At 39.4% G+C, this 144,179-nt stretch overlaps 10 protein-coding genes across 28 annotated transcripts; 6 read left to right on the forward strand and 4 right to left on the reverse strand.

The window, feature by feature from the left end:
• The first annotated feature begins 6,162 nt into the window (after positions 1–6,162).
• LOC120904516 (signal transducer and transcription activator) lies at positions 6,163–10,061 on the forward strand. Of its 2 annotated transcripts, none has more exons than XM_040314547.1 (3): positions 6,163–6,324; positions 6,394–8,630; positions 8,703–10,061. In XM_040314547.1, the coding sequence occupies exon 2, from the start codon at positions 6,435–6,437 to the stop codon at positions 8,619–8,621; it is 2,187 nt and encodes a 728-aa protein (XP_040170481.1). In that variant the 5' UTR covers positions 6,163–6,324; positions 6,394–6,434; the 3' UTR covers positions 8,622–8,630; positions 8,703–10,061. The 2 variants fall into 2 exon arrangements, with proteins under 2 accessions (XP_040170481.1, XP_040170482.1); XM_040314548.1 differs by lacking the exon at positions 8,703–10,061 and having other exon boundaries at positions 6,394–7,880; positions 7,957–8,065.
• Positions 10,062–25,386: 15,325 nt separating this feature from the next.
• LOC120904444 lies at positions 25,387–29,645 on the forward strand. Of its 3 annotated transcripts, none has more exons than XR_005739755.1 (3): positions 25,387–25,974; positions 26,057–27,504; positions 29,029–29,185. XR_005739755.1 is itself a non-coding variant. In XM_040314412.1 (3 exons), exons 2-3 carry the CDS (start codon positions 29,062–29,064, stop codon positions 29,609–29,611), a joined length of 468 nt encoding a protein of 155 aa, XP_040170346.1. In that variant the 5' UTR covers positions 26,794–27,504; positions 29,029–29,061; the 3' UTR covers positions 29,612–29,645. The 3 variants fall into 3 exon arrangements, 2 of the variants coding, with proteins under 2 accessions (XP_040170346.1, XP_040170345.1); XM_040314412.1 differs by lacking the exon at positions 25,387–25,974 and adding an exon at positions 29,268–29,645 and having other exon boundaries at positions 26,794–27,504; XM_040314411.1 differs by lacking the exons at positions 25,387–25,974; positions 26,057–27,504 and adding an exon at positions 29,268–29,645 and having other exon boundaries at positions 28,981–29,185.
• Positions 29,646–30,882: 1,237 nt separating this feature from the next.
• LOC120903534 (carbohydrate sulfotransferase 8-like) lies at positions 30,883–32,111 on the reverse strand. Its single transcript, XM_040313015.1, has 2 exons — positions 31,868–32,111; positions 30,883–31,802 (listed from the first exon to the last, which is right to left on the reverse strand). Exons 1-2 carry the CDS (start codon positions 31,989–31,991, stop codon positions 31,066–31,068), a joined length of 861 nt encoding a protein of 286 aa, XP_040168949.1. The 5' UTR covers positions 31,992–32,111; the 3' UTR covers positions 30,883–31,065.
• A 7,084-nt stretch (positions 32,112–39,195) lies between these two features.
• On the forward strand, positions 39,196–43,388 carry LOC120904738. 2 transcript variants are annotated; one of them, XM_040314997.1, is made up of 2 exons: positions 39,196–39,295; positions 39,440–43,388. In XM_040314997.1, exon 2 carries the CDS (start codon positions 39,468–39,470, stop codon positions 42,594–42,596), a length of 3,129 nt encoding a protein of 1,042 aa, XP_040170931.1. In that variant the 5' UTR covers positions 39,196–39,295; positions 39,440–39,467; the 3' UTR covers positions 42,597–43,388. The 2 variants fall into 2 exon arrangements, with proteins under 2 accessions (XP_040170931.1, XP_040170932.1); XM_040314998.1 differs by having other exon boundaries at positions 39,248–39,364.
• Positions 43,389–44,494: 1,106 nt separating this feature from the next.
• LOC120904739 (putative uncharacterized protein DDB_G0289263) lies at positions 44,495–78,044 on the forward strand. Of its 15 annotated transcripts, none has more exons than XM_040315006.1 (9): positions 44,495–44,623; positions 47,906–48,373; positions 56,445–56,468; positions 70,518–70,837; positions 71,293–71,603; positions 71,676–71,807; positions 72,020–72,511; positions 73,309–75,957; positions 76,537–78,044. In XM_040315006.1, exons 2-9 carry the CDS (start codon positions 48,268–48,270, stop codon positions 76,877–76,879), a joined length of 4,377 nt encoding a protein of 1,458 aa, XP_040170940.1. In that variant the 5' UTR covers positions 44,495–44,623; positions 47,906–48,267; the 3' UTR covers positions 76,880–78,044. The 15 variants fall into 15 exon arrangements, with proteins under 15 accessions (XP_040170940.1, XP_040170946.1, XP_040170941.1 ...); XM_040315012.1 differs by having other exon boundaries at positions 44,498–44,623; positions 47,969–48,373; XM_040315007.1 differs by having other exon boundaries at positions 44,502–44,615.
• Positions 78,045–78,204: 160 nt separating this feature from the next.
• On the reverse strand, positions 78,205–81,045 carry LOC120904741 (general transcription factor 3C polypeptide 3). Its single transcript, XM_040315015.1, has 2 exons — positions 79,476–81,045; positions 78,205–79,420 (listed from the first exon to the last, which is right to left on the reverse strand). Exons 1-2 carry the CDS (start codon positions 80,931–80,933, stop codon positions 78,260–78,262), a joined length of 2,619 nt encoding a protein of 872 aa, XP_040170949.1. The 5' UTR covers positions 80,934–81,045; the 3' UTR covers positions 78,205–78,259.
• A 2,644-nt stretch (positions 81,046–83,689) lies between these two features.
• LOC120904571 (serine palmitoyltransferase 1) lies at positions 83,690–90,474 on the forward strand. Its single transcript, XM_040314662.1, has 7 exons — positions 83,690–83,874; positions 86,967–87,154; positions 87,232–87,719; positions 87,800–88,127; positions 88,222–88,457; positions 88,548–88,677; positions 88,753–90,474. Exons 2-7 carry the CDS (start codon positions 87,104–87,106, stop codon positions 88,927–88,929), a joined length of 1,410 nt encoding a protein of 469 aa, XP_040170596.1. The 5' UTR covers positions 83,690–83,874; positions 86,967–87,103; the 3' UTR covers positions 88,930–90,474.
• A 59-nt stretch (positions 90,475–90,533) lies between these two features.
• On the reverse strand, positions 90,534–94,318 carry LOC120904567 (1,4-alpha-glucan-branching enzyme). The gene is made up of 4 exons (XM_040314659.1): positions 93,802–94,318; positions 93,106–93,275; positions 91,921–92,611; positions 90,534–91,846 (listed from the first exon to the last, which is right to left on the reverse strand). The coding sequence occupies exons 1-4, from the start codon at positions 93,885–93,887 to the stop codon at positions 90,745–90,747; spliced, it is 2,049 nt and encodes a 682-aa protein (XP_040170593.1). The 5' UTR covers positions 93,888–94,318; the 3' UTR covers positions 90,534–90,744.
• A 348-nt stretch (positions 94,319–94,666) lies between these two features.
• Positions 94,667–98,744, forward strand: LOC120904569 (succinate dehydrogenase [ubiquinone] flavoprotein subunit, mitochondrial). The gene is made up of 4 exons (XM_040314660.1): positions 94,667–94,829; positions 95,338–97,083; positions 97,479–97,841; positions 98,057–98,744. The coding sequence occupies exons 1-3, from the start codon at positions 94,776–94,778 to the stop codon at positions 97,656–97,658; spliced, it is 1,980 nt and encodes a 659-aa protein (XP_040170594.1). The 5' UTR covers positions 94,667–94,775; the 3' UTR covers positions 97,659–97,841; positions 98,057–98,744.
• A 169-nt stretch (positions 98,745–98,913) lies between these two features.
• On the reverse strand, positions 98,914–101,694 carry LOC120904570 (sodium channel protein Nach-like). Its single transcript, XM_040314661.1, has 6 exons — positions 101,040–101,694; positions 100,518–100,953; positions 100,104–100,449; positions 99,911–100,025; positions 99,723–99,832; positions 98,914–99,483 (listed from the first exon to the last, which is right to left on the reverse strand). Exons 1-6 carry the CDS (start codon positions 101,534–101,536, stop codon positions 99,314–99,316), a joined length of 1,674 nt encoding a protein of 557 aa, XP_040170595.1. The 5' UTR covers positions 101,537–101,694; the 3' UTR covers positions 98,914–99,313.
• Between the last annotated feature and the right edge of the window lie 42,485 nt (positions 101,695–144,179).

The following is a 144,179-nucleotide window of genomic DNA, read 5'->3' on the forward strand; positions in this document are numbered from 1 at the left end:
CGTCTCCGGATTTCGCTGCTGATGTCGTTGTCCGAGGTAACGACCGTCCGAAGGTTGCAGAACTCCTTCACTACCTCGAGATTGTTGCCATCTACTTATACACTGTTTCCCAGATGGTGTAAGTCTCCGGTAAGCACTTTGTCTTCGTCTCATTGATTCTCAATCCATTTCTTGCTGCTTCGCGTTTGAGTCGTGTGTACGCCTCACACACCTTCGCCGTTGTCCTGCCGATGATGTCCAAGTAATTGGAGAGACCGGTATAGGATCGTGTTACAGATGTCGTTGTCTAGCCCTGCGCTTCGAATGACACCTTCCAGGGTGATGTTGAAGAGCATATAGGAGAGTCCGTCACCTTGCCTCCGACGTCAAGTTCCATACTCTTACCTTGCACTGCACCATTCATGAAGGCCTCTAACAGCCGGATCAGCTTCCCAGGGAAGTGATACCGCTGCATGATGTTCCATTGCTTATTCCGGTCGGTCGGAATGGTGTCGTAAGCCGCCTTGAAGTCGATGAACAGGAGGTATGTAGGGATCTTGCGCTCTCGGCACTTCTGGAGGATCTGCAGTAGAATGAAGATTTGGTCGGTGGGGGATTTGCCACCAACAAACTCAGCTTGATAGCTGTAGCAAGGGGTGTAAGTCTGCAGAATAGAATCTGGGACAGGATCTTGTAGGCGGCATTGCGGACTGTGCTCGATAATTCGAACAATTCAGCCTGTCATCCTTTTTGTAGACTGGCTGCCTCTGCTCCATTCAGGTGTCCTTCGAAGTAGTACTACCACCTTTCGAGTACATCCCGCTCTTCTATTTGGAGATTTCCTTCCGCATCCCGGTACATTGCGGAGCAAACGCGATCCGTGCCACCTTCAATCTCCTGTAGAATAAGCGGGTGTCCCCCGACTGGGCTATCTGCTCCAGCACCTGCTAATCTGACTCTTCGCGCTGTTTAGTCAGTCGTCTGTAGCTCTCTGCGTTCTGACGGGTTTCTTGCCTTAACCGTAGCTTGCGGGGGCGCGCTGCATTCTTGTGTTGTTGTGGCCGATCTTGTGTTCGGTTGGGTATATAGATTAAGGCATTAGTCTTATTTACTTGAATGAAGAAATTGGAATGTTAATGTTTCATTTCCCTTTTTTGAATTTTTTTTGTGATCTATGACAACAGTTTTTTTTTCATATGCATGTCTTCGATACTGTACCTCATTAGATGCATTAGTAAATCAATTAATTCACGATTGTGACTATTTTTACAGATTTTTAAATGAGATTTTTTTTATATTTTAAATCAAACGATTATAATATATTAAATGTTTATTTAATTTGATGAAATGTTCAAGATCCTTCTCATATTTCAATTAACATAAAAATCACGAACAGAGAAAAGAGTGGTCAAATTACTATGAAACAATAAAAAACGATAAAAAATTGTGAGCACTATTACTTGAAAAATGTATGGACAAAATTTATATTCATGTATTTAATACATAAGTAATGATAACTTATATCATAAAATAGCACTAAAGACTTCTATTGAAGAAGTGAGTTGTAGAACTTAAAAATAATAATTTAGATAGGTAGAAAGATTTTACAACTACCCAGTATTTTCATTAAAGTAAATATGACTCTTGTCCGTACCTTTGTATCAAATTTGAAATTTTATTTTTCAATACAACTAAAGTTATTGAAATTTTAATACGAAAAAGTATAACTTTTCCTACAAAATGTATGGAATACCCGTAGAGATAAACCCGCTGAACATTTTTAGGGTTTTGAACAGTTATTTTTGCTTGCAATTACTTGCATGGTTTGGGCAATTCCATCGTTCCCGCTTAAATCTTCTTTTTTTCTTTTGTACAGTCTTTCCCCGAGATACGCGAATAATGCGTTCCGGAGACATTTGCGTAACTAGGATAGGATGAGATTGATTCAACCGCACGCATCACATGACGACATCATTCAGGATCAGTTCTTTTCGATATCAGCATCGTCCTCATGCTTGGCTGTAACTTCCGTAAACTCCAGCAAGACTTCCGGAGGAGATGTTGGTCAGAAAAGCAGCTGTGATTGAAATTGACCCAACTTTACGCATCATATGACGACATCATTCAGGATCAACACCTTTCGATATCATCATCGTCCTTATGCTTGGCTGTAACTTCCGTAAACTTCAGCAAGACTTCCGGAGGAGATGTTGGTCAGAAAAGCAGTTGTGATTGAAAGCATGTGAGTTATTCTCATTCTCAGCTCTGTTCAATAAGTATTGAAGATTTCTACAGTAAAGCCGCTCAAATTGAGGTCAATTTGTTGGTCAGGATAGCCGAGCTGTAATATCCTGGAGATTTGACCCCTGATAAGACCATAGTGCCCAATATGCCGGATCGGAATATGACCATCACCGTGACAACTGTGCGATAATCTGAATGTCAAAATAAAGATCATTCGTTTACGGATCGTTGTACTGACAACACCTTCAGCCTTCTGTTTATTCTTCTACTTTGCGATTTTGTGCCTTTGTTATAACTTGAACGTTTAATTCAAATTGGTAAAATTCGAGGTTTTACAAAAGCAAAAATTTAACACAAATATTATTTAAGTTTTTCCAATATTCTTGTCAATATTGGTGGAAACGGTTCTCACTTTTTGGTTGTTTACGATAAAAAGTGTTATTTTTCGTTTTTGATGATGTTTTCGGTGAGCCTGACAGCGGCCTTACTGTATTAATACACGATGCGCAACCTCAGATTGCGCATATACTTGTTTTGTCAAAAAATACATCATCAAAAAATACATCAAATAGCCAATCCAGAGTTACAAACGTCATTTCTATACAATTTCAGATTGCGCCAAGATTGAGCATCTTTCAAGATTATGTGTTCCAGATATATAAATATTTTTTAACAGATAAATATATCAAACCGATCCGTTTGACAGATAAATATATGAGCAATCTGAGATTGCGCATCGTTTATTGATAAGGTTATGCCAAAAATACACGGACCTGAATTTCGCGGCCGCTGTCTGCTGTCAAACCCATGTACAAACTGACAACGGCAATTTTTCCGAGATATCATCACCGACAAACCGACGTCCCAAATAGCCAGCTCGTACTTTATAGCTGATTTAGGGCTATTTAACGAAAAATCGTTCCGATGTCGTAGTTTGTGGCTGATTAAGAGATAGACGGTACTTTGCGGAACTATGGAGCTTTTTAACAAGCACATGGTACTCTTTGGAACTTTGCGGCTGATTAGCACTATGTGTAGGGTTCACGATGGAACTTGAAGGCTTGTTAAGAAACGGTACTGAACTTGGTGGAACTTTATAGCTTTTTAATGCATGACATCGGTTCAAGGTGGCTCTTGTCAAAGTGTCAAACACTAGTGCCGTCAATCGTCTCAGGCTGGAAATAGACGAACCGAGATCATCGCGGTACCGCGAAAATCGCATATGACTTGAGCTGTCAATTATGTTATAAAATCTGACAGATAGGCGAGATAATCGCGGTTCGTGTATGGAACCATCTGAGGTCTGGTGACGATTGAATGTGCCAATAAGAAATATTTTTCAATCAATTTGCGAATCAAATTATTTATTTCACATAGTTTATGCAAAATAAAATACAAAACTCATTTCTCGACACGAGTTTTCACACAAATCCGCCAGAAAAAGTAAAAATAATCGGTTCGCGCTACCGCGAAAATCTCAGCAATACCGAAGTTGGGTATCTCTGCGAAACAGCAGGCGCGATTGGAGGCGCGGAAGATTTGACAGCTCAACTGTTATACAACTGTTATAAACAAGGCGCGAATTTCGCGGTACCGCGACGATCTCGGTTCGTCTATTTCCAGCCTCATTGCTGCTGCACAAGTTAGATTCGTTAATTGAAGAATGAATATTGAGTGAAGTGATTGTGAATTATCAGTAAATTGTGTAAAATTTTATGTAATTCATCAATACAAAAGATTTAAAAAAATACATATGTGTTTAAACGAAACAAATCTTGTTGTTTATTTCATCGATGACGCATGCTTGAAAATAAAACACAAAGAAAAATAATCCCTGGCATCGTGGCATAAGGAAGTTGCTTAGGCGCTGTTTGAAAGACACACATAGAACTTTGATGCTGTTTATCTACTGCAAAAGGCGAATTAGAGCAGTGATCTTTAGCGTACCAAAATGAGCTGCTTAGGCAATTCTGGCTATTTGAGGTGACACTTCGAACAAAATGAGCTTCAAAAGTTGTCTCCTAATTTCAAATGAAAATACGTTAAACACTAGCGCCATCTCTATAATGATTCGCTTACTACACTGGCACAGAGAAGAAACTGTTAAATCCCCTTTTTTGGTTTTCTTCGCAAATTCCAATGCGTATTGTTTTATGTACTTCTCACATCTTTTGCATTTTTTTGGTAGCTTTTAAAATGATTTTCCTGGCTGTTTTGTCCAATAATTCTCACAAAAACGTGTCTCACACTTCCTTCGCAATTTGTATTTAGAAAAGTAGTTTATATCGAAGCAGCAGTGAACAGAGCTTACTTTGACAGAAGTGATCGCCCCGTTGGTAAATGACAGTACTTTCGTGTGGGACACTTTTGTAACGCCAGTGTCACGTCGGTTTGTCGGTGATATCATATCCATACATTTTTCTACAGGCGAAATTCCGCGGCCGTGAAATTCCGGTCAATGTATTTTCGGTCCTAGAATTTCGCTCGCCGACGGTTGGATCAAAATCGAAAAAAAAAGAGAGCGTTACCATGCGTAATTTTAGATGTGTCTGGCAGCGGCCTTAACCGTAGCAATAGACGATGCGCAATCTCAGATTGCGCATATATTTATCTGTCAAACGGATCGGTTTGATATATTTATCTGTCAAAAAATACTTATATATCTCGGACATATAATCTTGAAAATTTATGCGCAATCTTGGCGCAATCTGAAATTGTATGGAAATGACGTTTATAGCTCAGGGTTGGCTACGCGAAACGACATATGTTTTGATAAAACGAATATATGCGCAATCTGAGAGCGTTTCTACATACACCGAGAATACAGCTGAGAAAATAACTGACAGCGTGCTTTGACAGCGACTGACAGCATTTTCGGTGAGAGAATTCTCCTCGGCATGCAAAGAACGATGGAGCTGAGAAAAAATTGAATTGGCAGTTTATAGCGAGCGACCAATTATAGTTTGCATTTTTGCCGTCTAATAATGGGGCCCTTTCCGTTTTAAGTTTGTAGGCTGAAATTTCAGCCTGTCAGCTGTTTGCATTGTATAGCAGTTTTCGAGCAGCTATCTATGTGAGTATAATATACAGGTGGGCTTATCCCAAGGTGTATGAATTTAGAAGGCTGATTTTTATCGCTTCTGCTTCTGAATGAAGATTTTACAAGTGTTTTGAGTATTCGTCAAGCCTCCGGAAAGCTCGTTTGAGCAAAAGTTTTCACTCGTTCTGTTAAAAAGTTATGCTCAAAATTGGATATAAAAAAATGCTATGAGACCACCTGAACTACATACACTTTGATTGTATATTGCATCACCTGATCTCTTTAATGCACCTTGGGATAAATGTAAACAAACCCGTGTTTTCGAGCAGGTACTCGAATCTAATTCTAGCTTTGTGACTAGAATAATCTAGACTGAAAATTGCAGGCTAGTTTTTTGTGTGGTTTTGTATGGAGTGTTTACATGATTTCAGCCTCCAATTGTCAAACTCCATACAAAAAACTAACTAGAATCGTGAAGGCCCGCAATCGTAGAAATATTATTAAAAAGTAAAAGAAACTTTTTTGACTTCATTTTAGCGATTAAAAAGGATTTTTTCAACATCATTTTAAAAGTCTCATCTCGGCGCTTTTCAGAGCTTCTACACACACCGGCGTGAGAAACCGGTTGTCAATTCTCTGACAGCCATCTCTCAGCTGCAGTCTCGGTGTATGTGGAAACGCTCTGAGATTGCGCATCGTGTATTAATGCGGTAACATGACTTCAAAATGTCATACGGTCTTGAGATGAATTGAAAACCCCTGTAAAAACGAAATAAACACAAGTCAAAAGTTGACAGTTCTAAGCCTGCCGAATAAATTGCTTTACAGCGGCACCGATAGTAAAAACACCAATGTGCGTGCGCGTCTAGCTGCGTGAGTCGTATTAGATACGGAAAAGATTAAATCTCGTATGGCTACTTACAGATACGATATAATTTAAAAGATTTCTAACAGTGCGAATAATAATTTCCTTCTACAAGTTGCTCTGTATGAGCGAAGAACGGATCGAAAGTGAACAGGAATTTGTGCGTGGAAAAAGTTTTAGAAATAAAGTGAGAGAGGTAGAGTAATACCATTCCACACAGCATGGGCGTGATTTTGCTAATCTTTCCTTTTTCGCCACAATACAGTGTATTTGAGACAACGTGCATGTCCTTGGCGGCACTACAGGATGGAGACTCGGTTGCATCAACTTCCGCCTTGTATTTTAGAGCATTTCCATTTCCTAAATGATCTGAAATATCCCGTGTTAATACGACAGCATCTGGGAAATTGGATCAAAGATAATTTGCACAACGCGCCAACTTATACCAACAACATGCAATCGATGTATGAACTTGATGCTGCCAAGTTTTTCACTGCTCTCGTCAATGAAGTAGACCAAGTATCAGCTAATCTTCCAAATAAGAGGAAATGTCTTCTCTGTAGGTCGGCCATTATGCTTCGAGACCAAAATTTTCAAAATTTGACTCAATTATATTTGAAACTTTTACACCAAATACAACCAAATTGCGAAAAAGGTTGTAAAACAGAATATACGATTGCGCAAACTTCGTCGGATGGGCAACAGACCGATGTGTTATATGGGTTACAACAGCTTCAGGTAATGGAGCGAAACAATTGGAAGGAAACACACCAGCTCACACAGGAATGCGAGCATTTGTTGCAAAGGCAAGATCACGTCCAGCGACTATCAAATCAGCGAAGCCATAACAAACGAATTCAGTGCTATAGCCTGAAACAAAGATCTCTTGTAGATGCATTCCAGAAAACAATACGAAAAGCCGAAGAGGTGCTGAACTTGGTGTATAATAAGTATATCTTCGAATGGCAGAAAACGCAAATGTTTCCGGAGGTCCGTTCGACAAATGCGTACAGTCTGGATGAAATACAAACATGGTATGAAAGTTTAGCAGCGATCATGTGGAACACGAAGGATCAGATACACTTGACAATGAAAAGCCAGTTACGAGAACATGTCTCACAAGAAATCAACTCAGACCTGTGGAAGGTTATGACAGACGTGAAGGATTTCATAAAGTTGTTGCTACATAAAGCATTCATAGTTGAAAATCAACCACCGCAAGTGATGAAAATGAACACACGCTTTTGTGCAACCGTTCGCCTGCTTATCGACAATGCGCTCATTATGAAGATAGGAAACCCGAAAGTAACGGTGTCCATCATTTCCGAGACTCAAGCACAAAAAATCCAAAGTACGAACGCTGCCGCAGATTGCTCAGCTGGTGAAATCGAAAATAACATTGGAAATCTGCAGTACCAATTGAGCAATAAATTCCTAGCGAACCTCAGTAACATGCGGCTGAAAAAGATAAACCGCGGCAACAGGAAACTAAATAAACGCGTGGTGGACGAGAAGTTTGCTCTTTTGTTCCAGTCAAGTTTTACCTTGGAACAGGAAGAGCTGACAGTTACCGTGTGGACATTATCACTTCCAGCAGTGGTAATAGTACACGTAAATCAGGAACAACTGGCATGGACAACCATTATCTGGGACAACCTATGTGCAAAAGCCGATCGCAAACTATTCGAGGTACCGAATCTAATACCCTGGAATAGACTGGTCGAAGCAATCAGCATGACATTTAGTGCACGGGTAGGTCGTGGTTTGACCGATGAAAATATGCAATACATGTATCGTAAAGCGTACAAGGATAAACTTTCGTTTTCAGTGTCAAACGACCAAATGATCAGCTTTGCCCAATTCTGCAAGGATACCACACCGGAATGCAACTATACATTCTGGGAATGGCTTTATGCCGCACTGAAAATAATACGCGATCACCTACAGGTTCTATGGGTTGACAATACCATTATCGGCTTCATACACAAGTCTACCGCGGAAAAATATCTGGCTAAGTGTGTACCGGGGACCTTCCTGTTGCGGTTCACGGATAGTGTACTGGGAGGGATCAGCATTGCCTGGGTGCACGAATCCAACGACGGACAAAGGCAGGTTCTACATATTCAGCCATTTACAGCGAAGGATCTTGTCGTTCGTTCCCTAGCAAATCGCATCTGTGATCTTGGTGAACTCACGTATCTGTACCCAAATATTCCGAAGCAAGAGGCATTCGGTCGATACACAGCACCTGCAATGCAAAAACCTCGTAGCAAACAATATATTTCAGCAGAAATGCGTACTGTGTTAATATTTGCTCCAAGTAGCAATCAAAGCAGCTCCAGTATGCTCCCAAATGCTGAACAATCGCCAAGTGCATCATCCAACGATACGTTTTCCAACGAGTATGTTCTTACAAACCTTGATGAGATCTACAAATTTGAAATTGAGAATGATGACATGCTTTCGATTCAGGATTATTGGGAGCAACAGTAAAAAGGAAACGTAAGTTTATGATGCACTGTATAAAGGATCGTATTTATTTTTTGTTTTCTTTCAATCGCTTTCTTTATTCAGATGATGAAAAATGGCAACGTGCGACCTAGATTAGTGCTCGGATTACTATTTAGTGTAAAGTTACCTAAAAGGCAAGGAAATATGAACTTCATTGCGTGTTTATTTGAGTGACATTACTTCACAGTTTAAACCTAACTTGTGAAGTTGCTTTTTTTTTTAGAAAAATCTAATCACGATACATTAAATCGCTTAGCGAGATATTTCTTTATTTAAGCTTAAAAAAGCTTAGTTTTTAATCATTACAATAACAAAAAAAGAGTTTTTGTTGTATGACACACACTTTATATTTCTGATAATCATTATGGCTTAAACCAAACATATAAGAAAACAAAGCTCTAAACGATATCTCAGTGAGGATGTTTTCTAAAACAACAGCAAACAAGTAAATGTAAAACAAAGATAGTTCAAATACTATTTACTAAGCTCAGTTTTCTTAATATTAAGTTGAAATCAAATCACATGTGTTTAGCTATTAGACTTAACAATCATAAGTTCATATTAGTGCCAATATTGACTTAACCTTGATTTATGTAGTGTTTTAAGACAACTCTGATCACGATAAATCGCTTAGCGAGATACTTCTTTATTTAAGCTGGGGTTTTACACATTACAGTAACGAAAAAGTTTGTTGTTTTTTTTTACATTTTTGATAATCAAATAAAATCAACGATATTGGTAGTTTTATGGTTAAAACCAAACATATTAAAACAAAGCACTAAATGTTTGCAGCAAACAACAACGCTATGTCAGTGTAGCAAATTTATGAAAAAGATAATTTAATTACGTTTCTTCTAAACATAAGTTGTCAGTTTGGCTTTTTTTTAAATCAAAACACATGAACACTGTTCAGCTTCTTAGTCATAATGTAGTGCTTTAAAAAAGTCTGAACATTAAAGAACATGGCGAGATACTTCTTTATTTAGTTTGTAGTCTTCACAATTACGAAAAAGTATTTTTGTTACATGACACATTTTGTTCACTTTTTACAGTCAAATTTAATCACGATAATGGTAGTTGTATGGCTTAAACCAAACAAATAAACGGGTTCAAAGTGAGGATGTCTTCTGCCAAAACTAGACAAATCAAGAACTTTTCGAACTTAAGTTACAAATTTTAAACTTTCTATCTTCATTTTTAAATCAAAACACCTACATGTTCTCAGGAATTGTGCTTAACTTTAAATTTATTACCTTTGCTAGTGTGTTCGAGGTGATAATTTAATGCTGACTCGATGATAATATCTACGATCTTTCATTAATATTTTCTGTTAATCTTTGGGGTATGCTTTTAATAATAATTTGTTTGCCTTGAAACTTGAGGAAACGTCAGAGAACTTGCTATTTTTTATAAGTATTTGGAAAAGGATTATGTCATTTACGTTTGGTAAAGCTTACAAAGAAAAATAAAATATGAATTGAATGAAAAAGAAAAACTGATGCATTTAGTTCGAAACAATTTAAAATTTTAGTGTTGCTGACCTAGTGTGGAAGTATTTCCCGTGTTAGTGGCAACGCTGGGTGATGACGATTGCTGCTGCTGCTGCTGCTGTTGCTGTTAAGCAGAAAGTCGCAACGCTGGCTTGGAGCAGTGCCGTATCAGCGCTTCGCGAACGGTGCGGTAAGTTCTATCGAACCTTAACTCTGTTGCATAACAATCGAAATGAAGCGATTGGCGATGCGATGCGTCGGGTATCGATCGAGCTTCCGATTAATCCAGGTTGTGAGAACTGGAAGGGTATACCACCTAGCATGCGTAAACTTCTGAATTTCCGGCTCTGCTGACCGGCCAGCTGATACACGGTGCGTTTGTTGGAGACAGTCTTAGCGTCGGTTTTTACATAATTATGCTTAAGATTTATTTGTTGTTCACGCCAAAGTCTCTTCCTTATTCATTCAACCTGCTTCGGAGGTCTTCTTTATTTATTTTATATATTGGTTGTGAGACCACCATGGTTAAACACGGAAACGCATGTGCAGTGTTTTACCCAGCCGTTAGCATGCATTTTTTTAACGGGTACGATAGCATGGATGCTACACTAGCATCACTTTATTCGTCGATCGATGTTCGATATATAGTCTATACCGAGCTTTTCGGTATACAATTTACGCAGGTAACGCAGAGCGGAGTAATCCGTTTCTTTATCAGTGGTAATGTATGTAAGCATGATGATAGGCTTAACTACTAAGAATAATGTAAAGATCGAATTTGTATTTTATTACATCTTCGTTTTGGCATAACGAGCTACCCGATCCTACCGGCACATACAGGTATCCAAGACTTCCTACTATGGAGGGAGGTGAGCCGGTACCAATATTCCTTGCTTTCTTTATTTATTTTTTTTACAAAATGTTAAAACGAATTTTCATTTTAAGGAAGTAATGTTAATGCATTTGTGAAAGATCAAGATAATGATATGATGATATGAGCATGTCAAGATAGATCAACAATCCGAGTTAGTTGTTGTGAAAAACGGTATATATATACAGCGCTACACATAACCGTTAACCGAAAATTGCTTAAATTAATTGCTGAAAATATGCTTCGCTACTTTTGATGCGCACATTAGTTCGTTTGCGGTTTGTTCTGTTCACAATAATTTTGTATGCTTAAAAGATCTTTTTACAGGAACTGTCGAGGTTTATGCAGAAAGGATACTAAAAAAACATAGTGACTTGGCTCGGCGTCCAATTGTTATTTTTTTAAATTGGTGGAATATTTGGCATCCATTGAATCGGTCATATCATATTCAATGACTTCGATGACAGTATAATATTGAATATGGCCTATATCGGGTTCCAAACTTTCCAATTTTTATGGGCAGTTTTTGCCATGATGTTTTTAATGGATTTTTTAGCTTTAGAAATAATTTAATTTAATCAGTTTCAACAATTAATTTTGTTAAGAAATTACTATCTGATTCTCGAAAATAATAGCCCTGTAAAGGTAGTCATCAACAATAACTAATACTAAAAATATAAACTGTGGCGATGAAATAAACTCTTACTCATTTCGATTTGAATATTATTTTTTTATTGCTTTTACAGTCAGATTTGCCCTATTTATACCATAATCATTGTATGTTGCAGTTAGAATGTAACTGCCAAAACTCGACAAAAACCCAAAAAGTTAATATCTATAAAGAAAGTACATCACTGCTGGCTACCTTCGCCTCTACGCTTTAAACAATTTAAAAATGGTGCAATTTGAATCATTGTTCATTCTCTGAATGTTGTAAAATATTCGTTTATTATTCCGTTTAACATGAATCTTAGCATGACTATAATCATCTTAAATCATCAACGAATCTGAAGTGATTAGGTACATTTCGGCTTATGTGTTCTAGCTTATGAAAATAAGGTTGACGAGCCAATAAAAAAATCATAGGCTAATGGAACAAATGTTTCAGTGCTACAACAGAAAAAGCACAAAAGTGCTGCTTTCCGAAACGACCGTTTCTTATGTTCGCGTGTTAATACATACCACGCTTCAGAATGCTTAATCCCTCTCACCGTTGAATACAATGCACCATGGCGCAAGAACGATGACACTACCAACGTCTAGGAGCGTGTTGCTTTATCAGACATCGTTCCGATTCCTTTTGCATTCACACTAATGTAGGTAGTGTTGTGTATACATACACAACTATTAGGATGGAAGGTAAAGTTTCGGATTAAAAAAGAAAAGTTGCAACATATGCTTTGACAGACACAGTGCTCGTAGTGGAAATTTCATCTCTGCAATCAATTCCGCATGGGTTGTTTATCCACTAACGTTAAATAGGGACTTGTAGTAGCATAACGAAGAAATGGATTATAGTGGAACTAGAATAATAATGATGTTAATGGACTGTGAAAAGACGCTCGGTAAGATACTATAGTTGTTTAAATTCAAATTAGATTGTGGCAGTTTGTGCTGCCTCCACTTGATAAATACTGATGGGATAGTTATTTTAAAAATTATATCACTAACCATGAACTAATAACGCTACCTGATACCCGCATAGTAATGTCCTTGCTATGCGAGATGGTCCAAATAGCAACCAAAGCTGCCTTGACTATACTGAAGCCGGCCAAACTACCAGTAAATCACAATGCCGCTTCTTAGTACACTTACTTACCCATCCAGCTTTGCGGTGGTTGTTTGCCGGGGAAACCTTTACTTATTTATCTTAATATAGACTTTGGTCCTAATCGCTTATTAGATATTAAGGATTGAAATTCAATTTTAATTCTAATATCTAATATTCTTCTTTGCATATCATTTTTAGTCACCTTATCGATATTATCCTTACCGGATATTATCGGAAAAATAAATATGCATGTAAAGTAGAGGTGTACCAAATGAACCATAACCGTACGGTTCATTAAGCGCGAGGCCACAGAAGTGACAAAATTGTGACGATTTTTGTCAAAACAAAATATCGATCGATATTAAGAGACTTTTCTGTCGTGAGGTATAGGCTTTTTGTCGTCCAAGGTTTGTCAGTGTGTAGATATTTGATGTGGCCACGAGAAAAGCTCTTTTTGCGATTAATAAGCAATTTTGATAAAGTTTTCCAAAATTTTCAGCGTTTTGTTACTCCCGTGGCCTCGCGCCAATTCAGTTCGCGCGAAAAAAATGCTTGAACCGGTGTTACAAGAAGAGAACGCTAATTCTTTTCATGCATAAAAACATAAAAAAAGAACAACAAAATTCGTGCAAACATTTGTGATCATTTTGAATAAGTCAACAGAAAAAAAAAACTTGCAATATTCGCTAATTTATATACTTTGTTATTTATTATTTATTTGTTACTTATTAATTAAAATTCAACGGAATTTTACGAGTGGCCGCGGGTGGCCCACTTGAAGCGAATTCGCTTACATTCATTACATTAAGGTCACGTTTCGGTCATCCATTTGTCATGCTTAGTCTTAAGTAAAATGATTAACACGTAAAAGGTCGCACGACATGAATACTATTCAGCAATGCGGTGCGCGACATGTCAGACATATTGATGTCGATCACAAATGACATTAAACTCACGGCACATACGAATAAACGGATCAGAGGAGCCAAAGCGAGTGCGGCGTTCCTCCACGTCAAGTAGCGATCTAGCTTGGAGCGATCTCGGCGGGACATACATGTTGAGCTTCGAAAGAAGTGCGGGCGAGTCGATTCGATTATCAAGAAGACTCGCGACAAATAGCCTCTGAGCGTTGCAGTTCCGTTGGTTCAATGTCTCGATGCCAAGCAACGCACAGTGTCCCTCATAGTCCAGTTGGACAATCCAGGAGCGCAAAGCGAATCGTGTGAATTTGCGCTGGATCGACTCTAAACGAGCTAGGGGGCGAGCAGCTGTAGGCCACCATACTACCGAAGCGTATTCTAGCACTGGCCGCACCAAAGCGCAGTATAGCGTCTTGATGCGGACCGGGTCAGTGATGTCTCGTGCTATTTGTTTTAGTAAGCCGATCAATTGGTTACCCTCAGTGACAACGTGATCTAGCTGGTCGTGGAAGCTCAACTTTTCGTCAAGGAGCACTCCTAGATCCGTAACACAGCTTTTGCGCCCAATGGTAGATCCATTTAACGCATAGCCATACACTAAGGGGCACCGCTTTCTCGCAAACGTAACGACAACACACTTCTCGACGCACAATTCAAGACCATTCAAAGAGCACCTTCAAATAGCGTCGTCCACATACAGTTGGTGGCTGTCTGGAAGGAGCAACCGTGTTACGTCATTCAGGAAAATGACAAACAGCAGCGGTCCAAGGTTACTCCACTGCGGCACCCCCGAAGAAGCATCGATACGGCGCGACGTATGGGGTCCCATCTTCACGCAGTATGGGCGACCAACAAGATAGGAACGCATCCAGGCAAAGTAACAAACAGTCGATTTTAAACTTGTTGTGTGAATCGCGTTCTAGGGTCAAATGATATATAGTCAATATTCGATTATTTTTCATGCGACCACCAAACCTACGGATTAATCTGTAGTTTTACCAATTTACGAATAGTTTACCTATTCATAGACTGTACAAATAACAATTGTAAAACAACGAAATAACCGAAATCACCTTCATGTTCACTGTAATGAACGATTCGGTTCATTCACGTTCACTTAAAAGCTCCGCAATGCCCACCTCTAATGTAAAGGTAGTTTCAGTTTATGATAGACGCTAGCAAAAATTTAGAAATTAAAAAAAAATGAGTGCGATTAATTCCAAGTGGTTAATTTTGCTAACGCGATTGAAGTCGTGAACGCATGTAAGGATGCTCTGGTGGCAAACTGGATTATTACGTCCTGTCTGTGGTGACTTGAATCCGTTATATTGCTAAGCTGTTGGAAGTTTACGTCACAGATGATTCCAGATTCAAGTGTCTTGAAGGACACTTGCGCTATCAATATAGATCACGTTGGGTTCATCTCTGCGTAGAACTTCGTCGGCTGCGATAACCAAGACCATTGCTTCTGCGGTGACGATAGAGGTGTGGCCGGGTTGCCTGATGGCACTATTATTAATGCTGGAGTAGATTCCACTGCTATTGGAATGCTTGTGTACTGATCTGTCGGTGTAGAAGGTTCTAGTATTTTTTTCTAATGACGATTGCTAAGTTAGTATAGTGATGGCGATGAGGGCTATTACAACGAGCCCAAAGCTGATTGCTGAAGGTCCAATTTATTTGTGATTGGAGGCAATACCAAGGACAGATTAGTCTGAGTTTCCGTTTCCGTTGAAGGTAAATCCGTCAGCCTATAAGTTGTTAGGTAATTTTTCATCAAGTCAAAATTCAACTTTTTTACCTTCGTAATCTCATAGAATCTCTTATCTATTCCTGAATGTTGCCGTATGAATGCCTCTTCTTTTTATTCATTAAAGTAGTCCAAGTCGTGAAAAGATTTTGTGTTTCGTGAATGAGGTATCATCAGCGTCGAACGAGTAGGTAATATAACGTCTTTTTCTCTTCTTGGCCTGCTCATGTATGAGCACGTCTCGTAGACATGGCCAGGTCGCCAATCCGTTTCCAGAAAACTCGGTCCTGGGCTGCAGTCCTCCAACCACGGCTGCATCCGATCCCCGACAGGTTCGACTCCACCTTATCCAGTCAACGATCTCGCTGTGCTCCTCTACACCTCGTGCTGAACGGGTCGCTGCGTGCCGAACGGGAACGAGCACCTTCTTGGTGGGGCATGAGTCCGGCATCCTCATCACGTGCCCTAGCCATCGTATCCTTCCGGCTTTGATAACCGTCAGGATATCTGCACCGTCAAATAGCTCAGCTAGCTTGTGGTTCATCCTCCTCCACACGCCCTGCTCGCACACACCGCCAAAGATAGTCCTTAGCTCACGTCGTTCGAAAATGGCGAGTGCATTAGCGTCCTCCGTGAGCATAGTCCAAGACTCGTACCCGTAGAGGACTACCGGACGAATCAATGTGCGATATATGGCGCATTTTGTGTGTTGCTGGAGTCTTCTGGATCGCAGGAGTTTGTGGAACCCGTAGTAGGCTCGATTTCAGAAAACAAGATAGATTTAGCTTTAATTACCATTATTTCACCAGGTTTTAGGGTAATAGTCACGACAGCTCATTAAATCAATATAAACAATGCAAGTTACAGAGATTAAAATCCCAGAAGATCCACAAGGGTGCGCACGATTGGAAATGTGTTTGGTTGATGAATTTAACCAATTTGGCAGATATCATGCCAACAATGTTCTCAAATGTGTTGTCATATAGTTTGAATGCTACATTGTTGAGCTAGCCAATAATGACTTTTATCGTGTATTTATGAGACGTGTATATCTTTCCCCCAGTATCCGTCTTTACCTATCTTCCTTAATAATATCATAAGTATTTAATTTAGCAATATTTAATTTTATAAATCATTTGATGTTACTATTCCCACGTCTAGAAAGAGAGATTCTAGAGAGTAGGAGAGACCCGGAGTAACACATGAGATGCCCTATCCATCGTATCCTGCCAGCCTTCGCTTCCATCAGGATGCTCGGTTCGTCATAAAGCTCAGCAAGCTCGATACACATTATCCTCCACGCTTCATGCTCGAACACACCGCCAAAGATGGTCCGGAGGATGCGTTGCCCAAACACGGCCCGAGCGTATGCAATCACCGCACGGATGGTCCAGGACTCGTGTCCGTAGAGGACCACCGGGCGAATCAATGTATATCTGACAATTCGTGCGGGCGTATTTATTAACAAACCGGGATTTCAACGTTCTCATTAGCTGAAAGTAACTTTAAAATAACCCTGAACTGCGTTATTTGTGAATCAATGCGGCCCTTGAACTGAAAAGCTTGGAGACCCCCTTCCCTAGTAGATGCAGGTTTGAAGATTCAACGAAAACTTTCACGGTACTGTCTGGAAGGATGCTATAAAGATACGCTGTAACGCGTTCTCCGTAGCCACGTACTAAGCTGTTTGAGCATTGCATGGCGTCAGATTGTATCAAAGACTTATGATAAATCGAATATTTCAGATTCAATGGGTTGGCCTTTGGTGTAATGGTGTTCAATTAACTCATTAAATCTAGCAATACATCTTTCATTACTGTCCCACAAAGACGAAATACTTGCTTGTCGGAAGATCATTAAAAGATGGGTTGGATCGAGAAGCCATCCGGCGGCATCCTCGAAATTGTGTAGACCAGTAATTTTCAACTCCTTTTGAGCGACATGGAGGACGAAAATGGTGTGTGTGCTACATTGACGGTGAGTGTAGGAGCGGGGGAAAAGGGAGAGTGCTTTAATTTGTAATCGCTTACTTTTGGGACCCTTAAATAAAGTTTGACACTACTATCCTTTAAGGTATAAAACATAACACGTTTTTTTTTCATTGCTTTACCTTAACAATTTAAATTCATTTCCAAACTAAATTCTTAATGAATGATGAATTTATAATTAATGACTAATTATTTGAAAAAAAAAAAGTTTATTTTGAATCCTAGAGGGAAGGTTCAGCTTCGATGTTTTCTACCGTTATTTTGATTTCCGAAACTGAAGTCAATTACAGGCTGTTCCCTCGAGAACATACTGTACACACACTATAGTTTTGTTGAATGTCCAATGTATTACCGTTATGATGAAAATCCACATTCCGATAGATAGGTGGAGAGGAATGGTAGCAAAGCTACGACTCGCTGATTGATCTGTAAGCATCTGTATATTCTTACTTTTCAGCATCAGCAATTTTCCATAAATTTTATTGTTTAATTAGAATAAAGAATTATTTTCCAACTTTTTCTTTCGAAAATAATGAAGGAAATGAATACATATTTTTTACCAGTTTGCCTAAAAACTGTTAGGAATGTAACATGGAAACTAACGATAAAGTATGATATCAATATGTAATGTAATTTTAGAGTTACTAAAACAAGAAATCCAAACAACCCTTCCGATTAATTAAATTGTGTTTTGATTGAAAAGGCTGAAAAATCCTTGGTACAGCTAAACTTCTATGCTTTGTGTTGTGCATCGTCGTTCTTTTAATCTGTGCCTCGATAGGCCATCTCCACAATGCCACAATTGTCTAATCATTGTGATGCTATTATTCAGCGGTACACTGTACACGTTCATAACCAGCCTACGTTTACGGCAGACTCTGCAGTTCATGTGCAGTAAAATCCAACCTGGTATAGAGAAATCGGTAACAGAGTTTTGAGATTGTTTCGAACCAGAAGATGAATTTGCATGCATCGTGCTCACACTGTAAGAAAAATACGATGCGTTGAAACACGTGCACACTTCTAACTTTGGTGTTATCCGATACAAAAGGGTTCATCATGGTGTCCAGTGGGTGGTCAGGACGGTGGCTTTGAGCCGAGAAGGAGAAGGGGAGAGCAGGTGCTGGTGCAGACATGCAACAGAAATCGGATACAGAAACGACAGATGACGTTCAGAAGTCGGATTGGATTCTAGCGATAAATGGGCATGCACTGAATAAGTAATGGCATGACACACATGCTTCTCAATTTTTCGTCCATCCAGCATCGCAAATTGGGTGTTGGGTATGCTCATTGTCAGTGCACCGGAGCATTGCCAGTGTCGGAGTGATGTTCAACTTTTATGAACCAAACTAGTTTGCGACTTTGAAACAATATTTGTACAAAAAATGGAAATTTCAAAACAATTAAATGGTAAAATAGGCAAGCCAGGAATACATGGAAGGTGTAAAACCCGGATGGTGGACAAATGGACGCTTGTGGTACTGCTCGGTCAATCCTTTGAATATACTCCAGGCAAGGTTGATATCAGATTACCATCTCGGAAAATGATTGAAAATGACAGAAGCAACTTCAATCGTATCTTATAACACCGTTTTTACGTTCATCTGTGGAATAATGACATATTTCTTTGTTATCTGTGGCTTGCGCATTTTGATTTTCTTACATTGGTCGTTTTTTGTATGTTAGTAATCTTGTGGTTGTGTTGGATAAGTAGATCGGTTGGAAAACATTTGAGCATCATGGAGCATAGATATTGTTGAGTAAATCCAAGTTTGAGTTGATATTATTATTTAACATGTTCAAGCTCAATATTCATCGATTTTGCTTTGCTTGCGTATTTGTGTATCGTGTATTTTTCTTACATTTTCGAAGATATGTAGATAAGGACGGGCACAGCGTGAAAGATGAACATTTCTCATGAACACAGCATAAAAGCACTTGTAGTCCCCGAGATACGCTGATTTGGAGATACGCGGTTTTCTAAATTTGAAAGTTCCTTGCGCAAATTATACTGATTCGACACATCAATTGTCAAAAGCAAATTATTTCCCTTTTGTTCGAATTGAAAAAAATCATTCAAAATGGTACAAAATTGTAATCTTCAATTAGAATCAAATCAAATAATTAATTTAGCGGCTAACACCAAGTCGATTTACGCGTATATTCACGAGATACGCGGTTTCTTCTCGATCCGCATTAATAGTGTATCTCGGGAACAACATTGCGATGCAAATCTTGTTTTTGCTATGTATTTTTTTTATTGAACTGTTACATCTTAATTAGGCCATACGGCCCGTTGAAGATTAAATAAATAATAATAATAAATAATAAATAACATGGAATTATTTAAAAAATCAACAATGTATTATCCAATTTGAAGGTGTGACAAAACATTAGAGAACCCTTGTTTGGGATATTACACGTAGATGCATTTTGACTACGGATTTTACGCACTTTACTTTGCATCTTGCCACCAAAGTGGGGAAGACGGACGGACTGTATAGTAGGGGGCTGAAGAAAGCATTGAAATCCGCGAGGGACTGAACTCCTGTGAAAAGAGTAGCCATACAATGTGCCAAATCATACGATTACTGTTTTACCTATCTTTTTCGATTTTTGAGTAAATTGTCTAAGATTCGACACATTTTCTGATAAAATATCAATGTTAATTATTAGTTAGCAGGTCAAAACCAGCATCGCGCATAGAAACGAATGAAAAGCTTAATACAGTTTAAGCTGATTGGCATAATTACATGTTCAATTCTATTTGCTTTATTTCATTTCATTTCATTTCAGCAATATGGATGAAAAAAATGCAATAATGGATGAGTAATGAAGGCATGAAGTGGACGCATTATAACAAACAAAAGGGTGCTTATCATACACAGGTGTAATAGAATTTAGAATAAATAACCACAAATTGGCTTTTTAGTATAGAGCTACTCCAAAGCTTTCATACTTGTTCCGTACTAACCTCACGCTCAATGCATGTTCCTGTTATGAACCTACCATAATGTGTGCACTAAAACTTCACAAACCATCATACGCAAAAAGCAGCATTGCACAGCTTTGTTGTATTTGAACTACCAAACAAAAGGAACTGGGTGAAAGTCACAGAAAACTACCTCCCCCGGACTTGACCAACTTGATGGGCAGCGGAGGGATGTGTGTTTGTTTTTTTTTTGCGATACGCTCCACCAAATACAATTTGCGAATGCAGGAACAAAAACTTGAATAAAGTTTGTGCCTTGTTGAGCATTTATGAGGTGAATGAGAGTGACGAAAAACGCACACAACGGAGCCGTGCTAGGTGCATAACCAAAAACTAAAGAAAAAAAAACACATAATAGATGAAAACTAAATCTACCACCCAGCGGGGCCGGGGAAGTGAAAGGGAAACACAGCTAAGCTTGCATCAGAAGTCCAGCCTCATGAATTTGTTTCCTGCTACTTGCCGTCCGTGTTTGACGAATTGCGAAGGAAAACTGAACGAATGTGGAGCGCGGAAATGAAAATTGGACAAAGTTTTCACGATGCCGTCATGTTTTACCCCCTTTGCTCTTCTCTTCTCTCCACCGCTTCGCTCCGTTTCGCTCTGTCTAGCCATTGCGTTGCACCTTTCTCAGGCACGATTTGTTTTTTCCTATGTTAATTCATTCTGTACGATCACAGCTTTTATAGAAGGTGCATGCTTCTTGCATCTGCAGGCTCAGTTTTCATGGGCTTTGAATATGGTTATGTAGTAAACTGGCAAACGAATCAAATAGTACAACAGTGAAGCGTAAGCAACGGAACAATAGAGATTACTTGAGGTAAGTAACGCCCTTTGCGCAAACAATCGCAAACAATGGTGGCACTATGAATAAGAAGAAATTTAGTGGAACGTTATAACGACTATTGTTGTATATTACGGCTTTTTTTACAAAAGAACGTATTTGTTAATCACGTTGCTACACAACATAGAACTATAATTTAGGAGAAGTAATAGAAAAATGTGTTGTAGATGCACTGGCTCCTGTGCAAGATTCGTCGAGGTTTGATGCCCTCGTGGTTGGGATCATTACCCCCAAAGCAAGGATTAACTTACGGCAAAAATAAAGCCAAGGCCTCATGCAAAATTGAAGTCTAGTAAACACAAGAAAGACTTAAACATGATTGTGTTTATTTATTCTGGCGTTGTTATACGTTTCTATTCATATGTTCTGCATTTTCACAACTAGTCTACCATATTTAAAAAAAACAGTTCTCTTTTTGAACCCATTGTTCTACATATCGGTATTGCAATCAGCACAGTGCATAATTAAATAACAAAGTTTGAAATAATGTACCATTTGGGGTCAATACGGCATATGTCAGGCGGTGGCAAAGAGAGACACAACGCGTACAGCCGAAACATTGTGAAATTTCAGCACGTATAATGTGAAACGTATTCTGAAGTCAGACAGCGGAAATACCGGATGATATCAAAAGCCATTAGTGTATTGAAATTGGATCTGGATGATGAAATAATTGAACGTGCAATTGAATGCACGGCCGGGAAGCGAGGTTTAGTGTGGTAGTTTCGCACGAACGACACAGCTGTGCAATAATGACTCGGGATTTGGATCGGAAAGCAGAATTGGGATCGATTGGTATCGGTGGTTTTCCGTTTCGATACAATTACGGTCGATCAAAGCTTTAAAGAATTAGAATCTCAATAGATCATCGGTGACAAAAAGAAGTAACCTTTTAGCAATAGTAATGAGTTTGAATGAGATTATTTATTTGTTTTTTTTTCTTCGAAATATTGGTTTCATTTTTTAAGCTTGTAAGGTAGAATGTATTGAAAAAGAACCCGAAGATCTGTCTGTTTAATAGCTTATAAGATCTAATATTTTAGATATAACATAAACAATACGTCTATGGACGTTTGACCCATATAAGTTATGCATTCTTTTGTTCGATGGTTGTTTAATAAACCAACTTACACTTTTTGTTTTATTCAAACAGCTCAAAACCACTTTCTACAAGCTCAAATTTTAAATTAAATTATTCTTGGCATCCACACCAATCCGTTTCCTACCTTCTTCCCAAAGCGTTGGAGAGCTTGTCGCTCGCTAAACTCTTTTTACACTTGTTGGGTGATTTTGTAGCACAAGAACTCATCTGCTTTGTCTCTGCATGGTTTTTGTTGAGGTTCTGAGTCGTTTTATTTTTTTCTCTCATTTTTTTAGATACCATTTCCATTAGATGGATACTATCAAAACAACAATGCAAATGAGATTATGTACAGTGTATCATCCATGTTTGTCTGCCCTTCCCGTATTGCCCTGGCCATCTTCCCTGCATATCCCACCGTAATGAGTTTGTTGTGCAGTGTCGTGCTGTCGGTTTCTTGTGTGTTTTTGTGTGTTGAAGAGCTTCCACCTTGCTGTTGATTACGATAATAGATTTGCAAGCAGTGAGTGTGTAGGAACGTAGGACATGAAAACGATTGCACTGGACAAGGCTCTGTTTCAATCTTCAGGATAGTCTTTGTTCGTCCAAAGCAAGCCAATGTGCCGGTCTATTCCATCGTTCATCATTTTCATCGTTTAAGTGATCATTGCTGCTTCACAAGATGAGTTGCGCTTTTGAGTGTTGCCTGCTTTGCTTGTGAATCTTGCCATTGGTTTCGGTTTGCTAGCTACTCAAACTATAGGCATCTGATTTGAATCAGTACGTTATTATGTTCAACTTATTCCACTTTGCAAACGGCACTCAACGGTGCAGAAATATGGAAAAGGGTATGTGTTTGCTGAATATTATGCCACTCAGGAAGTTTCTGAAAACTGAAAAGATGATTTAATACAGTCGTTGCCGCCTAGGTTTGGCTCTGAGTTTGGCATCAATTGTTTCCAGTTTGCATACATTTTTGACAACGCATCAGTTGTCAGTAAGTAAAATAAATCTTGACTCTTTTAAAATTCATGATCAGTTTACAAGGTATTTGAGCAGACTTATGACAACTGCATTTTTAAATCACAAAAACAATACAAAAACCGTATAATTTTGTTTTTGTTTAAAAATAATTATATGTAATAAATTCTAAAGCCATTGTTTTCACCGTAAAATACATTTCAATTTCACTTTCACCCATTAACGGTTTCGAAATTGGCATAACAATTTTAAAATTTAAAATTTGATTAATGAAATTATTAACTTTTTCTTCTTTGGCACAACTACTTTTGTCGGTCGAGGCTACCTACTTATGGGTTTGACTTTCAATGACTTGTTTATGACAACGATAGGCAGTCCTATGTACAACCCGGATTACAGTTCCAAAAGAAATGAATGTGAAATGGGGTGTTCTGCAACAATTTAGACTATAAAACATATTGAATTTCACGTTCACTTTCACGCAAGGCGATCTTATGGCGGCACGGTCCATTCGGGGCTTGAACCCATGATAGGCGGGCATGTTGTTAAGTCGTACGAGTTTACGATGTCTTCACGAGACTAGTCCAAATTATTTATTTATTACTTTACTGAAATCCAATGACTTTGGAATGACACACAGTTTCAGACATAATGTTAAATTTCAATAAAAAAGCGAAAAATAAAGCGATTGATTTAGTACAAAATTGATGTCTTCGAGACAAAAATTGATACGCACTGTCAAAAATTTATGCCTTAGAGGCAAAACTTATGACACGCTACCATAAATGGGTGCCTTGGAGTCAAAAACAGGTGAACTGGAGCCAAAATCTAGTGGCAGCGACAGTAAATTTGAACAATGTTAATCAAATCAAATAATTTGCATTTTACTTATTTACTGAAATTGAAAAATATGAGACAATTTTTAAGATGAAGAGGTAAATTAAACTTTTTTCTCGTCGTAGCTGTTGCCTACTGGCGATATGTCTGGGGTTCCCTTTCTGGATTGATCACTAAGTGTGATAATCTCCTGTTATTCAGATAATCACTAACAGAAAAATGTAGAACCTATAACTATCTACTATATTTCTCTCTTCTTGTTTCAATATAGAACCAAAAAACTGCCATGATATAACCCTTTTGGAAACACATAATCATGCGGAAAGCTTTACCCCCGATTGTAGAAACAATCATGTAAGTATTAACGCACCTGTAAGCCAAACATTAAGCTTCGAGCGTTACTGCGCAAATCAAACATTCGGCTTAAATATTTACAACCATAAAACATTATGCATTATCTTTATAGAAAATCATATCAGATAATCATTTGGACCTTAAGTTTCAAAACATCGAAATAGTAATTTTAGAAATAAAGATCGATTCGAAATAAAGATTAATTAATATTGAGTTAAGAGTATAAACAAAATGAGGTTTTAAGGTATCATGTTTATTATTTATTACCTTGATTATCTTAAAAACAAAAATAGGCAAACTGCTGCATTGGCGATGTGGTTGAATCTTCTGCAAAAATTGTTTTTGCTGTAAATAAAAATCCATTTATAGTTTATCCTATAACTTATAATAATCCTTATCCATTTATTCCTCGCAATTAGAGGTGGATTAACCTATACGCCAAATAAGCAGCTCAAAATCGTTTCGCAACGTATCAATATTGATACGAAATTACAACTTTTGAGTTATAAATTTTCCCAAATGATGGCGACGAGGGAGAATGTTAACCAATATTTAACATAATTCACACTCAAGCTAACGAATCGTTGTAGAATAAGCGAAGCATGTGTAATATCAGGTTCAATTGCCTTCCGTACATTTAGTACACATTTAAGCGTGTTTGCTTATCCAAATACTCATACCAGGTACCGCGTACATTTTTTTGCATAGGCATTTGGAACAAAACTGCACAAAAATTAGATTTTGTTACTTTTCTGAAACCGAAAAATCCGACAAACGTAGTTTCTTTACACGCTGTACCAGTGAACATAAAACAAACAATCGATCCATTCGATGATTGGTTTAGTTTATTAATAGAACAGTCTAGATCGGGATTGGCCGTTGTGTTATTTTTTAAACCCAACAATGTATAACGGTAGCTATTAAAAAGCTCTAGACGTCAAGTTAGAATTGGTCTTAACAGCACAATAACACATAATAAAAATGGTTGTTTCTATTGTTTACAAGTATCATTAAGAAACGTGAAATGTTTGTCTTTTGATTTACGCAAAACACAAGAAAAGTATTTCTAGCGGGCTATCTAAGGAAGATCAATTGATACAGAGTGGGTGTATGTGTGTGTGTGTATGAATAAGATGAGCCAAAAATGTTGATCCAATTTCTATCGTCAACTTTACAGTAACTGTGTAAACTGTACCATTTCTGCCATACGATGCTGTGGCTCGAGCGTTTCGGTTCAGTTCTATTACAGCTGTCGCAATGGGAACATTAAACTCGTCGTTTTTATTTCGTTCACAGCTTAGACGTGTGATAAGTATTGCTATCGTTGGCATGCTGATATGTTTCTGCATCGTGTTGTACGGTTTCAAACATGCAGATAGAACTGTGGAGAAAATAAATCGTGATCGATTGTTCCACCTACGTGAAGCATGTGAACGTACCAACAATGGAGGAAGTATGTGATGAAAGGAGTGGTAAACAGTGCACGATACCTAACCAAATGCTGACCAAACTTGTATTCTTTGTCTAACTTGTAGAAAACACAATCGAAACTTCATTCTACATCCACGTGAAAAACGAAAGCTTGCTGTACTGCTTGGTGTTTAAATCGGGCACTACTACCTGGTTTTATAACATCAACCGTTGGGCTGGGATTAGTGAGGAAACAATATTAGACGATAAAACGGACAATTTTAATATGGCCCGCCAAAAGTATCCATGGGAAAATCCGCGAGTGCTACTAACTAGCATGAAAAATACCTACTCCTTCATTGTGGTGCGTAACCCTTTCGAACGCCTGATCAGTGCCTACGAGGAACGCTTGCTCGGACAGCTGCATCCGTACTTTAAAAACCTTTCGCATCAAATCTACAGACGTTACCATGACGATGGTAATCATTTTGGTATTCCTTCCTTTGAAGACTTTGCGCGGTTCGTCGTGGAGCAGTCTCGAAACAAAAAACCAGCCGACCTGCATTGGCGACCGATAAACGACCTGTGCACACCTTGCCTGGCACGATACGACTCGATCTTAAAAATGGAAACGTTTGCACAAGACATCGAATACCTTACAAACCGTACCCAATTGCATGGAAAGATTAAGCCGGTGCAAATGAACCGTTCGCGTCGCGATCGAGTTGATCGGTTAATAGAAAAGTATTTTTCTCAACTGACCAAACAGCAGTTTGATGATTTGTATGATGTGTATCGAATAGATTTTGAATTATTTCAATATTCATCGGAAAGGTTCTCAAAGTATGTAAAGCAAACTGAATAGCGTCAGCTGTATATAAATCTGGCGAAAATGAGGCACTTTAGAAGGAATGAGGAACGTATAAGTTATAAGAAAAGTTAGCTGCTTATTGCAATTCCTGATTTGATATTTTCTTAATGGGGTTTCACAAATGTAGATACCTTATCATAGTTTGAAACAAAAAAGAAAAAACACTGAATGGTGTATTCAAGGTAGTAGTAGTAGTAGTAGTAGTTTCTTCAAATACGTAATGTTTCTATGGGTACAAATGACTGAATAAAGGTATACATTCATTCTAATCGAAATATAACCTACTGGATTGTGGAAAATCCATATTGATAAGGAATCATCGTAGTTGTTGTGTTATTGGTTACTTTTCGAATTCGGTTCGCCTCGATCGCATAAACAACCATGAACCAACAACAGTGTAGGATTGACGTAGCTTTCATCGTACAGTATTTGTGATTGATCAACAGTCTTGGCGTTGAAACGTGCTATTGATATTTTCAAAACCGTTGTCTCATAGGGCATATTTCGAAACACTTGTCTCATCAGAAAACATTTGAAAACTATCACCAAGGTTGGGAAGAAAAGAAAAAAATGTAATTCTTTGTACATTAGCTTTCAAATTAATTTGCGAAGAAACAGAAAATGATTGAGTTTTTATAGTTTGTTTTTTATTTAAATTTCATCGCGAATACACGTGTTTCAGTTTGTGTAAACATTGTTTAAGTAAGTTTTACTTGTATAGGAACAAAACTGATTTACTGGTATCATTTTTTAAGACATTCGAAAATCATTTTTGGCATTATTTATTGCAAATTTGTCTATTTAAGAAATACAACTTATATTCAATCGTTTGCACGCTTGTAGATCCAACACCGGATCTTAAGCTTTACAACTTCCATTGTTTATATTTTCGATTGTTATGTAAACAACTTGTGAAAGAATAGCTATTAAAGCAATTAAAACCCATGTTTTCTGGTGATTTAAGCATCATGACACCAAAGTGTCATGACATTCTGTCGTAAGGAAAGATGGCCACGAAAATTTTAAAATATTTTGCTTATGCTATGAATTGTTCAGTAACAGATGTTATCAAATAACCTTAAATAAGAGCAACCCGAATTCTTGAATAGAGTCACGGAAGATATATCCAACCAACTACTAGAGAAAGCATTAAAACCTGCAAAGAACGTAAAATCAATCAAAATAGCAACCAAACATTATTGTGTTACATTATTTCCCTGCCAGGTACACCAAACTCGCGGACTTGAATAATTTCCTAGAGGAAAATTATAAGAGTTTTTTTTATAATTTAGTGCAATATCCTGAGGTAGATTTTCCTATAAACGTACTGAGCGGCCGCGGAGTGCCCCGGTCTAAAGGGGCCCCAAGTTAAACCTCCACTGCATCTTAATATTGAAACTCTCGAAATGATCACGCTTTCTTATCGGGAACCAAAATGAAACAGCTCGTTATGCGAGATTTTAGTCGTTAAGAGGGTTATTTGTAGAACATTTAGATTTGCTCGTTGTGCGTAAAATTCTTTATAAGGGGTACTCGCTATGAGGTACTGTACTGAAATTTGGAATGTCTGGAATTTTAGTAACAACAGTTTCATTATTTGATTCATTTCCATATAAAAAACTACTAACTTAGAAAAACGACCAAATTGTTTTGAAAAACTTTTGTAGAAAAAGTAAACTTTCTTACACTGAATAATATTTGAAAATAGTTTTGAAAAATTTGCACTACCGAAAAATAACGACGATTAGAAAAATTAGCACATCCAAAAACATTGCAAAATATGTAATCCTGATTAAACGAAGACTATAGATACCATTTAAATAATGTCATAACTGCCATTTCAAAGGACAGAAGAACATTAATCCTTAACAAATTCAGGGTTATGTATTTGGTATTCGTAAAAAGATATTCATAAAAGTATGACTAGTGTAATGTTTGTTGATATTTATACATTTTGAGGACTTTTAAGGAAACTAGGGACCCCATTTAGATTCCCGAGATGGATAAATCCGCCTCTGGCAATTTCAGCTGTTTATCCCCGATATTTCAATAATGACTTAGATTCTGAATTTCCTTAATGTATATATCTTTTCCTAACTTGATCAAATTACAATGCTACAAATGAAAAATAACAAGTCTACTGGTTTAAGTCTGATTGGCGACAGACGTTCTATTACAGCTGTCGCAATGGGAACATTAAACTCGTCGTTTTTATTTCGTTCACAGCTTAGACGTGTGATAAGTATTGCTATCGTTGGCATGCTGATATGTTTCTGCATCGTGTTGTACGGTTTCAAACATGCAGATAGAACTGTGGAGAAAATAAATCGTGATCGATTGTTCCACCTACGTGAAGCATGTGAACGTACCAACAATGGAGGAAGTATGTGATGAAAGGAGTGGTAAACAGTGCACGATACCTAACCAAATGCTGACCAAACTTGTATTCTTTGTCTAACTTGTAGAAAACACAATCGAAACTTCATTCTACATCCACGTGAAAAACGAAAGCTTGCTGTACTGCTTGGTGTTTAAATCGGGCACTACTACCTGGTTTTATAACATCAACCGTTGGGCTGGGATTAGTGAGGAAACAATATTAGACGATAAAACGGACAATTTTAATATGGCCCGCCAAAAGTATCCATGGGAAAATCCGCGAGTGCTACTAACTAGCATGAAAAATACCTACTCCTTCATTGTGGTGCGTAACCCTTTCGAACGCCTGATCAGTGCCTACGAGGAACGCTTGCTCGGACAGCTGCATCCGTACTTTAAAAACCTTTCGCATCAAATCTACAGCATTTAAAGAAACAAAACAAAAAAAACAGTACAAAACCCAACATTCAATTATTTCCAGATCGTGTTTTATTCACTACACAAGAAATAAATTATAATAATAATAATGATAATAATAATAATAATAATAATAATAATAATAATAATAATAATAATAATAATAATAATAATAATAATAATAATAATAATAATAATAATAATAATAATAATAATAATAATAATAATAATAATAATAATAATAATAATAATAATAATAATAATAATAATAATAATAATAATTGATGTTGTTATTGTTTCTTTTTCTTCTCCTTCTTCTTTGGGTCAACAACTGTTGTAGGTCAAGGACTACTAGCACTAGTGGGCTTAACTTTTAGTGTCTTATTGATCCACATATGGCAGAATAGATAGGCCTATGTATGGGAGTCGCAAGGTTCATTCGGGGTTTGTACTCTTTAAGGGTATGCTGTTATGTCTTACGAGTAGACGACTGTACCACGAGACTGACCACTCGCTATTTGTTATTGTGTAGCTTTGTATTTAAAAATCTCATATTCTTTATTATTAAAAATGGGAACCCACGACGGGCATGTCGTGCGAGTTAACCACTGTACCATAGGATCACGCAAATTCAATATTTTGACAATTTTACATGTCTAGTGGTTCATGAAATACTGGAGATTTATGATTCTTCATGAATTCAATCTTTGAGATTCACGAATCTTTGAAGATTCGTGAACCTTTAGAGATTCGATTCGAGATTCGAATCACTCATCACATCATATGAATGAATCTCAACAAAGGATTCATGAAACCCAGGAACACTAGATTATACATGCGCGAGGGATTTTTTTGTTCTTTGCATACAATAGGCACGAGGCGACGGGAATGACAAAATGCTGACATTTTTTGTTAAGGTTATGTTTTTATCGATCTAAAATATGTTTTCCAGCTAAAGAAATCAATAATAATTGCTTGTCTTTTTGTCATGTAGTATAGCTTTTTGTCGTTCAAGTTGCGTCAATGTGTAGATTTTTATGAGGCCACGGAAAAGCTCTTTTTTGCAATTGACAAGCAATTTTGACAAAGTTCACAACATATTCAACATTTTGTGGATCACGTGGCCTCGCACCAACTCCTTTGGTCTAGGGTCAAATTACGGCAACAAAAACAATATAACAGATTCTCATCGAATTGTCCTTATTCGAAAAATGGTAATATGCATAGTCATCAACAACTGTAAATGATTTTTGTTTTATTTTAATATAAAATACATAACCTAATCCGAGCTTTAGCCTCACATTTTACCATGTTAATTAACAACTTATTTAAATTTAAGGTATTAATTTAATTTTCTTAATTTTTACATATTACACGATTGTTTCATGTTTTAGTTTAACGTTTACACACAAAGCTGTAATTGCTTCTTTTCTTCAAATTTTCCCGATTCTCTTGCAATATAACTATTCACGTCACGGCTTTTGGTATTTGAAAATATTTGTCAGCAGAATATCCGAACAATTCGAAATCGATCTCGTAAATACTGTACAACATTTCTAATTGTTTCTGCGTTATTTGTGAAAAATATTTCATCATCAGAACTTCGACAGGTTCCTTTCTGACGTGGTTTAATTGCATTAGTTTCACTTTGCCTTGCAATTTTGCCGCTTTTATCATCACTTCCACATCTTGCTCGTATGTTTCCAGTTTGATTATATAATCATATCTAGCTAAGCAAGGTGTGCAGATATTGTTAACCGGACACCAGTGAATATCTAACCCCATTGTGCTGTTGCGATATTCGACATCATCGATAATGTACTGCACAAAGTCACGGAATGTAATTTTGCCGCTCCCCGTCGGATGATAGCGGCGATAGATGGCTAGGGATACACGCGAATAGTACGCATTTTTCATACTCACCAGTCGATCTTCAAAAGCGCTTATCAAACGCTCGAAAGGATGCCGTACGATGATAAACGAGAATGAATGTGCCATTGATTGCATTAACGTAACGCGATTTTCTATCGGGTAGAACTTACGCGCAAGAAACAGATTGTCGTTATGCATGATCTCGTATTCCGTGAATCCTGCCCATGTATTAAAGTTGTAGAACCACGTGCTGGTGCCTGCCTTAAACACTGGGCAATAAACCAAACTGTAATTTTTGCTGTGCAGATAGAACGCCGGCTGAAGGTTTGTATCTGAAAGTGTAACATTGTGAGTTAGAGAAGTGTCCTGTGTGCTATACAAACACTGCGCCACGTACGTCCTCCATTGTTTAATCGTTGGCAAACATTGGTCAGGTGGGACAGCCTCCACTTATTGATATCAGTAGCAAATTTTTCTCCAAATTCTGTACGAATCAGTTCGTAGTTTACAACACATATCATTAGCAGTGTGATTATGAATATGCCTCCGATGCACGCCTGAATGTTCGATATGTTTAACGTAAAGAGTCTACATGTAACGCGTCTTTTTACTTTACGATATAAATGTATGACACATGATATACCCATCATAATCAACCCGATACTAATGGACCACTTCGGGCAAGTTTATTTCAGCATGACTTTCTACAATTACTTGCCCGAGCGATGAATAACATGAACGATGAATAACTTCCCTTAGACTAACTAAGCATTATAGAAGCATCCAACACACGTGGTCAAACAACAACGTTATAAATTGAGCTTTATTGTTTAAATTAGGATCGTTCGTGCATTTGCATTTTGTTTAGCGGCACGCGCTAGGCTTCACTTAACAATTGGGGAATTGATACAAAAATGTGAAACTCATGTTCACGTCATACGATAACTAAACAGCATCAATTCATAAATGTTGGTTTTGTTTTACTGTTGGCGTTATTATCGTTCAGTTAAAAAAAACACCGATTTGTTTTGAAATGGCTTTCAGAAACCAGTACAAACCAGTTTGTATCGCCATGTTAAGATCACATGTAACAGTTGAATTTATTTCAATTTAAACAAGGTAAGGAAACACATTCTTAAAACGAAAAAGAATGTGAATCTCTTTTATTACAATAAAATATTAGTAATCTCTATCTTTTTCTGGTATACAGTCAGAATTCAATAATTGAACACTTTTTAGTTTGCATGCTTTTTAGTTGAACGCTCAATAGTTGGCTGACATTTCAATAAAAAACCATGCGTTTGTATTGGAAACCCGGTTTTTGAAAATTTCACAAAAATCTCATGGCCTACCAAGAAAAATTTCAGAAATGTTTTGTATGAACAAACGAGCCAACTAAAAAGCACATATTTAATTTAATTTAATCAGCCGTACCGGCGAACTCGTTCGTTCCTGGGAACGTTCACCGCGACGCTTATTTTCACTCAATTCATAGCCCTCTAGATCAAAAATTAGAAAACTGTATAGATTTTGTTCTGATCAACCTGCCAGTACAACCCTGTCCACTCATGAGCGACGAATTTTTCTTGTCGAACGAGTTCGCCGGTACGGCTGAATAGTTGGCAAGGAATCGAAGTTCAACCAGTGAGTTCAGACTGTATAAACATTCTAACGCACCAAGGTGCGTTGCGCTTTAGCAGTAACACCGTGGAAAATTTTAGCAATTGCATAGAAACGTGCTTGACAACAAGGAAGTGGTTGCTATAGACTACACCTCTAAAGTTAACATCCCTCTCCTTTTCTCCGTTGCTGTGGTGAAACATGAAAAGTGCTTTTTTCGGGTTTCAGGTTTTGCCGGAAATTCGTGACAATTTTGTTTGAGCAAAAATATATTTCGACTAATCAATACATTTGATTTTATATCCTGAAATTAAAAGTGATTAAATTCAATTATATTAATCTAATTGGCTATGAAATATAGCAGTCAATTCAAGAATTTTGGTTGGTCTGTTGGATTTGAGCTGCTCCCGTAGTAAAACCTAACAACATTATAGTCATGAGTTCAGGCTCCGTATGGATTGGGTCTTACGTAAGATGAACTATCCTGCAATGAGCACACCAATGTGATACCAGATAATCAAGGCTAATATTGGCCTAAACGAACATCGTTGGTGGTAAACCAACATCAAAGGAGACAACTTTATTTTGAATGAAAATACGTTACACACCAGCGCCATCTTTTTAATTATTCGCTTACTACTTTGACACTAGCGAAAAACTGCTGGACCTCCTTTTTTCCTCCTAAAACTGCAACGCAAAATGTTTCATCCACTTCGGACATCTTTAGTTGTTATTTGAAAACTTATAAAATGATTTTCCTGCATGTTTTGTCCAATTATTCTCACAAAATATTGCCTCACACTTCCTTCGCTATTTGTTTTTGGAAAAGTTAATTAGCAGCCGTACCGGCGAACTCGTTCGTTGAGAAACATTCGTCGCTCATGAGTGGACAGGGCGATCACTTCTGCGATCACCACTAAGTCAGGCAATACAAAATCTATACGGTTTTCTAATTTTTTATCTAGAGTCTAGATTTTTATTCTAGAGTATTTTTTTATCTAGAGTGCATTTATCGTTTGTTCCCGGGAACGTTCGTCGCTCATTTTCACTCATTTCATAGCCCTCTATGATCAAAAATTAGAAAACCGTCTAGGTTTTGTTCTGCCCAATCTAGTGGTACAACCCTGGTCACTCATGAGCAACGAACGTTCTTCGACGAACGAGCTCCCCGATACGGCCGAATATGTTCGCGAAATTGACCCAAAAGATAAACTGAAAGTAATTTAAACAAAAACTGGTGAAAAAAAAACAATTAGTTATGAGATTTAACATGAGGTGATGTAGGATATCTATTGCGGTAAAATGAAAACAGAGACTAAAACCGAGGTTGAGATTTTGAAAATGAAAAAAAAAATTGTCGTAATTTGAATCTTAATACAGTAGAACAACCCGAACGTAGGCAAAGGGCCATGGATTCTTCTTCTTCTATTTGGCTAATGACCAACGTAGTCATATCGGCCTATACAGATGATTTAGAGATTTAATAAGTACCCCCAAGTCGAATACCCAGTCCTTATTGTGAGGCAACGGTTCATAGAGGCTTGAACCTATGACGGGCTTTTTTTAAAGCCGTTCGAGTTTACGACTGTACCACGAGACCACCCTATATATTTGGGATATATGTAAACATAGCGTTGTATTGTTTAAAACTTAGTCTCTTTATTTTAAACGCCACAGATGAAATTCACTTTAAGCGTAGCACGCACGCCTGACCCTTATCGCGGTCCGTAGGAGAGAGCCTCCGTTCGTGTATCGATCTCTTGCATCATGCAGAAGACCGATCACCGATTATCTCTCCCGATCGGCACTCATCCTGTCGGCTTCCAGGGGTAGGCAACCTCTTTTGTTGCACACAACACATAGGATCTTCTCAATCAATCGATCTTAAAGTGTTTATAAGCTCTCATTAAGTATTAAAATTATGTCCCTGTCCTTCGAACGAAGTACAATATGTTATAGATGTGTACATTCCTGACATTGCTTATGTCCCGAAGATCTCATACAAATTACAGTTCGAATTTAATAATTGAACGTTTTTCCGAGGTATTTCGAGATTTTTCTGTACATGGGCCTAATATTTGGATTATTGGATCGGATTTGGATATTTGGATCGTCTTCTACGACGTGCAAGTAAAGTTTTCCAATAAGTGGTCCAAAGAACTGGATCCGGATGTATGAAAACATAGCGAAAACATTCATACGAAAAAGTAACTGAAAAAAAAATCTTTTAGGAGTAACGGGTCATGCCAGCCTATATAGGCTTTCGATACTTAGTACCACTTAGCCGGATAGTCAATCCTTGATCAGGGCGACGTTCCATGGTGTTGTGAACTGCTCTTTGCACTTATTATTTTATTTACACATATTAAAACTTTAACATTATAAATAATATACACGAAATACAAACACGTTAAAACGTAGGCCGCGCGCCAGCCGCACCGAGCGCCCCTGCCGAGAGCTCCTGCTCGATCGGCTCGCAAACACACTCTGCCTCGGCGCTCGGCACACACTAAGCCTTGCACGCTTAGTGTGTGCGACAGTGTGCGTGTACACACTGTTGTCCCCCTGGACGTTGACCGGTGGCAGCGCAACTGCCACGGCAAGTCCAGGGGTCGGCACGCACGGCTGCCCACAACACTTGGGATGGGCATGTTGTAAAGATGTCCGAGTTAATGATAGTACCGCAGGACCCCTCGATGCAACAAGAAATAAAAATAGGAATACTAGACTAGATGTTTCCATTAGTGGTTCAGGTTCTGGTACTATTCAGGTCCCGAAATATAAAAGGAAGCAGTATCAGGGCTCGGAATCAGGATCTGTTCCATGATTTACATGGAATCTTAATCAGTTCAACGATCAGTATGGGGTTTAGTTCCTGTACCGAAAGGTATATGTTGCAGGATCTGCAGTTCAGTTCCAGGACCGTTATGGGTTCATTTTAATACGGACGTCACACTAAGCGTAAACTGTGGCGTAAATTGGATTTCAGCCACACAACCCTATAATCTTTTGACAGGAAGTTTACGTTCTTTCATAAAAATTAGGTGTAAACTTTTTGCTTTAACGCATCGTGTAAGGTCCCCAATAACCAAAGAAAGCGTCAATAAAGTGCCCCACGGCTATAAAAAATCCTGGAAAACCCTGTATCCTTTGCCAAAACCGCCAACGGAATATCTACCAATTCAAATCAAATACGAATGAAAGCTCTTGCCCTCGATAGCTTTTCAAAGCGTTCGTGAAGCATTTCAAGATACGCTTGAAATGAAATATTGAATTTCCGTTCGTTTGCATTTTTTGTCAAATGAAGCACAATACCTTGGCTCTATAAATCTTAGCACTCGCTTCGGTCACATCCCGCAGGCCAAAAACTGGTTTTCGTGAGCTCGCCAACGCTCCAAATCGGTGCGATTTTTCCTCGCTAGTGAGCCTTTTTGTAAGTCGTTATGAGAGTTTTTGAGAGTTCAAGATGGTCGCCAAAAAGCTCGCGCTGGTGTGCGATTTCTAACATTCCGAGCAAATATCTATGCGAATGGTCGTGTGGTCAGATACGTGAGTATCATAACCAACGACCATTACTCTAATAACGCTTGCTTCAGTGCTGGTGGTTTACATTGGGGTTTAGTATTTAAAAAGTCGTATCGCTGAAACCATACAACAGTACAGCGGGTAGGAATAAGCTCTCCGCCAAGCGAGGAAGCTCCACGGGTTGGGTACCCCACCAACAGATGGCGCCACCAGCATTTGACTATTTTCAGAATGCATGAGTGGTTTGCCGTCTGCTAAACGAAGTATTTTTATATTCCGTTTATGTTGAGAGCTTGAGTCGTTTAGAACCCGCTTAGTGGCCGTTTAGTGGATTTGTCCAAAGCGCCACAGATTAAGCTTAAACGACTGGAAACTCAAATATTGGGGCCCTTTCCGTTTGAAGTTCGTAGGCTGAAATTTCAGTCTGTCAGCTGTTTGCATTGTATAGCAGTTTTCGAGCAGCTATCTATGTGAGTATAATATACAGGTGGGCTTATCCCAAGGTGTATGAATTTAGAAGGCTGATTTTTATCGCTTCTGCTTCTGAATGAAGATTTTAAGAGTGTTTTGAGCATTCGTCAAGCCTCCAGAAAGCTCATTGGAGCAAAAGTTTTCACTCGTTCTGTCAAAAAGTGATATTCAAATTTGGTTATAAAAAAATGCTTTGAGACCACCTGGACTACATACACTTTGATTCCAGATTCCACCACCTGATCTCTTCAATGCACCTTGGGATAAATGTAAACAACACCGTGTTTTCGAGCAGGTATTCAAATCTAATCCTAGCTTTGTGGCTAGAATAATCTAGACTGAAAATTGCAGGCTAGTTTTTTTGTGTGGTTTTGTATGTAGTGTTTACATGATTTCAGCCTCCAACTGTCAAACTCCATACAAAAAACTAACTAGAATCGTGAAGGCCCCCATTCATAGAAAAAATGAAAGCTCCATAGCTTTACTGATTTGCTCAACAGATGGCGTATTATAACTCATCATTATATTGCTGTCCTTTTCTTGCAATGTGTTTCGCCTAGCTTCATCTAATCATGACCTATATAGCCTTCTAACTTAGTATTTAATTTTCCAGTCGTTTAAGCACAGCATCTCATGTTGTTATTCTGCAAGGTGAAGAAGAGCACGCCTTGCTTCAAATCAAGCATTTTTAACAAATATACCCAAGCGTCTTTTTAGGCCGTCCACAAGGACAGAGGAGGTGTGGTTGGCCCAAATTGAGGTGGCAAGATGGCGTGGAGGCGTCCGCCATTAAGGCCGGGATAACGGACTGGCAGACGAAGGCGCGAGACCGTGAGCGGTTTCGGACACTCCTGAGGCAGGCCAAGACCGCAAAGCGGTTGTAGCGCCGGATAAGTAAGTAAGTAAGTATACCCAAGCAAAATTTTTCGGGAATAATGAACACAAACTCATACCATCTCTTTCTATTCATCAGCCCTACTCTCTCACACGCATCGATGAACTTTTACACATCTCTTTGTTCATTGTACTATATTTGAAGGGTTTAAAACTGAAAGATCACGATTCATGTTCATGAAGTAGTTATGGTGAAATGGTAATGGTGTAATGTTTGTACCACGGTTGACATGAGTTCAATTCTATTTTTATTATTTTCATTGATGATTTAAAGTTTTCTTTTCTGTTTAAAACATCCAGCTCCAATAACTTCAGACCCCTTTAGTCATTGTTAGAAATGCGTGTTTAATAGTCAATCTGTTATTTTTATTATTTTATTTATTTCTTTTAATTCATTTAGTATCAGTACCCCTTCATACAACAAAACCAACAAATAACACGATAATGAATAATGATATGGTGGCGCAACTGGCAAAGTGATTCGAAGTAGAACTAGCGATGTGGTTGGTAGCATCAAGGATGTAGCATGAGCGTGAATTGGAACATGAGGGGAGGGAGTGAATCTGAATGGTTCATTTCTATTTTTAGCTTTTTTGCATGGGTTCATCCTTCACGTGTGTTCACTATCCCCGAAAATGATCTGTATTTCGCTGGTCTTTTCGGGGATAATTCGTTAATAAATTATCCCCGAAAAGACCAGCGAAAACCAGCGTGGTCGGGAGCTTGGGTACCTGTCGCCGCATGTTTTGCCTCATCACATCTCGCTCAGCTGCGGGCATGCGAGCATTTTGAACGGCGATCCCATGCGTTGCACAGTAATTTAAACCTTTCAGCTATTAGTAAAATAACACGCTTACCCATTTTCTCTTGATTTTTGTTCAAAATAATCAACTAAATTGAGCACTTCTATTTCGCTACTATTTCTACCCACAAAGTTGTTTCACGCGACCATGTGCGAGAAAGAGATGGTACGACAAATCTAACGAGAACATACACTCCTCGTTATATGATGCGCGTAGATTGTCACCAACACAACGAAAGGCTTATGGACAATTATTGAGGAAGTTTTTTGAAGTGAAGTGGGAGAGAGGAGCACAGAAACTCACCTCGAAACGAGCACTGTAAGCGAGTAAAGGACGGTTAGAGAAAATGAGCGAGATGCAGCGATTTTTGAACGTCAAAAACCTTCACCTTGCTCAACGGGAATTCGGGCCATGCGTTTGGCGGGTCAGAAGTTCAATTCTTTTGAATGTAAATAAAAAATGTCGATCTGAAAGGAACGAAACGAAATCCCCTCCCAGTGGTGTTTTTAATGGTAAGTTGTGTCGCGTAATGCAAACGTATTCGTGCGAAACAAGTTTGTGCATAGCTCGTATCCACCCAGGTGCGGGTTTGTTTGGCTGGGAAACTCCTCGCCCACACGGGGCAAATTAACTTACCTTCTGCTGTTTTCCTCCAGCGCTGGTGTTGTAGTGCACACAACCACGATGAGCGCTTCCGAGGGCCACTGGGAACCCTTAGCCGAGATTTACCTGTCGCATCCATTGGTGAAGGATAAGAAGAAAAGCATTTATTGCCTATGCAGCCGTGTATTCATCAAGAATTATTACGATGTGTACGTGTCCACCTTGGAACGAGGTGATTCCGTGCCCTTGATAACATCGATGGATCCCGTAACACAAGCAGAGCAGGGCAATGCTTCATCAGCAATAAAATCGGTGGAAGCGAAGTGTGCGGAAGGCGCTGTAGTCGCAGCTGCACAGCAGCCAGCTGGGGGTGGTGGTGACGAAATATTAGATGTGCTGGACCGTGCCGAAGTGGACGATGTGTTCATTGAGGAACCTTTGGTTAAGCAGCTAAGCTTTGGACGAGATGGTGCACGTAAACTGACGTCCAAATGGGGCGATCGCGATCCGGGGACGACCAGTGACGCCAGTTGCTACTTCAGTGCTAGTGCAAGCCACTCCGATACGAACTACTGTAGCACGGATGAGCATGAGCATGTGCTCTATGCTTCAGGGGGTGGATCGCAGAACATTGTAGCAGGGTTGACGACAGGCAACAGCAGCGTAAGAAACATTGTCACATGCGGGTTGCATTCCAGTGATAGTGGAGCAGACCTTTCGGAACGCATTCATGAACGGAAACTGTCTCTCAAAGATGAATTACTCGAACGCAGCAAAACGAACGCAGAAGACGGCGAGCATGGCCGTGGAAGCGGCGGGCCTATCCCTTCGCTTGCGTCAATGGAACGGAACAACAGTCTTCCAGAAGCGTTCGGGCGGGAAGATTTACACGAAGCATGGGAAACGTACTGGAACAAGCACGGCGAAGCAATAATCTGGGCGTCGTGGATTGAAAAGTACAGCGACTACATCAATCCGGAGTATTTAGAGCCGGGAGACCAGGGCCAGGGCACCGGTACCAATACGCCGCACGATAAAAGTGAAGCAACACCCGGCACGGCCACCGAGGTAGATAAAGATTTTTCTTTCGATAACGATGCAATCACGGCTGCCAGTGCCATGGAAATAGTGGTGTCCGCCTGTTCCCCTCATCCTTACACAAAATCAACGTACCAAATGGCACATTGGTCGCTACCTTTTGGTGAAGGTGCGGGTGGCAGCGGAAGCGGTATCGGAGATGACGCGCTTTGGAGCACCCACCGCTCGGGTAGCTGCGAAAATGAAGCTCTCTTAAGCCCACGTTGTGATTCGGTTACCTCAAGCATACCGCTTACGGTGGGCACCACGGACTCCATGACCAATGTCACGCGGATGACAATTTCCAGTTACGATTTTTGCAGCTCGAAGGTTAGCTCGGAAAGCTCGAACCTGTCCGAAAGTCTTAGCTCGGAAATTTCCAACGAAAGCTCGAACAGCTCCGACATGCTCGAAACGGAATACTTGGTCGGGGCGAATCGAGCGACCGGTGCCACGTTACCACCAGACGAAGAGGCTGCGATGGATGGGGAGCAGTACTGGCAAATCTTATGGCAACAGCACTTCCAAGAGCTGTATGCCAAGCAGTATCATCACTTTATGGCCGAACACGCACACGACGAAGCGAATACGGGTTGCGGCGAGCGAAACAGCAGCTCAAAGTACTATAAACGAAAACGCAACAGCAATAATGGTGCATGCAGAGGCGATGCACATTCCTACCAGCTACCACAGCCAGAGCTGCAGCTGCCGGAAATGGTGGCGGAAATGCGCTTATCCCAGGCCGAGACTGCGAGTGAACCCAAGGATGGGAACGACGAGACGAGCAATAAGGAAAAGAGCGATGGAAAGACTGCGGAATCAGCCGAGGATCTGTCGGCGGTGCTGCAGTCGTACGGTTTGCCGACGGCATTCGGAAAGCAAACGCAGCAACCGGCCGGAGATGGGGGTGAAGACAGACCTCCAAACGAAAAGCCCATCAATCTGAAACGTAGCCACGAGAGTGACAACGAAGAAACGCCGAAAGAACGCTTGAAAGCTGCATTCGAGCTGATGGGGTACTGCTTTTCGGACCCGGCGAATGAGACCGAATCGATCATAAATATCTCCGGAGAGGTTGTGTATCGCAAAAAGCACATTCGCCTGCACAATCGGGTGCTGAAAATGAAACACCACAAACCCAAGCACTCATACTTCGATGACGAAGGCAACGAGCTCCAGACTGCTAGCGGTGCCGATAAGACGGATGCTGCCACCTCGGCAGATGCACTGCTGCTACACTCTTCCTCCGACGACGATGAAGCTAATCCGGGAGCGGTGGGCAGAGCGAGTGTACGATCGAGTACAATCCTGGAGATGAATCAACTACCACCGGCTATCGTTGGGAAGGAAGTAGACTCGCTGGAAAGTGGCGACGGTACCGAGAATGTGTTGGAAACGCCAGGAATCGCGTCCAGCGAAAGTGGATGCAACGTTCCGACCAGCACGACGAAGAAGGAGAAGAAAAAGAAGCGCAAAACGAAATTTGTCGCCAGTCTGCCGGCAGACATTGCCAACGATAGATCGCTGCTAAAGTATTGGTACAAGCGGTTTTCGCTGTTCTCGCTGTTCGACGCTGGCATCAAGCTTGATCGGGAGTCGTGGTTCTCGGTTACCCCGGAGAAGGTGGCAGCACACACGGCCGAACGGTGCCGCTCGGACCTTATCATCGATGCGTTCTGTGGTTGCGGTGGAAACACGATACAGTTTGCTTTTAGCTGTCAAAAGGTAATCGCGATCGATATTGACCCGCGAAAGATAGAGATGGCCAAGCACAATGCGGCGGTGTACGGTGTGGCCGATCGAATAGAGTTCATCGTCGGAGACTTTATGCAGCTGGTGGATCGGTTACAGGCCGATGTTGTGTTCCTATCACCACCGTGGGGCGGTCCAGGCTATCTGAAGGATGAAGTGTACAATCTGGAGCAATCGCTGCTGCCCGTACCGGCTACGCAGCTGATGGAGGCGGCTCAACGTGTGAGTAAAAACATAGCCCTCTACTTGCCGCGCAATTCGAACACGCAGCAGCTGACGATGCTGGCCGGTCCAAACGGAGCAGTGGAAATCGAGCAGAATTTCCTCGACCGAAAGCTGATTGCGCTGACCGCATACTACGGAGATTTGATCAACCAATAGATTACGGCATTGGCTTCCATTATGCATTTGCTGTTGACGTGTGCGCTTCGTACTGATGATATGCAGCAGAAACACCAAGCAGAAACGCCGCCGACATGTGCTGTAAAGCGTAGCATTGTATCTGCATTCCGCCATTTTCAAACCCTTACCGTTGATGTTTACATTTCGTTCAAAAATAACTGTAGTGTAGCGTATCGCACAAATGCTAATTATTTGTTTCTTCAATTCTTATCGCAAAAACAAAGTCTAGATAAACCCGATGGCAGGTGATATAGTTTCAAAACCCGAATAGTTTTAAAATTCTTATTTTAGCAATTGATGCAGCCGAAGATCAGTTTTAACACCAGTGTGTTGTCTTGAACCGCGTGTTTTTTTGATTTATGTGGCTGGAAGATATGTATACATTTTGCGTTCCAAATGCTTAGTTTGTGATGTCGCAAAATGCTAGCCTATTTTCGTTAGGACAATCTTGAGCATAGGTGACTTGACAAACTACTAGGTACTTACACTATCGATAGAAAGGTTTAGAAGGATTGCGTTTGCTTTCATTAGGATGAAGTGTTAGGTAAGATGGTTGTGTTCATTTCTACACCTTCCTTCGTAAGTTAGGAAAGCATATTCTTAGATAAATTCAGTTTTGCGTGTGTTGTTCATGACTTTCTGTTTACGCTACTGCGAGGAGTGAATGATTAAAGTAAAGAAATAATAATATTAAATAAATGGGCAAACCTAGAGGAACTTACAGAAATTTAACACTATTAATAATAAAAACATACTTTATTTGAAATCGAACGCGTGTAATTGTAGTTTTACTGAAGTGTAGTTACTGCTGCATCACAACCAAGCATGAGTTCGGATTTTTATTTCAGCAGATATCATTGTAGCGCCTCTCTGTAGTTCTTGTGATTACCAACGGCAAAGAACCATCTGGTGAGGATTGTCGTGTGAAGGAAGTTCATGTTCAAGGTCGAAACTCTTCGCCGATTGGGAAACAGGTTTTATTGGCGACAGGTACACGGCATGGAATGAGGACGAAAATAATGCCTGCATTGTGTCTTTTTTGTTCCTCAGTTCATCAACACCTTTAATTTTTGTGATGCACGACGATGCTGGCGTTTTATATGTACAAAAATGCATAGAAAATTTCAAAATATTTACAGATTATGGGCGTACATTCTGATTGGTGATGCAAATTATCGATGGGTGGTAACAAACACGATTTACCCGCCGGTCATGCGGGTTGATGTGTTTAAATTGATTCTCGTATCATGCAGATTCAATGCAACTACGAGCTTCAAATGTTGCCGATAGCGCAGAAGGTCTTCTTAAAGGTTAACGTTCTACTTCTCTAGTTGCAACAGTATGACGAAATCCAAATATATAAGAAATGTGGCAACGTTTTCTCGAATGGAATGGAGTTGAGAAATATATATCCTCTTAATATTTGGTTATATAAGAAATACATCCTCCTTTTTCTATTGGACTAATGTTACGATTGATCTTATAAAAAGTACTGTTGCATATTTTCCCTCCATACAGATGGCAAATAATCGTCTCTGGACGTGAGCGAACACGTTGCCATGGTGTAACAATTCCTCACAATTTCCAGCTACCAGACGCGAACCGCCGTCCCCAACACAAACGGGTTTTGCCCGACCATATCCAAACACACACACACGTTCGTGCTGTACAACAAACGCACTGGGTACTAAAATCACCTTGCGCATTGATCAATGGGTCATGAAAATGTTGGACGTTCACAAACATAAGCGCAATGGCAAAAAGGAACTGAGGGCTAGGGATTGAACCCAGCACGCGATTGATTAGAGCACAACCGTGTGTATACGCGATGGTTGATGTGGTCGCCAGGCAACGTCGTCACCATCGTCGCCGTTTCGGTCCGGTTGTCAGTCAAAAGGAAACATCTGAGCGATACAGTCTAACCGTGTGGTCGTCCGTTGTGCTCCGACAGTCATATCGGGAAGGTGGAGAAGAAAAATGTGAACAATATGCTTTTTGGTGATAATGTGTGTAAAGTTAAGGAAAATAACCTAGAAGGATAGTGATATCATGGTTAAATATTCAATACACACAAAAGTATTTTGAATAGTCCTGCGATTTGCTTCTCCATTCGAGTTTTTCGGTGCGGTTGCAGAATGCGTTGTATGTGAAAAATGTGTTTTACCAACTTTTTGAGAAACTTTACATTTCAATGATTCTTGTGGAGGCATTGTGGATGAAAAATAGATTATTTTTGAAAATATTCGAACAATGTGGTCGGCCACCTGAGAATGGAAATGAAAAATGTTAATCTACGATTATCCTTCGGTAGATTTTGAACTATGTTAATTTAATTAGAGAGTCTACCTGTCGTGAAACAATTCCTAACCCCAGAAGGGTGCGTTCACTGGCACAAGAGTAGAAAAAAAAAAACAAACAAAAATTAAATGCAAAAACTTAACGAACTCGAACGTAGTATTGGTAGCCACACGTGTGATTCAGTGCTTGCTATTCTCTGTGACACTGAAACTACAAATCATGCATGGAAAAAATGGATATAATTATGACCTTATGGCATGTTATTGATATAATGGGAACCGTGACTATAGCGTCGCCTTTGGCGGAAATACAGACGTCGTCCCAAAGTAATTACTAAAGTTCGATTACGTTCAAGTGACACAAGTTTAAGAAAAGAATTTCTAAAAAGTGGAGACAATACTTTAACTTTGCCTTAACCACTGTCCATTTTCATGGTACACATATATTATTGTTTATGTATAATTTCCATTAATAATTTTATAAACAATTTATTTTTTGTTGCTTCTGAAAATATAGCGTGTTCTAAGGCTTTTATAGGGATTTCGCAGCATAGCGTGATGGAATTGTAAACTGCTCTACTTGCAATAACATTTAGCACGCAATAGTTAGAGCCAAACTTTTACGTCCTCTAGCAAAAGTTTTCTAAGCTTCAAAACAGACCGTAGTGAGGGGGAATGTATTGATTGTAATCATTTTTACCACGCTTTCTGTACTTAAAGAACAAAACGAAAACGTATGCTATCGATCAAACCTAACTGACTTTGCACCGAACTGAAATTCAACACCTTGGAAACGCAAATTGAAGGGCTGTAGGAGGTCCTTCCTCAAAGCACCGCGAACTATGCAACGGAAAGAACAATCCAGTCTTCGATGCGATGGCCCATTTTCCATTGCTAGGTTAACTGAGGCAAGCAGAAATGTTTTGAGTAGCATATTGAGTGTTTCATTTTTTTTTCCAAAAATTCGTTATACTTTTGATTGGAAATAGTGTCTAACTAGGTGAGATGACGATCTGTTTTGAACAACTATCCTACATATATATTTCCTATATTTCTTAGCAAAAATACCAGAAATAATTCTTGTTTTACTAGCTAAGTTTTTATCCATCAACCCACCACTAACACGACGTTGTAAGCGAAACCAAATCCCACGCAGTAGGGTAAATGTACCTATAGTGGTGCTAGTACCAATAGTGGTGGTATTGCACTAAAATGCGGTACATACAGCAAATTTAAAGTAATTAAGTTATCTAAGTTAGTGTGAAATATTCTTTAGCCTTTTACAAAGGGTTTAAAAGTTAAATGGGGCCATTCCGTCACTTAGTGACCGAAATATCCATTATTTTGTGAAATGTCTTAACATTTTTCCAAAATCCTTAGGATTTCATAACGAAACTCATTTTTCTGTTAACGTTCTAAACGACCACATAACCACGCAATTACTAGTTTTTCAACATAACTGTTATGTAATCTTATTGTTTTACTAAAATTATTTGCCTTTTGACCATATTTATGCATTTTTAAGTGTTTTTTACCATAGTGCCATTATAGGTACACAAAACAGGCATGTTCCAATAGTGGTTATAGTTATAAAATCAATAAAAACAGGTCGTTTTAGATGTTTTCGAGGAAATTTTTGACATGTCGTACTGTTTTCACTAAAATAAGCAACAGAAATGAGTTTTCTGTAGGTAATTTACCAAAAAAAGGCCAAAATTCGCTTATTTGGCTGAATGAAAAATTGACTTAAAATCAAGCACACTCTTCCGGGTGTAGGTTGACGACAGGTGTGATGCAGTACTTTAGTCAATAGTTTCATCGATCAAATTTATACATTTTTTCACGATCAAATTACGCAAGAAACCAATATTATGGCAGTAATCCTTGCTATTCATACGAAAATTGCTTCGAAACTAAGTTTCATTGATATTATACAACGTTTTTTATGCATCTTTGTTTACCACCACTATAGGAACACAATACGACGACTTTAGGAACCATACCACCATTATAGGTACAACGAAGCAGTCACAAAAATATGTGATTATTCGTAAATTTCATGTGTTTCATGGTAAAAATGGTTGTGATTGCGAAGATAAAACATATTACAATTGCTATGTGTTAAAATATTCAAAAATTGTCCTTCCTGACACTTTATATCCATTAAAACACATATGTTACACTACAAATTGCACCACTATTGGTACATTTACCCTAGTTGTTCCGCTGCTAGCAAAGCAGAGGGAGAGAACAGTGTTTAGTAAACTGCATCGATTTGGATGGATCTTGGGTGTTTTGTTTGACGTTTGCTATTACTTCACACCGTGTGGGCGGCTGTTCAATCGACCCAAAGTCTATCGGGCAAGATGGATTGAGCAACAATCGTGCAGTATGCTAGTATGAGATCGCGACACCTTTACACGGACGTAGGGACGGGATTCTGATACCGAATGATGATATCATACGCCCGACAGGTACATACCTGTCGCGCATATTATTTTGTGGTGTCCCTCGTGTCTTTTGATGGTATTAGTGATGATGATGATGATGGTGGCTATGTTCATGGACATTATGACGGGTTTTTGGCCCAATCAATGTATGCGTGTTGGTGTGTGTGTGTGTGTGTGTGTGTGTGTTTGTGTGTATGTGCGCTTGTGGACTGGAATGCCTCCATCCGATCGATCTCTGGCAAGGCGACAAATGGCCAGGTGGAAGCGAGCAAGAGTAAGTGCAGAAAAGAAAAAAAATGAATCACACCGTCACCTTTGTGCGAGAATGGGAAGCAACTATAACCATTCGAGTGAGAAAACTCCATTCAATACTCGTTTGTTCGCTTCACTGGGCAAGCCCAGGGCTGTGTTTTGCTCCGGCAAACAGACCACCGTCAAGCGCGCTTATCCGCGGTCGCCTCGCGATTAGGGCTGTACACGATGTACGAGGATCGAGTAACAAAGTTTAAGAAAAGTTAAAACAATACATCGCATTTTACAGTCATTTTACAGACCACCGGCGAGTAGCGATAGTGAAAAAGGTGTTTATTTGTCCAAAATATAGGAAGTGTGCGTGATGAGCGATACAGCCACGACTGTACGCCCGAAAAAGTGAAATGAAATGAGATAAAAATCGAAAAGTGTACCCTTGTGTATCAATGGTGAAATGATTGAAATTGTGCAATAATGTCATTAAAATAATTACTTCACTGTGTGTGGCAAAGTGATTGGAAGCACGTACCATGTTGCATAAGTGATTAGTGTACGAAGCAGTGACAACAATAGTAAAAAAGCTCAAAATCAATCACCCGCTATCGGAAATTGTTTGATCTAACAGTGAAAACACGACAGTGTGACGCCACGATGGATAGCGATACTGATTTCGAGAGAACCATCAACAACGCCATGGATGCGCTAGAAAACGCCATCGAGAACGGTTTCGACGAAGACTTCAAGGAACGATACGACCGTAAGTTTCTTATCATAAAATTTTCGTTTCCTACGACCTATCGCAACACATAAGTTAGATAACCGGCGAAGGTAACGATGTTGTCTGTTAGGAAAGTAAACAAAAAGACACCGGTTTTATATTTAGTTGTTTGCTAGAAGTATAAAATTTCGATCCGATACCTATATTCATAGCGATTTTGCCATCAAATCGATAGCGAAAAAAGTAACTTTGCATGTGCAACGATTTCGTAATAACTGATAAGGTGAAATAAATCGAGCCATGGCGTAAGGGATAATCCCTTACGATAAGATGGGGGCTTTTTATGTTAACTTATGCATTTTGAAAAATGCACTGAACTAGAATCTTCTATTGACTTTGTACGTAAATTGCTTATTAAAGAGATATTAAATGGTCACAAATGTCCAATAAATAACATCTTTTATAAAGGCTAGATAATAATATTATGATGATGACTACAATTTTTTGGTAAACCTGCTCACATGTGTTGGAATGATTGTAAATTGTGACATATTCGATTAATAAGGAGAATTTATTTTTGATAAAAATTTCTTAAATTCTAGCTTTTTTTTTCAAATTAAGAACGAAGGTTCGAGGGTTCAAATTAAGAACTAAGTAATGATTTTTATTACTTCACAATGAACTGATTTTAATCCAAAAAATAAACATTTTCAAGTAGTCAAACTTAACGCCAGAAAATGCATTGCAATGCTGATATGCGCAATATAATATTGATTCCAGAAACGAATTTGGCGCTATGGTGTCTTTTACAATTTGAATCAAAAAGGTGCGAATAGATTTATTTAAAAACTACAACAGATTGAGGAATGTGTCAAACTTTGTGTGGAATGTATTACATTTGAATTTGTTCTGATCGTCATTTCTGGAGGATAACATTTTCAAATTATCTGTTGATGGTGTTTAAATTATTGGTCGAAACAATCAATCAGCTTGGTTAATTCAGATGAGACGCTCAGGGCTCGTTCGTTTGGCTAGGTCGGATTTTTCAGAGACCAAATTAGGGTAGTCCAAGGATAAGCGAACAATGATGAAATAAGTCCACACCATCGCACGTGGACCACCACCATGGGTTGAGGTCTACTTATGTGTTGTGGAGATCGTGCTGTTACTGTTCAACTAAATGGTCCTTAGCAGCATGCACATACCTGTGGCCAAGAGCCGCATGTCCCATAAATGGGGACCGTATTTGCTTGCCTGTTAATATTGCTCACGATTCGGTCGGGCAGTGTTTAAATATGTTTAAACTTACCAGTGTATTGAAGCAAACAAAACACGTTATTCTGAGTTGGTAGAAATATTGACATAGAAACAGACATAGAATCGGGAAGGTGAGAGACGCTCGTATTTATGAGTCCATTAAATTCAATTGAAAAAAAGAAAATAAGTGACAGGCAAGATTAGGTGATGTGATTTGATTACCGTATGCCTGACGCGTACTAGGTCACATTTGTTTATATTCAACAAAGGCCACTGACTTTACCCAATCAACATCTTGTTCTAAGGATCATAAAACTGGTGAGAAATGCTTTCAGCGTCATGTCATGTAGGCACATATGAAGTACAAAAAGTACGCACGTTTCTAACAAAACAAAAATGGTTGTAGTTATCCTCTCTTTGCGGGGCTGCTACACGATGTGCTTCCAACCTTTGATGCTATTCTGTTAGGAAACGTGTATAGCCATCTAAAGCACACATGCTGGGGACTGCGCGCAATTTATGCTCATATCGTTAGTGGTACTTCAAATCTAGGTTGGAATGCCATTCGTTAAGCTTAACCGTGTTGATCATGGATCGCGTAAGTTCTCTTACCACCTATGTTCGGATGATATTTCACTAACGGAAGAGCAGCCGGTCCGTGGGCACAACTCTGTACGCTCGTGCAAAATAAACACACCACCATTCAAACAAAGACGCAGAAAGCTGGCTGGAATTCGCATTTAGTGGGTGTCAGCTGTGCTAAAGACTTTAACTGTAAGATCTTGCGCCCATGGCGTTCCCGTACGCCCATACAAACTCGCTGCCGTGCTAAACCCCTCCAACACTAGTAAGGGTTATAGCTGTATGGCGCAGTAAATGCCACGCCGCCTCAGAACTTCCATGGCAAAAGGAAGAAAAAACTGGTATGAAGAAAAATAGCTTGTTTGGGTGTTATATGGGGCTAATTTATGCACACTAAAAAAGTTGACTGGCTGGAACAAAATATTTACCATCGCATATAGCCCCGAACTAGATATACGCGGCAAACATTATCGTAAAATCGTGGAGAAACTTTCAATTCAGTGTCTACCTTACGTAGGAGAAAGTGAATCTTACTCTGACACCTTATGAGGAATTTAAAGATTTTCGAAATTTATTTCATACAATTTGTATGTAAACGAGCCTGAAATTTATATACGAAAAACTAAATCTGTGCCTAAGCTAAGTGTCCATCTGTGCATGAAAGGTAAGAATTTTCGAATCTGATTGAACTAAATTTTTTGGAATTAGATTTCATTCTATTCTATTACGAGCTATAGAAATTATTTACAATGTTCTTTTACATAACTCGTGACCATGCTTTGAACAATGCATATAAATGAATTTAGTTTCGTCCGAAACCTACACAACAGAGCGTCAATCTTCTGAACTCATCTCGAAGAGCTGGCAAAACAGGCAAACGATAGGACAGAGGTCGAACAAATAAGCATCATCGTGGCCAAGGAGAGGTGTGTTTGTTTGCACTTTTCGTAAGATAAGATAATTCATCCGCAACTCGACTACGAACCGGCGCAACCGTTGGTGTTTTGTTAAACGAACTGAAGTATCATTTAGTGAATTAGTTTTTCTAACCCAAACTCACCAATCGACCGTGTCATAACCCGTCTGTTGGCATTGAAAGATGTCTCTAGCTAGAATTAATTACCAATAATTACCACCACAACTGTGACATCATCTGTTTGCACTGTAACTGCTCACAGCAACGACGTAATCGTTGAAGGTGTATGGTGTTGGCAAGGGTCGTTGTCAGTGTGTTGCATTAGAGGTGCTAAATAAATCTAATCTTTTATAATAAAAACTGTTAACTTTTGTTGAAAATCTGTTTTTCGAAAAAAAAAAAAAAGTTCTGGAATATTATATCTGAAATATTTATTTGCAATATTTAGCGTACGCCTTGTCCTAAAAACCTGCGAACACAGCCGCCTTGCCGCAGCGAGTAGCTTGATGTTTGGCTTAACCATCTTTTAACCAACCGCTCGTTTGTGCGTCTAATGAATATTTCAACAGTAATGTTCCTCGAAATTGAGCTCGTCCGTGGTGTATCGCTTCTCGGGAATGCGGTTTTAGCGTGATCTTCAGCGAGGGGTTCCGGTTTGAACGCAAAATGTGGCGGTCAACAATCACGATCATTCATTGACTTCAATCAGAGGAAGGCGAAAACGTTTCATTTCACATCTTTTGCAGCACCTCTCAAACAGTATGCTAATGAATGCGAAGTCAAACAATGCCTGGATGGCGGTGGAAGAATGTGCATCTCTGTTTTTGGTCAGAGGGATCCATTTTTGAGAGCTTGTGTAGCATTTAATGAAGCTCATGATTTGTTCGACTACCACGTCCCCTTGTCCAGTTTTCGCTCTCGTCTTTCTGAGTCCTTGTCTCTATCATCAACCTCCCATCCTTAACACTTCCTTCTTCCTTAGTTTGTAAGACATATTATTGTGAAACCCTAGGCGGCTGACAATATGAAATAAATAATAATAATAATAATAATAATCTCATGTAAAGAGGATCAATACTCTGACACAAAATCAGGGAATATGTTTCTTTTTGCCTTGAAGCAATGAAGCACTTCCATGCCGTTTGAATACATTCGTTAGTAGAAATAATTATGAATCAATCTAAGCAATGGAAGTAAGGAGCTAAGCAATACTAACTTCTTGATAACACTTTGAAATGGGGCAATTTAACGATATTTAGCACCAATGGTTACCAGATGAATGGTAGTGCAATTAATATGGCTGTAGCTGAGGTAGAACAAAAATCGTACATATCGTTTTTAAGATTCTTTGCTCAACTTTTCCACTATATTGCGTAACAGTTGAGAGTCATACTATGGGGCGTATTTAACGAACGTACAGTAAACAAGCCTGAAGCCTCATGAAGTTACTGTATAAAGGGTATGCATGATGTCAGTAGTAATTTGGTGTTGTAGTTAGCGACCGTAGACATTTACCTTGAATTGTAAATACGGAGGAAAACGTGCGACCACAATCCCCGTACACGGATACTACTATCAATGGTTTGCAAATTCAATTAGCTCATGTAACTCTTTAGCCCTTGCTTTGTTTGAAAGCTATTGGATTTTATATTGGAACCAGGGATTTCTACAAAAATAGTGTCTCTTCATTTGCGCGTTCGTTTCATCGCGTATTTTCTCAATATTATTCCACACAAACTTATATGACTATCATACTATTCTCAATCATGGTGTTATTAAACAATGTCCTAGTTGGGATCATTTGACGAGTAAACTTTCTTGAAATTCTGGTTCAATAAATCCATTTGGCCACTTTGTAACATGTAAAACTTATCACAACCCCAAGTACGGTCGCCAATAATTGTCTCTCGCGGCGTTGTTGCTTTGACATTTTAATCGAAATTGGCTTTCTTTTCGCATATATCTTGCCAACAATGGAAAATGTGGCCCGATTGTTTGCCGAAACCAGCCGACTGCAGTGTTGTCAGCATCCCACAAATATAAAACTCCCGCCCTACTACGGCGCACGCAACCGCAAGAGAAACGCACCGATGATCGATGCAACGATATTGAGCCCGAAAGCGTAATAATCGATCCTACGCAATTCCCCGATTATGGCAAGACTGGTTCTGCCATTAATAGCCGCTTCTTGCGGGTGACTGGCACGTACACAAAAGTGACCACATTGCTCGCGAACGTTTACCACCCCAACCGGATAGTGGCTGTACCGGTTTCCTGTGGTTTAAAATGGTCGATGGGGAAGCGTCATTCGTTCAACTAGCCTACATTTTGTGCGTGACACCGAATTTAGGAGTGAGAGCAGTTTTCGATATTTCCGAGCCTCCCTCTCGCACCATCATCGACGGCATTGACCACCATTGAAGAGTTCGGAGAACCGGAAGCAATAGTTTAGTAGATTAATTAAATTATAAGCTTAGAGCGTGTCCGGCACAGTGTTTAGTTCGTGTCACCGGGTATAAAAACATTGTTAGATTATAGTGTAAAGCAATCTGAACTATTTGGATACCTCTATGCAGATGTGATCGCGCAGGTCTGTTATGTACATGGCAATCAACATATGGCGAATGGCAAACTAGGCCAACGCTGGTTCGCATGTGTTTTTTTCTTTTTTCATTTTCAAATCGAATCACGTTTACTAGGTGAGTTGTTGATACAAACAACTTTAAGTTTAGTTCGTTTCAACTGTACTCAAACGATCGAAAGGTGTCGATATATCGAGTTCCATTCGCTAATTGTCCTTCCCGCCAGCAACACCACTGTTTGCGTTGACGAATACATACCCTACGCCAACCGAAACTAATGCTTTTAATTATTACCCTATTGTGAGTCGGTTGATTAAAGACCAAATACAATTGGTGACATGCTTACTTTACATTAATCGTGTGATTAGACGAGTTCGTTTGGCCCGTCAAGCTGTCGGTCGTTCGAACCAACTGCGTGCGACGTCGTCGCAGAGCCCTCAGGGCATTTAGACACTCGCGCACTAAAAGGTGCGGTGTCGGCGTGCTTTTGATCGTGCTGTAACTGTTCAGAGACGCAGTAAATGCCTCGTGACAGCTTGCAACGCTGGGTGGGCCTCTTTGGAGCTTTGGATTATGCTTGCGTTAACGCGCGCGAGCTGTAAGTTTTACGACGAGTAATGTCAAGGTCGGTCTACCGAAACATCGAACTGAATCTGAGACGAATAAATGAATGGTAGACAAGGGTTACATTTTGGTAGATCAAATATACCATTCTTTTAAGTGTTACTATATTTTAAAAAATTATGATTATAAATCCATTTAAATGAAGAGGTCTAAAATGCGAGTAAATAAATTCAAACATGAAGTCTTCGTTTTAAAAATACATTGAAACGCGTATTCCTTTTGATCTCAAGCCTTAAGCGGGTCATTCTGAATGAGCATCAATGTAACAAAAGAAATACATCAACCTACACGTTAGCATAAACAAAAAGACAACAATAAACTTCAAGATACATTTCGTCATCTGGTTTTGTTTATGGGAGCATCGCCGATTTCCGGCCTTTAGCGGTGATTGATGGAGTTTAGAAAAAAGCAAGATTGACTTTTCCTTCCACGATGCTCTCATAGTGCACTTCTCGCAGAAGTGAAAGTTTTTTTTTTCTATTTTTAACTACTAACTGGTTATGTAGCTAAATTTTAGTTTAGTCACATCTCTTGCTACCCAGAGTATTCATTTATTTATTGTGTTTGCGTGTTTGAGCGGTCCCGTGGTACAGTCGTCAACTCGAACGACTCAATAACATGCCCGTCATGGGTTCAAGCCTAGAAAGCCTGTATAGGGCGGCATGTCCGCGTAGGACGTTACGTCAAATAGAAGAAAAAGCGTGTGTGAGCATAATAAGGTTTACAATTTATGTTTAAAATAATAAATATAAGCAAATGGGATTTGATTATTTGAAACGAAGATATAGGTATAATTTGTAATCGTTTTAAATATGTCAATTTTTTTTACAGTCGAGCCGACTCTTTGACCTATTGCATGGACACGAAGGCTCCTACAAGGCTGTACGTGATTCGATTCCCTTCCGGATAGTAGTGTACGCTGCCCGTATACTAAATAAGGTACACGCAAAAACGGGTGCGTGTCATGGGCAGGTTTCATTTACAAAATTATCAAAAGGATGCTTTCAATGTTGGTCACTAACAGTCTTCTCCGACGATAAAAATCTGAACCATGTATGTTTATTTAACTGCGTGCAGTGTCTATGTTCCAACCAACTAGTGTAAGATTATTCCATAAATTTGTCTTGCCCTGTTGGCCTTCGATACACCATTCATGTGATAATGTATGTAGGCGATTAATGAGTGTTATACTGGTTTGCATGCTAGGTCGCAGCCGCCTCAAGGGATGCTGCTGAAACGTGCATCATTTCCGCCCACTCAATCACCGGTACCGGATTGTCAACGCCGGTTTGGAACTTTAAAACTCTGGCCCGAGCCGCGATCCGCCCGGTGATTCGAAACAGTCGGTTAATGAGTCCTAAGATTACGTTTTCGCTGCGCGCGTATGGTTGCGGTCCCATTGCCGGAGTCGATTCTATTTCGGGGTTGCACTCTTGTTCCGTTCGATAAAATCGCGTTTGAAGTGAGGTTGGCGAGATGGGTGCACCTTCACTTTACATTGCCGAAGGTTACACCCGGGAAGAAAAGTGCACCGTCAATGGGACGTAGAAAGTGTCTGCTTGCGCAACGAGCGAACCATAAACAAAAAGTGACATTTTCTATGGAGTTTGACGACGACTGTCACCAGGAACCTGCAGAGTCCGGGCCCGAAATCCAATTAGTTCTTTCTGGGAGCCTACAAAGCGATGCGCTCTGGATGTCAAGCGTTGATTGCAACGGCATAGTTAAAAATAGCGAAAACGTCCGATATCTAGTTTGCCGGCGGGATGAATGTGTGTGAGCATTAGACCGCGGTAACTTGCCGTCATGGAGGCAACTGTTTGATGCTCGCAATTAGTCCAGCCGTGGCATGCGCTGATCGCTAAGGTTGATGTCGAACGAAAGAGTTTCACGGTACCGAAATAGTTGAAGGTAATTTTATGTCTATCTGTGTTCTTGTGTGAAGCAACGCTGAAGAAATCCGGTGTCGCCATTTACCTATTTTAGGGTTTTGTATGAGACAATCATTCTTAAGTGTTCCACCAAAGCTTATTTATTGTAGAAATTTAGTTTCGTCTTCTTAGGTACATTGAAATAAGATGCTTTATGTAAAAAGATGTTCAGTTTTGTACAACATATAATAATTATGTTTATTTTTATATTTTTGCAGATCGTTTTGAGGGCAGCTGGTCAGGTAATGTAATATAAAAACAAAATATTGAATAGCATTAGACGTATAGTAAAGTACAGTCTATTCCCGAGTTACACGGTTCTCGACTTACGCGGATTCGGAGATACGCGGTTTTCTAAATTTTACACATTAAATGTCAAATCAGTACAATTTGCTTCAAGTTCGGTATAAATTGCATTTTTGCTAACAAATTGAAACCGCTAAATGCCAGAAATATTAGAATTTTCTGCACGAATCATATCAAATAAATGATAAAATGTATAAAATTACTAAGTTAAATCAAAATGTCCGATTAAATAATATTATTTTAGTCACAAAATGTGAAATTCGACTTACGCGGATATTCGAGTTACGCGGATTCGTCGGGAACGCAGAAACCGCGTAACTCGGGAACATACTGTACTTACAAAAAACAAGGTATTTTCAATAACAATTTGTCAATTGAAATTGATGTTGGATTCCATTTGACAAATACTGTAGTTATTCTCACGAAGTTTTGATATGCGGTTAGCATTTTATCTCAACCACACACCCAGAAATCATCACGTGACTCATAAACACCACATAAAATCTGTCGAAACGACAACTAGGCCAACCTGATTGGCCACCGGGAATTGCACCCATGCATTTGCGGGTAGAAAACGCACTCGGGACTTATAAATAGCATCAACGATCCCTTTACGATCACTTGTAACTTGAATTAGAATAAAATTGTGTGCCCAAACGGTTTGTTTTTTGCTTAGCAGAACTAGGTCTCATTCTGTTCTGATATTTATAGACAACGTTTGATGCCTTTGCCTCACTGCTGTTCGTGAAGCCCCAACATCCGAACAATTTCATCCATACTGTATAATAATCGTTGCAAAGCTAATGCAAACCCATCAAAATGAACGGTAGGCGGCACGTGAGTTTCTTGCATGGTCAATGATTGTACGTGCGGTGCGTGAGATCCATTTCGTAACGTGGGGCTTCCGGTGAGCGGAGGATCGTGTGAGTCGTCGCTTCCTACATTGTTTCTATTGCATCCTTTCTCTTGCGTTCAGCAAGTACCAGTTAGTATTTGCATAGTCACTGTGGGCACTGTTGCAAATTGGCAAACGATTTTTTTTCTCACCCCCGCAAAACACACGCATCGCGGATGGAAAATTGGAAAGGGCGCAGGAAAATGGAGGAGAAAATGGGGCCTTCAACCTGCGGCCGCGACACCCTTACGCTATCATTATGCGCTGCTACCAACACCCCTATCAATCGTTCACATCGAATCAGATCCGGTCGGACGCGTCTGCAGTTTGCCTGAGGCGATGAGAAAATGTGTTTCGGGCAGCGAACGAAAGCGTCAAGGCTTTAGCAAACTTTCGCTATTTTTCACCGTGCCGTAACCGGTGATCGTTCGCGTGAGGCAAGGTGGTAAGGTTAGGTGTTGTGTTTTGTGAGAAGCATCTTTTTCCACCGGCTGAGAGTCTGTTTGCTTGGCCTAGGGTCTGTAAATACTTGCGAGTGACGTTCTCCGGTGAACTCTTGAACTTGCACAACTCATTAAGCGGATTGTTTATCATCTGGAGCACGGAGCAACGGCGGCAATGTAGCATATTTTGTAACTCATTTCCACTAGGCGATCTTGTTCCAGTGAGTGAGGAAGGATTGTTACTAAACGCCGATAATTGTGTTACATGCACCGTGCATGGGGTCGCAGTGCCGTCTGCCCTTGCGTTAGTTCTCGCTTCCGTTGCAGTTTTTGTATCCAAACTGTATGTATGTATGAGAAGGAAAGACGTCGAAATTCACGATGCTTGGTGGTGGCTTGTTAGGCGCAGCGGGAATGGAGCGTCCGGGGTATTACAGCACCGTTAGCATCCAACGAGCGGCAAATGTGACAAGATGAGAAAACAAACAGTAAAGAATAACCTGCACTGCATCAAACATCCGCGCAGCATGTTGTATGCCGGCTTCAATGCAAATTAATTTGGTACGAACGGAAAAACATATGTTTTGAGAAGCATGATGATTTGTATTCGGTAGTAAGATACGCCCCTACACGCTACGTAAGTAAAACGATTATTTTCTATCATTGTTTAAGAAAGCAATTTCATTTACAAGTGCTGGTTGTTGAAAGATTTTATCACAAGTGTTGTCTGTAACGTTAATAATTTTATAAATTGTTATGAATTCATGTCATTTCATGATTTTTTTTTCATTTTCTATATTGACATTCTTGTTTACTGCTATTACTCCTAGTAGAACGAAACATTTACACGGCACAAAAAATGATGATCATACATTGTATAAAGATAAATTGTTAAGAAATATGATCATATAGTGTATAAAGACAAATTGTAACATAAATAAGCAATACGGCAAAGCCGTTCCTTCCGAATAAAAAAAAATGTAGCATAGTGACTAGAGTTGGTAAAACAAGAGGACACAAAAATACATAATTGGTAGTTACGATTGCAATTGATTTTAAATAAAAAAAAATCTTATTTTGCAACCGGTTTGTTGGCCCTCAACGAACAATCAAAGCATAGAATCGATTCATTGGACCATCTATCTGTCACGAGTGATGCATAACATGAGCCACAAATTGTGCAATGGAGCTTTACCTCCGGACTTACTTCACTTATGCCGCCACCAATTGTATTTCATGTTTGCGGCATGCCATAAGATCGAGTCCGCAAAGATTTGCAATCGTTGAGATATTAATTCCACTTTCCGAACACCGTTCACTGCCACTGCGGGCAAGCCGTTCGTGTGCGATAGTGCAAGTCCATCGGGCCCAAGTATTTTTTTGAACCCAACACATTCTTCATATGACAGAAGAACAATTTTCATCAGCAAACTCTGAAGTGTTTAGAACGTACTTTTTATCATAAGTTGGATTGATTTAAAGAAAATAACCCATGGTGCATAAGGTAACGTCTTCCAATGAGCACCGTCTTTGTAATTTGCCCACAATCAGCTTAAGAAAATACGCCTCCTCCGCAAGAATATTACTGCATTGACAGCGCGTTTCTATTTCTGAATTTGTTGTTATGAATCCCTTCTTAATATTCTAATCCGGCAAAACTGTACGTAAGCCGGGATCGAGTGCAATCTACATCCTATTGTGCTTTGCTAATGCAACATCGTGCATGCCTCTGTGTGGGAGCCTTACGGGAAGTATTTCATTGTGTGAGAAAGGCGCGTTCTAGAATTTCTTGTACTGCCCTTTTTATCCACATGATTTCAGAAACGTAAAGAAATCGAACCATTCCAACGCGGTTGAACGGCAAAATTAAAGGGAGACACAAAAATCAAAACACAACATAAACAAACGGGAGCGCAGCTCACTGAACTGCATCCTCAAAATGCTGAAGTAGCGCGTAGCGCCCGGAGGGTGAAAGAAATGTGAGCATACGCGTTACGAAAATAAAACGACATCTCCAACGGGAACACTGAGCCAAGATTGCCTCAAGAATACGAGCTGTACGAGAATGGTGCAAAGACATTTTCAGTCACAGGTTTTGCTACTTGAGAGGAACGGAGCTTCAAGATTATGTCCGGGATAGTCGGGTCGTTGATTCGTAGCTTTCTCGAAACGAGGTGCAATCTGATTTGTTTAACGTTATTGAATTGTTTGTACAACATCGAACTATGCTCAGTTGACACATGTCTTATATTGTGTAACAAAAGTTAATCTGCTATATTTATGCATCTAAACGCACCCTCGTACAGTGCAGCTATATTAATCGTTTTGCTTTAAAAAAGTTGAACCAATCCATTCTCGTCTTTAGCGATTCTGACGCATCATCGTGATGATGTTTCTTGATATGGAATCGTGCCTACGAACGGGACGGTTTCAGTTGAGAGAACAACACTCCAACTCCAACAACCAGGGGCTGCTCTGTAGATGTGTAATACGAGCGTTTTATTTACATCACTCAACCATAGAGCCATATTCTGTGCAGATGATCGTCTCGTGAACGGTTCCCAATACCATGCCTTGCGCTGGATCGTACTTAAACGTATGTGGACGTCGTTTGCCTGTAATGATCATTAGACATGTTTGCAAAGTGTGGGATCCATCTTGCGAAGAGCCATCATTCGTGTGGGTAGCATGATGTGGATCGTATGGAGAGTGAAAACAGAAATAATGCAACAATTTCAGAAAATAATCTACTGTTACTAAAGCAATTATTAAGTTTTTAATTATTATCAGACAGACATGTATGAAAATTTTAAATAATTTTCGTACTGTTCCCTTATTTACCACAAGTTCGTCAACGAAAATCTGCTCATCTGCTTGTTGGAGGTGCGTCTCTTGTCTTGTGATAATCTTGAAAACCGAACGCACCCAGAGAGCTAGTATTTTGCAGACTGCTCGTGAGATTCCTGCGTAGCAACTGAAAATAATCTCTCCATTTGTTTCGCGTTTGGAGATGGTACCCTTTTATGAAACGCCGCTAGATAGAGTAGGAGAGAATGAGGGGGAAAGAGAGGGAGAAAAAATCAGACGAAGAAAGAGAGAGAGAGATAGAGAGAGAGAGAAGGAGAGAAAGAGCCCTTTTCTCGAGCAGCAAGTCCACGATGCGCAACACGAGCAAGCCAAGAGAGCGAGTGGGATGATTTGGATCACAAACTGACGAATTTAGTAGCATCGCGACTTCTACGGCAGCAAGATCACCACCGATTTTGACAACGACCACAGTGACGGAAGCAACAGCTGTGGCCCATAACATGTATGGCTTTGATGAGCCGGTTTCGGGCACATAGTTTGTATGTTCGTAGTGTTTTGAGTTAAAATGGTGATGAACGATCAATAGACCGATTTCCCCATGCTGACAGTCTTATGTTAGGATGAAGTGTTACTAAGATATAGTTACTTAATTTCTGGTAGGCTAACAATGGAGAATTCCCACTGTATAGTTTGTCTAGAGCAGGAACCAGCTCGATCCGTGGTGGAAAATAGGTGCATTAAGATAATGCTGCAAATTTCCCAAGTGGTTTGAATGTCGTTTACATTCAGCGATATGTGTAACGAGTGACTAGGTGCAATTGATGGAAAGTGCCAATGTGTTTGCAAATGCGAGGCATGTTAATTGAAGGCTTGATGAATGGTGTAAGCCCTGGTCGCTGTGGTTTAACGGTGGTTGCGGAAGGAATCAAATTTCTCCGCGTCCAGTTATTTAACTTTGGGTAAAAGTGTGTTCAGCTTCCAACACGGTGAGAACGGTACGGTGTAACGTGGCATTTACATAGGAGCAGCATCCGGGAGATTAAATTTCCCTGCAGCCGGTCGCTCATCAAAGAGCTAGCTTAACTTGTGCAACAATGTTCCCCGCACATAATGATCCCCGTGTGAGAGTGTTTTAGTGATTGATTGTGAATATATGAGGAAGCGTACGTTTGTGGAGATGCTCAATGCTAACCACAGCAAAGGTTCATGACATTCCGGTGATGAATGATCGTTAGCTTAAGTTCATTCTCATGCACATTTGATTGCTGTGCGTTTTTCAACCGGCAGAGGATATTGTTTCTCATTCGTCAAACCGAAAATGGGCTCCTAACTGACCGGTCGTGACAGGTCGCGAGCAAAGAAATACCTCAGCAATCCACTACGGGTTATTTTACTGCGCGTTCAAGGCTTAACATGGAAGACCATCGCGTAACAAGCGCAAGGTGTTGATTAACCACGATTAGCGCCGCAATGAAAAGAGTACATCGTTTTGTAATTCTTTAGTTTGAAGTACTTAAAAATTCAAAAAAAGCCAAAAAAAAGCACTACTAAAATAAGATTAGTTTGCAACACAAACAAATTGATTTTGTTCTATAGCTTCATCCAACCAATAAAGCAAATCTTTTATCTTAAGCTGTTTCGTTTCATGCTTCAGTAAACACAATAATCTATATGCTTTCTAACATCTTTTATACGGCTAATGGAAACACGAAAGGAAACGAAAATATCTATTAGGCACCACCGCAAAAACCCATAAGGAAATTGATCGAAAATGCGCTATGCCATTTAGGTTGGGCCCGCCTTTGTAGGTCCGATGGGTGACGGCACTGGCCACTGGGTTACAATGGAGGGAGGGAATTTCTATCCGCTTCCGAAACCAAAAAACCCACCAACAAAAAATGAAGGGTAAAATGATCAGAAAGTAAAGGGAAACTATCGGTTTCGTTGAACTTAAGTGAAGGTAGGGCGAAGAAATTGTGAAAATACGGTAGAAAAACGGCAGCACAATAGGGAACCAATGATGGTAATAGAAACAACACTTAATTATCAACTTACTCTGGTGACAGGTGCCTGGACTGCAAGGGATTGTTTGTCGAGTTCTTAACACGAAATTTGCGTTGTCCCGTAAGAGCTTTGTTGTAGACGAAAAGATAAGTGAAGTGCAACACAGAATGATACTGATTCCTTCCCAAGATCGGCGTAAAGTGATGAAAGTATAAAATTAAGTTAATAGACAACATGACTTGTGTGATTTTCGAAGATTGGCCTGTTCAAAGGAAAGGAAACTTCAAGAAAGTGAAATTTTGACCTTTACGCGGATGTGATACGCGATAAGTGAAGGGTGATATTCTATAACAGAAATGTGTTCGTTGAAGGTTTTACTGATTTTTTGTTTGTTTTGTTTAAAGCCATCATTTACATAAGCAGTGCGCGTTATAATATTTAGGCGACTGTGAATCATCTTGTTATTGTGCAACTGTGCGAAGTGTATTGCAAGTTTCTCCACATTATAGTAAATTGTTGCAAATATGTGGAACAAATTGTTTAAGAGCAAGTCAAAATCATCAAAGAACCTGTCCAATCGTTCATGTTCCTCTGGATTGGAAACCTCGTCACCAAAACCTGGCCCATCGAAATCTACATCCAATGGGCTAAATCTGGTATCCCAGTACGAACAGTATGGCAGCAGCTTTGAAGACATGCCAGAACCCGTACGCATGCGAATGCGCCCTGATACACACGATTCAAATGTTCTGGATTTAGCCAGTGCAACGAATCATCGAGATTCTATCGGCGTTGAAATGTGCGGCATACCGATGCGTCGGTCGAAGCTGTCTAGTGCATTTAAAAGCCTAAGTCTGAAGCGAAATGCTTCGAAAAGTCGTCTCAAATTAGTCACCAGCCCCGAGGAGATTTCATCAGTGCCCGGTTCTGATGGTTGCCCCGAAGGACCACCGAAGAAGGATCTTAACGACTACGAAATCCTAAGTGCCAGTAAACGGGCATCGCTGAGACCGTGCAAGTCAGGTATGTTTCGCGGGTAACACGAACGTGTCGATACGAATACTGCAAATGGTCATAAAAGTGCCCAAAGCAGAGATTGCAAATTAAAGCGTAGATAAAAAAAAATATAACAGCTGGGATTGGAAACCGCACAGTAGTTGCAGGGAAGTGCCTATCCATTATGTTTAGAGAAAGCTCTCGCCATCGATTTTAAAATACATCAATCACTCGATAACCGACAGCGGGTTAATTAGATTGGTTTGTAACTAGAAACTAATAATAATATGTATATAAAACACTGGAAACTCAAATTGTGTGGCCACTATGAGAATCTTTTACTCAACTCTTTTTATAGCTTCCACACGTAATGGAAGAAATCAGTAATATTGCGAAAATGACATCAGAGATAACTCTTATCAGCCGGCGAAAACAACCCCTGATTCATTGGACTATCTTGGAGTGAAAAAAAAGCAATAAGGCATAATTAATTTCACAAAATAGTCCACAGTTCAAGACTGATGTTGATACCAACACATAAACCTTGAAACCTTGAATGACACTAACGTAGATTTGCTCAGTGAGCTTTTCCGTTCCCTTCCATCGGTTAATTGCAAAGTAAAACCTACTCGTTAAAAAAACGGTCAATAAAAAAACCTCTAGTAAACACATGAACTCAATCGAGAGAGACTACAATCCATCCCTTTCATAGGCAATTTCGTGCATACTTTTATCTTACCGACGTACTGTCACTGGCGTCAGTATTTACGTTGCGGACGGACGCGTGTTGCACATGGCTTGTATATGCCAGAGTTGTTTTTTTCTCACTTATTATCGCCTTATGAATGGTTGAACTGCAAATGTATTCGTTGAAGTTGCCAGGACGGGTGTGATCGAAGGAAATGGGTCAGAACAAATGTATACGATGATAAATCAATCCCGTGTACATGCGCGTTTAAATGCGAGGTACCACAAAAACGTCAGTTTTGTGGCACCCTGCAGCTTTGTAAAGGGGAACATGATGAAAGTAAATATGACTAAAATAAATTTAACATGATCCGATTAAAGCTCACTTCGTTGAACGGAGGAGTGCGTTGAGCATGGATCGTAGTGTCTAGGGATGAAAAATAATAACAACAATCTGGGAATCAAACACAGGAAAATGGTAAACACTAATGAATAAACCATATGGCACATTTACGTTGGAGATTTAGCCTTTTTTAAGGTTTTAAGTCGAATATCGTAAAAGCAGCCCAATCTCTTATCACACTAAAATCTAGCAAATTAAATAAGGAAACAACTATGAAAACACTATGTCTTGCCACATACAGTTGATTTTGTGAAGGTCGTCACGAAAACAGAGGAATGAAAAAAAAAACAAATTCCAATACAATCGTTTGGATACTTAACCATAGAATGCAGGTAAAGAACATCATTTGGAAGGAAAGATAAACAAGCCCAAACTGGTTTCGTTCAAGATTTAGTAACAGGTGTACATTATGCAGATTTGGAAACAAAATTCGTTTAAGCGCTGGTTTCTAGCCGGTTCTTCATATCCAATATTCACCAATTTCATACCACAACATGAATATCTTAAATGATCGTTTCATTTAAGCTGAGATTAACCGGTTTGCTTTTTTTAACGTATAATGAATTGCGAGATGAGGATGATTATTGTTATTTGGTTATTGGAATTGGTAAACCTTAAGCTGCATAATTATTTGATATCTTCAGTATGCAGAAAGAAAACAAAACGGCTCTTCAAAACAGGTTTTTTTAGATGGTTTTTCTGACTTGAATTAATTGCCTTGTTTGGCAATTTAAAGAAACATTGGCATCGTTGGATTTGCAACAATAAACCGATTTATGTAAATGACCTAAAACCTGAATTCCAGAGACCTGAAAAATTCATATAAAGCATTGGCAGAAAAGTCAAATTTGTTCTTATTGACAAAGACTGTATGATACGGCTTAAACAATTCTAATTGAATTGGTAGATTGGATATACCAGAGGGGCTCGTAAACCTGCCCACAGTCTAAATGCGGCCCGCGAGCTGATATCTTCAGGCCCGCTGTAACATTTTGCCACATTATATTTTAGTTTGATCTCATATGGTTTGACAAATGGTGACACGCTACCCTATAGGACAAAATGCTTATTGTTAGGTGAAGAATCATTAGAGAAGCGGCGTGAAAAGGCTAAAACAATCTTTATGGCCAAACTGATAAAAGGAGAAATTGACGCACCTCGCTTATTAAGCAAAGTGAACATACACGTTCCTCGCTCTAGTCCTCGTTCATCGTCCCTTTTGTATGTAGATAGGCATAACACTAATTATGCGGCAAATGAACCGATATCAGCAATGGCACGCAGTTTCAATTCATTCTATGCAGGAGTTGATTTTCACACATCTATGTCCACTATTAGTGAAGGTCTGCGCTACATTAATCTATAATAACTTACGATATCTTGTGGGGCCATCATTGGCGGACAAGAATTATAAAAAAAATAAATAATTTAATACAAAAAAACTATCTTCACTATGCAACAACTTCAGCAGCTGTTTACTTTTATTAACATTTTACAATAGCTTTTCAATTAACTTAAGTAAGAAGTTTGATATTTTTTTGTAGATTTGTATTTTTATATCGTAATATATCAAGAAAAGCGAGCATATTTTATAAATTTGTCATACTGTCTTTGTAATTCTTTTGAATTATTGAAAAATGTCAAAAATTGTATCTATTTGTAAGAAATAATAAAAAAATCATTTCTGTTCTAAGCAAAATACATATTTATTGCTATTAAAAAAAACATTTGGACCTTTACTTTGGCTTTGACGTGTGGACGGCTAGGATAGAAAGCATACAAAAAAGATTCTCCAGAATAGCAATACACCGATTACAATGAGCTTCATCACAACATTTAGATTACCTGTCACTGTGCATGTTTCTTGGTCTGCAAACCTTAGAATATAGACGTCGGGCATTACAAGCTACTTTTGTCGCGAAGTTAATCAGAGGAGACATAGACTCTCCCTACCTGCTAGAAAAGTTAAATCTTTATGCTCCTGAACGACCTCTCAGGGTACGTGAGCTGTTAAGACCTACGTTCTCAAGATCTGCACATTTTTACAATGCGCCTATTAACCAAATGATACATAGCTTCAACAAATACCAAAGATTCTTCGACTTCAATATTTGTATAGCTCAGTTTAAAACAAATTTTCTCTCGTTTCCTTATTGATAGCGCTGCAGCTAAGGTTGTAGATAAATTAAGGATTTATTATATAAGTAAGTGTCCCAGCAAATCTATTCAAGATACTAATTGACAAATAAATAAATAAATAAATAAATAAATAAATAACAAGAATGATTGTTGAAATTTTGTTTGTGATACTTAATTTTTAACAATTAATAACTGTTTGCTTGCTTCATTACCAAACATTACAATACGAACGTTTGTATAACAAGTTTGATTGAATTCCTGTATCTCATGTTATGAATCGTAGTTCATTACAATTTACAGAATAAACCGGTTGGCTTGATTAATGCCAAATCTTTCAGAGTTGCTGTAACCAAATTGTGCTCTTAATCAGCTGGCACATAATGGAAACTGCAAAACATACACGAAACTCCTGTATCGACGATTCACGTAGATGCCCTTATTTGATGTACGAGTATGTACACAATTTCGGTGGCTCGGCACAGTAGAAAGATATCTCTCTTACTCTTTGGTGAAGCAGCTTTTTATATGAAAATGTTGAACCAAAGATGGTTGGTGGTGGTTGCTCGAGCACCCTTCCATGCATCAATGGAAAAAGATAACAAATATCGATCTCGTGACGATAAGACGAGAACGTTGGACACGTTTTGGGACAGAAACCTGTTGCGAGTTGCATTATGGTAAACTAGTTTTTGGTAGTAGTGAGTTGTCGATTTCAGTTGCGAGTGTTCGGTTGACATGGAAGGAGCGAGGAATTGAAAATTCGATTGAGTGTGCTCTATAAGTGAGAGACAAATATTTTCTGTGATGTGTTTTTCTGTAAAAACATCCTCTTTGAAATCAACCTTATTGTGGACTCTAACTTTAAAATGCGGTTTGTAATGTTTTGAAACTCATTTGTTACATAAAAAACAGCATTTTAAAACCAAATGAATGACAAGTGTATGAAAACGACCTGACGCTCTGTGTCAGTTTAACGTGTGTCGTGTGTTGCTGCTTTTGCTCTTAATGAAAGATCTTTGTTAGAACAGTTATGTATGGCTGTTAACCAAACAATTTTGTGAGACCAGTGAGCAATGAGTTCGATAAATGTAGTTAAGGATAAAGATGTCAGACGACCTATCCATGACACATAAATACTAGCAGGCAAGTGGAGTTTTACATATACTACCTCACTCGTGGTGAAGTGGTAAGTGTTCTAGTAATTGAAAGTTTTAATTACATTGGACAGTTTGGAGCGGGTTTTGCTCGTGGTGGTGAGTTTTAACGTAAAGTGTGAAGAGTAACGCCAACAGAACATCCGTGAAGTCACATCAACGCAACCCCATAAACAGGAAAATAAAGTTGTGTGCAATATTTGTTAGAGTCATTTGATCTTTGCCCTAGCGAAACAGGGAATAGTGGCGAAGTGTAATTAACACCATTTGAAGCATTAACAAACTGATCGTGTATCTTATGGTGATCAAAACACAAAAGTGCACACTTAACAATCGATGTGGGTTATGGAGCTAAAAGTGTTTCGAAAAGAATCAATATCTTCATTAATCATTGGACCAGAGGCTATGGACCTAAATGCGAAATATTTGTGCATACAAAAGTACAGTCGCCAACTACGACTTAATAACATGCTTATCACAAGTTAAAATCTGGTATGAATTCAAGCCTTATCATACACAAAAATGGCCATTCTAATACAACTGATTATATCAAAAGTTCTAGATAACCCTGTTCATTAGTGTCCCAATGATAGGAATACATTCCCGATAAAAGATATTGAGATATCAACCGAAATGAGTACAGGATTCTCCAAATTAAATTGCCTTTACTTATACAAGATAGTATGTTATCGATAATGAACCACTTACTTGGGATTATTGTGCCAAATATATACACAAATAAACATTGAAAGAGTAAACTATAATGTTGACTTAATTTCAACATTACTACATTGAACGACTTTGAAAGTGGAAAAATAAGGCCTTTTATATACCGTTGGAACGAGTTTCACACTTTGAACAGTAAACAAAAACATGCTGCAAGTGACTTTCTTGGAATACTAATCAAACGCCACTCTGAACATGTGATCCAGTGGTTTAAATTCGTTAGCACGTGTCTGGAAAATGAGTTGGTATGTGGAGCGTAACACTATGTTCGTTGTTATTGCAGTCAGGAATTAGATCAGGTGGAATGGGTTGCCAAATGAACATTTCTATTCTGATAGTATGATAGAATAAAATGATTTTGAGATTTTTTCGTTAAGTTTCTTGTTTGACATACGTAGTATATGCTAGAGAAGTTATTGTTATATAATGTCTAATATTTAAACGCTTTTCTTCTATCCTTATCAGATGGGAATTAAATATTGATCATAAAAAGCAAACAATGTTATTTTAGTTATATTAATGTTATAATTAATAGTATTCGTTTATCTATCCCTGACGAAAACATGGGTTTAAACGATCTAAAAAATAATTATTTTTTTATAATACAGCGTGCTATTAGAGCATAGCTATTTTGACACACATTTCCTTTTTCACCATTTTATAGGTAAATTACTAAAATAAATTTAACTTATATGAAAGTTTCATTACAATGACTGTAGCGATTTTTTATATAACATATATGCACACCGATTTGTGGTTGGCCTTATTAACAGGAATGATTACAACAGGTAACGGTTGTGTAATAAATTCGATAATACTAGAGCCCTGGGATGCAATAAATAGTGAAGAGTTGCATTAAATAGAGCAGCACGATTATCGAAATAAATGTTTTCTTATCAATGGTTTATCGTTGACATATATAAAAGGTTAATCTGGCGATTTCCCAGCCGAAATGCTGATAACTGATTGAAGTAATTAGCTTATACTCATTTTGAAGTTGAAATGCTGATTAAATTATGTCATCACTTTTAGATTATGTATTAGTCTCAATTGAAAGTGCTTTAGGATAAAAAAGTGATGAAAAAATAATTAATCATGATCACCCACTGCAACAAGTAACAAGTAAAACCATCATTCCAACCAGTGAATGGTTAAAGTAATTAATCCTCAACAACAAAATGAAGCTGAGGTAGTTTGATCTCTAAATCGAAATGGCTACGAACAACCGGTCCCGTGCTCGACATCTACATTTGTCTGGTCTCCCACAGGCGAGTAGCAAAATCCACAGGCATTCGATTGCGATAGCTTGTCTTTGATTGAAGCTATACGATATCAAATAGCCTTCGTCTTTGTGTTCACTTACTGTAACAGATGGACAGGCAGGCAGCGACCGAGACCACGATGTCCCGACATGGTTGACTGATGTTTTAATCATTTGCGCCAGGGTTGGTTGGCATGATTAATAATTCTAGCAACAGCACCGAATATAGATCTCAGCGATTGGAATGGAAATAGCAACATACACAGAGAGAAAAAATAATGCTATTAAAAATGCACTACAACAGATTTCTCAGATATGATAATCGAGCTATAGAAAGATGCAGTAGCTACATTATTTTTTCATTTTAATGTTTGTATGTTGGATAAGAAAGGTTTTATTCACTCATTTCTACAACCTTTTTCTATTTGAGTAAAACAATTCCCGTCTGCTACTGTTACATTTTTTCCAGATAATAATCTCAACGAAAAACAACTATACACGGAAGCCGAAAAGGAAGAGCCTGTCTACATTGAAGAATGCAAGTCATACGAAACATTTGACCCGTCGTACGAACCACCACCGAACCTTGAACTGCAGCCATGTCCCATCTGTTTGAGAAAGTTTGCACCGGCGTCGTTATCCAAACATACCGGTATTTGTGAGCGAGTTCAAACGAAAAAACGAAAACCGTTCGATTCCTCTCGCCAGCGACGGGAAGGGACCGAGCTTGCGTCTTATCTGCCGAAGAATTTTGGACTCCCTCAAAAGACGGTAAGCTCCTCAAATGAGGTGAGTTTAAAAAAATTGTTTTTCCTGCTTTTTCCGCGACGTTGAAAAATGTTGTTATACTTGTATACGTACAATATATAAATGTATAAGTGCCAAAGAGAAACATGAATCCCGGTTAAGTATGCCAATATATGCATGTTGTCATTTCTGTGTTGCAATATTGCACATTATTGATTGCAGCATTGGCATATAAACATTAATTTTGTTTTCTTTTACATGTGTTGGAATATTTAAAGCTAACATTATTTTTACTATTACTTGTTCCTACCATACTCTTTGTGACTTATGACTGCAACTAACTGTTAGCTATTTTAGTATGCCACGTGTTTTGCTTTATTTGAATGTTTTAAAAATCATGAAACAGTTTTTAATGCTATCCCTGACTGCAATCATTTGTGTCGCATAACCGTCGTGCTACATTTTAATAATGTAATAATTCAAACTACTCATTTCAGGCCATACCCGTCAGGAAGCTAAGCCTCAGCAAAACACCTACTTTTGAGCGCAAAGAGTTCAGCCCCACAACGATGTCTACATCAATGCCTAGCGCGAGTACACCAAAGCCGGCTTTAAAGCGTAGCATGTCACAGCAGAACGAACCATGTCCATACTGCGAGCGATGCTTTGGCATGAAAGCATACGATCGACATGTCGAATGGTGCCGTGAGAAGGCAATACTCAATCGAAACGTTAACAACAACCAAAGCATTTCGGCAGCAAAGGAAAGACTTCAAGCAAGAATTCAATATAAAGCCCCGCAAATACGGTAAGTGCGCCAAAAAGTGACAAGATCAAGCGGAAGTAAATACGTTTTAATCCCCAATAATTTCGACTGTAGATCAAAACGTGCCTTAAACCGGGAAAAATATTCAGGAAGCTTGAGTTGCAGTGGTTCAACAAACAGCCTTGCCGAGTTAGATCTACACATGCCACGCCACAATTCGATGAGTTCATCCGTCTCGAGCGATAAGTAAGTCTGGAAGTGAAAACATATGTACCAGGAGTACAAACGTTCATTTTTGACATTATAATGTTTTAGCGGTTTGCGCAATACTAATTACATGGAATTTAAAAAAAACTAATTTTAATTTTTCATCGCTTTTCTATTGATCTATCTCTTTATTTTCGCCGCATGTTTTTCCCCTTCCACCCGTTATACGATACCTTACATCCCATTCCCAGTAGAAAGTTCCATCTATCACCACATTCATTGCAGCATAGCTCCTTGGGCATCGGTGTGAGCATCACCAAGAACCCTAAGAACACTAAACGAGAAGACGCCGACAAGGCTACGAAAAGAACCAAGACATTTACTCTTAGTAGTGAACGACTACTGCCTAACGATACTACGAACAATAACACCAGCATCCACAATAAAAACAATACTTATTGTAATCACAGCAACAACAACATCAACAACAACAACAAGAACAACAACATCAGTAACAACAATAACAATAACCTTAACAACCGAAATGAACCCGGTTGCCGTACTCAACTAAAAAACCTACTCAACCGTTCCGCGCAAGAGAACAACGGGCTGGCAAACAAACAGCATACATTTCGGACAGCTGAGCGAAAAGTTGAGAAGTTCGAAATCATTGGTCACAACCATAGCGAGCGAATTGCCCATCGGCCGATCATCACGCAAACCGTACGGTGTACGAGCAACAGGTTCGTTGGCCGTTTATCCGTTTCATTGGCCAGGGTTAATAATCGATTGTGATTAGATCTAGTGGCTATCCAATCCTTACACGAGCCTTCATTGTAACTTGTACAAGAAGTAGTAACGGTATCAAAGGTTGTGTTTGCGCTATTAAAATTCAATTTTGGTTGATTGTACACTCACTTGTGAAAATTAGGCTAGAATATTTACTTCACGGGAGAAAGATTAAATTTTTTTTTTTTTATTGCACTTAGTATATACTGACGCACTGTTTTATAGTTCTGGGTCCTAGGTTGCGATGTTCAATGGTAAACAGAAGAATATCTTCCTCAAACAGGAATCGGTAATTTTTACTCTTTAGTTATTTTTGTGTATCGATTATTTTTTCTGTTGTTTTAAACTAAAATGAATGTTGTTTGGTTTTATTTTATAAACATGCATTTACAATTTTACATTCCGTATGTTGTATTTGCTATTTTGCATTCACTGACACGCTGTTTTGAGTACTAGCAGGACATTATTTGCAAAATGTTTTATTGTTTCTTATCATCATCTGCACTCAAAATGCTATGCACCCAAATTACTAAATGCATTAAACAAGACATTTACGACAGACCTTACCAGCTGACAAACTATTCATCCCATTTGTCCCATTTCATCGCTAACAAAATTGTAAACATTAACAAATCCAAAGATAATGAACTGTATATCGTGCATAATCTGGTTTGGCACTCAATTGGATCAAATTCGAACTACGATTGTTGTTTATTCTTTTTCTCCCCCATACCACCCGTTTCACTACCAGTGGATACAGCCCTGACCGTTACGATCCATTCCTGTCTGCCAGACGACAGCTCGAGGAATTATTTTCCCCTGCCACTTCTTTGATCCATACCAGTTCTCCAAGCAGTACTACCAGCACGTCACGTCTCAATCAAATGAGCCCGAACGGTGGTACTGCAAACGACAAATCTGCGAGTGGTAACGCAACGAAACATACGCCCCACAACTCGAACTTCCGGCGTGCGTACTCCCTACGAATGCCGCGCAAAGTATCTCGCCCAATGTATGTGGAGAAAGCTAAATCAAACATACAGAAGGGCATAACCGATGACGGCCCGGTGTCACCGAATTTTCTGAAATCCTCCGAGTATGACGAACTGCCGATCAAATCGACGTTTAACGCACTGCAGATGGCGGAGCCGAAACCGAAACTGCGTGATTCCAGCACAGTTCGAAAAAATCTCAAGCTGGAGATTAAGGATCCGAACAATCCGGCTGGCGGGGAGATACCGCTGTCGAAAACAGACTCATTAGCCGTGTTTCTGAAGTACGAAAACGAGCTAGCATTAAGTGAAAAGGACATGAAGGATAAAAGTAATAGTCTCAGTAAGCGGACATCATCACTCAGTGCCGAGGTAAATCAGCAAAAGAAACAGGAGGTTTTGAGCGTAGGTCCTAGTCCAGTGAAAGCTAACGAAACAATTACAGTCGACGAAGAGCAGCAAAAACACAAGAAAAATGTCCAAGCGATCGAGGATGAAACAGCGAAAAAGCAAACACAAAAGCTAGTTCCAATAAAACTGGAACCGATCAACATTACCTACAACAGTAACAATGCAAGTGAAGCCACTGATATTAAGCCAGTGGTCATATCACTAGATGCAATTATTGGAAAGCCTAGTATTAAAAAACAGAAAGAACCACAGGTGGACAGTGACAATCGTGCTGATAACAGCTATATCGATCCAAAGCTTATAAACAAATGTGATAATTTACCGATAAATCTTGTCATGCCTTCTACAAAAGATGCTGATGGTAGTTGCAGCAGTAGGAATAGCAACACCATTGGCAACATTTGTTCGGATGGAAACCAGCTCGCTTTAAAAACTATCGAGCCGAAAGTGGAACGATCTGCTGTAATATCGCCACCTCCCAGGGCCTCGCTCAGTGTGGCTCCAAAACCACCAGAACGAACGCGAAACGAAACTTGTTTCGATTATCGAAAAAGCAACAACGAACCTAGCAGCAGCGAACCTAGCACAAGCAATAACAGTAGTCCCACAACGAGTCATTCCTCCAGCCCAGTGGATCATAGGATAAGCAAGAATAGTACAAACTGTGACAAACGGCCGCAGCTCAGTCGACAAGATCGAGAAGATTCGGGATACCGCACAGGACAAGAGTCTGGGCAGTCGGATGTGCATGAGCAACCCAAGAAGCCTTCCCCATCGCCGTCAGCATCCAAGAACAATGAGGATAACGTGCCCAAAAATCCCGCGTTCAAACCGACGTACAATCTAAACCGGTTGAGATCCCCATCGTCAGCTTTGAATAATTTTAGCAACACACTACCATCGTCAAACAGCACAGCGCCGTCCACCCCTGTTAACCGTGACCGTCCAACGATATCTTCGGCACTCGAGCATTTCGATGTTGACGAATTCATGCAATCGCTGGAAGATTTGCATCGACAATCACCAATCAGTGCGAGGGAGTACAAACATTCGTTGTTTGTCCATTCCAACAGCTCCGTCACCAGTCGAAGTGTAGCCTCCAGTCAATCCGATCATACTAATAATAACAAGCGAAGCAACAGTCTCGACAGTGGACATGGTAATTCGGTCGCCAACTCGATCCGCTACGTACGCAAACACGAAAGTAGTGGCGTGCCAAGAATGGATGTGTGTGTGCGGAATGGTAGTGGCACAGCCAGTAATAATAACAGTAGCAATAGTAGTAGTAGCTTTAGTAGTCCTAGCCATTACAGTAATAGTAACAACAGTAACTCTTACTACAACAGCAGTTCGACTAATAACAACAATTCACATAATCACAGCACCAGTGCTAGCAATGCCAATGATGCTGCAAAGTGCGCTGAAGTTGTTCATCCGCTGGGCCAGCAAATGAATTACGCTCGAAACTCTCCAGCCATCGCCCATCGGCGGAGAAGCGAGGATGCAGCGGGCATATCGCTTCCTGCTGTACCGCTATTGCCTAGTAGTAACACCGGTGGAAGCGGTGCCTTATCCAGCTTGCAGAACTTACCAAACATTCATAAAGCAACAGCGGCGGATACATTGCTTAATGGAAATAATAAGACTATGCAACAACCCGGAACGCTTCCTTACTACTCATCGCCGAGTCCAGTCAACGGTAGGAAGAACAGCTACAGTAACAAATCATATCACGCTAATAATACCGGTACGTCCGCATCGACTCCGGCATCATCTCACCTAACCGGAAACGTACACGAACCGCGCTATCCAGCGGAATCGTTCGATCATCTTGAGCGCGATCTGCTGAAAAGCGTGCAAGAACTAAATCGCATGTGCGGCTCCTCGTCCTCGGTATGTTCGATCGATTCCGAGGAGTTGTACAGCGTGGAAGACTACCCGCTTAACAAACGATCGTCTGAACGATCGCAAGTCAGTGCTGATTCAGCCTATCGCAGGTAGGTGTTCCTATTAATATGTGAATATTAACAGCATTTTTATAGTAATCCAAAATTATAACCTTAACAGCATTTTATGCTAGTACAAGTTGCATAAGCTGTACCTTAACGTCGATTATTAACTTAAGTTATGAGTTGACGATGTTAGTATCAACTGTGACGCTGGAAATGAAACGATACTCAGAAACTATTGAAATATCTGGCAATACAACATTTTCTCTTTATCATTGCAAACCAAATACTTAATCAAAATATAAAACATTGATTTTTTTTCTATTACGAAATTAAACAATTCCCATCTACCTAAAGTCAATGCAAAACTTAATAAAAAACGAAACATTTTGAAAATTCTCAAATAATTTCAATTGAGAAATATGTAATTAAGACGTGCAAAGGTTTGCTATATCTGTGCTTTAGCTATAACTGATTCCGTTTCCAATTGCATTTGCTATTTGTGTGATACAACGTGATGTACATGCGCATCTCAACATAAATTGTATCACCAACGATTGCCTTACTAACTGCTTTCTCTTATGTCACTTATTTTTGGATTCCCATCATCACTTCGACAATTCATAGCAGTCTATCTACGCAGTCACCACCAGACTACGCACCCCCTGTGCCTATACGCCAAGCACGGCCGAATTCTCGCAGCTCAACTACCAGTCAGAGCCAACCGGCGCAGTCAACGAACGAACCGTTCAATAGCCTTTCGTTACACACAGCCCTTCCACCGATCACGTCCGCTATTATCAAGGGCCACAGAATGGAGGCCCATCTCATGAAAGATAGTCCAGAGGGGGGCCCGAATCTGATCATGAATCCAATGTCCAAATTTTGCCATGAATGTGGCGCACGCTTCATGATTAGTAGCGCTAAGTTTTGCATGTCGTGCGGCGTACGACGAATTATGCTGGATTAGATTAAAATATCATTTCTTATATGTAATACACGACATTTTTATTTAAGATTCTGTTAAAATCAACCATCTACTCGAGTCTCGCTAACAGATTAAAAGTTGTACTGACAAGGATTGTTTATGTTACCACACCAAATTATTAGATAATCCATTTAAAATTACTCAAATATATGCAAACAATAAAACAGATACGTTGTAATTGAACTTTTTAAAGCACCGCATATTAACAAAGACTGAACACTGTTCTACCGATATTAAGTAGACCACCTGCTAATGAGAACGCTATGTTGATACAATTATCTGTTTCCGCATTTACTACCACTCTTCATGATTTAGCATTGTTAAGTGAAGAAATGTAATACACTCACACTTAAAACAAATTTAACATTCACCATAAATCACCAAGATATTAGACATTATAATTAACAATGCAATTAAGTTTTAAACTCTGTATTTTTGTTTTTATAATTTAATAATTCACTTGCTAATGATAATACATGGATTGGAAATCGTGCATTAAACAAACCCGACAACTAAAGTGAACCTAATTGTTGATTATACGTGCTACAATGGTATTAAATGATATATTAAATGATACAATCATACAATTGAAAAAAACTATCTTCCTAAATTATTTAAACCATTTTAGATCAGCTTTTTAATAACTTCAAATCTAATACATACCAATATAATTCCTTGCAATCTTTCATGTCCTGTTGTTTTTTTTCTCTACAATACTAAGCACGGATGATCGTCAATTACATCACGGTGAAATCGAAACATTTGAGAATATATTGCTGTGAGGAACACTACAAATTTCACTTCACATTTCTGCTGAAGTGATGGTAATAAACTACTTTTACAAATACAAAGTCGTTTGAATAGATCATGATTCATGAAACTAATAATGCTTTCAGCGTGTTACAGTACGGTGGGAATTGATGTGGAATCAACAGAAAAACTATTTCTAGACCTTTGTTGTTAATGACTAATCAAAGTGAGATAACTATACAAGACAAATACTGTCGTGAAAATGATCATACAAAATGAAGTGTCATGAATGAAATAACGTTCTGTGGAAAATACTGAATAATTTCGAAACTGGAACTTCTGATAGATAAATCAAGTGTTAATATTTTAACGAATTCAATAAAAAATAACAAACAGTTTTTGGTGGTATTATATGGCAAAAATATCCGAAAATTAGATTAAAAAAAAGAGACAGCATGAAACAAAGGATAATGCAGTGCGATCGTTGCGATGGGAGATTTGGCTTGTTGAAAGTAATCAATTAATCGATTACGGATAGCAAACTCAAACTACACGAATACAAACATTACAGTTAATATATTTTTCTATTTACAAAAGAAATAGTTGAAACGCTTACACTTGTATGTATTCATATAGATATTTACGAGCTAGCTCATAATTTCCACTTCGCTTGTAGATGAAGCTCAAATTGAACGCTGCCTCGGCCTTTAAATCTAAATACTGCGGATTTTCCTTTACAACTGCACTGTCAAAGCTCAGTACCCGTTTATAGTAATCGACCGCTAGATGCAGCAATCCCAACTGGTGATACATACGGCCCAAGTTGTAAAAGGCTTCGTGGCGTAATTCTTCCGGTCGGCCGGTGAGATACTTTTCCATAAACACGTTTGCCTGTGCGATCAACGATTGCTTCTTGTTGGTAAACTTTTGACACGCGATCTGTGTCAACGTAACGGCGATCATCATCGCGTGCAGTGGATCGTTAGTAACGAGGTATATTTTGTTGTACTCATTTAAGGCATACTTGTAGGTAGAGCAGTTGAGATGATAGTTTGCTATCAGCACCTTCGGATAGACGCCGATGCCCACTGAGCGAAAGAAAACCCTTGCCAAATAGCGATGGTACCGTACGTCGCCACTGATAAAGATGACTAAATTGAACAAATTCCAAAGCTGCGGATGGTTGATCTTTGCTGCGAATGCATCGCCTTTCAAGTTGAACAACGGACGAATTTGGTCACGAATAATGTTTAACCCGAAGGTGGGATCGCGATTGTAAATGCACGCCGTCAATGCAAGCTGCTGTAGTTCCGGTCGATAGTTGTAAAAACGCTTCGAGGTCTGCAAGGTAAATACCAGCTTCATGTAGTAGGTATAGTCGCGAAGCTCGTCAGCCACGGTCAGTAAGCGCAGCACAAGTTCCCACTCAGTCTCAACCGACAAATCGTTCCCGGTTACGAAATCTGGCACACCCTCGCCAGGAGTGCGATCTTTACACTCATGATATTTCACGTGCGATAGAACCGCAATATCTTGACGCTTCCGGATCTGATAGCAATGACGCGCCAGTAGCATAAAACCGGCCGCTAGAAACTGTTGGTAGCGGCCTACTTCGTGCAGCAGCAGACATCGTTCATGCAGTACCTCGGGATCGAGATATTCTTTGTCTGGGTCTTGTTCCAGTGCTTGCAGTGCTTCATCGTATTTGCCTTGCTTTTTAAGCAAAGCGGCCAGCGCCAACCGCGCGTCTAGATGATGCGCAAGGGAAATCACCTACAACCAAGACATACAATTAGGTCCGAAAAGGAGAGATGCAGTTTTACTTTACCTTCTCATATCCGATAATAGCCTCATCGTAGTTTTCTATGCATCGCGAACAATCGGCGTACCGCAACCAGACTGCGGCAAGCGAGAACTTTTTACTCTTAATCAATGGCACCAGCAGCCGAAGAGCCTGGTGGTAGTGTTCTTCGTTCATCAGCGCTTCAGCAACATCCAGATAGCAATCACCAGCGTTCTCCGGATCGATATGTGTCAGAATGTCGTCTATGGCTTTATCGAAACACTGTTCACACTTCAGATGCACAAGCACGACTGCTAGCTTCGTACGCAGATCGAGCACTATGTCACCCGGTATATCGATGGAAAAATTAGGACTCAGCTGGGTTCCCTCAGCAGCTCCCATATCGTAGTTGTGGAGTTCTACGTTAGCGTGTACTGCTAGAATATCTAACGCTCGACGGTAGTGGCCGTTGGCTATTAACAATTCAACCAGCAGATTAATGTCCTCCATGTTAAACTTCTCCTTGGCCGTTCTGTACGCCTGCTGCATTGCATCCAGCGCAGCACTGACGTTGGTTTCCTTGTGGAATTTTTCTGCCACCCGTTTGGCGATACTGATGAGAAAATCGGCCTGTTCCTTAGGGATAAAGGGTAGCATGTTGTAGTAGTACTTGAACGCTTGCTTTTCGTCCCTTGTCTCCATGAGGCGTGCTCGCTTTAGACGCATGTCGATATTTTTCGGATTGGCTCTTATGCTTCGTGTGTAGCATTTCAGCGCTTCGTCAATATCGCCGCGTTCGATAAATATTTCCGCCACACGTGCCCACTGCTCCGCATCGGAAGGGTTCAAGTGGGCCGCAATTTGCGAATACTGCAGATACTTTTCCGGATCGTCCATCTCGTGTATCTGTGCGAGCGTAATGAATGGTTCGTGAGCCAACGGAACTTGTCGGATAATTTCCATACACAGATCTTCCGCCGTGCGCACGTCACCCCTTGCATAGCAAAGGTTTGCCTGTCCCATTAAACCTTGCAGGGCCGCTGGAAGAAACCGTCGCTGGCGACGCAATGTCACCTTGCCCTCCGTTCTTGGAGACCCTTGCAAGTTACCTCTCAAAACATCACGCCGTGCATTGCTGTAGTCCTGAAAAAAAGTGGTCTTTTTCTTATGACTCTGATCAACCTCGGCATCTTCGTCGTCCAGGTCGTCATCCTGCTGCATGCGCGCCTGATACTCGGAGAAGGTAATTTCCCGTGCAACAAGCTTCTTGATCAAAACCTCGCGCTGGTGTGTATTTTCGTCGTCGGTTTCCGATTCCGATTGGGCGGAAGAGTTCCCACCGGCAGATGAAGTCGAGGGAGCATTATACGAACCGGTTTGCATCATCGCCGGATGTTGTTGCACTTCGACAAACTCCGATAGATCCGATTCATCAACTTCATCCACCTCCAATTCCTCAATTTCTACATTGGAAGCATCGTATTCAACATCACTATCCGCCATCGTGCTGTAATTAGGCAACTTTTAAGGAAATCTAATCTTTGCGGCAATAATTTGGTAGTTTCTAGTTTTCGAGTGGTAAACAAATGAACAAAACACGGCTGTTGTCAAACAACCCCGACAGTTCGGGTTGAAAAGAGGCAGATAATGGTTTCAACACACTCTGTCCTTGTTGCACAATCACAAGGTTGTTAAGCTCTTCAACACGGCTTCTACATAAACCTCGGCTGATCAGGAGCAATATTGAAAGAAAAAAAGGATTTTTTTTATGAAATTACAAAATTAACTTGTTCATTGAGCTTAGTAATTATTAATATTTCAGGCTTTCTGCAAAAATTAGCATAACGAAAATTTTGATAATACAGTCTAATTTTCATGTAATTTTGCTTGAAGTGGTAGGTTTTAGCCACTAATTTAGTTATTCAATCTGAATTCAAGTGTAAATCACATTTTTTTATCTTTTAAAATGGTTTTTAAAATTCGACCAATAGGGAATTTATTTTGCATTTAACATCCGATGTGTCAAATTACTACAATTTGCTCAAAGAACTGTCAAATTTAAAACATAGCGTACAGGCGGTCCCCGAGATACAGGGTACCTCTTATACGCGGATTCGGAGATACGTGGTTTTCCAAATCTGACAGTTATTTGAGCAAATTGTACTGATTTGACACATCCATTGTGAAATACCAAATAATTTCCGTATTGATCGAATGTAAAATCCCAAGTAGCCTTAAGAAACTCTATTTGATTATTAACAGTTTTTTAAAGCCTTTAATAATCAAATAGAGTTTCTTAAGAGAATATGACATTTCCCAGCGTTACATCATAACGACGTATTCCGTTACACTCGTTTTTTTCGATTCGGGTTAACATAACACACAGTGTTTTTCAAATTTTATCTACACCATTTCCAATTTATTCAATATTCGGAAAATCATTTTTCATTCTTATTTATGTAATAATGCGTATTTATTTTTACATCAAACTTTTTTTTTATTAACTGTTTGAAAACTATGTGTTTTCTTTTATTCCTCTGTTTGAATCTGCGGTGATAATAAAAAAAGAATTTAAAAAAAATTAATATTTTCAATAATACATGTGAAAGTTTGATAAAGGGTATGCAATATTTGCAAATGAGATTTTTTTTCAAAAAAATGTATATTTTCTTGGGCAAAATAATATGCTCTTGATGACGATAACTTTTGAGACATACTGTATATGGTCACGTACATGGCGCCTCCATTTCTTATGTCAAAAAGTTCGTCAAGCTTCGTGCGTGTAGCTTGCGTGTAGATGGCAACAAAACCAAGCATCTGCGACAATTTCTATCAGCTATTGTTTAATTTGTGTCTCATCGTGATTTTATAACAGGTCAGAGTATTGATATTACCAATATCTTTACATGAGCTACATAAGTTTTATATTCCGCAGCATATTTGATTTGGATAGCGTTTGGACATCATGTTTTTCGTCGACTGCTGCAGCTGACCTCCATGCTGATATTATGGAAGAAACCCATGGAATGAAAGAAACGTATGTGATACAGTGACAATATGCAGTGACAAAACGATGAAATGTCGAATAAAAGTATTTGTGGTGAATTTATGCATTTATTCCATGAAATATTAAAACCTTCTGTTGTAACTTAACGAAGATCTATAAAATACATATAGAATGAGACAGAGCAATACAGCCATCTCTGTCGATTTGTTCGTTGAGTTTGACATTTTTCGTTAAAAATACCGGCAAAATTTTAATTTTTAACGAAGCATTGACGAAGCCAGGAAAGCGTTACGCAGTGTTTTAAGCCCTGAAATTACTGCTGTATGGAAAGCTAAAAGTAATACTTTTAGGCATACTTTTAACGGTTTCTTAACAGGATTGTGCTACTTGGGATACCATTTCAAACGGTTTAAAACTGTACAATTCATTAGAAACATATGAAATAATTAATTTGGTGGCTAAAACCACCCCCTACTTGCAAAATTGCACGAAAATTAGTGATATTTTGGCTGGAAATCACAAGATTCGACACGGAAATTCGAGATACGCGGTATTTTGCGGCCGATTTCGGTCCCCATTAACCGTGTATCTCGGGGACCGCCTGTATAGCGAAATCACGTACAGTCTGTTCCCGAGTTACACGGTTCTCGACTTACGCGGATTCGGAGATACGCGGTTTTCTTAATTTGACAGATTAACTGTCAAATCAATACAATTTGCTTCAAGATCGGTATAAATTGCATTTTTGCTAACAAATTGAAACCGCTTAAAAGCCAGAAATATTAGAATTTTCTGCACGAATCATTACAAATAAATGATAAAGTGTATAAAAGTACTATATTTAATCAAAAACTCGGAGTAATCAATAGAATTTTAGTCAAAAAATGTGAAATTCGACTTACGCGGATATTCGAGTTACGCGGATTCGTTGGGAACGCAGAAACCGCGTAACTCGGGAACAGACTGTATATCGATTATGGCGTATATCGGGGAATACCTGTACATGTTTGTTTAAATTGAGACAAAATAAAGAAGAATAAAATGTTTATTTAAGTGTTCAAAAATTAAAGTTGACAAAATCATTTCCTTGAATGAGCGTAATTTATCAAAAGATCAATAAAAATAAACGATAATACTGCACGCAGACCTTGGTCTTGAGTGGCCTTCATTTACATCAAAACTCATCAAACTCACGCTGGAGCTGTGACCGCTACCTTAGGAAATGACGTGCCGTGTCAAAATTCTGCTCACCGGGTAGTTTCAGGCCCGACTCCGCTGATGTGACACCGCTTAGCAATTTCTTCTTCGGGCGCGGAGCTGTGGTAAAAAAAGGTCGTGCATATTTTCACCAGATGCTAGCGTAAAACATCTCTTGTGGCGGAAAACGTGAAAAGAATCACGGTCTCGCTAGTAAATGCTAGTTTTCAACAGTACTGGGTAAGACCAGATATTTATCGGCACTAGCATAACCGGGTGTGCAGGTTTACGTGTCTTTTTTTTTCTTCGGTCGACCAAGTGGATAAAACACTGCAGTAGAATATTATGGTGTGAGCGGTGCGTGACCGCAATCGAAGTTTTGATTGTGTGTGACTGGATGGAATTTAGAATATACAGTATAATAACGATTTTTTGATTCATTCATGGGCGGGCAGGAATCTACTAGAACGATTTGCTTGCATGCTCGCTCGCACGGGTTCCGTAGAGTTGTTCGGCAGTGAAATCAGGAGGGGGACCCGGTAAACGTGTGACCGCAATAGAGCGGGACCGAACGTGTGGCGCGTGGTAATGTGATGTGTTATCAGTTTTGGATTATTTGGTGAATCATTCCCCCCTCGGATCGGATGATGTGAAGAAGTGTTCGCATTCGCCAATTAAGTGCCCTTGAATTTAAAAGGAAAAACTTGCTTATCGAAAAAGAGGCCCACCAGCGGGTGTAACATGAAGCAGCGAAAGGTTGAAGAAAAGGCAATGTAACTTTAAATTTAGACGGCATTAACCACACCAGGATGGGCCCATAATACGTCCAAAAAGCAGCTCATCGAAAGAAGCCGTACAAGTTCGCAGAGGGGCCGCTCTATGTGGAAATGTACGAGCGAACGAACGCTTCACGTGCTTATCTGCATGAGTCCCGATTGGTGGAAATGAGTCACATTTGCACGAGAGGGAACAGGCGTACAGTTTTACGAATACACCTGTCTCTGCTTCCAGCCGGTGCCCCAAACTGAATATTACAACACCCCGTCTAGAAAGCTCCATGGGCAAGCCTTCGGGCGGGCTGACCTCAAAGATAAACCAAGGGTAGAGATTGGAAGTTTTTTTTTCATTTGAATATCGTACCAGCATTTAACTTATTTCGAGTGGGCTGGCGATTAAAAACGAGTGAAAACATTCTGCAAAACCGTAAACATCGTGCATTTCGAACATTGTGAAATACCTAAAAAATGAATGCCCAAGGACGCTTTCGAGAATGCTTTCTAAATGAAGCGATACTGTTGTGTTTTTAGTTCTAACCGTGAAAATGGCAGCATATCTTGAGAAACAATATAAATAAGTTTGTTTTGTCGAACCGTTCATGCAATACCGATTTCGTTGCAAACTGTTCGAAACTTTCTCCCGCTTCATTTTAGTAACGCGCGTCTACTTGCGTGGCCCGGATTTACGACGAACGCACCACGAATAGCAACTAACTAAAAGCGATTCACGTTGATGGTAAATTAAGGGAGCGAACAATATTTTGCTTTGTTTGGTTTGATTATTGAACCTTGATTGGTGGTTACATAGTGACAAAGAAAGTTAACATACTTTCGTCACTGTGTGTCATATGCTATCTATAGTTTCCAATCTTCTGGTTAAAAATACATGACCATAAATGAGTTGAATTTCAAGAGAATGTCTGATTGTATTTGTACAGCGACAAATAGGCCTAAATGGAATAGATATATCTTAACGAACGTTTAATCATATGAAGGAGTGTGATATGATCAAATCTGTAATGAAGCGCTTCGCTCCAAACATGCTTTAGGGAATGCTTTCTAAATGAAGCGACGCCGTTCTTTCTAAGCACTTCGCCAATATCGCCTGACGAACAACCGACGAAAAGGAGCAAATGTTTTCATGACAAATAAGTAAAATAATTTAATTTATCCAACGTTGTAACAAATGCTTGTTTATTGTGCAGATTGTTTCAACAATGATTCCAATATTGCTTAGAGCCGAAATGTAGAAAGAGGATTTTATTGTGGTATTCTGTGGTTGTTGTCCATATTTTATGACTTCCAATTACCACATGTCGCAACGGACATTTGCTAACGAATCGAACCGTAGCTTGGTCTGAGCTGTTGCTGTTTAGCACTTGCACCTTGAGAAGGTGTTATGTCTAGTGATGGATATGTAAAAAAAAAACATACGGGGGTTACCTACAATGTTACAGATTTTATGTGAAAAACTGGTTCCGATGGTAAAAGTACTAACAAATATATATTCAACCACATTTTGTGTATCTATTTAGCAATTGTGTATGATACAGTGGTTAATAGAAACTAACCCGAATGCCATTACGATCACCCAAGAGCGGGTAACTGACTTTTTTTTGCTGTTTGATAATGAGCTGCATTTTCTGAGCCAAAAAAGCCGACTTACTCTGTAAAGCTGATCGAATTAAAAATGCGATTAAAATGTAAAATAGAACATTCAACAGTACAACATCATGTCACGAGTTTGCCGAGGTCTGACCACTTCCTGTGTATATTTACATGTTTGCGATGAACAACACGATGAACCCCTATCGATGTTATCCGGCTCACGCGATGCAGTATCATAGGCACAAATCCGAACAATTGGGTTGGCTAATGTACCGGTAACAGTCTAAAAACCTTCTCTCAAATAAATGATGGTAGTGATTTAACATTTAAATTTATTATTCTCTAAACAGACACATTCAATTGTATTGCCAGTTTCGCTGATTGCGATGGTGTGAGTTTAGTAGTGCACTGTGATGCCATAAATTTTTATATTCTTTTTTTTTGTATTGATAACGTATCGCATTCTTTTATCCCGCTGATAAAAGGGGGGGACGGTTTATTGCATGATGTGTTACATAGTGATTCAGATTGGGAAGTTGCTGCACATTCGTGCAAGCAGGGGGAACTTCTTTACTATGTTACGTCACTTGACGTCGAAATTAATCAGCCATTAAGATTAGACACCCTTCCTATATTTACGTCTTTGCTATGTGTTGCTTAAATGTGTGGCTATGTTAAGTCTGCCATCATATTTACCACCGAATACGGACGTCCAATAGCATCCACCGGTTCCTATACTTACGATGCTCTGGCATTCATTGTACACAAAGTAAATTTGCATTGCTTGTTGTTGGTACACACACCACCGTCGTCATCTCTGACTAAATGACGCTAATTGACATAGTCTGATGTTGATCTTGAATGCTCTTCAGTTGGCTTTTTTTTCCTGCTGTACTACTTGTACATATCTTTTAATCCGTGCATTTTTGTTTAAATATTCCATTCCAGACATCTTCTACCAAGCGTCCGTACTGAAATCGCTGTGTTACGCGGTGGATATTTAACCCGGAGTGCTGGTTGTTAGCTAACAACGGGTCTCACAACCAATTGCGGGTCAAGTAACCAGTATTGGAACAACGCACAAAATGGTTAACACACCGTACATAATCAATGAAATTTACGACATTCTTCAGAAGGTAATAATGCTTTATTAAATCTGCTATTGTGGTGTATCTACCCGATTGGTCTAATGTTGTTTTCAATTCAATTTCAGTCCTCGCCGTTCGAATTGACATTGGAGGCCTTGCTGGCATTGGGAGTAATATGGATAGTGTTTTACAAACGCACGACAAAGAAGATGCCCATGTCCGAAGAGGAAATTCTTGCACGGTGGACACCGGAACCACTCGTGGCAGAGGTACCACAGGACCATCCAGCGCTGAAAACAAAGATTGTCGAGGGACCAGTCGGTAAAATGGTGAATGTAAATGGCAAAGAGTGCATCAACATGGCCACACACAACTATCTCGGGCTGGCTGAGGACGAAGACATTAAGCAAGCGGCGATAAAGAGCTTGCGAAAGTACGGTGTCGGTTCTTGCGGTCCGCGCGGATTCTACGGTACAGTCGATGTGCATCTCGAGCTCGAAGAACGGTTGGCGAAATTTATGAACGTGGAGGAAGCTGTAGTGTATTCGTACGCGTTTTCCACTATAGCTAGCGCAATACCGGCCTATTCGAAGAGGGGAGATTTGATTTTCGTGTATGTACTAAATCGAATGATTGCGGCTCTACTTTTATTGCTGACGGGGTTTTTAATCGCTTTTTTTTTTTTGTTTACAGTGACGAGTGTGTTAATTTTGCTATTCAAAAAGGATTGGACGCTTCACGAAGCAAGATTTTTTACTACAAACACAACGATATGGACGATTTGGAGCGATTGCTTCAAAAGCAACAGATTGAAGACAAGCGTAATCCGGCAAAAGCTAAAAAGACGCGACGTTTTCTGGTAGCCGAAGCCATCTATATGAACACGGGTGAGGTTTGCCCCCTGCCTCGGTTGGTGGAATTACGTGCTCGTTACAAACTACGCTTTTTCTTGGATGAAAGCATATCTTTCGGTGTGTTGGGAGATAGTGGACGTGGGTTGATTGAGCACTGCAATGTCGATGTAAGTATAGCCTGGGTAATCCGATCCCCAAGCGTCGGGTAACATGAACTAAAAAGGCCATGGATTAATGTATGCTCGTGTTACACGGCTTCAGAAAACGGAGGTTGATTTGGTGTCGGCTGGGCTGGAATGGTCAGCCGCAACGATCGGTGGCTTTTGTGCTGGTTCCTCGTTCATCGTGGAGCATCAGCGGCTCTCCGGATTAGGGTATTGTTTCTCTGCCTCACTACCACCCTTGCTTGCACAGGCTGCCATCAGTGCGCTGGATCGATTCGAAAGCAACCCACGAATATTCGTCGAACTAAGAGAACGCTGTCGAATGGTTTCAAAGTAAGTATTTTAAATTTAAAAAAAGTAGTGTTCCGTGGTTGTATGCAATGGTCTGTGAAAATATTTATCCTTCTTAATTGCGTGTTTTAGCAAACTTTCTCAACTGAAACACTTCCAATCAAGAGGTGATCCACTATCTCCAGTGAAGCATTTATATCTAAAACACAAACATGAAAGCTGGGCGCATGAAAAGATGCTTCTGGACGAGATTTCTACTGAGGTAAAAAGCAATTACATTAAGTGAAATGCTTTTTTTTAATAATACAATAAACTCTTTCTGGTCTGGTCATTTCAGTGCATCGACAACGGTTTAGCGGTGATAGCGGCAGAGTATTTGGAAACCATGGAAAAGCATTGCCCAAGGCCAAGTATTCGATTAACGGTTAATCGTTTGCTAACGGAAAAGGAAATAGACGATGCTTTCCGAATTTTAGAACATGTTTCAGAGAAAGTTTTTGCAAGTGCGGGTTAAAATAAGGATGGTAAGATATTCCCACTTTATGATGCTACCGGTGACATAAGCTCACGTACACATAACACAAATTGTTGCGTACCAGGGGGCTTACACAGCTACACATACCTTCTTATTCTGCTCCTATTTGAAACAATGATCAAAAAGAATTATGAATAAAATAATCATAAATGGCCCTCCTGTAAACAGGTGCAGCAAATTGTGACCCTTCGTCCTGGTTGAGTCATTATAAGCATCTCCAAATGCACAATGTAATTTGATGGGTGGTTTAATTATATTATTGTGAAACATAAACAAAACCCCGGAAGAGAAAATGTCACGATATTTTTTTTAATGATTACAAAAGAATTCAAAAGAAACTTCTTCTGGCTTGTGATCAAACCACTATGACAAAAAACTAGCGCAGCCAGAATACTAGCCAGAAGGCGCCATTGCTGTAAGAAACAAATAATGCCGCATCTATATTTTAGTGAATTTTCGTTAGACACATTCATTCAGCATTGTATGGTTGGAAGGTTGAACCTTTTGTGTATGGTTATGTTAAAACATGTTCACGATATCTGTTTTAAGCGCGTATGTCGATGTATATTTTCCGATACTTTCCGTCAAACTATATAGCTTTTACCACTATTTTGACAGCATGTCATTCATAACAGCTTATAGTCTAATAGTCAACAATAAGTTTGCAAATTAAAGTAAGTTTTGTTGTTAACATAATCCCCCGATTACTTTGTATGCGAATGTACAAAACAGGCAGAACAACCAGCACCACCAGTATCTTTGATAGTATGTAGGCATTTGCTTTAGATTTTTAAGAGATCAAGAGAGGGTCGTGTTCATGCGAATCTAGAATTAGATGGAAGTGTGCGGTAAACACAGCGGGCTAGACAGCACTGGAAAGGACGCCAAGTAATGCTAGTATTATTAAACAAAAGCGTAACCAGAAAATAACCCGCAAATATGGCATATTTCCGAAATGAAAAGAAAAGAAAATCACACACACACACACAGAGCAAAGCACGTGTGTACAGTTGCATGAAACACATGAGCCCTCTGGTTCGATCGAATGATAGGGCCTTAAGCTTCAGAAGCAAATGCTTGAAGTTATTTAATAACGAAAATCGTGAGACGAAATCGACTATCTGTTCTATTGCTTTTTTATCGTCTCAACATAAGCTGATCATTATTCCCCCCATTATCTTTTGCATGCGGTACATCTGTTTAAAACCGTGATTTCAACTTCCTATGCTGAGGGGACAGTATTGTTGTTGTCGTCACGAGATCACGGTATGTTTGTTTTAGTTTGCCAAAATGTGTACACAACGTGCTTTGTGCGATGCATACTTGTACGCCGGGGTATGTCCACTGTACGAACCTTCTGTTTTTGGTAATAGATTATCAAAAACAACACAGAGTAAAATAAGTAAAAACGCTTTGCGAGATAAAGTCAATACTTAAACAGTGCTTTAAAGGATAAGCTTAAACGGAGGATAAGTTATGTATGAGGTTTTCGTAGACACTGGAATAAAAACGGGAAACTTAAAACACCAACACTTTCAGTTTGATCTGTGCGGGGAACGGTTTTTACGAAAGAATAAAAAATGTTCACTTTCAATGCATGCTTATTTTATTTTGCTCTCTTTTGATTCTATTTTTAGACTATAGTATAGCCACTGTATCAGTGATATGAACAACCAAGGGCTCCAAAGCTAACTAAAACCAATCAGTCTATACTGCCAAACGGCAGATAGATAACGCTTTCTACTGTCCAGATGAACGTTTCCCATAATGCCCAGTTTAAGCGCGCGCTGCAATCTACTGTGGGGCAAGAATGCAGGCGGTTCTGCAGGGCAGATACAGTTGGATATGATTCCGGCGCCCGGCCCAACCCTCTGGGAATGTGTGATGCTCGACATTCTTATCGATACGATTGAACCCACCAAACTCGGCGTCGTCGGAGCTAAGCACAACGCGATACTTACCGGCCAGCTCCACGCCGATGCGATAATCCGTGAAGCTTTTGGTGGAGTGAAAGTTGAACAAAAACAGCAGATTGTTGCGCTCGAACGCGATCACCTTATCATCCTCGTGCTTCCAGCTAACGTACGCCGGCAGGCAGTCGAGCCAGTGGTACTTCTCCTCAGCGTGCTGCATCGCGCGGTCGAATTCGTTCAGGAAACGGTATTTCAGCAGCTGATCGTCCACCAAATGCCACTGCCGGCGCGCATAGTGATACGAATCGTTGTTGCCAACGCGCGGAAAATCTAACCACTCGGGATGGCCGAACTCGTTGCCTATGAAGTTCAGATAAGCCTCCCCGCCCAGGCTGTGCGTGATCAGCCGAATCATTTTGTGCAGCGCAATGCCACGGTCAATGATAAGGCTTGGATCGGACACGACCGACATGTGCGTGTACATCTCTTTGTCCATCAGCCAGAAAGCGATCGTTTTATCGCCAACCAGTGCCTGATCGTGTGATTCCGCGTACGCCACCGTGCTTTCCTTCCATCGGCGATTCGTGAGCGTGTGCACAATGTTGCCAATGTTCCACTCTTCGTCGCTTTTCGTCTTCAGCAACTGGATCCATTTGTCCGGAATGGCCATGGCTAGACGGTAGTCAAACCCAATGCCGCCCTCCTCCGTTGGACGACAGAGCGTCGGCATGCCGCTCACGTCCTCGGCAATCGTAATAACGTTCGGATCCATCTCGTGCAGGAAGTAGTTGGCGATTGCCAGATAGATGAGGGCTTCCGTGTCGACGTTAAGCCCAAAGTATTCGTTGTAATCACCGGAGAACCCTTCTCCACCTCGCGAGTGGTACAGCATGGAGGTGACACCGTCAAAACGATATCCATCAAAGTTGTACTCGTCGCGCCACCAGCGAAGGTTCGAAAGCAGGAACCGAAGCACTTCGTATCTGCGGACGGAAAAATTGAGGTAACATTAGAAAGAAGGGAAACAGAAGGAGCCACACCAAAAACCGCTACTTACTCCGAATAATTGAAAAGCCGGCTACCCCACGTCGGATGCTCACCGCGAGATCCGTCGTGGAAGTAGCAAGCATTCGTGCCATCGAATTGATTCAGCCCGTCCTGCGTATTTTTGCTCGCATGCGAATGAACCACGTCGAGCAGCACAAAGATGCCGTGCTCGTGTGCCTTATCCACCATATACTTCAACTCGTCCGGCGTACCGTACCGGCTCGAGGCAGCAAAGAAGCTCGTAACCTGATACCCAAAGCTAGCGTAGTACGCGTGCTCCATGATGGCCATCAGCTGTATGGTGTTGTAGCCCAGCTTGGCAATGCGCGGAATGATGTTGTCGGCAAAGTTGCGATACGTTCCCACGCCGTACTCCTCCGTTGCGATGCCAACGTGACACTCGTAGATACGCAGTGCCCGGGGCCGGCTAGGCTTCCGGTGGCGGAACATATACTTTTCATGCGCCGGCGGGTGCCAAACACGTTGCTGAAAATTAACCCCCAGCTCTTTCGGCGGTGGCACTACATACTTAGCCCATGGCGATAGGCGATCCACCAGCGCACCGTCCTGCTTGCGAATGATCACTTTGATCTCGGACAAATGTTTGATAGCGCAGGAACCGTCCGGGTTCGGTGGGATCTTCAGCTCCCATTTGCCGAAGGCTAGTTTTTCGTACGGCGTGGCCAACCATTGCCAGTTATCTGCGGGAGAAGAAAGTACAAGTGAGAAAATATCTAGCACTAAAAGCATTAGAAAATTAAAAGCAAATGAAATGCATTTTATTGTTGAGCAATGCGCCAAATATTCTTTCCATCAGTGGGATAAGAAGTACAAATATTACACAAGATCAAATGAAGGTTGAAGGAAAATGCATTCGCAAACGGTTCTGCATGGATCCTTAACCGTAAGATTGATAATAGCATGCATGCAATAATATTTGTTTTGCTTTTGGATTACTCCATAGGTTTCACTATTGTGTACTAATGACTAAATGACATGATTTAGTATAACCTGTGATAGTGTCGGGTCATGTTTATCAGATCAGAATCGATTAGAGGAGACATCTTGGGAAATGCTAAACGAGAACCAACGCGCGTGTAGAGGTCGTCAATAGGGGGAGAATTCTACAAGTGTCATATTTTACATTTTAATGCGAAAAACATTCAACGAAAAAAAATAATATCGTTTTACTCACTGAAATCTCCAGTTAGATACACCTCCTTGGCACCGGGAGCCCATTCGCGCGCTACAACACTATTGTCCTGGGCGATGTGCAAACCAAAATATTTGTAGCCCTGGGTGAACTCATTCAGGCCACCTTCTAGGTCGTTCAAACGCTTGATCCATCCACGGAATTCGGTGTTTCTTAAGTAAGCAGCCAAAAGAGATAAAGAATGCCATTTGATTATTGAGTGCAGTCGACGTTTAATTAAACAAGTTCACACAAATGGCTGTATTTCGTCCCTCGTTCTGTGCTCTGTTTTGAACAAAGCTACTAATCTTCTTAACAGCTGATAGACGATGACCGTCAGTTGAACTTCTTCGTATCATGCTGTCCTTATCTACGTGAATGCACGCATTCTAAGATCGCATCCGCATAGGCACTTGCCGGCCCGACGCTACTGCCTCTGCCCGTCCTGAACGGCAATGACCTTGGCGTGACATTCATTAGATGGATGGCTTAGGAAGAAAAATCTCTCGCTTTCTTGGACAACACAACCTTTGGCGATGAGAGATTTGAAGCCAAAAGCTGAGCTTATCCGCTCGGTTTCATATTACACAGCCGCGTCCGGTTTAGCCGACACACTACACTTTTCCTGAGCCACCGGGTGTTGTATTACCGGCGCGTACGCATTTGCTGCTCCAGATGAATGGAACCGGTTAAGCTTACCTGCGCCGAATTTCTTGCTCGTGCGATTTAAGGTACGGATCTAGCTCAAACAGCTTTTCAAGATTCACTTTAGGTTCGTTAGCCATAGTGGAGGCTTTTATTGTGTTTTTTCCCCGATACGAGACTGGATGCTACTCGATCAGCCACAAACAACAGCCGACTTGATGCACCGCAACGACACTTATGAATGAGCTACTACGGGTGAGCGCGCCTGCGAGGTTAGTCCGATCCACTACGCAACGAGCAGCGAAGTGACGAGCTTCGTCACTAAGTCCGATGAGTAAAGGACGATCAGATTGGAAGAAGAATACTGGTCGGCCGGTTCGGAGGTACGGGACTGCAGCGCGTACTGATGTTTTCCTTTTCGCAACTCACAAGAAAAGTACGAATATTGTTATTATGTACTGGCGCTTGATTGTTTGAATGGAATCTGGCATTATTCGAACACAACATTTTAACAAATTTTGCTGCTCAATGGTATTTGGGTGCGCTAAAAGAAAGAAAACATCTGTAAAGATAAACAAAATAACAAACAGTCGAATCGTCGTTCGGCGAGACGCTTCAAACGCTCGTGTGACACCAAACGGAAACGCTTCCTTGCTGTCAAACTGGTTTGTTCGATCGTGGTGACACTAGAGATACATCAAGATTTTTAATTTAATTATTTTTCAAATTTGCTGCAATTGTTGTGATTGGAAAGCTTCTCAATAAAAATAAAACTTTTTAATAAATTTTACTATACTTTATCTGCAAGGATTGGCTTTCTTGGGTGTCATGTTGTTATTGGCAGCTGTCTTCCAATATGACCGCGCGACAGCCTTAGTGTGACAGGTTCTTCTGTCGTATTTTTCCGATTCCCGGTGTCAAAAAAATCGCACACGAAGTCGTGCGTTGGAGTGGGAAGATAAAATTAGCAGTTTTCCTTTCGCTGGCAGTGTGAATTTACTTCTCAATCATCTGTGAGTTGGTGCAAGATGAGTGGAATGATTCGACTTCCAACGGTGCTTGCCAAGAACGCGCTTTCAGCGGTAAGTGAAAGTAGTTTGAATGGAGTGAAAAGTTTACCAACTACACCACCGGACACAGTGGAAATGTGGGCCGTTTTCCGTGCGCGAGACGGTTCCAAGTGCGATTTACTCTTGTGCATGAGATGGATTACACAACGTTGTGCAAATTTCGCAACACAGAATAATGGTTGTTACAAACTTGTGCGGTCGGCGCCCGCCGTTATGTAATAAGTTTAGATAAATAATTAGCGATCTATTCGAATCTGAAGGAAAACGTGCTCGACGCGTATCTATTGTAGAGGTTGTTAAAATAAATTTCGCATTCTCCAGTTGATGTACCCGTACACCTGTACCCGAGGTGGCAAAGCCAACTAAAACAATCCAGATCATTCCGTTTCTCGATTCGTTTGTAGGTTATGTGAGTTGTGTTATCTTCGGTCTGGTGCTGGCTGTTTTGATAATCCAAGTACACTGGTGTGCTTATTTTTATTAATTTCGTGCTTATGTTTCGATATCATTTTACGCGTAGGTTCGAGGCTTGACTGCTGGTACGTCACAGCGCAACCTGCATTTCACCGTTGGACAGAATAATGCAAAATCGAACCCGGATGCCATTTCGCGAGAGTATCCCGTCGTTGACCATACCTACGATGCGGTCGTTGTTGGGGCCGGCGGTGCAGGACTGCGTGCCGCTTTTGGACTGGTTGCGGAAGGATTCAAGACTGCCGTTATTACGAAGCTGTTCCCTACCCGTTCCCACACCGTCGCCGCCCAGGGTGGCATCAATGCCGCGCTGGGCAATATGGAGGAGGACGACTGGAAGTGGCACATGTACGATACGGTGAAGGGCTCCGACTGGTTGGGAGACCAGGATGCCATCCACTACATGACGCGCGAGGCGCCGAAAGCGGTCATTGAGCTGGAAAACTATGGTATGCCGTTCTCCCGCACGCCCGATGGCAAGATTTACCAGCGTGCCTTCGGAGGACAGAGCTTGAAGTACGGTAAGGGTGGACAGGCGCATCGCTGCTGTTGCGTTGCGGATCGTACCGGCCACTCGCTGCTGCACACGCTGTACGGCCAGTCGCTCAGCTACGACTGCAACTACTTCATCGAATACTTCGCCATGGACTTGTTGATGCAGAACGGCGAGTGTGTCGGTGTGATTGCGATGAACCTGGAGGATGGTAGCATTCATCGCTTCCGTGCGAAGAACACGGTGCTGGCTACTGGTGGGTACGGTCGTGCGTACTTCTCCTGCACCTCGGCGCATACCTGCACCGGCGACGGTACGGCCATGGTGGCGCGCGCTGGACTGCCCTCGGAGGATTTGGAGTTTGTGCAGTTCCATCCGACGGGCATCTACGGTGCCGGTTGCCTGATCACGGAGGGCTGCCGCGGTGAGGGTGGCTATCTGATAAACTCGCAGGGTGAACGGTTCATGGAGCGCTACGCCCCGGTGGCGAAGGATTTGGCCTCGCGTGACGTTGTGTCCCGCTCGATGACGATCGAAATCCGCGAGGGACGCGGTTGCGGCCCGGAGAAGGATCATGTCTACCTGCAGCTGCACCATCTGCCCCCAGAGCAGCTGGCCCAGCGCCTGCCGGGCATTTCGGAGACGGCAATGATTTTCGCCGGCGTTGATGTAACCCGCGAACCCATTCCCGTACTGCCGACCGTGCATTACAATATGGGTGGCGTACCGACGAACTACAAGGGCCAGGTGCTGACCACGGAAAATGGTGCCGATCGTGTTGTGCCTGGATTGTACGCGTGCGGTGAGGCCGCTTGCTCCTCGGTGCACGGTGCCAATCGTCTCGGTGCCAATTCGCTGCTCGATCTCGTGGTGTTCGGTCGTGCCTGCGCCAAAACGATCGCAGAGGAGAATCGTCCAGGAGAGAAGGTGCAGGATCTGAAGCCGAATGCGGGCGAAGCATCGGTCGCCAACTTGGACTGGGTGCGTAACGCCGATGGACAGGTGCCGACCTCGACGCTGCGTTTGAATATGCAGAAGACTATGCAGACGCATGCTGCCGTTTTCCGCGAGGAGAAAACTCTCCAGGAGGGCGTGCGCAAGATGGGCGATATCTACAAGACCATCAAGGACGTGAAAGTGTCGGACAGGTCACTGGTGTGGAACTCGGATCTGGTGGAAACGCTTGAGCTGCAGAATTTGCTGCTGAACGCAAACATGACCATCGTCGCTGCTGAAAACCGCAAGGAATCGCGCGGTGCCCATGCTCGTGAGGACTACAAACAACGTGTCGACGAATACGTAAGTAAACACATAAAAAAAAGCCAATATGCGGTTGATTGAAACGTAACGATGGCGCTCATCGAAAAGTGTAAAAGTCAACCGAAAGTCATAATCGAATATTTAAATTAATTATTAACCAAGTAAAATCCCTGCATGTACTCAAAGGTTAAAACATTTTATTACGTTATCATAAGACGCATTTCATTTGGTTCGTGATTACACCTTCCATACCGGTATTTGTTATCGGTGAAAATGAGACATGATGTCGTCACAACACACGAATTTCACCACCGGTAGAAATTGGGTGTTACCGACGCATGATGTTTGTTTTGTTTTTACACTTTTTTTTTTATCTGCGACGTAATGTTTTCTTACAATTTGTTCCTTTTTCTCTCGTGTTTTCGCCACAACAGGACTTTAGCAAGCCGCTCGAGGGACAGCAGAAGAAGCCGGTGGAAGAGCACTGGCGTAAACATACGCTGACGTGGATCGATCCAGCCACCGGTAACGTCACCATCGACTACCGTCCGGTCATTGACGAAACGCTCAGCGAGGAATGTGCTACCGTGCCGCCAGCCATTCGGTCTTATTAAACAAACAACAAAACAACAACCGAAAGATGTTTGCTGTCGTGTGATCTATTTCGGGAGGGGGGTATACCGCTACAACGAGGAAGAAAAGAAAATCAGCCTACACCATCTCACGCTATCGCACGTTTTCCTTCTATCGGCAAGAAGCGTGCGCGTTGCTAGCAGCTTGGCTATTGAAAGTATTATGTGAGTATCAAGCGTATAACCCAACACCATGTGATTGTCGCTGAATGACCTTGACCTTGAATAACGAGACAGCAACTTAGTTTTGGATTATAAATGAAGTTAACGAGGCAGACAATCAGTCCGCTGATAACGGATGCAGGCGCCTGTTCATGATTTCAATGCACTGTTCTAATCACGGTTTGTTTTTATTTACTTTTTACACACTTTTCTTTCAGTAACAGCATACGGATCCGATCACACCCCATCACTATTTATTGCATCTTGAATGTCGACATTTTACGTAAGAGTGAAGAAGAGAACTGAGTGAAGAAATCTAAAAAACGGCACCTTACAACAAACACAGTAAGGGTAATGTGTGAAAAGGGTTTTGAAGCAATGCTGCTGTAGACGACATACCTACCATCAAGTGTCAATCCTCGCCCCACTGCCAGTGGCATGAATAATGGATCAATTTTGCACAAAATTTTGTGTTTTGCTGGCCATTGTTCCATTGTTCTAATAATGTCTTGATCGTATGAAGATACCAGTGAGCGATTTGAGAGAATAATTGCAACGACGATTTAAGACGGCAACGATAAGTTAGGAGAAGTTTTGTACGCGAAGAAATGAAAAAAAAAAAAAAACTAGCGAGCCGTGTTAGTGAGAAAAGCGTATCCTGATTTGGATAATTTATTTAAATCCAAACCTATTCATTACTGTAGGCAACCAGAAACCAAAAGCAAAACAAAAAACTAAAACCGAAATCTTAATTGGTGTACTTCATTAGTTTTAGTATGCGATGTGCATGAAAAAAAAGAACTATTTGCAAAAAAAAAAATAAATCCCTACAAATTGGAAATCGAAACTGAACCAAATGGACGATAATAAAAACATGTTGGTGCACCTTGCAGCACAAAATTAAAACACCCATAGGGGGATGTGTTTGATAGCTGATGTCCCATGGAAAAGGTCAGAGAGCTTGCAACTGCCGAAGATATTCTAGCTAGCCGTTGTACACATCACTGGTCCTTATTTTGATTTTCACAGCTTAAACTTCCGTACCGGAAATCGATCGTTTAGTTTAGGATTATAATTTTTTTTAAACTAGTTTGTTAGTGACGTGAAAGCATGTAGTTACGTAGACAGACGTAAAACAAATTATTCAACAATAAAAATTACAACACCACACAACAATCACTACAAAGTATGTTCGTTTGTGTTTCTTTCCAAGCAAGAAGAATTGTTAATCGATATGCAATGATAAATGCTTCTACCTCATCATATAAAATGTGTAGTGTGAAATTAGTAGCATTGGTGCGATGCATGAATTTTGCTGGTATAATTTCTTACCACGACGAAAATTGTAACACAAAATAAAAGTTAATACCAGTACAATCAAAACATAAACAAAAACTGTTGAATCATTATTTGCAAAATAACAAACAAACAAACAAAACATTGTATTAAGACCGTCACGAAACAAATCCCTGAGTTCAAAATTTCTGCAACCGTGCGAAGGGAGCAACAAGCTTGATCTGCTGCTCCTGGCGCTGCTTTAGTTTATGATACCTTTTTCTCAAACGAAAAATAGAGAAAAACAACACTTCAAACAAGGAGAGAACGCTAATGCCAAGACACAAGCTGAATGCTCCACCAAGATTGGCTGTAGAAAGAAAAAAAAATACACAAAAATACAGTCAACATGCTTCTCAACCTGGGATGGTATACTTCAGATAACGATAGCGATTTTTGTATCCGATCGTAGTAGCCATGCAGACCCGACATTCGGACACTCATTTTGACTGCTGTTGTTGTTTTAGTTTGTAATATGTTTTGCCAGCCGTATGGGTCTGAAGGTGCTCCGAATGGATTCAAAAAACGTTGCCAATGCTTAATACTTACACAGAAGCGAAATCCACGACACAACGACAATTCTTCTGTTGGCTGCCACGACCTGATTGCTCATAAAGATGTGGAAAATGAACTCAAAATCGGTGAGATTCGTTTCTTTACTAGAATTGAGAGAGTGAAAAACCACATACGTTCAATGATGCGGCACTGCATCGCGTATTTCACGGCCAAGTACTCACTAAAACGGATTAATCGAAAAGTTGTAGGCAGAAAAGTTGGAAACAATCGAGGCCGTTTTGTAAGTCACATCACTGCACGACGGTAGGCAATTGCATTGCAATCTTTTAAACATATCTTGTCGTGAGTGAAAAGGAAAAACAGTATTAGCTGTTTAAAGTTGATTTTGGTGATTTGTTGTTCGCATAAACTCACAGTAATTTTCTACAAAACACATCGAATCGTAGACAGTGCAGTTTCTAATACCCTGCCCATTACGACCGACCATCGGTCGGGGCAGATGGAACGGATGGCATCCGCACTTTCGGTGCACCTCGTTCCGCAAGCATTCGAGCGTGCATGCTGGCTGGCGGTACCTTTCGATCGGCGGAGTGAAGTCGCTCCCGACGATACAATCTCGCTGGCTTTGCGGTAGTGCTAGGACCTGCTCCGAGCAGCGCGAGTCCGTCGGTAGAACATTAACGAACGTCTCCTTACCCAAGCGTATCAAGGTAAGTGGAGACGCCTCGACGGCGAAATCGTGCGGATGGTGTATCATGAGCTAGTTTTTGTTGGTATTTAGTTGATTAGATTAGTAATTGAATCACGGGCAGCAATCGTGATGCTCACCATAAAGCCTTCCGAGTAGAGTGCCCCAGATTTGCCGTCCGATGCCTGCGGGTAGCCGGTGCCGATGACGCTCAGGCCCCCGTGCATGCCGTACGTATTGACAACGAACGGGTCCTTGTTTCCGCGCACGTTGGGGTGATAGTTGAAGGAGCAGCACGCACCGTAATGGCTCGTGGAACCTATCCACCCGAGGAATGCGTGTTTGGAAAAGCAGGGGAACTGCTTGCCCGCCCAGTAGCACACCAGTATGAAATCCTCACAAATCATGCCCAGCTCATCGATGGCCTGCTCGATGGTGTAGTTGTTCAGCTGCAGCACGTTGTCAATCATCCGCAAGTCTTGCGGCCTGGGAAAGGTCCACTGATGCTCGGTGAAATAGCCCAGCGAAGGTAGATTTTTGAGCACCGATTCTTTCGTCGCACCGAGAGGCAGTTTGCTAGATGTGCGGAGAAACATTAAGCCAGCAAGTATAGAATTAGCCCTCCTGTGTCACATTTTCCGAGCAGCTTCATTCCTCCTCACATCTTTTCTATGAATCGTTCCGCCTTATAGTCGACCACACTCTGGGGATGGCACAGGGTTATGCCGGGAAAGGGAACTTGTACGATCTTCATCTCGGACGCAATCGTCATACGCGTCGGCGAATCGACAAACTTCTGCCACAGCAGGTAGATCAGTACGATGCCGAAGACGAAAAAGGCTACAATGATGGCGATCCAAAGCAGTCGCACGAATCCGGTTGTAACCTGTCGCTGCAGATAGTACATGCCATGGATTTTGGACATGGACGCAAAGTCGTAGAACGTATCGCGTACAGCATCCCACACGAGCTGACCAATTCCCTTGGCTTTGCCGAAGGTTGTTCTGTTTTGTTGGCGGTTTCGATAGCGCGGTAGCTGCGAAACACGAACCGGCTTGGGTTGAAATATTCCCGGCGCAGGTGAAATGTTCATGATTGCAATGTACTCGCGTGCGGCTAAGAAACGGTACTGAGCGGTGTAGGTTTCATGATGGATCATATTATATGTCTACTTTCAGAGAGGGATGAACTTTTCTTTATGGACCATGTACTACGGGGAAGGTGAATACATGAATAATTAAACAATGGTTTAGCAGAACACGAGTGTACGATTCCATTATCGAATGAAAGTGGATGTAATTGTTGGCGAGCTCTTACAGCCTCTACCCACCAACACTATAATTATAATAAGCTCATAAAGCGAAAACAAGCACAAAAAGCTCTAAATTTATTCATAAATTAGAGTGTACACATCTACTTCGCATACATATCTAAGGACTAAGACGAGCCTGGAGCAGTCCGTTGATCGATTATAGGGGTCTAAATTTTTGAAGTGCTACGTTTTAAGTGATTGCTATTGAAATTGAAAATCTCTCTGAAAAGATTTTTTTTTCGTAAATTAAAAGCTGTCGAATTATTGGTGTATGAAGAACAAAAATTATTTAAAACGTCATTATTAAACTTGTATCTTCTGGAAAAGCAAACGATTATTCATCCTAGAACTATAGGAAGTTGCTGAAATGTAAATGGAAATTGCATAGGAAAAGCTCTCACGCAAGTCCAAAAAAGGCGATACGAACTGCAAAATTAGCCAGAATGAAATGGGGATTTCGGCAACAGTTCCTGGGTTCATGGGTTCATGATCAGTTCCAAGACCGGTTTGAGTTCATGATAGTTTCCAGGACCGGTATGGGTTTATGATCAGTTCCAGGACCAGTATGAGTAAATAATAGGTTCCAGGACCGGTACGTGGTTATGATCAGTTCCAGGATCGATATGGGCTTGTGATAATGCTTTAAATTCTGCATTCTGTGATATGTTAGAAGCGGCGCTTACAATTCCTAAATTCACGGCTGAATGAACCGTCGTTGCAATTGGCCAATTATTGGTTTGTGTACGTATCAGGACGTGTGTAGCATATCTGCTATACAGAACTTATTATAATATACACTATCAGCTATAGACACATTGTAACACACTCCGGAAAGCCAAATCATACCATTGGAATACATTCATTATAACACACTCAGCAAATCAGATCATACCATAACAACGCAGCCAGAGGAATTCAGGCCACACAGTTCATATAAAAACAATTGTGACACACTTATCAGAACCAACCGAAACGTACAACATAAGCAGGAGCAGTTTATACATTATAACTCAAAGCAGGAACAGTATAAGCATTAAACCCAAAACAGGAACTTAGTGACAAGAACCATTGTTTTTGTCAAAAAAAGACCAACGTAACTAGCTTAGTGAAAACAATAACTTTCCAACATACAACCCGGAAACCAATTGTGCGAAACCCTTAACTTCATTTGAGTATAAATAAAACCAACTCCGATCATGGCAGGTCAGATTCGTTCGGACTGTCAGGAATTGGACTATGGCCATCCAACATCTATCGACTTCTCATTTAAAGAGTTTACTTATGTCCGCCAACTCAAGGTAAGGCCTCTAAACTCCAACGTTTTCAGTAAGGGAAACCTCCTAAAGGTTTCTATAATCGCCTGGACGATCAAGTGTCGAAAGTCTGCTTCGAAACAGTATCCACCTCAGTTCTGCTTAATTCGGCAAACGATGACCTTCCTTAACGATGTTTGAAATCCACCCTGGCCAACGCCAATTACATGACAACCGCTCCAAAATCGAACATACCACATGGCGACCGTGACTATCTCAAAACATATCACACGTGGAAAGCAAAATGATATGTTAAAATACTATAAACCTCTTCAATTTTCTACAACATTTTCTATAGGTGTCCATCTTGAAAGAGACGAATGAGGCCAATTGGCTCAAAGTCTCTATAAAAATAAAAAAAAAAAGTAAAAAAAGGTGTCCATCTTGCCCTCCATGGAGTTCATCTTTCCCATATCTGGTGTCCGTCTTAAAACATAAAAATCGATAGAGTGTAAGATAAGGTATTTTGTTGGCTGTTGTATTTGTACATCTCTAGATTTTAAACATTTTCCTAAAGGTGTTCGTCTTCACCTATCTTCCACTAAATTTATATTATACGGTTTATATTATTATTATTATACGTGTTTATGGGAGTCCTCTTTATGGGAGATTACCATGAGCTGGGTTCAGAGACAACTGTGAGTATCAAATATGCAGACGGAATCGTTCGATGGTCCGATTCGAGGATCAACGCTAACCAAAACGCACACTGCCACCGGTCTCGCCAGTTTATTGGCTTCCAAGATGATATCGACATCATCGGTAGAACTCCAGCGTGGATTTTTAAAGAGATTAAAACGCTTAGTAGCTTGAACTGATGATCATTGCGTTCGTTCGACACGAGTCGAAAACAATTTCGAGTTATTATACTGTTGCAACATGAATTAATGGTAGTTCCCGAGAAACACGGTACCTCTTACACGCAGATGCAAAGATACGCGGTTTTATAACTTTGAAACTTCTTTGAGCAAATTGTACTGATTTGACACATGAATTGTGAAATGTAAAATATATTCCCTTGTGTTCAAATTTTGATTCTTTCAAGAAGGCTTAAAATTTAAATAAACAGGCAGAATTATATCAAATAAATCATTTTTGACTAAAACCTATCACGTGTTGCAAAATTACACGAAAATTAGTCATATTTTGGCTGGAAACTGACTCGTAAACATCGACTATTCGACTATTATTTGACTTACGCGGAAATTCGAGATACGGGGTCGTTTTCGGGCCCTTTTATAGTGTATCTCGGTGATCGCCTGTATTTTTAAATTCCGCCTTTTGCATAGACATATCAAGGAGTTTACACAGGATGTTATTATTGGTATCAGTCGTCAATTGTCGTCAATACTATACTCAATCCATCCCATGAAAACACAATCCCTAACAATCACATTGTTATTTTAATTAAATAAAAAAAAAATCATAGAAAACATATCATAATGTGCTTTAACATATTTCTCTTTGTAACACTAAATTTTGTACGTTTAGTGATCATATAGTCCATGTCTATTAATATATGTGGATAAAATACGTCAGATTGGTCGAAAGACGAAAGCGACAATATAATAATTAATGATACAATAATGAAGTCGAAATGCTCGTCATAGCTGCAAACCTTTTACGAACTAAGCTTTCTATAACCGTCCATGCCCAAACATGCTTGGAGGCAAAACTGAGCAGTTTTATTTGTACCAATATGAAAAGAAGTGTATCTACGTATAGTTCCATAAACTAGAAGTTTGAATTGAGCTGAAAAGATTGTAGTTTAGCTATTTGTGTAGCAAATAGCGAAAGTGAAGCAATGTTTATCGTCAAAAATAATTTACTAAACCATACCACCGCCATACAACCATAACTTTTAATGATTAAAAATGTGTTGGGTAATAAAAGATGTGTAAAATGACAGTATAAGTAAAACATATGGTAAATATAAGCTTAATTTATACAAAGTTGTACATGTTAGTTGTACAAGTATTCGCGAGTTGTATATATTACGTGCATTACGCAATTACCCAAACTTGTCAATTATAGGCGCATATTGTGTTTATTTGAATGATTAAAAACAATAATATATCAAAAAATCTACTTGTTCGAACGATGGAAAACAACGATATTATTAGTGCAAAGCTGCAAGTTTACAATAAACATGGAAAAAGTACCTACATTTTTGGAAAGCTCTACGCCATTATATGATATTTCCTTTTTTTCTCAAAAATTTACATACAACATCCGGTGTTCTACCCCCCACCTCTCCCTTAAATTACACTTTAAAAGCGGAAAAACATTGCAGCCTGCACAAAGGCGCTCACGGGCAGCAGCGTCCTGGCACCGGATGGAATGCTTTATTAGAAAATGGAAATAAAATGCTATTGCCACATTCGATTGCAGCTTCAGTTCATACTGGTCATGATGGGTATCCGATCTGGCCGCAGCCATGAAATTGGTTACCCGTGGAAGTAAGCAAAGTGGAACAGGTTCGCTTCCGCTGTTCGCTCCGGATATGCGCATTGCCTGTAATAAATGTTCGTAATATTGCGGTCGCGGTGGGACATTATGGGAATGCGGATGCGGTAGATGTCTTTCCGGCTGCCGGGACCAACCGGGACGGTATTTGCAACAGGCGACACATACTTTCTATTTTATTGCCGATGAAGGAAATTATTTTCAGCTTCGATTTGAGGTTTCGGCCATCGGTGCCATCGGTGGTAGGTAGGTGCAATGGGAAATTGAAAGGGATGTTTTATGTGATAATTCTACAACAGTGGGTAGAGCTAACAAAAAAAAAAGGAAAATTCACTCGTAACTAATCGAAAATGGTGTTGGGCATCTGTAAGTAAACTTTTAAGAACAGCAAGAAATATTGACCTTGAGTTTTATAAGCCATAATGTGAATGTGCAATGATATTTGGTTAAAGTAGAGATAAAAATTGTACCTTGTAGCATATTTAAAACTATCATTCAACGTTGTCAAAGAACATTGTTTATAATATTTTGTAGGGACCTGGATCCAAATACATTTTTTCATCCCATTATACTGCTCCAAACCTTATCTTTATGTTTAATACCTTCCTATTTGTAAGGCATTTCCTTCTTGTACTTAATACTAGTAGAACAATGGATAGCAGCGCTTTGTGAATTATCTAACAACCTAACAATAAACATTTTAGAGCTTTTATGTTTCAGAGGCTTTGGAGGTGACATCAAAGTAAAAAAAGGGATTTCTTAAATCAAGGCATAACAGGCGGCTACAGTGTGCAAAAATTTCGGCCGTCCGCGCTCGTTTACTGATACCGCATAAGGATTACGATTCGGGTCCCAGGTGAACCCTCTTGCCCCAGAACCACACTCAATGGAGGTGCTAACGAAGGAAGTCACGTTTATCGATCCTTCAATCTGATAAAATTTATGTAACCTCATTAAACCTATCAACGTTATCTTTAGTTCTGCCGCTCCATGGCGTGGCCAAATACTGGCGCCAAGTGTATGAAAGTGGAAACAGTACGCTCGGACAGGTTATTGCCGGGCTTTTTTCGCTTTGGGGCTGTAATGGGTCGGGAGTGTGCCTCCTCGCTGCGGGCGGATGCGGAAGCTTTATTTTACTAAGGTTCTTTACGGCGTTTGGTTCATTTTTACGAGCGATATTCATAAAATGGACAGCTGAAAGCTAAACCGTTGGCCCAAGATTCCAGATTGACCCGAAGAGAATTTGGCGTCATTTTTTCTTCCCCTCTTCGTGCAAGGGTCGTTTTCACGCTTTCGTCTTGCTTGGATTATGCTTGGATCGTCGTCGTATTCTCATCTGAATTTTTGTGTTACGATGGCATAAATATGCTCCCCGTGCTGCGACTCCTGGGCCCGGTCCCAAGCTGCGGTCAGGGGTTTCGGATATCTCTGCAATGTTTTTACCCGTGGTTCCATTTATTTGAAAGCATGGATCCATTTCTCATTTTCCGACGTTTTCGACGGGGCAATAGAGCATGGTCAAAACTTATCGTTCTCGCAGGTCCTCGGCAATGCTTGAGTTCTTGCGAATTTAATTCTTCCCCTACTGACCGCTGCTAAATGTGAGGGAAGAGAATTGGTAAATTTATACGTAACGAGCAAATATTTGACCAACCAATCCTAAACCCTCGGGGGTAATGCGTGCTCGCAAATCTTTGAAGCATAATTGCGAATGGTAAAGAAATACCCAAATTTAGTTTTGCTCGGCGTTGATTAATGTTTGACATTCGGGAAAGACTGGTGCTGGGACTGCATGAAACGTGATTTGTTTGCTGCGAAAGTGTACAGTAGAGGAAGGAGCAAATGTAAGGGAAGGTAACGAACCAGCACGGATGCTTGTCCGCAACTTAAAATGTACAGATAACATAGTTATATAGTGAACATTATTTATTTAAGTTTATAACAATATATCTATCATTTCATTTGAATTTCCAGAAACACTTACATTATCGGATTAATGAATTAAAATAAAAAACTAATTTTTGAAGTAAAATTTCAATACAAGCTGCATGATGACGACAACAAAAATCTACTTTGCTGATCAATCTGGGTTAAAGATATATGTTTTAAATATAAAGACTTTCTCTCTTCAAAACACCGTATATTGTATACCTGTTCATCTCAATTTGTTTGCTAAAGCAGCTTTTAGAGCTGTTTCTTACGACCTGTTGTGGAAAAGGCTGAACAGTTTTAGGGTCGTTCTAGAACAATATTCCCTCGACCATTAGCAACAATGGTGGTAAACCAAAGACATAATAGCTTTATATTTGACCGTTTTGGAATGATTAATAGTTTTCGAAGCACTTTGAGGACAATTAAGCATAGTCGTTTAGTTCAGTGACAGCGACGCAGAGGGAAGAAAAAACGTAGCACATTCGAAAACATGTTCTTCCGAGACGGAAATCACCGATAATCTGTAGGCAGTAATGACCGGTAACAAATGGTTCCAAACACGTGATCGACCCGGGCTGACATGTTACCGTAGGGCATGTTAAAGCATCTGCTATACGCGTGGCGCTTTGTTTTGGAGCGTTTTATTTGGCCGAACCACATTCAAGAAGCACAATCGCAGCCGCATGGCAGGAAACCCAATTTATTATTGAACGCAACAACAGGAATCTAGGAATCGACTCCATGCGATATTCGTCAATACAAACGCTGGCAATGCTGGCAGATGTTGTCTCCCAGAAGGACACCATGACCCTTGTTATCACAGTCGGTAGCAGATCACACCAATCACCCATATAAGGGCTTCTAACCAGGTTTGTTTTGTTTTTCAGAGATGGAATAGCTTTGCTAACTAGTTTGCAACAATGTGGGATGCTATTTTGAATCGTGCTTTTGCGTTATGTGTTATGTTGTGTAGTGCAATCGAATGAAGTATGAGGGAGCGCACGGTTGACTTAATTACTATAGGGAATTATATATATTTATATATTTTACAAATTGTCATAACGGTTGATAGTAAGTCTATAAATTATGTTTAAGATATTAGAGCAGTGATTTTCCACCTTTTTGCAAACAATGTCAAAATTTCTCCTAGAGAGGAGACTCCCAAGCCCCTCGGTTAAAAACCACTATGTTAGATAATTTGTATGTTCCATTACTGTTAATTTATTCCTGTGTTTGGATGGTCAATATGAGTGGTGCTTTAGAATATCGAGAATGCCGATTTTGATAGCACATTTTTACATTTAAATTATTAGGTCAAATTTTTATGATATTTTGTAAACAAGGGTGCAGGATCCCAAAAGTATAATTTTAATTGTTCGTGATTATACAAAGAATATATCTTGGAATATAGTAGCTATTTTTATGGGCGTGCGTACAGGTTTACAAGACCTCTTTCTGAAATGTGATTGAAAAGTCAATCCATGTCCAGTTTTATGAAGTATTGATTATTCATGTTTGAATTAGTAATCCAAACATCGAGCATAGATCGAACTAAAGATGTCAATTGTGTAAATATAAAAATCCATTATTCAATTTCCAATATAATTATTACGTTACAGCAAAACGAAAACAATGATACATTTAATTCTGATTGAAAAACTGATTGTGAACCTAATTGCCTTGCTCTAAACATAGTATTGCAGTCCTTAATGCTAAATACTGTCTCTTATGTTATTTTTATTTCAGTACTAAGTACAGGAGATTTAGTCCAGGGACTTAAACCCATGGATTTCTGCTTATTATTTATACTTATTGGCGACTACAGTGTCTATCAATTACACAAATATTAGATCTCACAACAATATCTTTGTTAAAAATATTTGACTCACTTGTGACCTGTGTTCTCCTAAATTCGTCGAAATATTGTTAAACATTGTTGACTCCTTGGTGATATTCACCAGTTACATTTGTATTGTCCTTAGATACATGATACTACAAACGCGACTACTAATTAGTGATATTACCATTATTCTACACTCGCTGTGGAAAATCCTTAGGCCAAAATTACTGCCAACATTCGGTACAACGCGAATGGGTTAGCCTCTGTTTGACTGGAATTGATGACACTGATTTAAACTGTAACTCTCGTCGTCCGTTTCAACGACAAGTTTGGCGTGGAGCGCAGACACCACTCTTTCCACACGAAAAACACCATTCGGAGGAATTTCTAAGCAAACACCGAACCAATCCTTTAAGAACTTCGTCTTTTGCTGCTAATGTCCCCGATATCATCGCAAGCAGCTCCGTAAGGCGCACGGTATGGCAAGTGTCACGAGAAGAAGGATAGCCGAGGAGGTGCAAATGTCCCTTGTCGCAAATTTTTCCTTCGCGTGCTTTCCACCCGTTACCCGTTGTCCGTTGAGTTGGTAGTCTGAAAATGTTGCTTTCCCTGCTAGTACCATTTTCTTTTCGGCTTGTGTTTTAACGGTTGACGGGCGCTTTAGCGAAACGGCGTGGGGTTTTCTTGAGAAAGATTGCAGCGCACAAAAACCACAAATCTTAAGAGACTGCAGGAACTCTTGGAACTGAATGCGATGGGCAACGGGTAGTCTCAGTTGTATGGCGAATGGTCCGCTGAAGGGCCGTCTAAGAGGTGGAGACAGAAAACTTGCTACAACTGTAAATTCAATTCCGCTGATGATGATCTTTTCGGCGAGTGGTGAGCTGGGTACAACCCGGGGACGCCTGGAACGCCACCGGACCATAGGAAAATGTGTCCTTTCCAGCAGGGCTCAAGGGATAAAGCTGAGCGGAAGCTACGACAAGAAACATACCACGGCGATCGTTGAGTTTCGAATCGTACTAGGGGAGATAATTTATTGCCACTGACGCTTGAAACGGGCCGTGAAGCAAACAGCCAGCAGCCACCACTTGGACAGGTTTTTGCTGCGACCATAGATTGCAGCATGCGAGTGGACGCTTCTTCACGAGGGTTCGGTACGACTCGTTGACAGTTGACTAAGTGCTGCAAGCTCGGCCAACCCAGCCCACCAGTAGTGTGCAGGAACGAGGGAAGACAGCCCGTGGTTTGAGGACTGAAAACGTACCAACCCCAACACGGGTATCTTTGGTTCGATGCGTATGCGAGCAGCTTCGTGCAAAAACGCCATCGCGGGGCGTTGTGAGTCGCGGTTGAAGGTGAATTTAATTACCGTCCAAATGAACTACTTTCACGGATATATTAATGCTAATAGAAGGCATAAATTGTGTGTCCTTGTTTGTTGATTTGAGTCTCGGCGTCGTGTTGGTGCCATTTAGTAACGAAAAGCGAGCGGGGAAGGGAAATGCGTATGAAGCGCTGGGTAAAAAAGTGAATTATATTTTCGGAGAAAACAGTACGATTTATGATCGGTGGTTTATTTTTCTTCCATTCATACCGAGGCTGTTAATTGCTGATAAATAGTTACCAGGCAATGCTGGACTACTTTACTGTTTTACTGCTTTGAACAGAATAGTTTTTTGTTGAAAAGTTGAAAATGATGATAAATTTTCACACGATGCTTTGTAGTTGCTTAAAGTAGATTGCACTTAATCAATTTATTTGTTTTGTGTGTCATTCTTGTAGAATTATGTACTCTATTTCTCGTAACACAAGGCCTAATTAATACTATGTAAATTAATACAAAAATTAATGCTATTTTAATAAATTTTAAAACTGATATAACTTAATTTAGATATTTTCTACCGATTATCAGATCGTTCGCTTTACTGACATAGTTTGGTTAGGATTTATGTTATGGCTTAATTAGTTTATTTCCAAGATTATAGGTTTAGTAATATCTAAATCTATTATTTATGTTGTTTGAAAAATATAACGCATAAATAACAACGATCTTTAGAAATTGTCGCGGGACTTTTTGACAATCGACGGATCGACTCGCCTGCACTTCTTTCGTGGCTCAATATGTATGCCCGCCGCGATCGCTCCGAGCTAGATCGCTACTCGACAAGTAGGAACGCCGCACTCGTTTCGGCTCTTTTGATCCATTTATTCTTATGTTCGGTGAGTTTAATGTCAATTGTGGTCGTCATTAAGCTGACATGTCGCGCGCTGCGTTGTTAAATTGTATTCGTGGCGTGCGACCTTCTACGTTTTAATTATTTTAACCTAAGACTAAACGTGACAAATCGATGACTGATACGTAACTTTATGTAATTAATGTAAGAGAATTCGCTGCAAGAGGGCCACTAGTGGTCCGTTGAATTTTAATAAATAAATAACAAATAATGCAGTGAAATAGACTCCAAAAGTACACTGGAAACGAAAAAATATTCTATTTTCTAACTAAAACAACATTTATATTATATAATATACCATCAAATATAGTTTCTCATTTCATTGACGATGACGTCAATGAGAAATCGAACCTATGCGGGCTTGTAAGAACCAGCACGTCTATTAAATTGATTCGTGTAGTATATTTAAAATTTTAATGTTTTAAAAAAAGAATCTGTCTGTGGATTTAAAATATACTTAAGTGCAAAATATAAAAAAAACACACACAAACCAAAATTTGATAAAATCTAAATGCGACTAAAATAACGAAACGAAAAAAAATCTTATCATCTACAAGAAATACCAAGGTTATTTTAAACTAAATTCCAAGCTTTACCCTAGCTTAGAAACAAAAAAAAACCAGGCATCGTATTTTAGCGTGTATAACGTCCTCCCTTCTGAGGAATTATTCAATAGTTTTGAAAATAATTGTTTTTTACTTTTGATGTTGCGAAATTAAATCCATACTAAATCAATAATTCATTTTTTTTTTAAAATTTATAAAACTACTCCATTATATATATAAAGACCCCACTATTCTGAATTTGATCATTTGGGACAATTTTTTACCGTTATACACGCTAAAAACGGTACATCATGATCATCATCCGTTATCAGACAGATCTAAATCTCCTTATTTAGTCGGAACGCGGAATAAAATGGGAATATAGCAACAAAATAGGAATGTCAAAACATTGGGACAAAATGGTCCATATCAATAGCATTTAGGTATTGGTCGTAGTTTCCTCGCTTGTGTTGTGAAATGTTTTCTCTTCTAAACTTTTGATAAACTTTTATTTTGATAATCCTTTATGTTTGAATATCGCATTGCCTTGTAAATTGAATAAAAAAAATATCAACCCAAAATTAAAGCTAATTTTATGTGTTTCAATCGACAATATCGACATAAAATGAGATATTTTATAGCTGTGCGCTATTTATTTACTGAATGGAACGCCAATGTCTCAAAAAGTACGATTTGATACAAGAAACTGTTTACTTTGCTCTATAGATTATTGTCAATTTTGCCTCGGTCGAAGCATTTTATAGTACCGTATTGCTTCGAATTACGGATACCTTGGCATTTTTTCATACAATAATTTCTTAATAATTGAAACTAAATTGGTCATACTTCATTAGAACTCACTTGAGTGAAACTAACTTTTCAAATTTTAGAATAAAGATATGGATTTCAAATAATTTTATTCGAAACATTGCAAACACTTTTGAAATTGCAACGATATTTTAATCCATATTCTGGATAGTTTCGAGCTCATGTTTCAAGTTACGGACGTTTTGATTCATATTCTGGACATCCACGGGATTTTTTCAATAATCTTAACTTTCACACCCACATTTTTTGTTTCTTACTTATTTTATGGTCCGGACTAGTAATGGGTAAAGTTGGCCAAAATTCGGAGGTGACTTTGATCCGTGCCCGGTAATTTCGGAACCAACTCCAGAAGGTAGATTCGTCCAGCATTATTCGGAGTAGTCAGGAGTTGCCCGGAGTTGGAGACGTCTGGAATTGTCCGGAGTCGTACGGAATCGTCCAAAATCGTCTGGATTCGTCCGGAATTGTCTGAAGTCGACTGGATTCGGAGTAGCTCGGAGTCGTTCGGAGTTGTCCAGGGTCAATCAAAGTCTGAGTCGTTCGGAGACGTTTGGAGTCGTCCTGAGTCGGCCGGAATCAGCCGGAGTCGGCTTTTGAAACAAGGGCTTTATACGAAGTGCACCCGTAAAGTAAAAGACAAAAAACACAATCAGAAATTAATGAAATGCTTGATAAAAAGCACATTGCACCGGATGGCGCATGTTGACCCCGGTAGACATCGATTCTGGTCGATGGTCCGGCTGCATTGAACCGAACTACTGCAGCGCATTCGACAATCTTCCCCGAATGGCTATCAAGGTTTTCGGAACATCTATCTTCAAATATCGTTGTTTTATTATTATCACTGAATCCTGTTATTATCACTGTGTAAAAACATATGTTTATGCAATTAATCGCAATTTACTTGGGCTGTCTGGAATTAAAAACAATTTAATAAATCATTCGTTTAATTCCGGACAGTATTTTAAATATGTGTTTTAATGAATTTCAGAGCACATTATGTTAAAACACAGTTGTTATCATGTGGATAGCTGACTCTACAAAGGATTCAGGTGTACTTCAATGCATCTGAACCAGATGAATAGGAGTTACCCAAGAAATTACACTGGCGTCGGTTTTTAGCAAAATTGCAAAGAATGCCTCCGGCGGTGAACTGACTGACAGAAAATATTTATATACCGTTTCATTAGGGCTTACTAGGGGTCAGCCACATTTTTAATTGGTTATAGTACATCATGGCAATTATTTAAAATTAAAAAGCTATATGGCCAAAGGCTGAATATGAAAATATTAAATAGCTTTCCGTAATTTGAATCATAACGGTATGTTTGATATTATTAAAAGATGTATTTATATTATTAAAAAGACTTGATATGGTTATAGCTTGATTATTTTCAAACTAATGCATCAATATTATTTTGCAGTTAAAATATAATTCATACATCCGTTGATTCATAACGGATTATATAATTTAAATCGTTTTGATAAAACACTCAAAGGAGTACATTTGGCTCATTGGGCTCATCTTATCTTTGCAATAGTGTTTTTAATAAAGGGTGCCCGCCACTCTTTTAACGAACAAAATATCACAAAACGAGCACATAACCACTATCGTTGCTTGAACAGTTTCTTTAATTGTGGTGTTTTTATTTGGTTACAGTTCTAATCCGATGATTAATTGCTTAACAGTTTTTTTACTTATTACAAAAACGATTAAATTCGAATATTTGATGAAATATAAATGAGGTGACTTGTGGAATATCAGTTAAGCCATCCAAACAACTAATAGATTTTTTGTACAAATTGTATGGAAATGATACACAAACGATTTTTCGTATATCCAGCGAGTTTTCGAAACCTGGAATTAATTGAACTCATTGCAAGATAGTCCACTGTGTATTCCAATTTCCAATTTTCAATTGTAATTTGTTCATGAAATGAATGAAGCTTCCAAAAGGACTGCTATTCTATCAGCTGATGAAATTCATCATAATTCATTTCTCCCCACCACTGTCCAGAACGCCTTTGCGATTGCTCATTGGAAGCTTCATATAAAAGCTTTCCAACAAATGAACGTTTTGCATCCAGCTTCCAGTTGTTATACGTAACATGAATCGAATGCTGTAAGGGAGAGCATTCATGGATACCTTGAAACAATTGCATCCGCTCATGTGCGCTACTACTGGACTCGAACCAGTCCGTCACAATGCTCTTGTGATGGTGTCGATGGTTCGAAATAAATGGGTAGAAAAGAAAGCATAATGTTCTTTTTATGTAATGCTCTTAAATGGTATGTCGTATAGCTTTCTTTTTTCTACTAACTGTAGATAGAAAGCGCCATCCCAACGTGCAAACGAGAGAGGATAAAGGGACCAGTGTTTATTGACGGGTCGGGCAAATTGGTGAATAACGTCACGTTCTAAGAAAAAAAAATCACTGAGCCTCCCCTGGGAGCATAAACGCTATCGTAAGGTATCCTTCAAAGGGGGGGGGGGGGGGGGAGGGCGAAAAGGGCAGTGGGGTAAAATATATCTGTAAAGAAATTTCAGGTCAACAACGGAGAAAAAGATATGGCAGCGGGGCCAGCGGCAAACAGAGATGGTGTTAGCAGACAGCGTAAAATGTTTACAAAGTCCAACCGAACGCCTTACCGCTCCTCATTGACATGGTTCCATGTTGGAAAATGCGCATGTCTTGGGCTTTGACAGTTTTAGTTCGTTCGCCCTCAAAAAAGCCAATAGTCCTTGCAAGGTCAGCTGGATGTTTGGCGAAAGATTTGGAGAGTGCGACCGAGTGAACCGAAGGGCTGGCACGCGAGTCAACATCGGGTATCTGATGGTTTGGTAGACGCTAGGGATGTTTTTATCTTTTCAGCCTTCAAACACTCGCACCCAAACGGACGCTGATATATTGGCTGCGCAAACGTTCGCCACCAGCTTGAACAGCTCGGTAAATTGTGAGCATATTCGATCCGCTGACTACACGCAAACGAAATATGCGTTGCGAGCTGCAAGCGAAGAAGCCAGGGATGGGTTGAGCACACAAAACTCAAAAGACGGAAGTTTTCGTAGACGGAATGGTAGCTGGGCGATAGCTCAGCTTTCGATTGAAAGTGGTTACACTCCAGCGCTTTCTAATTAGCTCGAGGCTGTTTGAAGGAAACGGTCAATACATCCAATACGTTTTGCGGTGGCAGGCAATGGATACCTAAAGGTGATTAATTGGGCCCTAGATATGGTCTAAAAATCTGTCAACCGCGCGAAAAGGGTCTGCGTTGCGTTGGTTGCTGTGTGGAAATAAACCACCGGAGCTTGGCTCCCAAATAGCACTCTCAAATGGTAGAGACGAAAGCCAAATCATGGCTCTTCTGGGAAACCGGTTGATAGGGAAGTCTTTGATGCTGCCGTGAAGATTTGAAGAGTCTTCCGGGAAATGTCTTATCAACTGGGGTGGGATTCGTTGGCTGGCAACAAGTGCAATATTATTAACTTCTTCAAATGCTACGCCGTTACCGTATTAGATTGGCACGGGCTAAACGAGACGCTACAGATCTTGTCAATGGGTCCACTTGACAGGAATAGGAACGAACTAGCCTCTCAAGAAACACGACTCGTTACAGGACGATCAAAGTAAATGGGCGACATCGTGTGGTCGCATTTCCAAACGTACAAAGAAAGGTTTTGAAAACAGTTCTCGCGGGTCGCGATGGAAACGCACGGTGTTTTATTATTGTTAGAGAATTATATCAGCTCAGAGGTAGGGATTTTTGTTTTGTGGCATTGCGGCCACCCACCTTTTTCATCTTGTCATTGGCAATGCAGCAGGCACCACACCAGGGATACAAAAACTCACAAGTTTTCTTTGATGAACAGGAATACCACGCAAGAATTGTTTCCGTTTATGAGCTTCCCGTTCAAGAGGTGTTTTGTGTGTTTCAGCGTCAGCAAGAATGCTCAGCTCACCTATTCCCTGCATGGCAATTCCCGGCTTGCAGTGGCATAACTATTTCAGTGCATTAAGTTTGCAGAACACCGAACTCATTCGACAGTGGTCCCGCACTGCACGGGTTAGAGAACTTTTGTTTGAACTTTTGAATATCATACTGCTGATGCTGTTTTGCTCTTTTACTTTTTCTGAAACATCATTATGCTATCTCGCACAATAGCTAGCCGCTATAGTTTTCTTTGAGAGCTCGCGGAGACGGACGAGACTGTGGCGGCAGAAAACCACCATCACCACCGAGGCACAGCACGGAAAGGAAACCATTTTTCTTCGCAGCTTTTGTGTGTTGAATGTGAGAAAAATACCATCCACAAACGGCTGCATTGTGGGAGTTATTTGTTGGCAGGAGAAAACAGTTTCTGTTTCGAATTTCCATTGTTTCACGGTGAACATCCTGGGTGTGGAAAGCCGTTTCGGTTTCTTTTTAAACTTTTCTTTTCGCCATTGTCATTGTCAGGCATTCGTTTCGAATTTGGTTCGGCGGTTTTGTTGTTGTTATTATTATCAAATATTTTCCTTCCATTTCAAACGGACACAGAGGTTTTGCGGTTTTTGCTGGAAGAGATTCGAGTGCCTCTCTTTTGACTAGGCTGGAGCGTCATTGTTTGTTGAGATAAAATCCCTGCGAGCACGGTGCAAAATTTTATGATGCCACTTCCAACGATGGATAGCGGCGCATGTTCATCAAAAGCCTACAAAACCGGCAATGAAGCGTCAATAGTGTGAATTTAGCAGCCGTGATGGATTTGCTGAAAAAATAAAATCGTTCCTTTATTCAGCCAGCCACTAACCTCAGCCAGATCTGAACTAAAAATTTAAAGAAAAATCAGGAGTTTACTATTATGGAGAGTATGTTGTTAAGATTTTTGGTGAAAAAAGTAAACTCGAGATGGCAATTTGAAGTCTTTTTAATACGAGCATGAGTGATATTCTAGAAACACTTTGCTGGACGGAGGCATTTTCGGATAACTGATGGTAGTATCCTCATTCTGTGCCAAACTAAAAAAACAATAGTGCAGACATAGCACACTTAACCCGATAAATTAAGTTAAGCAACTATTCGTTTTAGGTGCATCGGCTGTGTTTGGAATACGGAATATGTAATTCATTTTATTAAATATGTACAAAAAATATAAAGTTTTATAGTAGATATAAATAGCAGTGCATGAATATAAGTACTAACAATGTATTTATAAAATTATTAAACATTACAAAAAAAGCAAACTAAAAAACAAACAAACTTTTAAAACCTCAAACGATATTTTTTGTATTAAGAACGTGAGGTGTTAGCAACGTGTAAAGGAATAAATAAGCACACTGTACAAATGCTTCAATAAGTTTTTACCACACATATAACAATACATTAAAAAAAATGCGAAATTCCTGTTAATAACACCATAACAATCTTTTTCTACACAAATAGAAAGGGCAGATACAATGCTTTTCTCATCTCATCATTTCTGCATTTGGTGATTTTACGCTTAAATTTCTTAACCAATGGCCACGTAACGCTCGAAACGATATTCATTTAACCCTCCAAGCATGATTAACTTCAATATCGCTAGTTTCATGAAACTATACATAATGCACCCATAATTGGATACTTATGTTGAAGATCTTTCACTCTCACGGTCGGAAGCTTTTTCGCAATGTTGTCCTGAATCAGGCAATCGCCGTAAGGCTGTCACTCATTCCAAGCCACTGTAGTTCCCCTCGTTACGGCCCAACCAGCCCTCTTGACCATCTACTTACACTCTCGATAGTTGACCTCATTTTGATAAGACGATTCAACGAAAATGACGGCAAATAGAAAGAATGGTCCACTCCGAAACCTAATCTGCTTCATCATATCCTTCCCCAATCTCGTCGAGGTTGTTTGTTGATGTTGTTATCTGTGAGTGTGTGTGTGTGTGTGTGTGTGTGTGTGTGTGTGTGTGTGTGTGTGTGTGTGTGTGTGTGTGTGTGTGTGTGCGTGTGTGTGTGTGTATCGTGTGCTCATTTTCATTCTCCTGTTCTGCTTTTAGCTTTAGTCCCAGGTTCTTGTCTGAATTGTGCTCAAGATGATGATTCCATCGAAAGACACGCGTTTGTCAGCCGTTTCCTTCTTCACGGTCCGTGGTCGGATTTTCGATGGACACGATAATCGATGTTTACGAGCATTAGCAGTAAAATGTGGTCGATATTATGTGGTTAACTACAATCTCCTCGTTTCGGATGTAAGGAAAATGGTGCCGGAGTGCTTTTTTCGCCATGTTTTTAGCTTTCCTCTTTCAATCTGGTAGAAATGTTGGTTTTGCTAAATCTAGATTAGATACAGAGGGCAAGGTTGATGTTTTGTGCGAATGAGTATTTAATTCGCCGCGGCTTATCGTGCTGTTTGGATAATATTCTAAATCGGTAGCAGGGGGTACAGAAATGCCCCAGTAGATTAATCTATCTAGTGTGCAGCATCAGATGGCCAAAGGGAATGGGCAATTCAACCTAACGCAGGCCTGCCTTCGCAACGCATTTCGATGAGACATTTATTAGGCTCTACGAAAAGTTTTAACCATTAGCATGAATTTATGGAGCACGTCGATAAAATTCGTTAAGAGAGTGTAGAGTGTATGTGCCGGTTTAGCTGTGCGAATTTAGCTTGTTTCGTTATCTGTTGACATTGGTGATATTAAAGGTGAGCCTAACCGAGATAGGCAAAGTGTCACCTTGGGGCTTTGCAAGCGAATTTGTCCGATACTGAGTGTGCAAAGAAAAAGATGGATAAAAAATTATGGCCCAAACTTTCATCTTGAGACGCGCCTGCTGTAAAATGGAAAATTTATGAATATATACAGCACTGTCGGCTCATTCTTTCATTGAGCCCGTAAACATTATAGCGCTTTGCTAACTTGGCGCGATGCTTTGCTGCTTGTGTGTATGAAAAGTTGTTTATGACCATTTGGGTACTTTCATTTTGACGATGCGAATATGCCTAAGGGTGGAAACACGCAGATGTGTCAAATTAGTAGCTTTCTGAAGATAATAATTCACTCTCTGGTGACGTTATGTGAAGATTATTAGGATCAACAGAAATCAATGCAATGTTTAACTACCCAGAGTAATTCTTAGCACAGGGGAGCCTTGATATTTTCTTCTCCGTAACATGAAAGTTTACGGAAACTTTTAATTAATTGTGTTATTGTAATTGTTCGTTTTGTTTATAAAATGTCTAATGGTAAAGTAAGTTGTACCATATTTGTCTTCTTTGCCAGTATTACAAGAACCTATTGAGTTATAGTTAGTCCTTGCTAAAGCAGGAGAAGAGCTGTCGGTCCAAATAAGAATCGAACCAAAGCTGGTTTTTATAAAATCTCCATCACACTGCATACTAAATGTGGTTTTTAAAGCTTATTTGGTATCGATTGTGACAATACGAACTACGGGGCTAAGTGTATGAGTTACGTGCCGTTGGAACTGTTCGTTTGTTCTTCTGCACTGCTTGTTAAAACGGTTGCCCAGCGTAAATTTTAAATGGTGGAAGGAATCAGGTTTGAAGGAATGTGTGAATGAATTTCTAATTTGCTTTCCCCAGCGAGCCACGGTCATCGTTCTCCAAAAGTCCCAACGTTTATCGGTAGAAGTGAAAATATTTTGCCCTCAAAACTTTCCCTGCCTGCGGTCTAGGGGATGCTCTCGCAAAAGGGAGAGAAGCAATGTGGAATGGTATTTCGTTCGCATTCTGATTTGATCTCCTTGAAACCATCGAATGAATCTCGGTCGCATCGTGCACAGAAGAATTCGTGTCGTGTCTGGTTGTTGGCGTTAAGCAGAAAGTTTTCTTCGCACTTTGCCAGAGTGACGTTCGGTGGTTATGCACTTAGGGAACGTGATGAAGTCATTTCAATAATTTCAATAGAAATTCGTGTGATGTTCTTTCATTTGCTCGTTCGCATTGGTCGCACCGGTGACAGCGTTTTTGGGACGGATGGGCTTGAAGAAACCGATCTTCGAGGCTCAGTTCGACTTATCGTAGCAATGTGGATAATTTAGGAAAGGAAAGAGAGCTTCAAAAGCCTGCAAAGCATCTGCGGGATAAGAATGGTTTGATTAACATCCCAAACTTTTACCCACAGTCCTCCCAATCAAACATCGATTGTTGTTAGGTAAATTAGTCTATACTTGGCAAATTTGTGGGAACGTTCAAAACTTCAAGAGAGCAAATAACGAAAACTTTTCGCTTCCATTTGTGTGGTTTTGTGATAGGATTAGACTAATTGTCTTATCAATAGCATTTCAAGTGAGTTTATGTTTTAGGAAAACATATATTGATTTATATATTTAAAACATACTTATCATTTCGGGGATTAAAGCCGCATCTAGTTATTTTAATATATAACTAATATGTTTAGCTTGAATTCGAAAAATGAAATTTTTAAAATGTAAAAATTTGTTTGTTATTTTTAAAATAAGGCTTTTAGCAACATTTCTTCAAACTCCCGCTGAGAGTCAATGTAATTTGTACCAAAAACCATTAACACCAGCAGAGCCTCCAACGGCGCAAGTGTTGTTAGATGAGTTATTACATACCGCTGTTGGAAACAGGATATGCCTCGTAAACACCGCTGTCAAACTGCGGTGTACCGGATGTCATGAGCAAAACTGTAGCATTTTCCGAAATTAATACAATTCTGGTTATACTGGCTGCCTGCAGTCAATGATCAGTGTTACGAAACATGAACGCCTCGCACAGTAAAATGTAACGTAATTTACAATTCAATTATCTTCGTACAACTTCCTTTATGGTTTGCGCTGTTCCATTTCTTTTAATTTTGAAGCGCCGAGCACATATTGGCACAAAAAAGCTAAGCAAAAACAACAAAAACTCTACACTTCACGGCAGTGCCGAAAACGCTCTCTATGTAATTGTTTTCTCTTCGCTTCTGTACAGTTTACTTGTTCATGTTCTTGCTTTCCACAAGGGTGTTCATCATCCAACGTTGGTAGTATATTTCATTTGGTTAAACCATCCGGAACACCAAGTGCTGTACATTGCACTAACGACTGCACTGGGAAGAGGAATCCTGAGGAACGCTTGGAGTGGTATGAGATTAATTCGAATGTGACTGTTCCAAACATGACACGAAACGTAATAAATTCCTTGCTAAAACTAAATTAAAACTTTGATCGTAATTAGCAGTGCTCGTTAGCAGCTAGGAGCAGCCGCACTTGACTCACTCAGGCTATGCTGCAATCTTCGTTTATCTGCGTTGATGCCTGGCAGAAGGTATTTTCTCCACCGTGCAATTAATTTAACAGTAAACTCTTCGTCACTGGCACAGAATTGGAGCTTTACTTTTCACTCCATGGAACACGTGGCTTTAGAGCGATCACTGGTTGTATTTATACCCGTGTATTGGCTGGGTTCGTTAGCATTCGTAATGGAGAAGCACTATCGAGCAAAGTTGTGTTGCTCAGAAAGCACCAATCCATTTCATCGGATCCTCGGAACGATTACACGGTTCAGGGTAAGAAAGGAGCTTGCAGCTTGTGGTAGTAGCGAGGATGGCAGTGGGAGCAGGTGGCTTGTGGAAACCACCAAAAAGCAATGAATAATTCTTTACTGGTTGCATTTATCAAGCGAAGCTCAGAAATGGAATAAAAAACCGTCGCTTTCCAAACCCGCATGCTTCTGTTTTCATTCGAGATGAGTAAATCATTACCATTTGGAAATGCCTTCCAGGCGCTAAGCTAAGCAGCTGTGAATGTGGAATGGAGCCCATCGTTCTATCAAATTTAGTGAAACACTCCCCAGCGTAGCGAAGAGTAATGACCCATGAAAATGATATTTTAATTGACGGTTAAATTGAAGTGCTTTACGTTTCGTGCATGGTAATTGAACTATCACGTCTAAAAACAGTCCATTGGTGTATTCGTTTAATGAAACGTTGTTAATTTTAAAGCGTAATGAATGTGTTAAGCTTTCCAATTAACTCAGAATGTCATAAGGAAAATACTCGGTTTCGTATCGTACTAAGTTCGGTGGCTCCACAATTGAATAACATAAGTTAATGGATTGGAACTTTATTCAATTGTTTCTCTATTAGACAGAAGAGAATGTAAGCAAACTGCAGTGGAACCCCGCATAACGAATTTAATCCGTTTCAATGTCTCACTCGTTATTCGAAAAACTCGTTATGCTAACAAAACTAAGAGACTCTTTACCATATAATTTGAATGAAAAACGAAAAAATTGTTTCCAGGACCTAAAATGTGCTTTCCAGGACCTAAAATGTCATATATGCAGCTGAAAAACTGAAAAGCGTCTTGATAATACTAGCAATTGATAGATAATGCTTTGATCAAATATTAGTATCCAAACGCAAAAAAACTCGTCAAATTACTACACTCTTGTCTTGTGCTAAGTTATTCGGCACTTCTCCTTCTGGCAATAGTTTTATTATAAAACAAATTCGAAACTCATTTGCCTGAGCGAAAATCAAAATTAAAGAATTGTTCAATATTAACTCATCGTGATCTAGATATCAGCTTAGCTCCTAAAACAGATTTGCTAGGCACGAATTAAAATACTCATATTAAGTACTTGTTATTGAAGTGTTCTTCAACATGAAGCTGTCCGAATTACAGCAATTATTTGGAGGAAATTTTAAAATCAAATTGAAATATTGCAAGCATTAAGTAGATATATGCAATCGTTTGGCGGAATTTATCAACCGAATATCAGAATTATGCAAGTTTATTATTGATTTAAACTTTCATTTGCGGGAATCGACAAAAATTGTTGACAGTTGTAAATTATCCCGTTAAACCTGTCTTTTCAATAGATTAGATAAATACAACCGAGGATAATATTTGAAGTAATTTCTTCAATGCCATGTTCAATGTCAATGTTTACAATTATTGAATTTTGGTCTAAGTATCATACCAAGTGTGTTAAATTTAATTACTTAATTAAATTTAATTAGCAGAGACGAAGTGTCTCATTTTACCAAATATAAAACACATATTTTACACACATATAAACAACATAAACAAACTCCAGTTTATTTTTCTGTTGTCACTGAGAAGCTTTATTTTCAGTTTCGTAATGTCGTGTTTCGTTGCGGAGAGTTTTTGGTGTGTCTGGTAGCGATCCCTTAAGCCATAAAGAGGGTAATGTTCGAATTAGCAGAACTCACATATGGAACCTCTGGAGCATCTTATTTAATGTCAAATAATACAGCATTGCATCTCATCTTCCCTGTGAAATAAATCGTAATACTGGCTAGATAAACTTCATCTTGACAAACCGTTCTACGTGACTTTACATATAAATGGAGATAGATGATGAAAAAACAAACAACATTGGCATCAGCTTTCCAAAACTCGTTGCAAAGATTTCATTTAGCTAGAATCATGCCTTGAAGTTAGTTCCATAAAATTCTTGGAGAGCTACTAGGATTTCATAAAGTTTTTCAAATGATTATAATACGAGTAAATTTCTTCGATTTAGCAAAGTGTTATTTGCATTTAAAATGCAGAGATCTCGGCAGGTAAGCTAATATTGCAGTTTGATTATATTTTGTATTGCCAAAAAGTACGCTCTTGTCGTCAGAACTCGTATTATAATGTACTTGCAAATTTCTACGGCAGACTTTTTTTTTATGAAAAAACAACTGTTCGAAAACTTTGGACCCATAATGGAAACGTAAACGTATTGCGTCCGTAAATCGGAATATCGTACTATTTCGCATGTTGAACTGCAAAACGACAAGACATAAAAAATCATTTATTAAAGCGATATGTCAACCAGCACGACTCTTGATTCGTATTCATATCGGAGTGACGCATTGAGTTTGTGTACGTACAGCACATACCACGGGCCTAAATAAGATTTACGAGCCTACCAGCGATGTTGACACGTTGGAAAATGTCAAGCTGCGTTCGTTACCTTTTCGGTTCGCTACAGCGTGTTACCGTTTTGTCGCTGTAGTGTTCCTTGCGGCTTTACTCCTTGTTTCTGCCGTGTGCCGAGGTAGGTTGTTTTTGTTAGCAAGATGAAGAAAGAAAGAAAAAAAGGTCACGTCGTCCTGCGTCTTATCATTTCTCCAAGGATTCTATGTAGCATCGGGGCGGTATGTATCTATCGCTTTGGTGGTTGCCAGATGTGTGACAGAGGGAGAAGGAGAGGGGGGGGGGAAGATTTGTGAAGCTATTTCCGGTAATTTATCGGTGTTCGTTTTATTTGATGCAAACAAATTTATGAACGGAATGGTGCGTGCGTTCTTTCAAACAAAGTATCAGATGGTGATTGCTACCAGTTCAGCTGATGTACTATCGAAGACGTTTAAATTTTTATTGTTTCTGATACAATTCAATGATTTATTATATGTGAGGACTCAAACAAATCACAATAAATCAAATATAAATAGAAGGAGCAATGTTCGTCAATCGATTATGATAATCAGCTTGGTTTAAAAAAAACATGTTTCTTCCAATTTTCAAGTTTTTTAGACTTTTTGAGAAAATTGGATCTAAATGGAGGATCTGAGAATAAATGTGAGCATCAGCGAATACAGGTTTATTGTGCAGGTTTCGTTTACATCAATAAACTGACTTCGTAAATGCGTTATAATGAAACACCATTATATTGCCATTTTAATTCACAAAGCATTACAGCATTCATACGTACTAGGAAAAATAATATTCGGAGTCATGGCATATATTACAGAATAGAGATAACACTCAATGGCCATTAGCGAAACTATCCAGTTTACTTAGAACTGCACTAAACTTATGGGCCCAAATGCCACAGAACCCATAGCGATGGGCATAATTGGGGATATGGGTCGATACGATCGTCTTCGTTCCAGTATAGCAGTAATGTGCACTGAACTCGTAAAAGTTCATTCGTGACACGGAAATATTATCTAATGCCGGAGGTCATAAATCCTTGAAGGCTTTTATGCTCAATTTACGATAAGATACTTATCCTATCCGTGCGTTGAGAAGGTTTTGGGGATTCATGTTCCTGTGTCATGTGTGCTTCTACCGGCATAGATTTTCACGATGAATTTTTAGATATTCTAGCCGGTGCTTCGAGCATGATGCAAAGTTTCGGGTTTTGTATGGTTGTTTAGTTGCATTGTAGGGTTAAAGTTTAACATGTGAAGTGAGTTTATTCTGTATTGCATATCTGTGCACCGTTTGCTTTTGTATGGTAATTGTATCGCAGAACATACTTTCAATTGTTCAATACAATTGTAATTTTCATAATAATCTATATATATATATATATATATATATATATATATATATATATATATAGATTACTATGAATATAGATTATATATATATATATATATATATATATATATATATATATATATATATATATATATATATATATATATATATATATAAATCTCGTGTCACGGTGTTTGTTGCGAGCAACCTCCGAAACGGCTGGATCATTTTCAACGAAACTTTGCACACACCTTATGGTGGTATGAGAATAGGTTTTAAGACTTAAAAATCGTTCAGATGTTACACCAAACTTAATTTAAAAATGATTTTTCAACTCCCATACAAAGAGCAGGATTGTTGTGTTGTATGCGGCACTTTGACCTTGGTGTGAGGGGTCTGGCGATTTACACTCAATGATCGGATCCTGAGGGGATACGGGCACGATACAACTATCCCAAGTAACAAAGCAATAATTAAATATTTTTTTTTTAAATAACTAAGTTTGTCGGGCCTGCTAGTAGTACATAATTTTCAATACTCTCTATGTTCAAATCGTCATTTTTGAAATTATTTTAGAGTAATTAATATACATATAGTACCAGATGTTCTTTAGATTCAAACAAGCATGAAGCAAATTTGTTGCATAAAGTTTACATAAAATAAACGGCAAATAAGAGCAAATGTAAAACGCCATAGCGCAATAATATGAATAACATTACTTTGTATTGCTTAAGATTGTTTTTGTCTTTGACTCTACCTTTTGACTTGTGTTTTTATGCAGACCAAAAAGAAAGCAATTGTTAGGTAGAGTAGCAATCAGAAGACGAGAAGAAGTGCGAAACCCTCAAGGTATATTAATCAAACAACAGAAACATTTTGTTAACGCTACGCATGGCTCTGTCTATGCTCTATTCAGCCGTCCGTGTTGAGCGACAGCGTGGACCGTGTAGTACTAGAACCACACAAAAAAAAGTCACCATGACTCTTAAAACTGAATTCTTGAATACTGGTCGTGTTTTTTTGTTGTTGTTGTGTGTGTATATGCGATGTCTGTGTTGATTTCTCTTTTGATTGTTCTTTTCGATTTTTGTACCATGGTCGGAGAAATGGTACTTGATCATTTTTCAAATTCCCTCCACAAGACAACTTTAGAACCGGAAACAACCGTGGCAGCATTCGTCAACTTGATGGCAAATGAAACACTCCCGGCAGCAGGCACAAGTATCGTTATTTTTCACATGCGCATCGAGGGTGTTGTTGTGCTACACAACAGTAGTAAAAGCGTGACAAAACATTTCCCTTGAGCCGGTTTTTTGAAAAAAAGAAAAGAAAGAAAACGGCATAAAGAAATTGTCATTGTCCCTTAGTCTTCAAACCATCCGCCGGATTCAGAGTGACGTAATGGATGGCACATTTTCAAAATGGCATGCATGGAATGTTTTCTTTTTTTTTTGTTAGTGTTTGCTGTCACCATGAAGTACTTCAACAATCAGAATCAGTTGTCTTTCTGTGTCATTGCCCTTCGGATCGATTCACATACATATTCAATGCACTAGACGTCAATTCAGCAAATGGATGCTGTTTATTGAAATCTTTTCATCTTTTGTTTGGTAGTTGACAAAAGATAAGCAAGTACTTTGTGGGAAATCCATCGGGAAGCTTATTTTTGACGCTCTGGGGCAGTCAAAGCATTACATATGTTCCAGTACTATGCTTTAATAACTACTCGGTATTTCGAAATGTTACATATGATGGAATCGGACCAAAGAAAGCTGATTTTGACAAACACAAACACAAACACCACCCTTCCAACAACTTGACTTACATCTTAATTCAAGAGTTTCCATCGAAACGTACAGTGTGTGCGCATTGAATGTCAATTTCTTTCCCACTAATTAAACAAGGCTCGAGCTTTTCAATTAGAACAGTACAACTCATCAACATAAATGGCTGCAGTGGGACCACTTGAATCGTGCGGTAAACGATTTTACCCCAGTACCCACCAGGCTGCTACTAAAGCATGGTATTCAACACAATTTGACTTTTCTTGGGATAGTGTTTAATTAATGACATTGGCATTGTAGGTTTGAACGCATAAAGGGTGTACCGTGAAAAACGATAATGCTTTCTCCCAGAAGGAATAGCTTGTTTGATTAATTATTGCCGATCTAACCTAAACCCTGCGAATATGTGCGCTTTTTAGCAGTGGTTATTGGGGAAAGTACGAGTAGGAATAGACTGTTTGATTTACTACTATCATTTCCCCAAACAGAAAATGGAGAGCGAAGAAAGTGGAGCAAATTGTGGGTTCCGTCACCCCTTGTCAAATCGCGTGTAAAAACAAATGCGAGTGCTTCCCTTACCTTCAGATATGTATATGTGTGTTTGTTCGCTGTTCTTTTAAGGCTCTGCTTCTACTTAGCGTAACGTCCTACGGGGAAATGCCAGCCTTTACAGACTTTCGAGACTTATTCAGTAGCACGCAGCCAGATAATCAGTCTTTGCTACGGGGCGAGGTTCATTCTAGGCTTGAACACATGACGGGCATGTTATTTAGTCGTTCGAGTTGACGACTGTACCATAGGAAAGCCTATATGTTCTTTTAAGGTGTCACTTATAAATCGAATACATCTCCCCATGGTCGCTTATGTGTAAAATTAAACAGCATGGTTCTTGCAAGATTTATTGCTCATACACGAAATGTCGTTTCAAAAGATAGAAACATTAGATTCCACGACATTTGTTCATATCAGATAATTACCATTCTGTATTTTCAATTCACATAACCCTTCACAATTATATTGTAATTATATAGATTAAAATGATCCTTATCGTTGTTTTAAAACTTTTTATACATATAAGTAATACAAGATTTAAATATCAATTTAAGTTGAATGAACAAGTTACTGTACAATGCATTTAAAAAATACTTCAATGCGACTCCTTACTTGTATCGCTAGCAATCCACACGCCTGGGAGATACGACCACTAACAACATAGGCTTGGTTTACACTGACCCACAGGCCTATAATCATCACATTGTGTAATGATGAAATTTTAATCTTCACCATCAGAGATTATAATGCGCGGCCATATTTGAAAGCAAACTGGGAACATTCGCAGCAAGTGCGCACCAGAGAAGCATGGCCAGTTATTGACCAACTGAATGGAGTAGTATGGATCGAGGTGGTAATATCTTACGGTAAATAATATGTATTGGGCCATGGAATCACGGAGGGTGTACATTGTGTACATAATTCACTACCAGTTCTCTGCCACCGAGGCAGGTTCGGAGGTTCAGGTGCAGTAAATACATGGTGACAAAATTAATGGGCTCGCGTGCATCCGTTCCCGCCCGAAAACTGATTTACGGAGCTGGAGGAAAAGGCCTGGTGCTCGCGGGTCCATGAAAGTGTATTAAAAATTCTATTCATATTAATGAAATGCAAGTAATTTAGGCATTGGGCAAGAGCTTAAACAGCAAATTTAGATATGTTGGTCATTGCCGTTCATGGCGTACACCAATATTATATAAATAACAGAGCAGCAGGAAAGTCCATGCAGAGATGTTTGTACTTTACCTGAATTATGACTAATGCTAAAACATTGTAAGACATAGCGGTAGCAAATAAAGGTTGAATTTCTTAGTTGGAGCAAATTTTCTCAATGCCTTGGAGTATGTGGAAATTGTGTCGTAAAAATGTGTTGCGCTTCTCCAAGGAAATAACATTTGTTCACCTGTTATTTTCTTGCGCTTACATGACTTGAAAATCTCTAGAGCTGTGCTTGCAAATTTAGATGTTCTTTCAGTTCGTTTTTAGGAGTATAATGGGCGGGATGGAACAAACTTCCTAAAAGTCTCTGGAGTTTTATACCTGCTTAGTTTCTGCATGGTGGTTTGGGTGATATGGGTCACAAATCTAAAAAGCGTTGGGAAACATGGTTTGAAATGTTGACCATAAATCTTTCAGTTTGTTTTGTAGTGGGTAAGCTCTTACTGTTGGGTGAATAGTGTTGGGGAATTGTCAGCAGACATGGCCATGTAATGGTTCATTTTTCAAATAAAAATGTTTTTGGGGACTTTTCTAACGCAAATGTTTTGGGGAGATTCAATGCCACCTTAGAGATGAATTATGTCCAATCCGATTCAAGGTATTGATTTGTGATTGAAATATGTTAATATTTGATAGTGGTCAGCATTTTACTGCATATTGAAAAAAGAAACCAGAGTACTTGGTTAGGGAATCTTGTAGTTTTGAATTGGTATGCATTTTGCAAAAGTTCCTTTCCCTTGCAAATTCAATCAAGCAGAACCGGGTCAAAGATCATCTGTAAACAAGGTTTCCAATTCTTATCTTAGCACTGTATGTGGTGATGATATCGACGCAACGAATGAAGGAATTGCAGGAAGCTTGATTCCTCTTTGACAGTGGCTGATGGCATAAGGATATAATACGATGAGCGAGCGTCATCGACAATAAGAGACTGTCGTAAAGTTTTTTTTCGTAACATGATTTAGTGCTTTACTGCTTCGTCGCTAATGCAGCCGGGCGTTCGAAGACATGACACAAAAATACCAACCGGTACCGTCCGCTCGGGGTCCGATTCAAGATGAAGAACCCATAAATCATAGAACAGCGTCCTGCGGACGCAGGATGAGGAAAAAACTTCTTAACAACAGTGTTACGCTTTCAAACGCTCATCTTCAACTGGAGTCTCTGGTGTAACGACCGAACGAGCCTTCTCCAATCGCGCTCGGTATATGGTTGATGCGAAAGGTTATACGCCGTTTCTATGGGGACGGAAAAGCCCGAGCCATTTGATATCCTGCCATTTGACAGGCAAGTACTGATAGATGGTTAAATACAGGGCATCATGTAGTCAAGTCGGCAAGAAAAAGTTGAAGCAGATGACTACGTGTTTGAAAGGGATTAACTTTAGTAGATTCTTTTTCCTTTTTAGTGGTTTGTAAACTTTTGCATGTAAGGTAGGTACAATTTGTAATTACTATAAATATTTAAAAAAAGGTTTTCTAATTTATTTTGTTTGGTTATCCAATTTACGTGAAACTGCACAGCACTATCTTAAAGCATGTCTAAAACATACAACGGAAAAAAGGATTAGACAACATAAAAACGCTTATTATTTTACTATAACAAAGTAATCAAAGCAACGCAATGAAAACATAAATACATACAAAAATTACTTATTAATCATTACCCTCGATACTTGAAAATAAAGCGAAACAAATTATAAATAAAAAGATAAATGACAAAACATAAACAGTAGCCACGATATACAGAAATATGTCCTCTAGTAGTGTAGACCTAATTTTCGTACCAGAATAGATCTAGATTCGTACCAGGATAGACCTAATAATCGTAACAGAAAAAAGAACAATAATTTATGGTTGTTTCTCCGAATAAAAAAAAATAAAACATAGATTTAAAAAACCATGCAAATCAGTCTTATCATGATACATTTACTGATTAGATGATTCGTTTCCAATAAAAAAAGTTGAATAAATGAAAGTAATCAACACCTTCTACGGTATCGTATTGTTTTTACTTTTACCTCTCTCTTGTAGCACTAAACCATTGGTCGTGTTTACATTTACACTTGCTGGTTTATTCCCTTCCTCGGATGAAATGCTTCATCAGTTGATAAACTGTAGGTGAAAGTTTTTCTTTCTCACACAAACAATAGGCCGTATAAAAGGTAAGGAACCTTAAACAAAAAACTCGTTACTTTAAATAACAAACGATACTTTTTGATCCGCTTTCGCTAGCAGCAGCTATCAGGTGTGGTGTGGAACCTTGCTACGTGTTTCCAGTGAAGCGGGTGTTTAAAAAAAAAAGAGGTTAGGCGTGTGTTTTATCAGTTGGCAAAAACAAACACGCTGCCTCATTGTCCGTCAAGTGCGTGCACGGGGCACATGCCGGAAGTAGTACTACAAAGCCCGTCACCGTCATGATGAAGGTCGCCTGACGTTTCCCGATCGGCGTCGTTTGGATGGTAGGACTTGATTGAAAAAGTTTTTTCATTATTATTTGCGCGCTATCGATGACGGCTTCCTCTCGTGCGACTACCGTCAAAGCTGGGCTGGAATCGGGCGAAAATGATTACTGGCATAGCGGCTGCAAGTAAATGATGTGGAGGGCTTTGTTCGTGTTGGGTAGGTAGCATACTTTTTTCATTCTTTCTTGTGCGTTAAAACAATTCGTTCGTACGCATTGTTACAAATTGTGAGTGTAACCTTTGTTTTCGTCTGACCGTTTGTCGGTGATGGCTGTGCTTTGATTACTTCAGACAGTAGATGGTGTAGCTTTTGAACTTTTACTTGTACTTTCCTGGTCCTTAGTAATGAACAACTTATAATGGAGTGAGTCATGTTAAACTGAGCCCAATTTAATAGACTGTAGCAGACCTATTTAGGATCATGTGAATGAGTGGTAAAAAGTACAAACGAATACAGCTCATTTAACAACAGTAAGACAAGAGTCATGTTTAGGTTTTATGGAAATAAGTTGTGCCACAGACAGTGTTCCATACAAAAGGCAAAATAAAATAAATTATGTTGTTACAACTTTTACGTGTACTTTATAAAGATTTTAACCTTAATCTGCGACTTTTACAATGTTGTATTATTATTTCCGGATTTCTATGGTTATAAAACATAAAAAGCTTGCCGTAACCAAGTTACCTGCTCAGAATCATTATGCGATTTGTTTTCCCGTAAAGAAGTATTTCCAAAGAACTTTTACTTGGCTGTTGCTCTACAATTTAAGGATTACTTTGCATTTCTTTCAATCGTGACTCTTTCAAGTTTATTTTTCTCCACTTTGATTGATAGCCTTTGGCAATCATAAGAAATCGTAGCGCCGGTGAAACTTTTAACAGTTAATTAGCCATGGCCGGCGCCGTCTCCTCTGCAGCGGAGTTATTACTTGCCATTTTAGCTGGCAGCAGTAAAACAGGTCATATTTTTTTTCGCTTTTGCCCTTTTTTAATTCTTTTCCTCCAGAAGGCTTATTCATCATTGGCACGAGAGGTTAGCGATCGCAAAGTGCTGGTGCAGTAGGTTTTACGTCATGGCGATGAGAACGAATTGTGGGGAAGTTAAAATTAAACATTTACCAGCTTTACCATTTCTGCGCATCCGTCCTACGACATTCGACGAAAATAGGTTTCCATCGCTTCTGTTCAGACCTAGCCTCACGACCTAGCCTCTTCCTCCTTTCTTCCCATCCCCATGATGGAGCTGTAAGACCAATTGTAAGCTACAATGTACTTAAGCGATTCAGTTCACTATGCTGCCCTGCGTCCAGTATTGCCTAGCTCGTGTCATGTGATGAAAAGGGCGAGAAATCGGGAAAGGTTTCACTGCCTCAGATATATTGCCACCTTCATTTTCCATCCGAGTTTCCGACGGTTTCTTCCGTCTTGCGCTAATTGGATGTCACAGTCGGGTTTCCGGGTGGTAACAAATGAATACAATTAGCAAATCTGCGCGATAACCACGGACGGTAGTACGGGGGGCTTGTGACAGATGATGCCCGGAATAGCAACTCGTTGTCGACGCTGTTTTCTGACCGTCCTGTTTCGTTCTGGTCGGAAAACGGAAATAACAACAATTAGTAAAATTGTCACTAAGCGAGAACTGGAATGTATCATAAGAAAGGAAGCTGAAGTGACTTTTTCCATGTTAGAAATTATTCTTATTCAATATAATTAAAAACCGATAAACCGGTTTTACATGTTTGGTGATATGATAAACGTTTTCATGATATTTAGTGGACATTCGTTTGTTAAATTAAAAAAATAAATGAATCGATAGCTTGTACATGTAGTACTTGCCTGCGATTAACGAAAAAATATTTGTTTTTAAATAAAATATGATATGCCTTTAAAGATTATTTTTTATTGCAATTAATGGATTATTATTGGGTACAGATGTATTCAAGTGCTATGACGATTGAAAGGAAATACGGAAAAACGAACTGCTATTACAGATTCTTGGATATAAGAGAGATCTTACTCATAGTTATGCTGTTGAGTGATGAAAAAAGTTTTTCAATTTATCCCCTAGCCCCGTTCGATGGAATGTGCGTTCAAGAGCGCACAGTTTCACCAGTTTGACGTGGGACTAACACTAACACGCAATTTCGTTCGATGACAGTTCGGAAAAGCTAGATATGATGATGAAGGTACAGTCTTGGCAATTTTCAGCTAACTTTCAGAAGCTGGCGTGAACGAATAAGATTAAAAAGAGCCTATTGCACGATGGACGTGACGGGTTGTCACTTTCCTTTCCCCAAACCCATAGACCAATTTTGTTTGCTCTAACTCAAGCTGAACCCGTTTTTGAGTGCTGTGCATAGTTATCAACCTTGTCAAACCTGGCGAAGGCGTAAAAAAACTAAACTACCCTGTTGCCCTTAGCCAAATTTACGTTAAAGTCAAAAACTTTAGGACTGCTCGTTAAAAAGTAGCGGATAGCACGTGTTTGGACTGGTCTAGTGTTGACCAAGGCAAAAATGTATTTTTTTATGGCGATGTGAGTTGGAATGTTTGATCGCCAAATCATGATGGAGGATAATATTTTGATAGTATTAATGGATTTAAGCTTCTTTAGTGAGTCCATGAAGTCTGCTAAAAAAAAAGGCAAGGAAATGTTCAGGCGTGTTAGTTACTTTTAGTTTAAACAAAAACAAAATACCATCATTATCGGATACGTTGTTGATGAAAAACTCAATCACAAAAAGAGGAATTTATAGCAATTGTGTGTGAAGATACATCAATCACGAATGGAGGTGAAGAATTTAACTAGTTTTGCTGCTTTGATAAAAACTGACATCATTAAATGCTCGTTAGTGTTTAATCTGCTAGTGTCCATTGGGCTGTTTTTCGTTTTTACTTTCTATTCATTATGATACGCTGATCATGTTTGTAGAAAGTTATACGGTTTAGGATAATTATTTAATTTAATGTGATTTAGGTTTTGGTTGTATTTTCAAATTCGGTTTCGGATAGTTAAATAAAAAACGGACAAGCTAAATGGACAGTTCTAGCGTGACTGTATTTCTACCGACACAATTGTCTGAAATATTAATTGAAATTTTATATTTTCCATTCTGGCTTGTTACATTTTTCGAACCAGCTGCATTCAATTTTTCTGCATTTAAATTTTTCTTTGTCATCATATGTTGCTTCCTTTTCACACCTCATACAGTACACAAAACACAATTCACTGTGTAAGGTGTTTGGAAAGAATTCCATGTTGCATACCGATTCAATAGGAGCATTGAATCGAAGCGATGACCTTTCTCTACTCTCGGTAAACAAGAATGAGCTTGTTGACCAACGAGCTCAGTGCGCTGCTCTTGGTGAAACCTTAGATGAACGAACGATTTATCAAGCTTTTAACAGAAACCCGAAACCGAAACCGACAATTCTTCACCGATTCAACGCTAGATCTCGGACGCTACACATCCTACTTGAGGAAGGTTTAAAGGGCAAGCATGTGAAATAGCAGCAATCTTTTGCACTTGTCGAGCAATGCTGTGTGCCTGTAGAAATTGAACCCGTCTAGAAGGAATTCAGATTCCTACATTCACATTCACATAGGTCTGGTACCTGCACATATGAGGGCATGAAACCGTAAGATGCATATGATTGTTTGATACACAATTTTGCTTACGAATGGCATTGAGACTGGCACTGTTTTGCTGAAGAGATCAAGAGGCTCTCTTTGCTGTATTGCATTCGATTTGAATGGACAAAATAGATTATTGGCTAAATGCTGGTTGATTTTCAATCCGTTGAATCGGTTGAACAAACTCATTCAATTGATCGCTTCACATAACACTGGTGTTTATTTAGAGAGGCAATAAAAAAAAAGTTTGACAAGTTTGATGACTGTAATGATACATATGTTATTCTTTCGTTATTTAGGTACACCTTATTATCTTAGGATTGATTTTACCTTATGCACGTAATAATTGTTCGATGTTATCACTAAAGTTTTAAATGAAGATCACGATGGTTTTTGAGAAAGCGGATTAAATATCTTTCCAAACAACTAATTTCTTCTTGTTGACGTAACGACCTAGGTGGTCATACAGGCTTTCGAGGATGTTTAAGTACCAAGCAGGTGGTTAATTCATTTTTGCTACTAATTAAACTCCTTTTTTTAATGTAAAAAAAAGTTTCGCTAGCTAGGTTATAAATAGTAATAATGAATATAAAAATCTAAAATGTATTATCCTTACATTTTTTGTCAAAAAAACATACTCCCTAAGTTCCTGCTATAACAACATTTTTATATCCACTGAATTATATGAACAGGATTTCAATTTATATCGATGTTATGCACAAATCAGCAAAAAACCACTCTACTACTTGTTGGTTTTACTGGTGGCAGTACCACCGATACAACCGAACCACATGAAGTATCAGCAGATAGCAGAGTTCAATTTTCATTAGCCAAAAACAAACTACAAACATGTTCATGGTTTTGCAATTACCTTCCTCCTGTATCAAAACAGGGGAATAGAATGCCTACGACACGAACGGTAGGTGGAAACTATGTACATACTAAAGAAGTGCTTTTGGAAGCGTTGGCACTACTGCCGGGTTGTTGCTTCGATAATTTATGCAAAACTTGCTAGAACTATCATCATCGACATCATCGTCAACTGCGGCACCTTTAGCGAGTTAGTAACCACAACGCTCTGTTCATTTCACTCACTGGAACTTAAGGGAACAGTTCGCGGTGTTTCGCACGGAACTAAAGACCCGGAAGAAATAATGCTCAAGACATGATAGAGGGAAAAATGAGTAGAGAAGGAAACTGAAACACCAGCATCTGAAATTCGTCGCACGTTACTTTCCTCGCGCCTCAGTCACATTTTACCTGGTCTGGCGCTGGTCTTTGGTTTCATATCACACGAGCGGAAAGCAAACGTACTGCATATGATAAAAATATGCTAATTTAATTCATTTTCCACTCAGCCGTAAACCTTTCGTTCGCTTCTGTTGATATCGAACGCTGTTTGTCGTTTGGGCTGATTCGACTTTACGAATGAGAATTTCGGTTTGTTTTTCTGAGATGCTTTCCCTCTGAGAGTTTAAATTCTCAAGAATATTTCTCATTTAAATGCATGGGTGGCTTGAAGACTTCCGTTTGAGTTGGGAACGGGGAGCTTCCGTTTGAATTGGGTTCCATATTTATATTGAACGATTATGGCACCTGTTTTCATCATTTGCTTATAAAAGGTATGTATTTTATCGGATATCAATAAAAACGAAACGGATCACTATTAGCGTGCATGGCTGTATGTTTACCATTTTTTTTTGTTCTGGCTGTATACAAGGCATGTTTTTTCTTATTTATGAAACAGGCTTTAGCTTAAAATATGATGGAACACACAAGTAAAATGAGAGGACGAACATCTTAGTGATAGTTGTATTTGTGTGAGCTAGTAAGTTATTTTAAGAATCGTGTGGAATCTCCAAGATATATTCCCGTCTTCATGAAATTGAGACATCTAAATGGTATTTTATAGAGCTGGTAACATTGTAGTTTTGTACGTATATTTAAACATTGCTTTTGTTACACGTATGAAATGACAAAAGTTGTGTGTCATAAATTGAAAATCCGATTTGAAGTCATTCATAAATTGATTCTTTTGCCTTGTATGTAGTGAGGTCATTTTTACGAACATTCCAGTATGCTACATTGCTTGCATTCCCCATACACTACGCTCGCCGTCAAATGTGCAGCTGCAAGCAACCGTACACCATCAGAAACAAATTTATATTGCTATAAATTTTACCCCAAATCCTACCAAACTAACAGAGCCGTTATTTTTGTCCGACTGTGCCCAATCTAAGAAATGCCGGGCTTCTTTGCTCTTTTCACTTACCAAAATGGTGGCAAGTCTGCACATCGGATGCTGGGATACTTTTTTTTTATTTCCAACGCTCTGCTTACCTTGGCTTACCGAACAAACGTACACCATGGCATCTCTGGGTGCATATGGCCAGGTGTCCGAAAGGAATGCATGCAATTCTTCTGCAATGCTTTTAGCACACATTATAATCCAGTTCCCATTACTAGTGGTGATTGCACGACGGGAGCAGAATATTCCCACTGGGTTGGCAATACTCAGATTGCTTGGTGGGAGCTCTGTCAAGTGTAGGAAGAGATCGTTACAAATGGCTGTTCAGTTGGTGAAGTTCATTTCTATTGCAGGACAAGAAAGAGGATTCCGTTAGAGGTAAGATTTTCGAATGGAATCCAGAGGGTAGATAATCAAGACACACTGAACCACTATCATTCACAGATAATAATTTTATGCTTGCAAAGAAGCTTGCTGATACGCTTTTTCAGAGACATAGGTACGCGAATAAAGCTGTAGCAATCTATGTAAATTATAAATTCGTAAACTTGTTAATTAAGATTATATTAGTTCGCAAATATTGTGAGGTAATCAGAGCAGTAATATTTATACTGGAATCAATTATTCAGTGTAGTAATATCAGTTCATATCACAAATGCTTAAAATGTCGTCTTATGTTGTCTAGCGCAACTCTAATGAAGAAAGAGAGAAATTTATTAAACAAAAATGTAGCAGTTTTCGTCTAATTGTATCATAGGGAAGCTCACTTATAATAATAGATGGTAGTTTGAATTCTTGATAAATTATTATGGTTCTGCATAATTCATTCATGCTGTACTATGGAATAAACCCGTTGCTTTTTATCGTACCAATATCCATAAAATCTTCCGGTTGAGGGAATCCGTTTCATTTATTTACCTTGCCCGGAAAAGCTGCTACGAATAATAATACATTCTCATTACGATCAATCCAACCGCTCGCCGAACGATGCAACATGCGTTGGGTCTACGTCCATCCATACGAAATTAATTCCAGTCCAATTAATTAAGCCATGTATCACCATCACGATGAAACAGATTTACCAAAACGCGCCAATGTGCAATCTATATTCATTATTTCCACTGTCCATGGTTTTGTCCATCGAGGAGAACGAAGGATCTCGCCGTTAACGGAAAATTTGTTAGAGTGAGCAAATTCTATGTGCGAAGGTCTAGAGTACACAAGGATTTCGTTGAATAGTTATTGTGAAAGATGTGAATATGTCCGTGTTAGGAGGCCTGTTTAGCGGATTGTCGGTAAAAGCTGGCGTTATATTATCGGAAACAATCTGTTAATTGCGAGCAAGAATGCATTGGCACACTTACCTAAGTTCTAAATAAGTCTTAACGTCCCGTAATGGTAAATGAACTCGTGATTTCATTTTAATTCATTGTGCGTTCATATCAACCAGGGAATAAATATATTAATATTGTATTATTGTGCTTATGTAATAATACTTCTATCGTCGATTATTTAAACTTTCTCAATTTTAAACTGGACCATAGTAATGGTATGACGTATTAATTCATCCATAACAATAATAAATTGTATAATGAAAACACTTATGTTTCGTCTTCTTTTCTTTTATTTGGCGTATCAGTCATGTTTCAATGTAATATTTTTATGTTAAAAGATACATATAGTTAACAACAAAAAAAATATATTTCCTTCTAAGATTCAATAACATGTCCGTCATAAGTTCAAGACCCATATAGACCGTACTCTTGTAGCAAGGACTGACTATCCTGCTGTGAGTAATCAATAAGTCACTGAGAACTAAGCTCACTAGTGGTACAGGCATGTTTTGACAGATAACGGTTGTTGTGTCAAAGAAGACTAAGATACACACAAGAATGCCTATAAAAAAAGATTTTCGATGTATTATGAAAGATGTAATTAAAAAAAATCATGCTCAACACGTACAGTCTTAAAAAATAGAAATGGAGATGCCCAGTAACTGTTATTGTGCTTTTTGATGGATGGGATGCTGAAGATTCAGCTTGTCAATGGAAATAAGTTCATTACTCAATTCACTTGTTGCAAGATGCTGCTGAAAACTTCTAAAAATCTTTAAAATAAAATGCAAAGGCATTTTTTACCGCAAAACAGTAATACAACGTGTAACACATCTTAAGGCATCGTAACAAATTATGTTTAATTAAAACAATATCATGCATGAATTATCATTTAATTTGTTACAACTACAAAAGTCTAGGCTCCGGGTCTAGGTCCTAGTCTAGGGGGATAATTGGTCCTAGTTTACCAATAAGCGTTGTTTACCAATAAAATAGCCAAAAGACTTCAAACGAGAGAAAAGCCATTCAAATATTCATTAATCATCTCTCCAAACATTTTATGAACGATCTGAATACATTTCAAATCAGGTTGACCGCTCTACAAAATTATTTAACTTAAGCTATAGTGGTAACTCTAAATCACTTATGCAAATTTCCGTTTATCCTAGCTTCAGTGTTATATGATATTAAAATTAGACATTTAGTTTTACCAAAAGCAACTACATATAGAAAAAAATAAAATAAATTCTCAAATAATAGGCCTCCGTACAAGCCAGCGTAACATTCAAATTTATCCTTTGTCTCATATTTTAGATGAAAAGGAAAGAAGGAACGGAATAGCTATGAAAAAACGGGCGCATTTTTTTTATTTACTTTGCAACGTAACACTGTACACAAGTGTTATAAAACAAAACAATTACCAGCTATGTTCATGCTCTGTTTGGTTCTTATTTAAACATGCACAAATTTCGATCGCTGGATGAAAGAAGCCATACGTTAGCTTTTACTGCTCTGGCAACGCATTGGAACGCTAGCCCCATCAGGCGTAGGTTGTTTGTAGCCGAATATAATGGTGGACCTGAGAACCACAATTTTTATGTTCGCGTTCCACAGTTAGTACTGTTTTACGACCAGGAACGGATACATTCATATAGTAACTACCGGTGATGCCTGCTGCTTATGCTTCTACTAAATTGCTTTTCGCAATTTTGCGAAAAAAGTTTCTTCCGAATAAAGGAAGTGTTTTCCCCATTATAAATATTTATTTATTTATTTGTTTATTTATTTATACAAAGTAATGATGTTCTTATTTTGATGAACATATTCAAAATATATATATTTCCTTGAATTTCATACATTACCTATTAAGTAATAAAACACGTAATGTTTTATTAAAAATATTTATCTGATTTTTCGTTCACTATTACGTGAGTGCCAATTATAACTAACAGTGTTGTTCACCTGATAAGAATCCGTTTAACAGCAAACTCATTTCTTCAATAAAAGTACCTCGTTACCGTTAATGAGGTCGAATCGATAACCATCGGAACATTAATTACCATTAGTATGATCCTTGATGAGCTTGTGAAATAGGGTGTTAAGATAGGTAAAAATACCGATATTCTACCTACATGTTGACGTCGACCGTGTGCGTACCATTAAGTAATGAATAATAAAACGAGGGTGTTATCATGTTAGTTTTATCACTGAATAAATTGAGGTTTGTTATATTTATTTAGAAAAATAATAACTCTTTGATTGGTTGGAATAATATTCTTTATTATATTACATTTGAAAACTATTTGTCCATATTTAAAAGGTTAAAGTGTGATTGAGTTTTTGTTTATGGCGTAAATTACGTAGTTTGTAGCATGCTTTAGATAAAGTTAGATAGCTAAGATAGCTAAGCTAATATGGATAGCTATGTCGATGATAGCAATGATTAATCGAAACTCAAACATTCTTTTGTATATGGCTCCAGATATTCAAAAAAAGAGAACCATAAAGTTAGAGTGAAATTAGCGTTTTATATTTAGAACGGCTACAGCAATTTTTCATATCACATTTCAAGCACTTTTTTGAAATTTTTGGACTTCATGTATGCAAAGGATGATGGCTGGTGGATGCTCACTATTTATCAAATAGTTTAAACGATTCACTCTGCTACATTGTAGAGTATTAAGAAGAATCTATCATAACATACAAAATATAAAAAAAGGAAGTACAAGTGGTAGACAATATTACAAAACAAAGTAAAATATCATATGCCCATCAATTTATAAATGTTATATCCAAAATCAAACGTTATACCAAAAACAGCGAAAAATCGATGTCAAAATGATCTCGAGTATTGAGTTGAAGCAGATTTGATAGGCATTTTACCGAATATAAATTGACAGTGACGAATGGCGTTTGCCGGACAGTTGATTTTACGCTGATACCTCGACCAGATTGAAATTACAGATTTAGCAGCAGAAAAGCAGGATGTTTGTCATGTACGTGTCGTTGTTGTGAACAAAATGTGAGTTTGATGGCGTAGAACGAAATGTTTACATTTGGGCGAAGGTTTTTCATCATTTGATTGCCGAACAAATTCGAAACATATTGATTCAATGAATTGATTGCGCGCATGTGTCATGTGAAGGTACTGTTTATGTTTATGCGGCGCAACATTGGGTTCGGGCACATAATGTGCGTCTATATTTTTGCACGTATGTTAAACTGTGTTTGTGTGTTTTTTTTAAATATTTTGTTTAAATGATGGTTTTAATGATGTTTTAATGTTGCTGTTGATAACTTGTGAAAAAATTGAGCACGCAGTTTCAGGCAACATACAGACTTTCATGATTTATTTAGTACCAAGCAGCCGAGCAGTCAGTCCTTGATACGGGGAGACGGTTTATACGAGGATTAAACCCTCGACGAGTATGTTGTTAAGTTGTGCAAGTTGACGATGGTACCACTGTACAGACCTTGAAGCGTAGAACTCGTGCAAAAAAGTAGTAATAGTATGACACAAAAACATCCGCACAAATCCGTAATCAAAGAAACGGGACATACGGAAAACTGCCAGGAGCCCAATCAATGCTTGTAATGCATTATATTCTGGATGAATCATTTAAAAGGAATGTCAATGTATGTATAGAAATAGGATTTTGTTTGAACAAGGGAGTCACCTCATTTGAGACACCCGATTCTAGTACGGGTGTTAATATGGCTCGATTTGTAAACAATGGACCAAATCAGGCAATGCAAACATGCACCAACCTCAAACAACATGTAGAACGGAGGCAACATGTTGCATTGTCACTTGAGGGTGACAATGTTGATCTAATTTGGTAGCGACGTACAAATAAATCAAATCTCACTGATGTTTGCTATCATCGCTAATTGATAGCTTTGAGTCGGTATTATATGTTTCGCCCCATTACATCTACAAACATGCCACGGAGAATTTGTTGCATCTGTTCACACTGATACCAAGCATAATAAATTGTTAAACAAAAGTACTTAGAACGTTGTAAATGTTATATATAAATTATTTTTGATTTGTTACATTGCTTCGAATATGATTTTATCGAATCATTGTATCAGATTAGAAATGGCCTGCCTATCAACAGCAATAATCCAAAATCCAACAGCAAGTTCTATTTTTAAAGCAATAGTTAGTTCTTAGTTGGTTAGCAGTCAGTTCACAAATAAATAAAAAATACAGCAACATAAATTGGAATAATGTACAGCGTAACGGAAATGGCAAGCAAATTGAATTCTTAACAAAAAAGCTCTATATATTTGTTAGCAAATGAAAAGATACACACGAAGGAATAAAAAGTACAAGTCAAGTACAAATTAGCAAAAAGTCTAAATTGTGACAAGTATGTCATGAGAGATAGTGACACTGTGCAATAGCAGAAGAGCTTAAATTTAAAGTACTGTAGATAGAAATAACTAATAAAACCAGAACATAAAATGAATAGCGATGAATGAAAAAAACTGATAAAATTATTGAGCAATTATGTGATAGGTTTAATGAAAAATGAAATTCGCCCGTAGGTAGGAAATGAAACAAGAAATGAAGCAATTATTAGATTTAGTTTAAAAATATTAAATAGATTATATTTAAGTGAATGTTATAATAAAACCGGAACAAATTGTTTTTATAAAAAAGTGAACAGTTACCGTTTCTACCGAGCTGCATTTTCTTATTTGTGATTACATTTTTAGGTTTACAGTTTTTAAGCATAGTTTCTTTGTCAATCGATTTTTAACGTTTTTTATTGTTTCTATATTTTACTCATTTACGTTTTAGATATCTAGGCCTGTGTATATACAAAGCTTAGTATAAAATCAAGGGCATATCTATATACTAG

The sequence above is a fragment of the Anopheles arabiensis genome, chromosome 3 (genome assembly GCF_016920715.1).
Source record: "Anopheles arabiensis isolate DONGOLA chromosome 3, AaraD3, whole genome shotgun sequence".
NCBI lineage: Eukaryota > Metazoa > Arthropoda > Insecta > Diptera > Culicidae > Anopheles > Anopheles arabiensis.

What these genes read in the sequence shown, in the direction of transcription:
- LOC120904516 (XM_040314547.1), top strand. Translation starts at nt 6,435, where the DNA reads ATGGAGACTCGGTTGCATCAACTTCCGCCTTGTATTTTAGAGCATTTC.
- LOC120904444 (XM_040314411.1), top strand. Translation starts at nt 28,990, where the DNA reads ATGGGAACATTAAACTCGTCGTTTTTATTTCGTTCACAGCTTAGACGT. An exon ending in ACGTACCAACAATGGAGGAA is followed by an intron (nt 29,186 to 29,267) that starts GTATGTGATGAA and finishes TCTAACTTGTAG; the next exon opens with AAAACACAATCGAAACTTCA.
- LOC120903534 (XM_040313015.1), bottom strand. Translation starts at nt 31,991, where the DNA reads ATGATATGTGTTGTAAACTACGAACTGATTCGTACAGAATTTGGAGAA. An exon ending in ACGATTAAACAATGGAGGAC is followed by an intron (nt 31,803 to 31,867) that starts GTACGTGGCGCA and finishes TTACACTTTCAG; the next exon opens with ATACAAACCTTCAGCCGGCG.
- LOC120904738 (XM_040314997.1), top strand. Translation starts at nt 39,468, where the DNA reads ATGAGCGCTTCCGAGGGCCACTGGGAACCCTTAGCCGAGATTTACCTG.
- LOC120904739 (XM_040315001.1), top strand. Translation starts at nt 63,207, where the DNA reads ATGTGGAACAAATTGTTTAAGAGCAAGTCAAAATCATCAAAGAACCTG. An exon ending in CGGTAAGCTCCTCAAATGAG is followed by an intron (nt 70,838 to 71,292) that starts GTGAGTTTAAAA and finishes TACTCATTTCAG; the next exon opens with GCCATACCCGTCAGGAAGCT. An exon ending in GCTGATTCAGCCTATCGCAG is followed by an intron (nt 75,958 to 76,536) that starts GTAGGTGTTCCT and finishes GACAATTCATAG; the next exon opens with CAGTCTATCTACGCAGTCAC.
- LOC120904741 (XM_040315015.1), bottom strand. Translation starts at nt 80,933, where the DNA reads ATGGCGGATAGTGATGTTGAATACGATGCTTCCAATGTAGAAATTGAG. An exon ending in CTATTATCGGATATGAGAAG is followed by an intron (nt 79,421 to 79,475) that starts GTAAAGTAAAAC and finishes TCTTGGTTGTAG; the next exon opens with GTGATTTCCCTTGCGCATCA.
- LOC120904571 (XM_040314662.1), top strand. Translation starts at nt 87,104, where the DNA reads ATGGTTAACACACCGTACATAATCAATGAAATTTACGACATTCTTCAG. An exon ending in TTTACGACATTCTTCAGAAG is followed by an intron (nt 87,155 to 87,231) that starts GTAATAATGCTT and finishes ATTCAATTTCAG; the next exon opens with TCCTCGCCGTTCGAATTGAC. An exon ending in TTGAGCACTGCAATGTCGAT is followed by an intron (nt 88,128 to 88,221) that starts GTAAGTATAGCC and finishes ACACGGCTTCAG; the next exon opens with AAAACGGAGGTTGATTTGGT.
- LOC120904567 (XM_040314659.1), bottom strand. Translation starts at nt 93,887, where the DNA reads ATGGCTAACGAACCTAAAGTGAATCTTGAAAAGCTGTTTGAGCTAGAT. An exon ending in GTATCTAACTGGAGATTTCA is followed by an intron (nt 92,612 to 93,105) that starts GTGAGTAAAACG and finishes CTTCTCCCGCAG; the next exon opens with ATAACTGGCAATGGTTGGCC. An exon ending in CGGCTTTTCAATTATTCGGA is followed by an intron (nt 91,847 to 91,920) that starts GTAAGTAGCGGT and finishes TTCCGTCCGCAG; the next exon opens with ATACGAAGTGCTTCGGTTCC.
- LOC120904569 (XM_040314660.1), top strand. Translation starts at nt 94,776, where the DNA reads ATGAGTGGAATGATTCGACTTCCAACGGTGCTTGCCAAGAACGCGCTT. An exon ending in CCAAGAACGCGCTTTCAGCG is followed by an intron (nt 94,830 to 95,337) that starts GTAAGTGAAAGT and finishes TTTTACGCGTAG; the next exon opens with GTTCGAGGCTTGACTGCTGG. An exon ending in AACAACGTGTCGACGAATAC is followed by an intron (nt 97,084 to 97,478) that starts GTAAGTAAACAC and finishes TCGCCACAACAG; the next exon opens with GACTTTAGCAAGCCGCTCGA.
- LOC120904570 (XM_040314661.1), bottom strand. Translation starts at nt 101,536, where the DNA reads ATGATCCATCATGAAACCTACACCGCTCAGTACCGTTTCTTAGCCGCA. An exon ending in TCTACTCGGAAGGCTTTATG is followed by an intron (nt 100,450 to 100,517) that starts GTGAGCATCACG and finishes AACAAAAACTAG; the next exon opens with CTCATGATACACCATCCGCA. An exon ending in GTCGTGGATTTCGCTTCTGT is followed by an intron (nt 99,484 to 99,722) that starts GTAAGTATTAAG and finishes TTCTTTCTACAG; the next exon opens with CCAATCTTGGTGGAGCATTC.